Source organism: Neopsephotus bourkii, unplaced genomic scaffold (genome assembly GCF_033783945.1).
Source record: "Neopsephotus bourkii isolate Nb327-2 ecotype Australia unplaced genomic scaffold, CSIRO-AGI_Nbou_v1 NB_1298, whole genome shotgun sequence".
NCBI lineage: Eukaryota > Metazoa > Chordata > Aves > Psittaciformes > Psittacidae > Neopsephotus > Neopsephotus bourkii.
In genome coordinates, this window is record NW_026901782.1 from 227,117 (window position 1) to 350,087 (window position 122,971).

Genomic DNA, 122,971 nt, shown 5'->3' on the forward strand with positions numbered 1-122,971 from the left:
TAAATATTGAAAGGCCACAATAATGTTTCGCCCAGACCCTTCTCTTTTCTAGGCTGAACATCCCCAAGTCTTTCATCATAGGAGAGATATTCCATCCTTCTGATCAGAAATTGATCATTTTTGTTGCCCTACTCTAGACTTCCTTCAACAGGTCCATGTCTTTCTTGTATGTTTTTTTACCTCCACTACTTCAAGACGAGGTGCTCTGAACATGTCTGTAACTGTGGGGGTGACCGTGAGAAGATCTCGTGAAGTGCTGGATAGTCAATGAAACAGGATAAAGATGAATAGGCCACACAAACTGCTATGAACTATGAGATCTCAGCATGCTAAGCTTGTAATGTGGGACACTGCTTATGAGGCATCATGCAATGTAGAACAGAATGTGTGTTCCTCAAAATGGAGAGGCAGTCAGTAAAAGCAGGCAGTTTGAACTGGTAACTGTTATAAATGCCACTGGTCTTCAAACTGGGCTCATTTTCCAGCACTGCTCATTCTGTTCATCCTATCTTTCCAACCCCTACCCCCCTTTATTTTCTTGGTATTTCAGTGCAGCCATAGAATGGAGTGAAGCTCACCACAAGCCCTCTACGACACCTGAAAAACAGATTTCAATCTAATTTTCATGTTAGCATCAGTAAGGTGAAGGATCAATGCCTGAAGCTGGGTTCGCACATTTCCCAGTCTTCCTTTCTTCTTCCTTCATGTATTTGTATTCCTGGTGCTTTCCGTGCACCACCTGGCTGCTTCCATCTGATTCTTAACATTCCACCCGCACTGTTCTTTTCCTACCTCCATCAATCCTCACCAGTCCTTCTCCTCTCCTGCCAAGCCTCTCTCTCCAATGAGCAGTACTACTCAGAGATGAGATGCTGCGCACTTCTGCTGGTTTCAGTGTGCTAAATGTGGACCCCAGCCTTGAACACAAGAGTAGCTGGATGTCTGTGTCATCCCATGGGAGGGCTTTCTCCACGTGCTTAAGCATTTGCAGGATTTGGATCTTTGATTCCTAGACCCTTGAGTCAGAGAATGCATCATTCTCTTTGCATGATCAACAGCACTTAAGGCAATTACACTCAGAAAATAATGCTCAATATGCATATGCCTACATAAAAGCAGCATGACACTGACATTTGAAATGCAGAATTAAACTGATTTAGCCTTTATTTTCTAAGAGTACTTAAGACATTTCAAACAATACAGCATCAGGCAAGCAAAAGATTTTAATGATGGGAACTGGAAATGGTTCGCAAGTTAGGGCTCTCTTGGCAGAATGAGCAAAAATCCCGATTTCAGTGGAAATGGAGCAAGGCTGTTAAACAATAACATAAAAAACCCCATTTGAGGCAAATAGTATCTTTAGAGGGTTGGGGGGGGGGGGTAGGTGTCACATATAAGAATGCAAGAAAATCCTACTGATCTCATTAAAAGAATCCAGCAATTTGGGTCAAGCATCCATCAGCAGGTGAAACTCTTCTGGAGAAGTTACACTTGCTCTGTATTCAGCTAAGACATTTTCAAACCATCACATACAAAAATATGAGCTAATTATAATCTTTGCATCAAAGAGGAAAACTGCCCAATCTCTGTGCTTTTGTTTCAGCTAATCTATGTTCACTGCACTCTTCATGCAAATGAGCACATTTGTTGGAAATGTAGTAAAATTACTCTGCTAATCATCCAGTATTTTATCATCAGAATTTCAGGCTTTAAATAGCTTGTTTGTGTTATACCTGTCTGCTAGCCATGGCATGGCACATGGTATGCTTCCAGTATCACAGTGCTGTAAAACTCATCCTAGGGCAAGCGAGCAGGGTCTACACAAGAGTTTCCCAGAGGATGCAGAAGACTGACGTTTCTTTAAGTGTGTTGATTTAAGCCCCTGTTTTTTAAGTGTGTGTTGATTTAAGCCTCTGTTGATCTGCAAGCTGGAAGTGTACTGTGTGTCCCTTCGGGGAGCAGACATACCTCAGGCATGTCCTCACAACATGCTGTGAAGGGGAAAAGGCTTTCACCCCATCTCACAGTCCAAGTTCAAGGCAGGCTGTGTGGCACTTCTGGTGAGAGTCCATCACAGCCGGTGTCACATACACTGACAAATGCAACAATGCAGCCAAGGAGGAAAGAGTGTCTCATTTCTACCCTGCACTTGTACTCAGAAGCCACAGCAGCTGTCCAGACTACACTGCAAGGATACTAAGGCAGAGCTGCATGTGTTGACCATGATCTGAGCTAGGAAGCCTATATCCAAAGCCCAGTAAAATTCTGTTACTGAGACACATTTGTCAGGTCACTTCAGCTCTCTCAAGTGAGAGGAACTTGTAGGAGCCTCTTCAGTATATATTTAAAGAAAGCTGTAGCAGGAAGAGGGGAACTAGCAAAGCCTGGTTTCAACATGCATACTTTGCCCAAGCATACCTGCTTAGTCTGGTCTGACAGCTGCTTTTATGTGGACTGGTCTTGTCTTTATTTGTATTTAACAAATAAAGTCTTTAACAGGACCATGCCCTGAGATCCTTGTCCATGACACATTGCTGATGCTTAGCAGAGAGAGGCATGGGAACTCAGGTTATCCTAAGATCTCTGCTTTGCTCCAGGTTTGGTTGAGACAGGTCAGTAGCACGAATAACATCACACTGAACACACATTTTATTGCCTTATGTCCTCTTCATCCCCCACCAGTAAAATTCTTCTCTGAGTAAGATGCTGAAATGAAAGCATACTGAAGTCAGCTATTGTGAGCTTATGTGTAGGTGAGCTATTACTCCCAGACAGACAACTGTCTTGAGTTTTTGTTTTGTTTTCTTCCCCCCTCTGGCCTTTTCATAGAATGGCTTCATTTTGGCTTGCTCAGAGATGTTGCATGTGTTAAAAGGGCAGATGTGATTTACAGCACTCTCCCCTGGTCCTGCCCACCCTGCAGAAACTACCCCACAACAGGAAAGTTCCTCCCACTTGGCCCAGTTAACTCTGTTTTGTCCCTGTACCCCCCTTACCACAGCTCTGCCTTACCTGAAGTGCTCTGCCCATCCCACTTGGGGGAGCCCCAGTGCCCTCACAGGACTTCCCCATAGTCCCCTCCGTGCACCCAGGGCTGAAGAGCATGGAACTCCTTACCACCCGTCAGTGCCTGCTTCTGAACATGTGAGTGAGAGGAGGGTGCTTTTCCATATATTTACATAGGCTGTGCACACCAGGCTGTGCTTTGTAAACCAAAGCTGTGCCACATGCTGCTGCTCACCAAGGGAGTTACCACACGCAGACACGAAGTGCTGTGCTGTGGTCTCCTGGGTGCTATGTGCATGTTCACCTCCCATGGTGTATCTCCACAGGCTAGCCCACTAAGTTTATGGGAAAGCAGGAGGGAAGCATAGGACTTCTGTGCTATGGCGTGCTGCCTAGTAAGATTAAATGGGCAACGCTGCCTGTTGATACCCACTGCAGAAAGGCACGTCCACATCCCCACAAACATGTCACTGGCAGAGACGCAGACAACAAAACGCCAGTCATAACTGCCTCCCTGTGGCAGCTCTCTCTAGCTGGCCTCTGCCTTTTCTTAGCAGCTTTGTCGTGTGTCCCAGTTGTGGAAGAGGAGTCCCAAGAACCTTCCTCCATGGACAAGCATGGCTTTTCTGGAGGAACAAAGCATTTGGTGCTCCTGCCAAAAGTGCTGATCAGTGACGTGCAGGGGGAGTTCATGTGCAGCCGAAATGTAAGAGGATGCTTGCTCACTCCTAAGCTGCTTCTCTGGGCTGTTGATGCCAGCCAAGAGAGCTGCATCAGTTGTATTGGTCTCTTTTTAAGCTGCTCTTCAAAACAAAAAGCCACCCTCGATACATGCAAATGTATTCTGTCCCCATGCCTTGGGTTTCCCATCAATCAAGCACCTCTGGGAGTCTACAGCTGACTGCAGGAAGTACTACATGCAGGGGCTGAGGCAGAATTAGGGCCAGTAAATCTTTGTCACTTTCCATTTTAAAGACAGCTTTTAAAGAATAAGATGTTGATTTCAGTGTTATGATTCTGTGGCATGTTGTTTTTAATTTGATCTTGTGCCCAGCCACCCAAAGGCTCTACAGACTAGCTCTGCTCCGCAACTGCTGTACACAAACGGTGACAAACTCACTTGTGCCAAACAAGCAAGCCTAAACAACTACACACACAATGCCACATGCCAGTGCCATTTTCAGGACCACAGGCTCAGCTCTTCCAGGGGGCCATCCCAGACAAAAAGCTTTTGCAGCTTTGCAAAAGCCTGGGACCAGGTAGGGTTATTTTGACCCACTGGGAAGTCTTACACCCTTCAACAACAGCGCTCTTCAAGCGGCTTTCATCTTTTGTATCAGGAAGAGCTCAGCTCAAGCCTTCCTGTCTCACCATAACCAACTCTCAGGGTAACAGCTCTAGCCTCTTCTGAGACCTTGTTTTGGACCTTGTGCCTTTCTGCTGGTGACCGATACAACAACCATCCAGCCCTGTGTGCACATTTCCTGGGTGAGCTGTGCTGTGTCGTGTCCTGCATCACCAGTGGTCTTTGCAGCAGACAGCACCAAATACAACATGCTGTGGTGTTAAAAATCAGAGGCGTAAAATAGGCATAGGTGATTAAAGCTTTACCATATATAGCCCATCTTGAGACTGAGCATCATGCTGAAGCCCATCTCTAATGGCTAGCACCCTCATTCTTAAGGTGACAACATGTTATGCTAAAAAAGGTGTGCTTTAAGCTACAGATTGGACTTGAGTTACACCTTAAGCTAATATCACATGTCCACAACACCCTCCAGTGGGAGGACAACTGTGTTACGCTGAGTGAGGGAGTCAGCTACTGCTCCTCATCACAACCCAAGCTTTTTATCAGATGTTGAGAGGTTACAGGTTCCTTTGGGATGAACCCATGTCTCCATTGGGCAAAATGCAGGAAGTCATCTTTGCAGGCCTAACTCTCCTGGTCTGAAGTCAGGAAAACAACTTCAGAAAGTCAGCCACCTGCATGTCCTACAAAATGTACACAGGGCATGGGCCCACAAAGATCACAGCAAGGCCACAGCTTTCACTTCAGCCCTCATAGGCAAGCTGAACATTTTGAAGAATCACCTGAATCATAACAGAAGCAATGGCAAAACAGGACCCTCTGTCATCAAATCTAGGAATCCTGAAGCTACGGAGGCAATGAAGCCTGCATGGCTAAGGCAGATGGCATTAAAGCTCTCCTTATGCTCTCCTTACAATGACGCTCCTTGTACCTAACATATAAATACATGGCTACATAAAATAAAACTGGCTGGAAGAGACCTCTGGGGCTCAACAGATACAACCTCCAGCCCACAGCAAGGCCAACAAAATGAGGTTGCTCCAAGATAGGAAGATCTCCAAGGCTGGAGGTCTGGGCCCCATTCCAGACAGTAAGAATCCAGAGGAAAAAATGCCCCTCTGGCCTTCTGGCAATGCCCTGTCCTGCAACATGTGCTAGTTGCCTTTGGGGCTGTCCCTGTGCCCTTCTGAGCAGTGTCTACTTCCATCATCTCCATGCCCTCCATCCTGGGAGCTGACTGCAGCGAAAAGAGCTCCCCAATGCTTTCTTATTCCTCGGCTGAAGCAAGGCACTAATCACTGTGAATGTAGCTGATTGAAGACTACTTGCGGTTAACAGAAAGGTCTGGAGAGGGTCAGATGAACAAGGACATGCTGAGGATCTCTATAGCCTAAACACTTCATCAGTAATTTGTAGTAATTTATTTAGATGATAATCTAATCACTCATTAAGCAATTAGACAGTTGTCTCTGGTGTGAAGCCCACCAGGAGTAGTCAACCATAAAAACTCTTCTCCTGGAGGACCTTGCAGACTGAAGAATCTTACTGCCTGAAGGAAAACAGAACTCATTCCGAGATGCCCCAGGAGCACATGGGAATTCTGTAAAATTTATGGGGCACTTTTAAGGGGATTGATGGAATACATCTGACAGTATCTAAGGCTTAGGGAATGTACCAAAGGAGGAGAAAAAGAAGGATCAAGATGATCCATCCTTCAGGGAGGAAAAAACATGGGGAAGTAGAGAAAGAAGTGGATAAAAAGGACTGGTTATAAACAGGCTGCTAGTCAGTGTACTTCTCTGATGGAGCCCTTCATCACTACTGAGTGCCCCATCCTCTCATTAGCTCCTAATTTATGAGTACAGTCTCCACTCTTAGTAGGTATGTGTGGACACCAGTGCACTTCAAGCTCACCAGTAAGGTAAGAGGTCTGCATACCAGCAACAGGAATATGGCTGCAAACCATGGCTTACACAGACCCAGGGAAAACTTGTTTTTTGTTTTTGGTTTTTTTTTTTCTATAGAGCAGAAATACAGATATGTACTGTCTGAACATTTTTTTGTCTGTTTTTCTTAAAACTGAATTCATTCACAAGGGTCTCTTCTTAGCTGAAGGTTCATCACACTCTGTATCTTTAGGATCTTACCAGACAGATGTTACAAGCTTTGAGTGGCAGTGAGCTGCATTGACTGACGGTGATCTAGGAAAATCTAGCAGATATAATATAGACCACTGTAGTTGCGTGAACCCGGCTGTAACCAGCAGCAAAGAAGTTGCATGGAAAAATAAACTATGTGTCAAAACCTTATCCCAGCAAGAGGAGTACACAACATCCATGCTCGGAATGTGTTTAAGGAGGAGCCTGTGCCTGTGCACAGGGTACCGCTTTGGTAGCTGCAGCCCAGGCTAATACTGGAAGAGCAACTACAAAGCACTTGAACAGAAGAAACTGATATCTTAATAACAGCAGAAGTCATCACATGTATCATTCCTGCTTTTCATACCACTTGTTTCCTTGTCTGATGGTTTGGGACACACCAAACGTGACAAGGAAAATTGGGATGAGGAGGGAAGGGGAACAGCTAACTAGTGAGATTAGAATTTGTATTCAGGCATTTGCTTTTCCTGTACATTCAGATAAAATTGCCAAAATTTTGGGTTGATTTAAAGTAAAATTATTTTTACATAATTCCCCAGTTCAAGTCTGTTTGCCTCTGGCAAGAATCAGCTCATTCCTTCGCTGCCTCAGCCTTGCACTGCCATAGCCCAAAAGCTGGTAAGTTAAAATAGTATTTAATTTGTCTATACGCAAAGAGAAAGGCAAAAAGGAATAAAAATGGCAATTCTGAAGTTGAAATGCTTTCTTGAGGTATCATCCATGTGTAACTCAAGACAGAGATACAGTTTAAGTTCCTCCTTCCCTTCCTCGAAGACCTAAAAGTTTTTCCAAGCATAGATTTAATATGGACATCTTTCAACTTCAGAGAAGAAAGGGGACACTATGATTATTTAACTAAGTAACATGAAGAAATGCAACCTTAATACACACACAACAGTTTAGATTCCACTATTTGGTAAAATGTCCAAGAGATAAACTAGAAGCAAAAAATATCAGACAGAAGGAGTAAAAGATCTTGTGGATGTCAACTCAACTCTCACTACTTTAGGAGTGCCAAAGCAACTTCCCCTCCACCCTTTCTTTCTCTGTATTATCACCCTTTCCCTCCAAGTTGAATCTCTTGTAAAGATATTTTGTATGAATATTAGGGAGGATTGCTTAGGAATTAGCCAAGTAAGCAGAGATTATGTCAATAATCCCCATATGGTTGCTAGCTAACAGATAACCAGAAAAATACCGAGAATGATGAAAACGGTAAATGTGTACAACACTCACAAATAAAAGCTGTTTTAAGTATTCCACGATTTGCAATAAAAACCATTTTAATAAAAGTATTGAATTTTCAAACTCCCAACTGGTCACAGTGAATGACATTAAGATCCACCAGTCTCTTCTCCAGGCAAACGGCAGTACGTGGCCAGAGTACTGAAAATTCTGTTGTTTTACAGTTGAAAAAAGTTTCATTTTTTGAGATTAAGATGGCTCATTATTAATGCACATAAACTAAAGGCCTGCTTTTTGAGATTTGCACTACTTGAAACATGAAATGAAAACTGTATCAGTGATCCTAACAAATGCACTGCTGGCTACATAGGGCTTAAAAGCTTTTTATTTTCAGATTTATAACAAAAGTTAAACTTTCTTGTGTGCCTTTCTTCTGCTGCACCTCTAATACATTTAAATTAAATCCTACTGTCTGCTAACATGGACAAAAATATGAGGAAAGAAAAACCCACATAAAGAACACTGACAAGATAGTCATCAATGTTTATCCCCTTGACAGAAACAAAGAAAACAACATTGTTAGGAATTAATCATAGCACATTCAAATGAGGTGCCTAGACAGGCCACTAAGAGGGAAGGTGATGCAAACACACCTTTTATTTTGCTGGTAACTTAGCCATTAAAATATTTTGTGCTCATGGGTCATAACTCTCTACCCTAGCATGGAAAACACAGTCAAACATTCAGCACAGTTGCCATGAACCTGGTTAATAAAAAGAAACAACATTTTAACAGTGGATAGACTCCATAAAAGAATCATTGCTTTGTTAGCCCATTAGTCCTTCCTATCCAGTAACTGAAGTCACTGGATAGGCAGATCGAAATACATTGCAGACAATGGTTGCACTCATCTTACAAAGAAAATACAGCCTTTAAACAGAAATGCTGTATATGCAAAGCAAAAAAATATTTTACCTGGAATATTTGTACAATAATTTAGTAACAATTTCAATGCACATGCTAGAAACAAAACAAACAAAAACCCCCAAGGCTAATGAATGCAAAGTCTTGTGAACAGCACCAAGAAATCCTCTTGGATATTTTTAGGAATCTTTCATCTAAGAGGGTGAAAAAAGATTGTATGTGCAAAAGATTGTTTCAGTGCCTGTGGTCTTTACTCAGATTAAGATGTACATTTTTAAATTTGAATCACATAATATTGCCATTCTGTGATTTGGAAAGTGCTATAATGACAGCTACAGAACAAAAGTTATCCATGAAAAAACAGTTCATTTAAATTAAACATTTTTAAAGCAGACTCAAGTTTTAAAACAGCACAGGCCCTTCAAATCGTGACTTTGACTAAGTTAAACAAGGTTAATCTTCAAATTCTGCGCAATAATTTAAAGCCATTATTATCCTTCTTCCATCCCCATGTCGCACCGGACATTGCAATGCAGATCTGCATACCGCACACTTCTTTCAATCTTGCACTTTGTGAGAATGGTTGTGATCCATGGCTGTGAAGAACAGGCAGATCGCGGCTGTGATGAACACATGCACTCCCTCATAAAGTAACTTTGGTGAGAAGACGCTCCATATGAACAGGTGGTAACGCAGACCTGTCACCAAAACTATGTATACGGCAACTGGAAGGGAACGCATTAGAGCATAGCAGAAACAGCCGTGACCCACTGCTGCTGAATTCCTGGTAACAGAAACAGAGGAGTTCGTTCTCAGGCAAACTTAGTAAAGACTTAACAGTTTCTCTACTTTAGCATTATTTCCCAACCAAAGAACACTCACAGATCTCCACTTTGTGTCAGGATACTGATTATTGATGAAACTAATAAAAGTTTGTCCTTATCGTCTCTATATATCCTATAACATGTAAGTACATTAAGTGTAAGCATAGCAACTGCCTCCGCATTAAAGGCACCCAGTAGTTCACCTCACACTTGGAAGGTTCTGTGCTTTAATATACTTTGTTTTAATTGCTGAAGTCTCCATTAAGCAGTTTAAAGATAGCTTCATCTCTTGTTGTTTCACAGTATCTGGATGGTAAGAGGCAGAGAAGAAAGACTTCAGTACTCGTCACAAAGCTGCCTAACCCGTACAATGGATAACCAGATGGAGCCTGCTCCTCTTGTACAGGGCATAAAATTTCTTAGAGTACACTGCTGCCCACAGCCAGTAACACTGTACAAAGCAATATAAAAACTGCTATTAACATACTTTGCAAAGCTAGCTAATGTAACATTCTCCAGAGAACATCATACTCGTAGGCTTACATGAGTGACGCATTCCTGTCACAGCAGATCAGCTCAACTGGGTCTACTGTATTGCTAGAAATGTCTATCCCATATGTAACCTACATGGTCCAGACCTGTCACACTAAGGTATTTGGTGACAGGAGCCAGATGGAAATGAAGTGAAAGGGTTTTCTGCTCTTTGATTGTTGTTCCCTCCCAAAGTGCCAACTCACAGCAATGATACTGGGTTGGCACATGTCCCTTCTCCCCAAACCACGTCTGCAGAGACTAATTTGCACCAAATTCAGATGCTTACCTATTCAGAGAGAAGGAAAGAATAAAGCTTTTTCACTGAAATAATAAGCAGAACACTTTTCTCTCCCCATCAATATATTTTACATCATCAGTTCCAAAAGAACATATCAGCTGAAAGCAGAAATGATTTACACTAACATTCTGATCTGAAAATCTGTTCTGCTCCTCCCAGATTTTAATTCTGATCTGGTTCCAAGTAATAATAATGTAAGATGATTAGCACTTCTGTGAGGTGTGAATTAGTCACTCACGACTAAGTAAGCCACAGAATGCAGTATTTTACATAGTAAAACTATTAAACTTGTTATTTATAAATCAAAATAATTGGGATACATTTCTTTATTCTAGCAAAGTAAAGAGCAAAATTCCCAAGCCTTTCAGCTGAAAGAAAAACAGGTCATGAAAGTAGAGCTAAAATATCAGTTAAAAACAGTGAGTGTGAATGATTGCAAAATATATATTAATTTCATAGAAAACTATTTCCCTAGCTGCTTAGCCAAGAAAACTGTGGCTTGGGAGTGAACTAGGCTGCTCCCTGCTTCTGCATAACTATTTTAGTCTTCAGTGAGCTTGTGTAAATAACCAGCTTTATGTTTAATAACTGATTTTGTTGACAAGGATTAAACAAACTGCAATTCACTCATTCTTAGCTGTTTTCATGCTGTATGACTAAAACGGTATTTGTAGTAGTTGGATGATACAACTGAATAAACAGAGGAAATGGGTTCTGAGTCAGATAGACAAACAGGTAATTTTTAAACCATTTTCTGGAGTAAAAAAAAGCATTTTATTGACCAGCTAGACAAAGGCTATCAGTGGTAGTGGCTATCACATTTATTAAGCTCATGATGGGATTTTCAAGGGAATCCTAAAAGAAGGAAGTGAGAATATCCATGAACTTATACAGGTCTTCCAAGAGCCCTGCATTTTAAATTTAAATTTCAGTTCATATATTCTTCCTTAGTTTGTGTTCACCTAATAACATATTCAGTGCCCTATTGTGAGAAAGCTCCTAGTCTTAAATCAGTGGTGTTAAAATTAAAAAAAAGAAAAAAAAAGTACTTTTTTAATTATGAAGAAATTAAATTGGAAGATCATTATATTAGAATATTATTGGAATATCACTGGAAGATAATAATGAAAGATTGTTTTGAATAGAATTTCTGTGCACTCATTTCTTTGGCTCAAAAATTAGATAGATATGGTATTTAAACTACTAGCATTTTAAACTGGAATGACAGCACAGAGTAATCTTTACTAGCAACATTTAAATTCTGCATTTTCACAGTATGATTTCTAGCAAAGAATCCCCAAGTCAGTAAGTAAATGGTACAATTTTTTCTATATTCTGATAAAGTAAAGATAATGAATGCTTTTCTGCTTATATAATACCTTTACTTCCAAAAGGTCTGAGAACTCTCTTCATCTCTCAATAAAACATAGACACCTACCTGCAGAAGGAAATCTTGGGACAGTTCCACTGTAAAATGCAGCAGTGCAATTTAGAGAAGGCAACAAAAGTATACTGTATTCACAAAGTTGAACTGTTAATGGGGTTCAGAATAATCCTGTTTATTTTGGAGCTGGTATAGGACTTCACATGTGTGTTGCTGCAGCAACAGCACCCGAATGACTGAGCCCAAGCGGTTTGACCTACTCAGCTGTTCTGATGCTAAGGCACAACCCATGCCTTCTTCTTGCTTGTGCCAGGTACCCATTTGCTGAACAGCTAAGAATAATGACTTTACGCACTCCTACTCATTCTACACACACAGAGTGGCCACAAGGTACAGGGCATAGGGATCAGGTTGCTGCTGCTAACATGACCAAGGCAATCCAGGTAGTTCAGCTGGCTCTCGAGTATTCCAAAAGAAGTCACAAGGAGAGCACAGAAAGCTAGCTGTAGCATGCCACTTGTACCCTACCTTTTATGGGTAGGAGCAGCCAGTAATGAATAACCTTGCAACCTCTCAGTGCTGCTTCAGTGGAAACAACAGAAGATTACAAGGCACATCTAAAGCATAAACCTGTAACTACTCCATACAGAGCTGTCTCTGCAGCAGTCAATGCCTTTTCTTGTTCAAAGGAGAAGAACATAGAGGGATGTAAGCTGTACACAATATCACCATGTTCTGACAGAACCAGCCTCTGCATAATGCAGGAGTTGAAAAAAAACAAGTACCTAACCTCCGATATTGAGCTCACTTAGCTAGCTAGCTTCTTTGGACTTGAATGAGAAATCCAAATGTGTTAAAGATGAAAAAGCATATCCAAACTTCAGATGAGATTGATGCTGAAGATCGTTAGGTCCAGAAAAGACAATGCCTTAGAAGAATTCTGAAGCAAAGAACACTAAAGATTCACATCACTGAACACGCTATATTTAGACTGCAAATAGTCTAGAGCACATACTGTCTTTCAACAAAAATCCTCTTTTAATTGAATATTTAATACATAGAAAAATATGGCCAAGCAAGTGTGCTATTAATAGATTTTTCTGCTGCCTTGTATCTCCTAGATCCAACTGCCAATGGTTTGTCAACAAATCTTTCACCTCTCTATCTGTCTCTAAGGTGCCATTAAAATGGGTAATACAAGGTTTATAAGATGAAAAAAACTATGATGCCAAAAGCATGAAAGAAAAACCACCCTTTTCTTGTAAAAGCATGTCTCCCAGTTACGTAGAATACTTGGCAGATGGTGGCACAAGTTTTGTAGTTTAAAAATAAAGCAAAAAACCTTTGCAGGCAGCCCTACAAATGCTTCCACAAGGAATTTTAAAATACACAATTTTACGTTGTTCCAACATTTGTTCTAATCCACCATATTAAATAAACATTTTAGAAATATGCAAGCAGATGAGTGAAGAACACCCTAGGATTGTAATTTTTCTGGGACTGGGGGAGGGAGGGCCAAGTCTGTAGGGTTTCAGTATGAAATATGTTGAATCCTTTCAGTAAACGTTATCCTCCAGCATTTCTACCCTTCCAGCTTGTCTTTTCTAGCTGAGTATCACTGCCCAGATTACCTCTTACAGGGATATTGAATTTGCATATCTGAAGGCAATTTGACTGGATTAACATTTTTTACTGTATTAATGGCATTTTTCATTCTAGGGTTTCTGCGACTTCAGTTTGCAAAATCTCCCTGTTTACTGACCTATAAAAATAGTCGGCACTTTGCTAATCTGCCCTGTTTGTGTACTAATAACGGGTTGCAGTCAGCAACAAATCCTGTAACACTCCAACTGTGTCTGTAACATCCTAGAGTACCTGCAATCTACAAGAATTTCCCCTGATCTAAACAAATACCAATTAGCTTAGCAGCAACAGCAAACTTGCTACGTCTCTCCCACATCCCATATTCTCACCTAGTATAGTCCTTGCTATGCTATTTTAGACTGTAGCATACAATCCTGCATTATCATGCAAAAACACTTTTTAGCCATTTTTAGCAGATTCAAGGGAACCAAGAGTCCTTTGAAAATTTACAAGACCAACTCTGTTGCAGGCTGTCAATCAGAACAATGTTAATTCTATAGAGTCATAATTTTTGACACCAAACCATATCAATGGACAGACGTCAAAAAGAGTAGGTAGCACCCATCTAAAACAGTCATTGAGTATATTCTACAGCTTGGGGATGACCACTGATTTTCCCATGCATCCTCTCTCCCAGTAATAAAGGTGGAGAAGCTACAACTAATGACCTGAACAAAGTCAAATGTCTATGGCAGTAAGTTACAGTGCACTGTACTATGTAGACGGTAGTGTAGAGTTCAGCAGGTTCTCATAAAGATTTAACTGTAAAAGGCTATTACACCTGAATCTTTAATACTCTTCATTTCATCATTAAGAGCAGGAAAAATAAGATTATATCAACAGTTTTGCTTGTTTTCACTGCTGACATAATCAGTTGTGCCAGAAGTTTCCTGTCAGGAAAAGAAGTAGCTACAGTCACCCAGCAGAGCTAACTCTTTTTGCTGGTGTGTACTACCAGCTAACCTGCTTAGAACAGAGCTCTATCTAAAATACAGAGCACATATCAATGAAATTTCAGACTTCTTTTTCCAGTCTTCAGTCAGGCTTGGCTCCTGAAAACAGTTCCAGTGGAACTCCCTAAACTGGATACCTAACAAAGGTCTACATTAGACTGCAAGTAGGAATCCAGTTATGCTGACACTGGGCCAGAAGGCGTGAAAAGCCACTCTTAATGGCTACCACCACTATTTAACTGGGTACTTTTAGTAATGGCTCCTGGAAATCTTGGCAACCTAACTGGAGAGATGTTCACTACATCCAATACACCCCTTGCATGTGCTCATTTCCCCAGATCCTGTGGCAATCAACTTACAAAGGACTAGAAATTCTCTGCTTCTCAGCTTTTACTTCATCAGTCCTCACCTTCCCTTACACAAAAGCGAAAACACTTCACAAGCTAGATCATCCATGTTTGTTCCAGGATTGCAGGCAAACAGATAGCACTCTAGGCAATGTGGCCATGCAATATATAGATTTCTTCACTACAGAGAAGTTTTACTCCTTTTCAGCAGGTACCTTTGACATTTTACATGCCTGTAATGAAGAAAATTATTCTATATTACAGGCATTTTCTTCATGATAGGCATTTTCTTCATTCATGTAGTGACTTCACACATATAGTGACTGTGTCTGCCTGTTACCACTGCTTCAAGCTTTCTCATAAGCCTCTGTTCACTTTAATACTTAACACATGCTACTCTGCTCAGCTCCAAGAAAACCAAGGAAGTTAAATCAGTCTATTCCTGTCGTCACTGGCCCAGACTTTAAAGCAACAAGATATAAACCAAATTATTAAAATTCCTAACAAGCAAAACACAAATCCTAAGTATTTCAAAGCCCAACATTAGTCAATTTTCTGTAAAGCATTCTTCTAAAATCAAGTTAGCACTTCTAAAGACTTCTGGCATGAAAAATCCTGAAGCATTTTACATCAGCATAATACATGCACGAAAGAAAAGGGAAACTTACAGCTTGATTTTCTGGGAAGGTGCATCTACAGGCTGTCCTGCCCACTTTGTAAACAAACAGCTCTTCTTCATCAACTTAGATGAAGATGCAAAGAAAAATAATATATGACAATTTTTCTGGACAGGAAGGCTCTGAGAAGACTTAAATAAACAGTTAACATATTATTTAATTAAATTCAAACCGAACAGTTTAGAACATACCAGCCTAATGGGACGTATGAACAGTGCCACAAGGCATTCCTAGGGAGGGCTCCCCAGGGACTGATACTGAGCCCCAAACTGTTCAACATATTTGTAAGTGATCTAGATGATAGCATTGAAAGCACACTCACCAAATTTGTTGACGACACTAAACTGGGTGGCGAGGTGGGCATATCAGAAGGGAAAGCCATCTTACAGAGAGACCTGGACATGTTGGAAGAGTGGGCTAGCAAGAAGTGTATGAAATTTAACAAAGACAAGTGCAAGGTCCTGCACCTGGAATAGAATAACCAAAGGGCCCAGTACAGGATCTGTGTGGTGGGGAAACAGCCTTGCTGGAAGAGACCTGGGGATGCTAGGGGACAACAAGCTGAACAGAGTCAGCAGAGTGCTGCTGCATCAACAAAGGTAGATCAGGTCCTGAGCTAAATCCACAAGGGCATCACTAGCAGAGAGATGTGATTATCCTTCTCTACTCAGTGCTTGACAGGCCACACCTTGAATACTGTGTTCAGTTCTAGTCCCCACAATTCAAAAAAGAGGCAGACAGACTAGAGAGGGTCCAAAAGGTGGCTAGAGATGATTAAAGGGCTGGAGAGCCTGCCCTACATTGTAGGACTTGGGTCCCTTCTTGGAGAAGGCTCAGGAAGATCTTATTATAGCATTCCAGTAGTTACAGGGTGGCTACAGAGAGGATGAAGGTGCTCTCTTCACGAGGTACACCACATCGAGAAGAGGCCATGGGTACAAGGAAGAGATTTCACTTCAGTACAAGGCAGACATTCTTTACTGAGAAGAGTAAGTAACTGAAATAATCTCCCCAAGGACATGATAAAGTCCCCATCACTGGAGGTTTTCAAGACACAGCTGGATGGGGTGGTAGATGATCTCATTGAGGCTCCCTTTCTCACAAACAGTTGGACCAGATGATCTTGGGAGGTCCCTTCCAGTGTGGTCTATTCTACAGTTCAGTGAAGCAATGCTCACTCTTCTGCACTGAAGGCAGAATTTGTTCTTTCTTTCTTGTATTTTTCCATTACAGTAACTATTTTTAAACATGTGACTGAACTAGAATAACAGCTCTCTCCTGAAATTACTCCTGCCATCCCAATACCATACACATTTGAAAAGAATTTGTGCACTTCAAGAAAAGGTGTGAGAAAAGAAGATAGAAAAATCCTAGATAAATGCAGAAGGACAGCATCCCATATCCCATGTACAGTCCTATCCACAGCTACCAGAACCAAGCAGTCAGATTTTTTGGCCACAGAACAAAAAAAAAAAAAAAAAAATAGAAAACAAATAGCGAAAGAGAAAAACCTGCAAGTTAGAACAGTAAGACAAGACCATTAACAGCAAAAAGTAGAGGTTATATCTAGAAACATTTCTACAATAATTATATAAATAAAAGTCTAAAAATACGGTCCTCTCTTTCCAGAATTGCCCATGAATGGCTCTGCTCCTGCTTGAGCAGTCATACAAGCCACTGACAACCTAGCTTCATCATGCAGCCCTTACTAATTGTAGAGAAGAAATAAAGTTTGTACTGTGCTTCAGTCTGAAGATTACAGTTGCAGAATTAAGAGGAAGGAATATCCAAAGTAATTAAGAGAAAGGGGAGAGCATTGCTTTAGTGCACTGTGTATACTTCATGCAGTGTACCAGAGTATTGCCCCAGCTTTCCTCACAGACTCTTCGGGTGCAATGTGCAGTGGATTCATCTTCAGAGACTCATTATTCCTAGTGGTGAAATGAGATGACTTCTGAGATTATGCAAGAATACTCTTACTCAGCCCAAGTGTTATATATACTTTTTATGTGGACAAGTTTATATGAGTGTTGGACTTAGAAATAACTTGTATGAAGCTGAATAATTAAAAACAATATTCAGTGTTAGCATAAAGACTGTAGAACTCACTACACACTTTCTCTTGGAAGCAAAATGATTCTTACAAAGGATGAGACAATGCTAATACTATTAAGCACAAAAGGAACAGTAATCAAAAATGGTTTCACCGGCAAGAAATTGAGGTCAAGACCAATTTGATTTTTGAGGAAGATGCTTTTATATACTAGCTGCTGACCCTCTTCCTCACTGGACTCTAGCTGAGAAAAATACAGAAAAATCAACATAAGACTTTTAATGCCATAGCTCTGGTGATACTGTAATGCTAATCTTGGCTGACACAGAAAATGTAAAGTAAACAGACAGAACACAGCTTTCAGAGGTCGCTTCCAACTTAAACCATTCTGTGATTCCATGAAGCATGAATGAGAGGAATGGAAATCGAAAAAGGGAGGGGGAGAAGGAGAAGAGCAAAAGGGAAAGTAGTGAGAGGGAAAGGGAAAGGTGGGGAAAAGAGAAAGAGGGGGATACAGCATAGAGTCAGAGGAAATAGAAGTAACAGGGTGAAAGAGGCAGAAGAGCAAGAATGAAAGGGAGTGTCAAAAGGAGCAATCAAGATTGAAAGACAGGGATAGGAAAAGGTACCTAGAGGGGGGAAGCGTGAGCAAGAGTGAAAGACAGGCAGAGGAAAGCACAAAGAAGATGGGGAAAGCAATCAAGAGAGGAAGGAAAAGAGAGATAGAAAGGGAATGAGATAGAAGTATGCCAAAATGCAGGAAAGACAGCAACTGAAAAGGAAAGAGAAAAATAGACTAAGCAAGTGGGAAGGCGAAAATGGATATGAAAGAAAATTAGTAGGAAAGATGAGAAATGAGATGCATGGGGGATCAGAGACAGAGGGAAAGAGCAAAAGTGAGCACAAAGGTAAGAGTGAGAGATAAAGGAAGCAAGAGGAAATGAGAAGCTGATAGGAGAGATTCTGCAAGCCAGGGCAATCAGGAAGGAAAATGAGACGGGGAGTGAGAGAAGGACACTGGGCAAGAGATGAGCTGAGACAGAGGGGAAAAAATAAAAACAATACATGAAAGTAAAAGGGACCAAACAAAAGGGAAAGAGAGGCAGTGAGAGAGGACAAGGTAGCATAACAGAGTGACAGAGAAGAAATAAGGGAAGAGTGAAAGAGATCAAAGAAGAGAGGAAAAGGAAGTGAAATAAAGCAGGAGAGCCAGATGAAAAGAGTGAAAGACTGAAAGAGTGGGCAAGAGAGAAATTACAACAATAAGAAAAAGCACATAAAAGTGGGAAAGTGTGCATGACTGTGGAAAGCCATGCACAGGAGTGGGAAGGGTGCATACAAGAGACAAAATGGTCACACAAAGAGAGGGAAAGACCATGAGAATAAGAGGAAAAGCATGTGAGAGAAAAGGTACAACACAGAAGAAGAAGGCAGCATGCGCGTAACAGAAAGCATGCAGGAGTGGGGAAGCATAACAGAGAAAGGGAAAGCATGTGAGACTGAAAGCAACGGAGAATGGTTTGTGTGCCCATGAGAGAATGAAAGAATGCTCAAGGTAAGGGGAAGAAGGGGAAAGCAACAGGGTGGGAGCATATCTTCATATGGGAGAGGGAAAACACATGACAGAGGTAAAGCCACGAGAGAGAGCAACGCAGCACATGATAGTGAGAGAAAGCAAGCTTGCCACACTAGGAGAAAGTGGACAGAATATGCAAGAGAGGGGACACTGAGAACACATGAACACACATGCAAGGAAACGTCAGAAAGAACACACATGCAAGTGGCACAAAGAAACAGAGAAAATCTGTCACTGACAGAAACCGTAAGATGGGGAGGGGGAACAGCAGCAGCAAGCGTGAGAGAGTACCAGACAGGGAAGGGGGTGGGGAGGGAGGGTGGCAGAGACTGCAGGCAAGACAGGAAAGTAAAGCATGCAAAATAGAGAAAGCATCTGGGGAGTGAAAAGGGAGAGGAGGTAGAAAGCACATCAGTGAGAAAGGAAAAGCACAAGAGGCAAAGAAAGGCACAAGACAATGAGAAGGAAAAAGCATGCAAGAGAGGGAAGGTGCATGGGAGGGAGAGAGAGATGGGAAAGGCCTCTAAAAAAGTAAAAGCATGCAAAAAAGGTAAACAACACACAAGAAACAGTAAGCAAGGGAAAACATGAATGGGTGAAGTAACGAAAGCATGCAATGCATAGGGAAACCATCAGAGAGGGACAGCATGAGCAAAGAAGAGACATCATAAGTGGGAAGCAGAGGCAAAGCACATGAAAGAGGTACAGCTCCACACTGAGAAAGATGGAAGTGGAAGGCAGCAACAGGAAAAGAGTGACAGCTTGAAAAGTGCACAAGAAAGCAAGCTTGTGTGAGAAGGAAAACAAAAGACAGACATACAAAAAAAGGCACACAAGATTGGGAAAGTATGCAAGACAAAAAGTGTGGGAGAGGGAAAGGTGCAAGCACAGGAGTGGGAAAGCATGCAAGAGAAAGAAGGAAAGTTTGAGAGACTGAGATGGGGGAAAAGCAAGAGAGAAGGAATGAGATTGTGAGAGTAAAAAGAGTGAAACTGCAACGGAGAGAAAAGTATATGAGACAGGAAAATCACACACAAGAGAGGAAAAGCACACAGTAAGAAAAAAGTGTGAGGGCAGGAAAGCATGAAGAAGCATGAACGACTGAATGAGCAAGCACACAAGAGAGGAAAAAGACCTGAAAAAGCAGAAATGCATGGATGGAGGCATACAGGAGAGAAATCACAAGTAAGAAGGAAAGCACAAGTCAGAGAATTAGCATGTGTGTGCACAGAAGAGGAAAAGTGTGCATGAGAGTAAGAGGAAACGTTGCCACATACAACAAAAGAAAAGCACATGCAAGGAAGAGGTAAAGCATGTGAGAGATAGAAAGCCTTAAGAACAGCAAAGCACTTCTGAGATGGAGGTACACAGAATGAGCAGAAAAGAGGGTTTGAGAGACAAAGTGTGAGTGACAAAGGGCAAGATGGAAGGTGTGCTCATGACACGAAAAGGCTATATACTAGACAGACAGGAAAACATGCCAGAGAGAAACAGAGACTGTACAAGAAAGAAAGGGAAAGCATGAAAGAGAGGTGAAGAATAAAAGAGGGGTGGAGGAAAACTGAGAGAGAAAACACCAATATTTTAATTATTGCTTGCATATCATAAAGAAGTTCTCGCTTCCTCATGCTGTTCAACCACTAACTAGGCTGGGGGCGCACAAGAATCTGAGAATAGACGCAGGTGGGATAACTGACCCCAAGTGACCAATGGGATATCCCATACATTGTGCTCAGCAAAAACTGCTGAGGAAAAAGGAGAAAGGGGAGGTGTTTGTGTCTTTGCGTCTTCTCAAATTAACTGTCATGCATGCTGAAGCTCTGATTTTCAGAAAAGCAGTTAAACATTGCCCTGCCAATGGTAAGCAGTAAATAAACTCCTTATTTTGCTTTGCTTGCACACAGAGCTTTACTTCATTTACTAACCTATCTCTACCTCAGTCCATGAGTTTTCTCACATTTGTCCTTCTGATTCTCTCCCCCATCCTACTGGGAGGGGAACAAGCAAATGGCTGTGTCATCTTTAACTGCAGGGTTAACCCACAACAGAGGGAAAGTATATGAGAAAGGGAAAGCACATGAGAAAGGGAAAGCCAACAAACAGATAGAAAAAGGATGAGAGAGACTGAAACATGCAAGAGAGAAAGTAAGTGCACAGGAAAGGGTGCTACAAGAGAGAGGGGAAGAGTGCACAAGAAGGAAAAGCAATTTACAAGGAGGGAAGAAGTACACAGCAGATACAGAAATAGCACATACAAGAGACGAAGAACATGCACTGAATGGGGGGAAGCATGTGAGAAAGGGAAAGACCACAAGAAGAGGCATGAGACAGTGTAACAGACAGGTAGGGAAAGCGCACAAGAGGTGAAATTGCACAAGAGACACAAAAAGCCCAATCCAGCAAGGAACAGTATGCAAGAGAAACAGCATGCACAAGAGAGAAGGAAAGCCCTCACATGCAAGAAAGGGGGAAAGAGCATGACAGAAAAAGGAAAAGGGAGTCTGGGAGGAAGGGGGGAAGCACAAGAAGGAGAAAAAGGAAAAAAGGAGAATAAAGGAAACTGAATGCAAGAGAAAAAGACACGTGTGATGGAGAGCAAATGCCAGAGATCAAGGGAAAGAGTACACAAGAGGTGAAACTGCACAGAATATGTAAGGAAAGCAGACACATGAGAGAGAGGTAAAGATGCCATGAAAGACAAAGCTCATCAAAGAGGTAGACATGAGTTACAGGGAGAGCCTTAGACAGCAGAAGTATGTAAGACAGGAGGAGAAAGTGAAAAGGTTAGGAAAAGAAAGCTCAAGGCAGACAAAATGAAGAAAAAAGAGGAAAGTAGATGTTATATATATGAAGTGCAGGGGAAAGTGCAGACATAGCAGGAAAACACACAAGGGAGAAAGAGAAAGCATGATGAAACAGCACTTGTGATAAAGCATGTGACAGAGAAAGTGTACATATGCCTAAGAGAAAGAAAGCAAGGGAGAAAGACAGGGAAATTGCATCCATGAGACAGGGATGGTGAAAGTGAGAGAAAGTGTACCAGGAGGTAGAGAAAAGCATACACAATAAAGGAGCAGTGCATGACAGAGAAGCAATGCAGGAGAGAGGGGGAAAGTAGAAATTGAGAAAGAACTGAAAAGCTTAAAGTGTCCAAGACAGTGGAGTGGATGCATGGGACAGAGGTAAAGATGTAAGAGAGAGAAAGAAACTTTACACTGTTGCGAGGAAGAGGGAGCATACAAGAGAGAATAAAAGAGCAAGAGACATACACATTCTAAGAAGAAGGAAAGCATTTGAGAGGGAAAGTAGCCACAACAGGGGGGACATATGTTAAATGAGAGCACTCGAGAGAGCACCTAAGTGAGAAACATTCACACTAGAGACAAGGAAAGCATGAGCAAACAAAAGTGTATATGACAAAGTGAGAGAGCATATGAGTAAATGTGGGAATGTGCATGATGGAGCAGGAAATTGTGACTGGGAGAAAGTGCATGAGAGAAAGACAAAAAGCATGAAGGCAAGGGAAAGCATGCCAGAGACAGAAAGAGAAAGCAAACAGCACAGTTGGTAGGGAGGGCACGAGTGTGAATATGAGAAGGGGGTACCAAGAAAAGGAGTGAGCATGCACAAAAGAGGAGAAAGGTGCAACAGAAAGAGCAAGGAAAAGGTGCCAGAGAGAGCAAAGGCACACTAGAAAAAGATTAAAAATATCAGAGAGGGAATGTATGGACTAAAGAAGAGATGTTCCTTAGAGACAGAATGGATTGCGCACACGGAAGAGGAAAAGCTGGTGCGCAAGTGAGAGGAAAAGCATGCAACACAGCACAAGGGAGGGAGAGAAAATGTGCCCAGGAGGGGTAGAGTGCAAACAAGAAAGGAAAAAGGAAAGCACAGCCAATAGAGCAAAGGTGCAGGAGAGTGACAAGGCGACAGCATGCAAAAGAGGAAAAGCACATGCAAAAGAGGAGAAATACACAGTAGAGAAGAAAAACATGTATGTAGGAGAAGGAAAACTTGAGAGAAGAGGGAAAAGCAATAAAGTGTACTGACACAGAAGAAAGAAAAGCGTACAAGAAAAAGAAAAACTGCAACAGACAAAAGGGAAAGCACAAGCATGAGCAGGAGGGTAAGTGCACAGGGGGTGAGAAGTGCACAAGAGGAACAGAGGGAATACGTGATAGATACAGAGGAAGAAGCACATGCACAAGGAAGGAATTCATGTGTGAGAAATGGAGGGAGAAGTTCAAGTTGGTGAGAGGGAAAGCACATGCAATTGTGGTGAAGTGCACATAAGAGAAGCATACGCAAGACAAGAAAAGTACATGCAAGTAAGAGAGAACGGAAACACACATGCAAGAGCATGAAAGCACACCTGTGGAAAGGAAAGCACAAGAGAAAAAGCACTGGAGAGAAGGCAGAAGAAAGAGAAATTGCATGAAATGGGACGCGCAAGTGAGAAGCAAAGTGTATGAGCATGAACGCACAGAAGACGGAAAACTACAAGAGAAGTTGCAGAAGTGAGAGTGTGAGAAGGGGTGTGTTAGAGAGCTCAAGAATGCCAAGTTGCGCAATCCTGCATGTTCAAGAGAAGGAAAGCATGAGATACAGAAACTGAGATAGAAAGGATGTAACAGAGTAAATGCAAGTCAAAAAGCTTGTAAGGCAGAGAGAGAAAGCTTATTTAAGGGATGCAAAAAGTGTGCAAGCAAGGACCATACCGCAGAAGCAATGAGCATGCCAGAGACACAAGTATGTGCAAGACAGGCACAATACTTGTGGGAGAGGCAAAATGTCCAAGAAAGGAAAATACGCAAAAAAAAAAAAAGGAACGAGAGACAGAGAATAGTGACAGATGAGAGAGAAAAAGTGTAAATGTGTGGAAGTTATGAGAAACGGAGAGGGAAAGTGAGTGTGACAGAAATGTAAGGGTGGTGAGAGAAACATAAAGAGATGTAAGAGCAACAAGACAAAGAAGGGGGCAGGAAGCAAGACAGGGAATATGAATGGGGGGGGAAGGAGGCAGTACAGGCAGTGAGAGGAAAAGAGAGGAAGGTACAGCAGCAGGGGAAGAATCAGGGACAGAGACAGGGAAAGACCAGAAGGAACAGTGGGGGATAAAGAAATGAGTGTAACAGACAGCAAGAGTAGGGACGCACAGAAAGTGAGAGAGGGAGGGAAGGACATTGAGGAAGAAAGAGGAAAGAAGAGAGCAGGGACAGCATTTGAGAGGAAGGAATAGCAAAACCAGGAAGAGACAGACAAAGGGACAGGGAGGGGGCAACAGTGAGGGGGCAACAGTGAGAGAGATGGGGTGAGAGACAGTGGGCCAGTAAGAGAGGCGGAGGAGCACCTAGAGAAGAGGAAGGGCATTGAGTTATTTGGGGGGAACAAGAGAGGCAGAGGGACAGGAAGACGGGGTAGGGGAGAGGATGGGGTAAGAGGGGGGATGAGAAAAAGCCTAACATTGGGAGTGAGAGAGAGGAAGATTGAGTGCCTGGGAAAGCATGCAAAAGAAGGAAACGGCAGAAGAGCAAACCAAGACAGAGGGGGTGTGCAAGAGAGCAAAGACGCAAGAGCGGAAGCACACAAGAGATGTAAGGAAAGCAAGGGAGGGGAAAAGCACTAGCAAGACTGAAAGCATGAGTAAGGGAAAAAGCATGCAAGAAAGAGGAAAAGTATGAGAAAGGTGGAAAAAGATGCAAGCGGGTGTTAGGAAGAGGAAGAGATTAGAGAAAAGGGTAAACAGTAAAGGACAAGACAAAGAAAACGCATGCAAGGGAAGCAAAGCACATGACAGTGCTGCTAGCTAGCTAGCATGGCAGCTAGAAGCAAGATGTGTGTGAGTGAGAATGTATGATGAGATGGGGTTAGTGTGTAATAGTGAGGGGGGGACATGAGAGGGGTAGGGTACATGACACACGGGAAAAGCACACCACAGAGAGGCACAGTGGGTAAGAGTGGCAAGCTGCGACGCTGAGTGAGCACGTGAGTGAGGGAGAGGAGGCAGTGACAGAGATTAGGTGGGTGGGAGTTGAAGAAAAAGGAAAGGGGAACCGAGGACAAGAAAGAGGGAACGGGACAAGAGGTGGGGAATCAAGAGAGGCATAGCAGGACAGGGAGAGAGAGGGAGGAGTGTCACTAGTAAAAGACAAAGCATAAGTGAGGTGGAAAGTGCAAGCAAGAAGAGAAACTGTGTGAAACAGCAGATGAGAAAGACAAGGTTAATAAGACACATGAGTTGAGGGGGTGAAAGACAATGACAACAGCAAGCAAGGAAAAGCACAGCTGAGATATAAAGAAAGCATGAAAGAAAAGCAAAATTCATGTGTGAGGGAAGCACATGAGGGAGAATGCATGCAAGAGGGAGGCTGTTGAGAGACAGACACAGGGTGTACCATAAGCAGAGGAAAAGGGCATGGGAAGCCTGAGAGAGGAAAAGTGTGTGGGAGAGAGGGAAAGCACCCAGGAGGAAAAGCACGTAAGAGAGAAGGAAAGCATGCAAGAGTGCGAGGGGATGCAAATGGAAGGAAGAAAGCACGAGAGAGGTAAACCATGCATACAAGAGGCTCAGGTAAAGTAGGTGGCAGAGAGACAGAGGCAAGCCATGTGACAGAGAGACAAAGGTGAAAGACACAAACCACCTGAGACTTGGGAGTAGGGGAGTATGTGAGGGAGAGAATGAAAGCAATACATGGGGAAGATGTGTCTCAGAGAGACAGAGGAAAGGAGAGAGAGAGAAATGTAGTAGGGGGGGAGGAGAGGGAAAGAGGCAAAGCAACAGAAGAGCAAACCAAGGCAAGGACAGCAGGAAGCAAAGGGAGGAAAAGCACAAGTAGACATGCAAGCAAGAGGGAAAGTACAATAAAAAGAGGAAAGAGAATTGTGTGAGAGAGGAAGTAAGCGTATGGGGAAGTGTGCAAGATACAGACGTTAAAAGCAACAGCTTTTTTTTTTTTTTTATCAGGAAGGACCTGATAAAGAATAAAGGTACAAGACAGCAAAAACACGTGAGAGACAGGGAACAAAGAGAAGCAAAGTGGATGTAAGACAGAAAGCAATAAAAAGAGAAAGGCAAAACATGTCTCGGAGAGAGGAGTTACATGGCAGTGAGATGAGGAGCCGGAGAGAGACATGTAAATGGAATGATGCAGATGTGACATGTGAGAGGGAACGTTAAGGGGGTAAGGAAGGGACAGAATGGGAGGAGGGGGGGAGAGGGAGATGGAAAGAACTGGAATCAGAACTGGAATAAGAGAGGGGGTGGCAAGAGATACAGAGTGGTACCATAAAGTAAATAAAAGTACAGCTAAGAGCCTGAAAACATGAGCAACTGGGAAATCACATCAGAGAGAGGGGAAGTATGTCAGAGCATGCAACAGCATGTGACAGAGGCAAAGCAAATCCACAAGAGCAGGTAAGCATCTGAAAGAGGCGAAGCACGTGCACAAGAGAAGTAAAGCACATGCCAGAGATGAGGCACATCAGTCAGATGAGGTGGCCAAGACAAGGGGAAAGCTTAAGAGAGGGAAGAGGGGAGAGCAAGCACATCAGAGAGAGAGAAAAAGCATGCTTGAGGCAATGCTGGGAAGGCAAGAGAGACAAAGAGGGGGTAGCAAGAGAGAGGGATGCTGAGTTGTAGGGCTAGCAAGCAATAAGAAAGAGAGATCACAAGTGACAGAAGTAGGAAAAGCATGAGCCAGAGACTGCAAGCATGAATAAGCAAGAGAAAAAGTAAATGCAAGAAACTAGAAAAACATGCCAGAGATGGAAAACCACCATGGGAGGGGGAAAAAAAGAAAGGGCTAAAAAGTGAGAGCGAAGAGAAGGAAGTGCAAGGAAAAGTAAAACACAGAAGAGAGGCAAATCATGTGAGGGAGAGACAATAGACATAAGAGGATCTGTGAGAAGGAAAAAATGTAAGACAAAAGGAGGAAATGTGAGCCGGAAAGTGGAAGAGGAAAGTGTGTGAGAAAGAGCAGAAGCAAGGAGGGTGACGAGAGACAAGAAAGGAGGAAATTGGAGGGTGGTAAGACAGACAGTGAATTGAGACAGAGATAAAAGAAGGCCACTAAGAAAGAAGGATGGTGAGAGATAGGGATAGCACAAAAGGGGAAGGAAAAGCTCAAGATGAGTCAGGGAAAGCACAAGCAGGAGAGGAAGGAATTGTGCGACACAGAGCATGTGAGGGAGGGGGAAGAGAGGGGAAAAAATGCAGGAAAAGAAATGAAACACGCAAGACTGAAATGACAGAAAGATAAAAAGTGCACATAACAGGGAAAAGGCACCTGTTGAGACAGAAAGTCAAGAGAAAAGAAAGCAGGTGACTGAGAAATTATGCAAGAGAGCACAAAAATTGCACAGAAGAAAGCTGTGCCAGAAAGAGAGAGAGGGCAAATGAGGAGAGTAGTGAGAAGAAGAGGTGAAAACAAAAGGAATAGAGAGGGAAAGCAGAAGTAAATTGAGAGGGAGAAAGAAAGAAGGGGGAGAGGGAGAGAGTGAATAGGAAAGTAAGTGAAAGAGGTGGATAACAAGGGTTAGAAAGGGCTAGATCAAGAAACGGAGGTAAAGGAAGCACAAGCAATAGGAAAGCTACAAGCAGGAGAGATGAAAATTGCTCAACAGGAAGAAAGCATGCAAGATGAGGAAAAAAAAAAGGAACAGGAAAGCAAGACACAAAGAAAAGGCAAAAGAAATAGTGGAATGCAAAAGGAAAGGCATGCAAGAGAGTTGAAGCACATGAGAAAAGGAAAGCATGAGAGTGTAAATGTCAGGGATACTAGGGAGTGCATTGTGCAATAGAGAGGGATAATGAGCCACAGGCAGGAGAAAGCACAAAAGAGAGACTGAAAGAACAGATGAGGGAAAGTGCCTGCAAGGAAGGAAATGTTTCAGAGCGAGAAAAGCGTGCAAGAGATGGGGAAAACAAAAGACAGAGTAACAAAGTAAAAGAAGGAGAGGGAGAATGAGGCAGAACAAGAGAGTGGAAAAGATGGGAAAAGGGACTGGGTAGAGAGGAGGGTACATCCAAGAGGGAAGACAAGCAAGGGGCAGAGGGCAAGAGAAGAAAAATGCATTGGAGAGAAGAAGTAAACCCCTTTGAGAGGCAAATCACATGAAAGAGGCAAACTGTGTGTGAAGTGAAGCCATACAAAGGAAAGGTGTGTCAGAGAGAGGAACAGCACACGATCAAGAGCGACAGCAAAAGAAAGAGGGAGGGAAAGCACAAGGAGAGGTGGGTCAGCTGTCAGGTATGTGTGGAAGAGAGGAGAGAGCATGCAAGAGAGGGAAAAAGTGAGATAGATAGATAGATAGATAGATAGATAGATAGATAGATAGATCTATAGATAATGCTAGAGTGTATGTAAGGGAGTGTGAGTGCACAAGGGAGACAAGGAAAGACTCCCTTGGGAAAAGAGGAGCACATGCAACAGGAAATGTTTACCAGAGAGTGGGAAAGCATGTCCAGGAGAAAGGCAAAGCACATTCAAAAGAGCAGGAAAACATGTCAGGCAAATAGAATGCTCAGGAGAGGGAAAGCAATAGAAGGAAGAAGTGAGCAAGGAAGAGTGAAACATCAACAGTACAGTGAGGTTACAAGCAGGAAACCACAAGCATGAGAAGGCAAGCACATACAAGAGGAAATATGTCAGAGATGGAATATCATGTGAGACATAGGCAAAGACAACCCAAGAGAGAGGGAAAGCAAGAGAAAAGGGAAATGTGAGAGTGGGACAGCAACAAGTATCAAGGAACAGCACAAGACTGAGGGAAGAAAAGCACAACTAGAAGACTCAGCATAAATGGGAAAATATAAGCAAAAGAGGAAAACACAAAAGCAGGAACACATTAGAGAAAGAGAAAACACACACCTGAGACAAGGAAAGCATATCCGAGAAAGTAGGGAACTGGGGAAAGAGAAAAATACATAGGGAAAGTGAGAGCAAGAGATAAAGAAAGCAACAGGGAGATGGGGCAGGGAAAAGCGCAGAACAGGGAAGAAACAGAAAATGGAAAAGAAACTTGTGAATGCTCACAAGAAAACGTAAGGAAACAAAGAGAAAAGCAAAGTCTGTCACAGGCAAAGTACATCAGAAAAAGGAAAAGTGTGTTTAAGATTGTGAGAAAGATGGCAGTGGGGGGCAGGAAAAGAAAGATGGGGAGTGAGATGGAACATACAAAGGGGTTGGGGGTGTGACTGAGAGAGGGGTGTGGTGGTGAGAGATTTGTGGCAGGGAAGTGTGGGATAGTGAGTGCAACAGAGGGGGCCAGTGAGAGACTGAAAGACAGTGCAAGTAAGAGAGAAAAGCTGGGAGATGGGAACACATGAGAGGACAGGACAGAACGTGAGACAGGGAAGCAAGAGAAAATGAGAGAGCAAAGTGCCCAAACTAACACAACAGCAGCAAAGTGTGTAAGACAAACCAGAGAGGGAGAGTGGCAAATCGTATTCACAAGAGACAAAGCTTGTATGCATGAGGTAATCCATGAGCACAAGAGACTGAGAAGTAAGGGAGAGAGGTAGAAAGTAGATACGCATGCAAGAAAGGGAGAAAGGCAAAGTGCACACACGAGAGGCAAAGTGCAAGCAAGGGAGAGGCAGAGCACATGAAAGGTAAAACGTGGGAGGCAAAGTGTGTGCAAGAGAGGCAACATGTACATGATAAAGAACATACACAAGAGAGAGAAATGCATGTGAGGGAAAGCACACAAACAGAAGAAAGTGCACACAAGAGGCATGGGCATCATAATGGGCAAAGTGACAGAATGAGATAGGGAAGAGGGTAAGTAGAAGACAAAAATCACATCAGAGAGGCACAGCACATAGGACAGGATAAATGCCAAGAGAGGCAAAACATGCAGCATTAGGGAGTAGGGAAAGCATAACAGAGGGAACATATAGAATCATTTGGGTTGGAAAAGACCCTTCAGATCACCTAGTCCTAATGTTTCCTAATAGCCAGTCTAAACTTGATGCTATTTCTTCTCGTTCTGTCACTCACTACCTTGGGTAAAGACCAACACCCACCTTGCCACAACCTTCATTCAAGCAGATGTAGGGGAGCCTTAAGGTCTTCCCTGAGCCTCCTTTCTCCAAACCACCCCAGCTCCCTCAGCTGTTCCTCATCACACTTGTGCTCCAGACCCTTCACCAGCTCCATTGCCCTTCTCTGTACCCGCTCCAGCCCCTCAAATGTCTCGCTTGTAATGAAGGGCCCAGAACTGCAAACAGGATTCGAGGTACGGCCTCACCAGTGCCATGTACAGCGGGACGATCACTGTGCTGGCCCTGCTGGCCACACTATTGCTGATACAGGCCAGGATGCCACTGGCCTTCTTGGCTGCCTGGGCCCAAGCTGCTCATGTTCAGCCGTCAATTAGCACCCCCAGGTCCTTTTCCACCAAGCAGCTTTCCAGCAACTCTTTCCCAAGCCTGGAGTGTTGCATGAGGTTGTTGTGGCCCCAGTACAGAACTTGGCACTTTGCCTTGTTGAACATCATACCACTGGCCACAGCTCATGGATCCTGCCTGTTCAGATCCCTCTGCAGAGCCTTCCTACCCTCAGCAGATCAACACTCCCACCCAGCTTGGTGCTGTGTGAAGATTTACTGAGGGTGCACTCAATTTCCAAGTCCAGATAACTGATAAGGATGTACATAAAGGAAGGCAAAGCACATCAGAGAGAAAGGCAAAAGGCACACAGGAAAAGGGTGTCAGAAAGAGGGCAATACAGAGAAAGAGAGAAGCTCAGAGGCAGTGGGACACAGACACCAACAGAGAGAGAATAAAGGGGGATGAGAAGGTGGAAAGCCAGTGTGTGTGAGAAGGGACCCATAAAGCTTGAAAGACAGAGGCAAAGTGCATCCAAGAGACAGGAAATAACCCAAGAGAGGGAAAATGCAAATCTAATAGGGAGGGAAAGCAGGTCCAAGACAAGCAGAAAGTAGGGTCTGTTTGGGGGAAGCTCTACAGATTGAGAGGAAGAACTGTAGATATAGAAGGGACAGAGAGCTAGCAAGAAGGAGAAAGCAGAAGGGAGAGACTGCAATATTAAAAGAGGGAAAGTGCATACAAGAAAGGAAAAGTCTGTCAGAGACAGGAAAGCATACGAAGGAGAGAGAATGTTAGCAGCAGAGAGTGAATGAGGGAAGGAAGTACAAGAGAAAGAAGGTAGGTGAGAGAAAAAAGGTGGGAGAGACGTAAGCTATCGAGCATGCAATGGAGAGGGAAACTGCAAGTTATTTTAATTTGTGAGAATCTCTGTGAGAGAGAGGTGGAAAATGTGTGAGACATGGGACAACATGCAAGAAAGGGAAAAAATCTATACAGGGAAAGGAAGACAGAAAAAGGAAAAGCAAGAGACAGAAGAACAGGCAAGAAAGACACATGACAGCAAAAGTGCACAAGCTGGAAAGAAAGCAAGGGAGAGACAAAGCACAATCAAATAAGAGAAGGAGAGAACGTTTGAGGAGAAGCACGCATGCGGAGGAAGGAGAGCGCATGTGTGAGAGGGTAATCAGCGAGGGGGGAGATACATGCAAGGGGGGAACACACAAAGGAGAGGAGGAGCACACAAAAGAGAGGGAAGCATGTCAGCATGTCAGCCAGGGGAAGAGTACAAAGGAGAGGGAACCAGGCATGAAGAGAGGGAGAGAGTACATGAAAGAAGATGGAAATGCATTTGAGAAGGGGAGGAGTGTGTAAGAGAAGGTGGATGTGCAGGTGAGCAGGGAGAAAGCACAAACAAGGCAGGGAGAGTGTGTGCATGAGAAAGAGAAAGCACAATGAAGAGGGAGAAAGCATGCATGAGAGAGGGGAAAAGGATGATGTGTGATTGTGAGGGGGGTGAGTGTGAAGAAGGAAGTGTTTGAGGAGGAAAGCGTGTGGAGAAGCACAAGACAAGAATGCTTGCAAAGGGGGTGAAGTATGAGAGGTACAGAAGCGCATGGAAGAGGAAAGAGCAAAAGTGGGGAAGCCCATGAGAGAGAGTAGAGCACCTCAAGGAGGGAAAGTACATGTGCAAGAGGTGGGAAGCACATGTGAGAGGTCAGAAAAGCCTGCAACATGAAAGAGATGGGGAATACCCATGCATGAGAGAGGATGAAAGTGCCTCTATGGAAAGAACCATAAACCCCTCAAATTAGGGCTTGGGCAGAAATAAAAAAACTTTCAATTCAAGACTACCCACAAAGTGATAGAAAATTAAAAAATTACAAAGCATTTTTGACATGCTTACTTAAAGTGGTCTCTACTTAAACCAGCAGTTCCATCAATGAGAAATGGCAGTACACAGCATCAACAAGATCATTTAAAAGCTGTGTGGCCAACTCTACAATGCATTCGGGTAGTAGCAAGCACACTGGATCACAGATTCTCAATTAGGGTCATCAGTCATTATGAGAAAATAAGCCTCATTGGAACTGGATATGCCAATTCTACCCAAAAAAATCAGATCATAACTTTTGGAGTTCCAAATCTGTTCAGATGCTTACTTCTATCTACACCAATCAAAAATAACCTAACCCAGCCCAAATTGGTGCATTTATAAATTTTGTGCACAGAAGTTTCCCTAACATTTACATAGAAAGTGTTTCAGCTCCTAAAACACAGCTGCATAGCTGGCCCAGGGAGCAAGAGTATGACATTTATTTTGCAAATGGCTTTGAAGCAATTTGTCATTTGTTTATAGTGTAGAGGCAACTGCAGGCAATCCTACTTAGTTGGATCACTTTTCATTAAGAAAATACTCTTCAGCAGTAGGAGCCATAGCTGCCTAAAAGAAACCTCACAGGAAAAGTCAGTGTCTCATCAGCACGACAAAGGAATGAATAAAGAGAGAGCACTAACAGTATAAAGAGAAATCTTCAGCCATCACTGCAATGACAGCATACCAAGAAATACCTGAGTAAAATACTCTTCCAGCTTGCCAAAATAAAACTCCATTCCAGTTTTATCAAATCACTTCCAGATTTTCATGCACATCAACAAAAGGTAGGTACCTTCTTTTATACCTTTTCTAATTTGTTTATTTATTTAGAGAAAGGGACTACTAGCAAACACAATAGGTAAGAGATATTACCATTCTAGAGAAAGCAGCAGTATATTCATAGTTGCAAACATTTTTGCAGCTTCAATTAACCAAATTAATTACGAGAGAATGGGTGAAATCAGAATTAAAAACTACTTGGTAAAATACCGAAGGGTTCAGTATTTTCAGACAGGCTATGGCAGAAAGAAAAAGAATTAATGTATTAACATTGACTCTGAATGGGGGACCCTATGAATCAAACACATTAGGTTGAAGATGGCAAAAGCTGATGTTGATTGCTGAAATTCCCTTAGCTAGCATGCCTTCCTGTTTAGATCAGCATTATAAAAGAATTCGCAGAAAAACTTAAGATTGCTGTGCCAGCATTCTAAATTAACAAAGTCACAACATAACAAGTCTGTCAACTACTGACATCCTTCTGTTGGGCATAACTCCTGTTTTCAATACCTGAAAGCCATTTGCTAACATCAAAGCACTGTTAAAACTATTGATAGCCAATGAAGAAAATTTAATAAGCATGCAGCCTTCTAATGCTAGGAAATGTCCACCAGTTCATCCTGACACTTGACTCATTAAACCGATTAAAACACAGATTTCAATGTGCTAGAAATCTGAAAACTAGCACAATGCCTAGCTAAAAGAATGGTAATTACACAACACTGTGAACATCACCCACATGACAATTTTGTTTGGGTGGGAGCTTGAAAACTGAATCCATCTGGAGTGTACTGCACAGTGAGGTCACATAATATAGGTCAGATTATCCAAAAACATGGCCCTTTTCCTAATCATAAGGATCCTAAAATCCAAAATTCTACTTCAGATCAGAGCAATACAGTGGCCAATGTAAAAACTACCCTTTACATGAATCAGGTGCTTTCCAGAATTTACACATTCTATGCACAGAATACTTGGTTAAGTTCAGACATCCGTTTAATCAGTACTCTCTGTCTCAAAAATAGTTTCAAGAGTTATTGCACAGTTTCCATGGAGACTGAAGCCAGAGAGCTGTTCTTTCTATTTCTGTCTGTGCAAATCCCATCACATTTAAGCTGCCAAGTTTCTCAGGAGAGCCTGAAGGACTAAAAGTGGCAGTAATACCCATGTTACTGTCTATCACAAGGCACTTAATTATTTTAGAAACATATTTACCTTTCCATGTGAGAAGAATATTTCATAGTTCCATGTGTTTGATCAGATGGAAGCAAATTGTTTAAGGAGTTACAACTACATTTCCACAGCAAATGTATTATTTCAAAACCTAGTTATCTTCTACTCCATTTTACTGTACTGGCCAAAGGTACATTGGCTGCATGCATTTAATGCACTTTAACCTCACAAGGGGGCTTTTAACACCTTCTTCCATAACAAGCTCCCAGGCAAACTAATGCAGTTAAGGCTGGGAAAGTGGACAGTGAGGTGGATTGAAACCTGCTCAAATGCCAGGCTCACAGGGCTGTTACCAGCAAGACACTCACTAGCAAACAACCACAGGGCTTGACACTGAGGCTGATACTCTTTAGCATCTTTATTAATGACCTAGACGATGGGGCAGAGTGCTCCCCCCCCAGCAAGTACGCACGCTATGCAGAACTGGGAGGAGTGGTTGATAAGAGTAGATGGGTCTGCTGCCACTCAGAGGCACCCCAAGAGACTGCAGAATCATTTGACAAGAAACTCAGTAAGTTTAGCAAAGGGAGATGCCAAATCCTGCACCTGGGGAAGAAAAAAAAATGTATTAAGCAGGAGAGACTTGGGGCTCTCTGAAAAGCAGGCTGGCAGAGAAGGACATAGGTTGTTCCTGGTGGACAGTAAGTTGATCATGAGCAAGCAAAGTTCCCCTGAACCAACCCAGCTGTTGTGGGAAAAGAACCAGCAGATTGAGGAAGGTGATTTTTCCTGACTGCTGAGCAGTGGTGAGATCACATCTGGGGTTGTGGATCCAGTTCTGGGCTCCCGAGTACAAGACAGACATGGGTGTATGAGCAAGCTCAGTGAAAAGTCATAAAGATGAGGAAGAGACAGGAGCATCTGAATAAAATAAGAGGCTGGGAAAGCAGGGATTGTTTAGCCTTGAGAAGAGAAGGCCCATCAGTGATCTCACCAGTGTTCATAAACATTTAATGGGCAGAAATAAGACGACGTACCCAGACTCTTTTCAGTGTTGCCCAGTGAAAGGATAAAAGGCAATGGACACAAACTGAAATATAACAAATTCCCCTTAAACATCAGAAAACAGATGTTTTGCTGAGGGGGTTGTCATACACTGGAACAGGTTGCCCGAGGAGACCCTGAAGTGTCCATCCTTAGAGATACTCAAAAACCAACTAAACATGGCCCTGATGAACCGGCTCTGGTTGACCCTCCTTTGGACAAGAGGGTTGGACTCGACCAATTATTCTGTGACTCCAAAAATGTGAAGTGCAGAGAGAAGGAAGGATACACATGTATACTTGCCCCTAGCAAGGTATGCCCGAGTAGAGCTTAGCTTCTTAAAACTCCAGCAAGAAGCCCTAGTAAGCCAACCCAACTGATGCAGCTATAAATTACACAAGCTCTGCTAAATGTTTGGAATAAACAAAAGTAGTGAAGTCAGGCTTCTCTGTCCGGGTCAACTTCCTTAGATGCAACAGTACTAAAACAGGCTGCAGTATGCCAGGGACTTTGTCAAGAATGGCACTGCTGAGCAGTTCTGGGCACACCCATTCTGCTAAGACTGTACCAGGATGGCTCAGGAATCCCGATGACATCCTGTGGTCATCTAGTGAGATCCACTCAGCATACTCCCTTTGGAGGATCTGGCAGCTGGATTAGACCTTCCCATCTGGAGGAAGACTGGAAAGGATCTTTATCTTGCATTCAAGAACATATTAAAAAAGGGGTTGAATTTCACTGACCAAGGCATATTGTTTATAAATCACTGAATAAGAATCCTTTATGAAGAACATTAAAAAACTTCCACAACTTTTAAATTTCAGTCTCCTATACACTTAAGAAAACACATGAAGCACCTGAACCTCTGCCTTCTGCAGTTTCAGCTTTGGCTTTAAGGAATAACAAAGTAATTTGGGCAGCAACAACAGAACAGAAGAGTAAAATAAAAAGTGTACAGACCAAGTTCTGAGCACCATCACATACCAATTTAAAGAAGTTCCAGCAGCTACAGATATTCCAGTCCAGAGTTATATACTGTTCCGTAGAGGAAACAACCTTACCAGTTGACCCAAATGAACTTTAAAAAGGCTACAGACAAGAGCTGCTTGATGGCATCTACTTACATAAGTGATGTGGGTATTACAGGTCACAGCTACCCATCTGAGAGCAGTTTAAATGAGCACTGTACCTGGAAACACTACTAGCTGAGCTTTTAATCTGCAAAAATCCAATCAAGAAAACATCAGAACAACAACCAACATGACTACAGAGGCACATTATTTGAAACAATGCTAAACAAGTACAGACCCTTAAAGATTTTGTTAAAGTTATTATTTTGTTAGTAGAGCACTGAAAAAACATGCTGTATGGTACCATTTTCTCTTCATTGTATGTTAGTGTTCATCACAGTCTGCAGCCTAAGGTTTAAACAACGTTAAAACTTCAGCTCTTTAAAAATATTATGGGTGGTTTTATTCTTTCCTTCACCCTTCCCAGACAGTGGCACTGAGGCAGTTTACTCCTCTGTCCTCAGAGCCCTCTAAGTACAAGCAAAAAAATTCCAGTTGCAAAGCATCTTCAGTGTAATAACAAAGAGTGGAAAGCGGGACTGCTAAAAAAAAGGTAGACAACATGGGAACATGGATGTGACCAGTGAAACTGTCTAGCACTATTTTAAACAAAGCATGGCAGAGGTATAAATGAGTTTGAGAAAACAGTAGATCAACAGAATGTAAGTAATACCCTGGGTCATGCATCACATATTTACTAGAAGACAAGACATGGGGCTTTATATGAGATATATGATAGTTCTCTTCAAAGAGAGTTTAAAGAATGGAGAAAACCTGAAGAGCTTTAATACTGGGAAGATGCATTGATGGAGCAAAGCAGTAACTAAATCTAAACTTAGGAGCACTAGAAACAGGGATTTAATACTGAGTTTGATGTCAAGTCACCAGACAGGAAAATTCAAGGAATGGGTTTCTGTGCTTATACAAATCCAGACATCAACATTTAGTGTATTTCACATGTATTCCTCTGAAGCAAAAGAATATCACAATGAACAGAGAAAAGTGATGGGTTTCAAAGGCACCATAGATAAAGACCAGCACTTAGACAGTACCAATCTATATAAGAGCAAAGATGACTTCAAGGTAGGTGGCCTCAGACTAAGAGCTAATATTCTACAGTTTGTCTTAATCTACGTTACAGAATGCATTACTAGAGCAGTACAATGACCCAGCACTGGGCTGCATAACTCCACTGTGATAAAGTAGAGAGAGACAGACATCTTTAGAGAGCAATAGGGCAGACGGGCAAATTGGTGAATTAAGGTGAACAGTAACTCTATCTGCTAAAAGGTGCCTGTTAATATGGAGCAATGGACACAATGACTATGCAAGAATTCAGCCTATTAGAATAGGTTCTTCCTGGCTCAGAAACCTTGACTAGTTTATCCAGCTTGGTCAGCTGGGGGTCAATTCTCCTTTACACTTTTGATGGATACACACAAGCCAACACAATTTCACTGTGTAGGTATAGACTAGAACAAAAAAAGCAAACAGAGAAGAGAAAACAGAAAACAAAAAGCACTAATAGGATGAGACTGACACTCTGAAGATAAAGCTAAGTCAGAGGTTTACAGAAGATGACCATGTGTTAAGGAAAGAGCTATGACAAAATAAATACTTCTGAAGTCCCACCTGCCAAGCCTGCTGCAACATTTTTGTCCCCCATTAAAAAAAAAAAAAGAAAAAGTACATTTATATTCCACAGATAACACAGAAAAGACTCTAGGATGGTAAGAACTTAGTCACTGTCAAATGTTATGTCTGTTAAAATACATAAACTTTTTTCATTGCTATCATACCGTAAGGAATTTACAACTCCTCTATTATAACATACTGCATCTCACTTTGAATGTCCTGGAAGATGAGTTAAATGCAGTACCAGAGAGTTCAACTGGATTTTACATGCACATTCTAAGTTACATAAGTATATTCCAATTAAAATTTCAAATGCACTAATTAATTTTCCGTTAACCAATCCATCACACAAGATACCAAAAAGTATGAATATTTTAGCTACAAATGACTGCAATAACCAGTAACATACAATAAATCTGGTTTATCTATAAAACGTATGTCACTATGCCAAACAAGGACAAACATTCAAAGAACAGCCCATTAGTTAAGTTTGAATTCTGTTCTATAACTTTAAAAAGTCCTTCTCAGGTCTCCTACTTAGTAGGTTCCAAGAAGAATGTTTTTAGGCAGCACATGCAGTTATAACAAAACATAGTAAAACTGTAAGTAACTCAGCACAGCAAACTGAGAACTCATTAGAAAACAAAGTTAGTAAAACACACACTTATAACCCCAGTGCAAAACTTCTGCAGAGAAAAAGGAACTGGAAGAGTCAGGTGATACAAACTCATACAAAAAAAAAAAAAAACCAAAACAAACCACAAAACCCAAAACACATGCATTTTCTTACCAGAAAACTAACTTCCAAGGAAGAAAATTATGTGACCAACACTTTTTGTTTGAGAAGTATGCTATATGGATGGCATTTGTATGTGCAGTACGTAGAGAGGAGTATTACTTTAATACAAAACATGATTACCTGCTAACTTCAGAACTCAAGTAGCACAGCAGATGAATGGCCCAAAGCAAAGGTCCTGCATATGTTGCAAATGCTGTAAGGAAGATTGCTGGTATTTCCACGTAACTTTCTAGTCCCACAAAACCTGCTGAAACATCCACCGTAGCAATGCCATTTGAATTTCCCTGAAAACAGGAATAAAAAAAAGTAAGGCTTCAAATACCTCTGAAGAAACATTTAGAATACATAATAATAACATTAATTATTGTACCAGTTGAAAACTTACTCTTTAAGCCACTTTACAGTACAGCCATATTCTTTACATCAGAATTTCAGTAAAGCAGCTTACCAAACGAGCTTTTATTGAGGATTTACAGACCAATAAGGGCATAAACAGCATGATCCTTCATTTGTCTTATTTTGCGTGCAAATTAACATGGCTATTGTTTAATAAATTACACCCCAGAAAAGAGTTTATAGCAAGCAGCTACTCCTGCTGATTTCAGTCACAGTAATGAAATTAAAAATTCATTTTTCATCATGCATGGTTCAAACCCAGGATTTTAGGCTCGTTGCCCAAAATTATACCAGGAGATTAATATTTCCTGCTGTTAGAGACAGAAGGGCTCCAATTTAGACCTGTAGAGGAACACTACACTGCCCATCTGCCCCATGACACAAGCTGCTGCATGTAATCAGATTAAGGCTTACAAATTCAGAGAGGTTTCTGCTTTCCAAGATTCTATACCACATTTGCATTGAAACAGACCAAAACTCAGCCTAAATAGACTGAATTATCAATAAAGGAAATTTAAAATGACGAAAGAGAAAAACAGAAGGAACATGCAGTAATGAAAGTATTAACAGCTGTTCAAGACTTGTATGTTTTACCTAGTTTTCTTTTTCCAGTGACTAAGACCACAAAGTAACAAAGGATAATATAAAATTGAATGAAGTATTTTCTATTGAAAATGCCTAAGTACTTCACTTTACTCAAATACGTAAAGCAGAAAACACATCCTGTGATTAAAGCAGAACATTTCTTAGCAGGTCAAAGATAGGTTTCCTCCGACTAGTGTGAAAGCTCTCATATATTCTTGCCATATCTGGAGAAGCTCATCCATTTCTACAGCACTGGTATTCTAACAGTCATCAAACTCTCCTTTTCCCCCTACAGAATTCCATACCAATACAAAACTAAGTGCTGTAACCACCAAGATCCTCACATCCAGTCTCAGCAAAGCATATTAGGAGTGGCAGCGCCGCCTTTCCCTCCAACCTGATTTCCTTTCAGCTTAGTGAGCAGTCTTGAACCACCAAGATACCCCAGCAAGGAAGTCTTCTGATCAAATACACATCTGGGCTGCTCACAAAATCCAAAGCACACCAGGAAGCGTGAAGACCAGGTAGCTTTCTCAACTACATAAGTAACTAGCCATGAGGGACAGGAAAAACTGTTTCTGAAACAGCTCTAATAACTAAGGAGAAAAAGACCATCCATGATGACAGAACAATTCAGAGCTCGTCACCAGCACTTTGCCTGTGAATCCTACCATGAAGATCCCCCCAGAATGCAAGAGGAAACTGAAGCTGTAAGAAGGCAGTAGGCTATGGATTTTACCAACACACCATACAGCAGAAAGATCTTGACTTACGAATGTCAGTCTTCCTCATTTTGACCTTCACCATGCACCACTGTAGTGACTGTTACACTGCACCAGCGTAACACATTATTGTTATGCATTTAGTGTAATGTTCAGCAATGACAGAAGCTGAGCAAATAACTATGATGAGCCACTGAAGTAAAAGCTGATCTATGCCCTTGTACCTGTAAATTGAGATTGGAAAAGAAAGCTGTAAAGCAAAGCTCCTCCTCAGGTTAAAGGTGTATAGACTGAGGACAAGGCAAGAGCAGAAAGGTCAAGAGCAACAGTTTGAGAGCAGAGCAGGGTGCTGCTCCTCAACAAGTAAGTTTGCCAGGGACAGGTAGGGAGAGAACCTGCCCTTTTCCTCCAGTCCTTGGCCAAAGCAACAGGTCTTTCCCCACCACACCTACTTATTTTTTCTCTCCTTCTCTGTATAATGCATGCAGAGCAGAAAAGCTGAGACATCAGGCAGTCCTGCTCATTTTATAAAGAGCTGAAAGGTCTTTTCACATTGTTTGCTCCTCCTGGACATGTACATGGTTGATCCATGGCACCTTGGAGCAACTCCCCATCCCACTGCATGTGAGAAGGAGCAAGAACAAATACAGTATTTCAATGGTCTAATAGCTTATTGTGGTGAGGGCAGAAAGTGACAGGAGACAACGCACTGTTGCATAAAAGCTTTCCATGATAATCCATCATCACCTAGATCAATGAAGCACAAACACAGGAACACTGGCTAAAGAAATTACCCAGAATATTTGCTACAGTAACAAAGGAAAATCCCCCCATAGATAGTAATGAAACAATCTAAAACCCTCTTCAAAGCTGCAATGATTTTTCTGAAAATGCTGCAGATACCACATCACTCAACTGAAAATGAGCAGTGTCTCAATGACTCTCACTGAACTGAGAAGTACAGAGTTGAAAGACAAAAATGACATGCTTCTGGCTTGTTTAACAACTGATTTAGCATAGCAGACTGTTACCGCACTTTCACACATAATTTTTTGTCTTTCTAGTAACTGGAACCCTATGAACAAGCACAGAATGAGGAATTTAGTTATGTAAAACAAATAATTTAAGGAGGAGAAAAAAAAGTGGAATAATTTGAAAAAAAAAATAAAACGGAGACAATTCTGCTGTCTCTACTATTGGAGGTTTCAGGACCCTGAGCAACCTGGTAGAACCCCGGAGAATGGGATTGAACTGTGGTCCTGCTGAGGTCCTCTCCGATCTAAATTATCCTACAACGCTTTGAAATCATAACAAGAAAAAGCTATCAACCACTTCAAAACATCACTCAGTCTCTCTCTTTACTTAAAGGCAAGATGAATTGGATACAAATTATTCTGAAAATGTACAAACCTATTCTGTTCTCCTATAATTAAAATTAACAGAGTATAAGCAAGTCTTAAACATTTTGAGACTGTATTTTTTTCTTCCCTTCTGCACATATACTGCTCTAACGATGGAAACAAAACCCCGCAAGACAAATAAATGCATGGAATTTTTGTTCATTTATGAGCTTTCACATAGTAACAAAAGTATTTTAAGACATATTTACATCAACAATTTTTTTTAGGATCTGCTATAGTTAAGAAAAACAATCAAGATATTTATTTTTATTCTTGTTGTATTTGAAGGGCACATAGCAATGCTAAAGATATACGTCTGGGAAGTGACTGATGAGTTATGAGATGTGGACAACACAGAGCTTAGGATAAGGCAATCAATTCTTCAGTGTTGTTGAAAAATTCATCAAAAGGTTTTCAAGCTTTAAATAACATCCTGACAAATAAGTGGCATTCTGACTAAATGTATTAATTTCACAGCTTTTTGACAATAATCAAATATTTTTAACTTTGCTTCTCTTCACTGTATTAGACAAAACAATAAATAAAGCAAAGAACCTAACTACTAAAACAAGCCTAAAAAAAGAAGTGGTTGTATCCAGCACCACGTAAGTAACACATGACTTTAGCTACTCAAGCTCTGAAAACCTCCAAGTGTGAAGACTGCACAACCTGTGTAAGTAACCTTTTCCACTGCTTACCATTCAGAAGTCTTGCTGAAGGGCTGGAAAAACAAATTTATGTCTAGTATTCCCAAGTTAAAAAACTGTTCAATAAATTTGCTTTTTAAGTTCAAATTGTCAGAAAGCAGCAAGGGCAAGCTGGTTCTGCATGGGAAGGTAAGATGGGAAATGAGTGTGAAAACAAAGCAAGTGAGAGCAGTAAGTCAGGAGGACTGGGAATGCTAAGCGACATGCCCAAGTCACAGTTGGATCCAGTGACAGTGATCAGAGCCAGACTCAGTCCAGGGGTTACACAGCAAGGTCTGTAGTGACATGGCAGGTCTCGCATTAGGCCAGAAAGGCCAGACTCAGTCCAGGGGTTACACAGCAAGGTCTGTAGTGACATGGCAGGTCTCGCATTAGGCCAGAAAGGCCAGACACTACATCCAAGTACAGATCAATATCAAGAGGGTAAGAGACAGGCACAAACGTACCTGCTTACACATCTGTGACACAGCTCAGCCAGTAAAGCATCACATGAAAAGCAGGTCTCACAGAACAGCAGGGCCAGGCCCTTCCTGCTAGCTTTTCCCCCAACAGTTCCTCTCAGTGAAGGAGATCACCTTGAACTCCACTAAACTAAGCTCCTAGATAGGAGATGCTCTCAGGGTCCTAGAACAGATGAAGCATGGAATGAAAAACCAAGTGTAAGCTGAAAGCACTTGATTTCAACCCATACGTACTTTGGTTTTCTTTCTACTTCTGCTTAAGATCAAAATATTAGATTCCACACCCAGGCACTTAATTCCCCCACACATACACTCTCATCAACTATACCAACCAATTAGCGAAAACCAGTATTTCTTCCTATGAACCTTGCTTACTCTGTACACAGGATTTTCACAGCTGTACTTCCATAAAGTCTTTAAGGACACTACAATATTTTTGGCAGAACACTGCCTCATTCATTAACTATGCTATCCTGAACAAGGCTATTTTTACTCACTATCGTATTCGAAAGGCCATCACTTACATTCAACACTTAGCGAGACAGAGTGACTGTTTTTGTCATTACATACCCTCTTGCCAACCAAGATTTAATAAAGGCTCAGCAACATGGGCAAGAAGTCTCATTCTTCTCATAATCACACCAGGACAAGTGCAAAAAGTAGTTCTCTAAGTCTCTCATATTTCCAGATGAAAAGGTTTTAGATTTAGTTTGTATTTCTCTTTTCATGGCTCATTTAGCTAGCACAGTTTAAATTTAGTATCCAGTCTCATGTACATCAACAACAAATTTCAGTGCTTTTTCCATTTCTGTACTTCAATCATAGACCTGCTATCATTTTTGTATGCCACATTAGATCTTTATGCCTGTCTGGCATAAAACACTGTGAACCCAGCCAGTTTAACAGTGGTAGCAGTTCTACCACTCTGCTCAACCACAAACCTTGAGGAAGGAAAGTCAGGGAAGACATTTACATCTATGCCAGCAGTGCACATCACGCCTTACAATACAACTGTGCTTCCTTCACATCATTTCCCTAGCACTCAAGCATAGGTATCACTCACTTCAGAAGTAGCAAACAAATGACTAGCTGGCAACAAGGCAGGCTTAACAGAGGTCAATACTGAAGTTGAGTGCTTTCACCTTACAAGGAGGCTTTAACACCTCTCCAATAACATCCTTCCAGGCAAACTAATTCAGTCCAGGTTAGGAAAGTGGACAGTGAGGTGGACTGAAACCTGCTCAAATGCCAGGTTCATGGGGTTGTGATCAGCAGGACAAAGTCCACCTGAAAGCCAGCCACTAGCGAACGACCACAGGCCTTGACACTAGGGCTGAAACTCTAACATCTCCATTAATGACCTGGATGATGGGGCACAGTGCCACCTCAGCAAGCATGCACACTGTGCGGAACTGGGAGGAGTGGTATACTGGGTACACCAGGGGGGTCTGATACCATTCAGAGAAGCTAGAGAGTGGGCTGACAAGAAACTCCTGAAGTTCAAACAAGATGCCAAATCTGGCACTTGGGGATGAAAAAAATCCATGCTTTGGATCAGGCTAGGGGCTAGGCATACAGAAAGCAGCTTGGTAGGGATGCACATGGGGTCTTGGTGGACACCACGTTGTCTGTACATGTGCCCTTTGTGCAAAGACACAGTATCTGGGACTGCATGAGTCGACTGAGGGAGGTGCTCCATTCCCTCTACTAAGCAACAGTGAGATCACATCTGGGCCACTGGGTCCAGTTCTGGGCTCCCCCGCACAGAACAGACATGGATGGATCACAGAAAGTCTACAGAAGCACCGCAGAGATCATGATGGAAACAAAGCATATGTCATCTATCTGAACAAGCTGGTCTGTTTACCCTCAAGAGGAGAAAGCTCAGCAGGGATCATAATAATGTGTATAAATACCTGCTGAGGGGAAGTAAAGAAAACTTAGTCAGACTCCAACCTTCTCAGTCACTCAGTAGTGACTAGTGAAAGGATGAAAAGCAATGTACACAAACTGAAGTACAAGCAGCTCTGTTTAAATACCAGGAAAAGGTTTTTTACTGTCTAAGGTGCTCAAGCGCTGCTACCAACTGCCCAGAGAGGTTGCACAGTCTGGACACCTGGCGTGGCTGACCTGATAGATGGTGGAGGCTAGACTGACTGCTGTCCAGAGGCACCTTCCAGCCTCAACTTTTCTGTAATCTGGTTGTTCTTTGAAATTCGCAAATAACTGTACCAAGAATTCATCATCACTGAAAGTGAGTGCTTTATGAAAACGTTCAAGCCATTCTTTATTAGTCCCTTTTTCACAGCTTGGATTTTATTGCTAGCTTAACCACCATTAAACTTGTGGCAGCTACTTTTGCTTTGTACCTTAGTACTGAGAGGCCCTGCCTTCAGCCTCTTGACAGTCCCACTAAGGCCTGCTCTCAGAATGCCATAATCAGAGCTGACTGCCAAAATAGTAACATTCAAGCCATGCAAAAGCTATTGAACCAGGAACTGTTATGTCCTCTGAGCAGGAAAACTGGGTAGGAAGGGATGAATCATGATGATCTTATCCCCACCAGCAGTTCCCTGTCCTCACATGTACTCTCAGAGAAAAGTCAAGCCAATCCTTGGTAAAGTACTAACAGGATCAGAAACAGAGTAGGGAAGTACCCTAAGCTTGACTACCCCTTTAACATCCTCAGCCATGCCTTAAAAGTAAAGCCAACACAGGTCTCACCTTGACATTTTGCAACAAATCAGAACGCCTCTCCTCCTAAACCATAAACAACCCAATTCCCAGTTTAACAAATGCCCTCCTAAGATAGTCTGCTACAAGAACTTTTCAGTGTTATTAGAAGTGGAGAGAACCTCTCCAGCTTTAATAATAAGGAAAGTCTGTGGAATTGCAACCTTATTTGTAATGCAGAGATGACGTTACTGAAATTAGTAAGCCTCCTCAGGAATAAAGATACCATTCGACACAGTAAGAATGGCAATTAGTTCTGATTCTCGTAAGAGACATTACCTTGTCACAGAACTTCCCTTCAGTTGTAAACTGTATGTAGACCTACTGTGATGCTACCAAAGGTTTCATAAGCCTCAAGAATCAGGGACAAAAGACATCGGCCCTTTATTGGTATTAACCAACTCAGCTGAAATTCTTGTATTTATCATTACCAGAACAGTACTATGGAGGCCCACTAACAGACCAAAATTACCCCTGGTATAGGTATCTGATGTTTTCAACACTTTCAGAAATCTGTACTGAGGAGAAGTTACCTTTCCCCTATTCTGAAAACCAAACATTAATAATACAGTTAGAAACTAAACCCTTGTGAGAACTCAGTAAATCTTTTTTTTTTTTTTTTTGAGATTTAGCTGGCATTTTACTCACAATGAACAATGTTTCTTTCAAAAACTATTCTCCCTCCCACCCCTGTAACAAAGAGTATTAAGCTTACCTGAAAATAGAAGAAAGCTTGGCCAAACCAGTAGTGCATGACAGTAATCTGTGCTGCATCGAATTTCAAAGGTCTCCAGATATATTTTGTCATCATTGTCTGAATCAACAGACAGAACACCAAGACTGGTAAATTGTGAGGTCTAAACAGAAGGGCTGCTAGTAGAACCAATCCACTATACACTTCCCATAATCCTGTACTCTTCATGCCAGAGTCTGAAGAAATAACCTGTGACTTCAGCAAGTCTTTGGTACCACTGAAGACTATGCCAAGAACAAAGACATAAACAAAACGAGCTTCAGTAATCCCCCTAAACAGGAGGGGAAAAAAAAAATAATTAATAAATAAATAAAACAGAAATATTAGCTACTTACTAATTTCTATTTCACTGGTCAGAAAGTCTTTCAAGAGAGGTGCAGACCAATGCAGTTCTGCCAAACAGGTTACATTCTAAGGCTAGTACTGGCAATTTCATGAGAGAGGTTCCTCAAATACCAAACTCTAAAAATAGTTTATAATTAAATTGCAAGACATCCAAATCAACTTTAGCAAAGAAACCAGCTTGTAAGAAAAAATTCACCTATAAAATATCATATTAGTGTGACATGTCAATTAATATAACAAAAATAAATTTATGTTATTACTATTTAAGGTCTAGATCTATAAATATGGTCATGTAAATATGCCATTTATATGGCATAATGAATTTCTTCAAAAATACTCCTTAGAGTGATATGGAATCTTCATTTCAGGAATTAAAGTTACTTAAAAATTACTATTCCCTTTAAGCTGCTCAGTAATTTTTCACTGAACATTCACACAAACATATGTTTCTTTTTATCCAACCAAAAAGACAGTGATTATATTTGAAGATCCTTTTTTCACTCTGAAATTTCTGCATACTTCAGACATCTTCTCACCTCACACAGCTGCACAGATATAGAGACTTGCTGGTTTATACCAGCACATTTTTTCCTTGTAACTGTACACATTTTTCAAATCCCTAAGCAATCCCATTACAAAAAGTCGGAATGCTTTTAAGTTGTAATTAGAACCTCCTGCTATGTTCACTGCACCTATAAATTCATTGGCCTCTTCCTTTCCAGTGAAAGCTGGCTTCTGAAAAAAACACAGCATCTCGTTCAAAAAAGCTGACAAAGACAAGGACCAGTAAACTTAAAAGCTGGGACCTGCTATTCTAGTAATACAAGGCCAAAGGAACAAAAAAAGTAAAAGCAGGTATCTGTCAGAATGCACTGATATTCGTATGTTTACTGGAAAACATTAAAGTCACAGATCTTATTAATCTAATCATTAGATTATTAAACTACAGTAATAATCCAATGAATTTACCAATGAGCATATTAAAAAAATCTGTTGTTTTTGAAAAAAGATAAAAAAAACCACATTATCTACACATTTTATACATAACGTAATACACACCATCTTTAGGGATTAGCAGTCACTTTATACTTGAGTGGTGAACAAACATGTTCTCCTACAAAGCTAACATAATTCACTCAGAACTGAGGATTGTTGAGTCATCTGGACTTAATAATACATGGAGAATTAGACCATGACACTAAAAATAGTAAAAGCCTAGTTATACTTGGTGGAAGTAATGTAACCAGATGACAACAGAAAACACTACTAATAAAAATTTCTAAAAATAAATTTCTTTTAACTTTAATTATTTTTTTCAGACTTTGGAAGGCCACTTCTCAACTACTGCTAACAAATGAGCTTGAATTCAGTATTTATTTTCCACACACAGGAAAAAGAACCAAAAAACATGAGGATAAATAATAAGCAACAGTACTTATAAATTCAGTTTTCTTTTTGCACTCACATAACCAAGAAAAAAGATTAAACCACCACATGACAGTGATACGGGCTTCCTAAACCTGAATACAGTGCTATGTTCTGTGGTTTAGCTTTCAGAGATGCAAACTCATACATAATGGTATAAGCAAAGGCACTTTACTATTTTATTTCCTTGAATATCAAGCCTTTGTAAAATCTCTGTAGGGCAATTGGTTTCTTCCTTTAGGGGGAAAAAAATGGAAAAAAAAAACCAAACCAAAAACCAACCCAAACCAAAATCCATAAAGTTTAGACAGTTCTTCCATTTCTGGCTAAGGCAGAAATTCAGTGCCCTTTTTTCAGCATCTCTGGTGATTCCAATGTAATTATTACCATAAAATATTCAAATACATTCATGCAACTTAGAAGTAAAACTTTAGGAAATGGCTTTGGTATTTGTCACTATTAAATGAGTTAAGTGAAAACTGAAATTAACCACTTGATGGAAACTCAGACTAAAAAACCAATTTCTCAGCAAATGCACTACTATTATTTTGTTTGAGTTAGTATGATACTTATCTTTTTCATTTCACAAACTATCATTTTTAAACAATGGAAAATGGAAGGCCGAATTACTTCCTTGTATATTTTAATTTAGAGGTTATCTTAGTGTAAGCCATAGAAGATGTGATATACTTCAATTGCTTCTTGTCCCTCATCTACCTCCCAGCAACTGTCACGTTCAGAGAAAAAAAAACACACCACCTTATCTTCAGTAAAGAGTACAGAGAGGAGGAGTTTCAGAGCAAAAGTTCTTCATCTTACAGAGCAAACACTCGAAAAATGCTTTGGCTGCCTACAGCTTTTTCTCATGTTACGCAAAATTACCTCTTCCTTGCACTTGGATTTGGACTTACTCCACATCATGAACACACGTGAATAAATGTACCTCTAGACATATTTAAAAGAAAGTCCTGGTTTTGCTCCTGGTGGTATTTTAAATAGGCCTTTACCATTTATCACACCACCAATCTGATGAGCTAGGGTTACTATGACAACACATCAGCTAAGGTCTCAAAAATACTAAGATGTGTGTACTATCTTTTTTGACATGCTGTATTGGGAGCCTTGACAAAGATAATACGTTTGACAAGTTAGTGATCTTGGGCAAATCATGTCTACTCTGTACTCTACTGTCTGACCTTGTACTTCAGGCTCGAGAAACCCACATTACCATGGGCAATCAATGTTCTGGCAAGGGACCATGCTGGAACCTCCGTTATGGCCTGTGTTGTGTGCTGGGGCGGGGGGTTGTTGCAACAAAGATAGTTCTGACAGGGTAGGAGCAGACACATGGGTTTGGTCTGGTTTGGTTGGCTGCATTGTTTGGTTTGAGGTTTTTGGGTTTTGTTGGTTTGGGGTTTTGTGGTTTTTTTGTTTGGTTTTTTTTTTTTTTAAACATAAAATAAAAGGCATCATAGTATGGGAGGGAGGCAGAACCTCTGAACACATGGGACCGTGTGCCACAGCATGCCATAAAAAGATTCATCTGGGGTTTTTCTGATGCTGCAAAAAAGTAGGTTTACCAACATCTAAAGACACTCACTACCTATATTCCTCTTTTTACTCTATCTTACAAAAACAGCTATTTTGTTACACATTTGCTGTTGGTCCTTTCTTACTGAAATCTGGAAAGTGACCTGAATCCTGCATCACACTTTCTGCCCCAACTGCAAAACACGTGTCAACACAAATGTCAGAACCTGCATTTGCTAACCCTACCAGCTTACACTGAGAATCTGAAGGGTATAAAGCTTTGAAACAAAACAGTAATTTTATAACCAGTCTATAACCAGAGATAAAGACCTAGCATAATTTAAGCAAATCACCACGTTCAATATTTATTTACAGTGAAATAACACAAAAAGCCAGTATCTATCTTGTTATAATTGCAATCAATACCCTGATTATAGAATGAACAGGTTCACAGTAAATGCTCTGCCTTTAGTATGCAAGTACTCCATTTATTTCTCTAATGGCATTTTATTTGTGGATCAATTGCTGTATTTAATGTTCAGTCCCACGCTGCAGTGTTTTGCTTCTCACTGCAAGGACAGTATTCTTCTCCAGGGACTGTACTCAAACACAAAGCAAAACTAGAGGTCACACTCAGAAATTAGGCATTTGCAAATACAGAGCCAAATCCTGCAGACTGTATAAGGATAACCCGTACTTTCACATCCAGGAGAACTAGCACACAATGTTAACTTAACACTAGTATACAACCAGAATTATCAATATTTGGAGAGACAGAATGTATGTAAATATATCTAGATATACATACATACACATTTGCTATAAAACATGCCTTGTTAGCAAATTTGATCTTTCACGTGTCCTAAGACCTTCTCCTGTAAGAAGATTTTTCCATCTCTGCATATCTTAAGAATCTCTGGCCCCTGATTAAGAAGTGCGAACAGAAACCATTTGTATCCATATCAAATTCCATATCAAAATATCAAAAAAAGTGTGAGAGAAAGAGTATTGTCCAGAAAATGACTGGTTTACTACTTCTCTTCCACAATCCCTTCCTCCTCATCAAATACCTAACTGATTTGAGAATTTTTCCACAGCTCTTTGACATATGCAAAAGCTTGAGGCTGCAGAGACAGAGACCATCCAACAGTAAAAAGTATCATAATAAAAGTAAGTCCACTTAGCTATATATATATATTCCAGAAGCACCTGCTGGTGAAAGATCTACCAGCTTCCTTACTGTTACAGAGTAGCAACATAATATCCACATAAAACCTCTTAGTATGCATTCTGCAGCACAGCCCAGACCTCAAGAGGGATTTGGTTACATCTTGAAAGGCCATACAGTACAGAACAGTCACCAGCAAAGGAAAGATACAGAAAAGGAAAGCTACGAAAAAGTAACTCTCCAAATTACTGCCTAAGCATTTTCCAAAACTAAGAAGTAGCTAAATGAGCTTGGCACGTGCTCTGCTAAATGTGGCAAGCCCATTTAGAACAAGAAGAGATAGTGCGTTTGAAGTTTCTTTGCAGCAAAAATACAGGGTATGAATATTGGGGTTTTCCTCATATTAATTCTTATCTGATTAGCTTCTAAACTGTCACAGTCGAAAGACACTTCATGGAGCTCAAAATTATGCACACACTACAAAATCTGAGTGCTGGCCACCTACAAAATAGAGTTTTATTCATAAGAATGTGATTTTAGACTAGACATAGTGTCCCCTCCCACTTCATTCCTTGATATCCAAAGCATTAACACCTCTCTAGAAATAGTTACATATCTGTTGATTAACTTACTTTGAAACATCTTTGCTGCCATGTTGCCATGGAAATATGACATTTCCAATAGCTGCCCGGTAACTGTAGACTCCCAGGAGCCCAAGTGCCATAGCAATTTTTGAAACCAGGGAGCATCTTCTTTGAACCAGAAAGAAGATCATAAGTAGGGATACTGCAGCCAAGAAGGAGAGTTCAGATTTATGTTCAGAGCTGTAAAACAAACAAGCAAAGAAACAAACCCCTTAAAACCACTGTAATTGCTGTTTAAAACATTTGACAGAGCTACAGCAGTTTATATCCAAATTAATGACTGCACTGACATCTGTTATGAACTTTCCAAGAGGTACGGTAAAATATTTTAGTATTTTTAGAAAGCAGTTTTTTTAAATGAGGCTTTCTGTTCAAGCATGCATGTTTAAAAGTGTAATTATTGTGTTCCACCATATGCTACTTACTCTGTTAATTATATAAAAACTGAGCTACATATTGCATAATGGAAAAGAGACTAATGCACTTAAACTAGCATTTTGTTATTTATACATTTTGAAACAGTGCTTTTTGCTTATAGCACAGCATTTCAATTTCTAGCATAAGGCAGAAAATAATTTTGCACTATAGAATTAGACCTATTTTCTCTTTTTAAATAACTGCTAATTTAATTTTAGACATACAAAACATGACCTAGCCAAAATTACCAGAAGTGTACTTACATAGATTAAAACATACACACCCAAATGTATTATCACAGTAAGATTCCTTTACACAACTACAGCACTTGTACTGGATCAATACATACACAGAATAAAGACACTAAATTTGCATCATGGCCAAGAAGATTACAAGACATGGTTTGTTTGTTCCCCTGCATCCTAAATAGCTAACACTCATTCCAGAATCAAGGGCATTTCATTGAGCATGCTGCCAACATTATGTATTTAAATCTACAGTGATTATCAATTACCACTGCAAAATGTAATGGGGTAAGGTAAAGATCTGAACTCAACCCCTACCATAGCTGGTGATGCAATTCCAGAAAGCCTGCTGTAATCCAAGAATTGCTAACATCTGCTTACTGCAAACATTCCCAGTACCCCAAACGACCTAGAATCACTTATTTTGTTAGATTTATTTACTGTAAAGAACACTGTGTATAGTGTGAGAGCCAAGGGCTCCATCTTCTGTCTTCAGTACTTCAAAATGCCATGATAAAAGGTCACTAACTTCAGCAAACTGACAGTAAACCCTGGCTGTTACCTGCATTAGCACTTATGAAACTCCAGTTTTTACCTCTGATTTAATCAAAATCACAGTACTTCAAACAGGTTTACTTTCCTGTTCCCCGGGATACACTCTATCAGGACATTCACCAATAGCTGTCTGACCTATTGTGCTTGGAATTCACAAAGGAGAGGATATGGGGCAGAAAAATTGTCCTGCAGGATCCTTCATACAACTTTATAGGACTCCCAAGAGATGCACTGCTCTCTACAGGCCAGTAGAAGAAAGTGAGGAATAAACACTTACAGGAGAGAAAAGGTAGTCTTGATGTTTCTCCTATCTACAGGAAGAGCCAGTAGAAGCAGTGAATACATTGCTGCAGCAAGACAGTGCACCTACCATCTCTTATGACCACAGAATCATAGAACAGTTAAAGTTGGAAAGGACCTTAAGATCATCCAGTTCCAACCCCCATGCCAACACACAGAACTGAGTTAGCAGCCACTGCATTTTTCAAATGAGCCTTTGTGGAAAATCATGAAAGGTTTCAGGCTATATTATCCTTGGCTGCTCATCATATGAGAGCAAGATAAATCACAGATAAATAACAGCACATCATTATCGTCATCTTTGTCTCTATATCTAAAATAGTTAATCCACTACTGTTAGGAGACTCTTGCAGGCAAACCCAACATAGCAACATAGAAAAATTAACATAAGCATTCCTAACTGCAAGAAGTAACTGCTATATCAAGCAAGACACTCACTAACAGCTGCAACTTTCTAGAGTGAACACTTGAAATCATACTCTCACCCCCTCAAAAAGGAAGAACATTCTCAGAGAAGGCCCAGTGGGCAGCAAGGTTCAAAGTCCTTTTGCACATCACTTAGTAATGGTGCGTTCTTAACTCCTAGCACAGGAGTCTATAACCAACTCGTGTCCAAGTTTTTTAGGAATAGTCCTCCGTGTTTTCTAAGTTTTCTAGAACCATGTAAATTTGTTGGGAAAAAAAAAAAAAAGAAGAGGGAAAAAATACCCCAACAAACCGAACAAAAAAAAAAATCCCACAGTGTTTTAGAGTTTGCTGGTAAAACTAAATAAAACAAAACAAAAACACAATAAAAGGTTTTATAGTAAGTGAGGTCAGTTCAGTATAAATCAGCTACATTTTCAAGGCTTTGCAGCCAACATTCTTACAGTTATGCCACTAAATGCATACCAAATTAACACATATTTTGCAAGGGTATTGTCACTGCTCAACAGAGTCCAGGCACTGAGTAAAGTTCTGAGTGGTTTTGATATTCTACTCAGAAATACAAGCATTAACGTGCTACACTGATCCCTGCTGAAATGTGCTGGGTTTTGCCTAAACCACAAAACTGAAGAACCAATGGTTTTCTGAGACAGAACCTGGGGAGGGGGAAAGGAAAAAAAAAAAAGAGTGCTTCAGCTATATGTTTTTACTGTAACAGCTTATGGTCTACACTTTCATAATTCCGGTATCAGAATGAAGGTTGAAGACACTTCCTTCCACTGCTTTGCCTTCACCTCACTACTGCAAATCAAGCAGAATGAAAGGAATTATGTATGTGCAAAGTTCCCATTTTATGCGGATAAAGTATTTTTTACTTGTTTACTTTCATTCTACTATGTACAGTAGAATGCACAAGAGTCACATGGAATGCTAGCTTTGGGGGGAAGGGTATTTGGGGATGATTAAGTACATTATTGAAAGGAAGTGTTACCGTCTTCCTATGGTGCTGCTTCTCATCACTTCTATTCAAGCTGATGCTGTCATTGACACCTTTCCCCTTCCACACTGAGCTATGTGGCAGCTCTGACACCTGAGTATCAGTTCTGACCAAGATTAACAGCCAAATAAAGCTAACTGCATACCAACTAATTAAAAAGAAAACCCAACTTCCAAGCAAATTTAGGAATTGCATGTTCTCTTCCACTTCATCTACTGTCTGATTTTATTATGCTCTCTTTCTCCAAAGTCTTGGGGGCCCCCCCCCCTTTTGTACCGGGTTTCACAGAGCTCTCTGCAAATAACAAAGAACACTTCCCTTATTTCAGCACTGCTGAATGCATTCCTAGTAGCCAAATTCAACACACTATAGCCAGATTGATTTTTCTGGGTTTTGCTGCTTACATTTTTCCATGTGCAAACTTGCACAACAGTCTCTCTCAAATGCTGAGCCCCTTGAGCACTGTCCAGATAAACAAAATATTAGTCTGAGTGTGATGTCCAAAAGGCATCACTAAAAAATGTGCTATTAAGACATAACTATGCAAATTAAACACATACTTAAAATAGAGCAACAATCAACCTTACAGACTAGCAATGCATTTTGGGAAGAGGAATAAGTGCTTTATGGAACTCTGCTTATCATCAACTTTTAATTTACGCTGTAAGGAAAACACATCATCTCAATCCTGATCAACACACTAGGGAAACAGATATCTCTACCACCCTGTTACCTTGTGAAGGAGAAGCAACAAAGATGTTAAGACTTCCAACAGAAGAAAATGCAGGCATGCTTGCTGAATAGGAATTCACAGATACTCTACAAACCACAGGATGTGCAAAGATTTAGTTGCATCGTTGACAGATCTTTCCAGAGCTTGTAAAGTAAATAATTTCATACTAAAAAACTCACCTACATCACATCACTCAAGTCCAAAAACTGTACATTTCAAATGCTGCTATTTTGAGCAATCTTTTAACCCTATACAGCAACTGAAGTGTAAGTCAACATGGTGACATATATTACATTTTCCTCTTAGTCTAAAAACTGCTCCCTAGATTTAAGTCAGGATGTAGCTCCACAGCAGCCCAAGCCAACCTGTACCAGAGCTTCCAGGGTGCTGCTCTTTCACCTGCTCCTTAAATATGGCAGTGGTTACACCAATGAAAGAAATAAAGCGCAACTGTGGCAGCCCAAATGGCACATCTTTTCAGCCTGCCATGGCACTCTGAACTGTTCCATAATCTTCTTAAAGACCCCAAAAGTTTGTGAGTCATTGTTTCTTTCTCAACCAGATTTGAAAGGCAACTGGGTTTCTGTAACTAATGCTTGACAGTGGTAGAAATTAAAAACTGTTCGTGTCTGCAGCACTTAAAAGGATGCAGATAATTCCAGGTTTGGAGGTTTTTTCCCTACAGGAATTTCAACATAAGCAGTGCTGGCTTGCACACTCTTCCCTTCTTGCATTTGTATTACTAAGCCAGCCCATTTATTTGTGAAGCTGGATGGTAAATCAGAGTGGGAAGTGGTCCACATGAAAGCCAAGAGTCCCCCACACCGTCCTGGGTTATTTTTCCAGCTACATCTGTTCAATGATTTATACTGGCAAAACAACAGCCATGCTGGTAAAATATAGGGCCAGTGAGGGGAGGAGTAAGACAGCAGGTACTTTGCCTTGTAAGGCAAGAGGTCCTTCCGTATCAACATACTGGAGGAAGTGCAGTGAGGGACTACAAAAATTATAGTGATGGGATTGGAATATCTGTCATAGAAGGAGAAGCTCAAAGCACTGAGACCATTTAGCCTCAAGAAAAGAAGGCTCAGTATGGATCTTACCAGCCTCACTGGAGGTGGAAGGTGTTAAAAAAAGTTGAAGCCATATTCTTCTTCATGGCACCCAGCAAAAGGACAAGAGGGAGGCAATGGAGACAAACTGAAATAAAGGAAATTCTGTTTAAACAGATGGAAAATTTTGGAGGCAAAAAAAAAATAAAAATAAAAATAAAAGAGATTGCCCAGAATAGCCATGGAGTCTCCACGCTTGGAGATACCAAAGACCCAGCTGGACACAGATCTGAACAATCTGTCCAAGATCACTGCACTCTGAGTAGGGGGACTGAAACAAACCATTTCCAGATATCCCTCCAACCTCAGCCATCCTGTGATTCTGCGGTTTTTAGAGATGGATAGGAATCCTTCAAAACACACTGAATCACAGGAAAAGAAGAAAGAAACACACAGAAAGCCTCCTCTTTCCCTGTTCCCCCCCCCTCCACAACAACTATAAAAAGACAAAGCCAGAGCAGGTGTTAGGAGCTTTGGGTTACTTGAGTGCATTGCCTGGAAGCTCCTAAGAGGCAATAGTGTTAGAACTGGGCATACAGAATCTCTCAGCTCTTGTTAAATCTTCCTGATTTGGAAGACCTAGAAGCACTTGCTCTAGCTGTAGACCACATTCTTCCCATGCTGCTCCCTGAGTCCCCACAGCCCAAAGCTATAAGAGGTTTTGCTGCTCTATAGGCATTCCTAGCACCAAGAAATGAGAGGTGGGAGCACATTTAACCAAGACAGATTCTCAGAAGTCCAGGCACACACACACGATTTTTAGAAGGCTGGTAATATTTCCAAAGCTAAGGCCCAGTTAGAATTAAACTTGGCTAGGGATATTAAGGATAACAGGAAGGGATTCTACAGGTACATAGCAAATAAAAAACAGATTAGGCAGAATGTAGGCCCCCTCAGGAAGCTCTCGGGTGAACTAGCTACACAGGATTTGGAGAAGGCTGAGGTTCTGAATGACTTCTTTGCCTCGGTCTTCTCTAGCAAAGGCTCTGACCGCACCACCCAAGTCTTGGAAGGCAGATGCAGGGATTGTAAGAATGGAGACCCTGGGCCCACTGTAGGAGAGGAATTGGTTCAAGACCATCTTAAAAAATCTGAACGTGCACAAGTCCATGGGTCCTGATGAAATCCATCCACGGGTCCTGAAGGAGCTGGCGAATGAAGTTGCTAAGCCGCTGGCCATCATATTTGAAAAATCATGTCAGTCATGTGAAGTTCCCAACGACTGGAAAAAGGGAAATATAACCCCCATTTTCAAGAAGGTGAAAAGGGATGACCCAGGCAATTACAGACCAGTCAATCTCACCTCTGTGCCTGGCAAAATCTTGGAGCAGATTCTCCTGGAAGGCATGCCAAGGCACATGAAAAACAACAAGGTGCTTGGTGACAGCCAGCATGGCTTCACTAAGGGGAAATCCTGCCTGACCAATTTGGTGGCCTTTTATGATGGGGCTACAGAACTGATGGACAGTGGTAAAGCAGTTGATGTCATCTACCTGGACTTGTGTAAAGCATTCGACACTGTCCCACACGACATTCTTGTCTCTAAATTGGAGAGACATCAATTTGATGGATAGACCACTGGTGGATAAAGAACTGGCTGGATGGCCGCACACAAAGAGTTGTGGTCAATGGCTCAATGTCCAGCTGGAGACCAGTAACGAGTGGTGTCCCTCAGGGATCAGTGTTGGGACCAGTCTTGTTTAACATCTTCGTCGCTGACATGGACAGTGGGATTGAGTGCACCCTCAGCAAGTTTGCCGATGACACCAAGCTGTGTGGTTCGGTTGATACGCTGGAGGGAAGGAATGCCATCCAGAGGGACCTTGACACGCTTGTGAGGTGGGCTGATGCCAACCTCATGAAGTTTAACCATGCCAAGTGCAAGGTCCTACACCTGGGTGTGAGCAGTCCCAGGCACACCTAAAGGCTGGGCTGAGAAGAGATTCAGAGCAGCCCTGCGGAGAAGGACTTGGGGGTGCTGGTCAATGAGAAAATGAACATGAGCCAGCTTCAGTGTGTGCTTGCAGCCCAGAAAGCCAACTGTATCCTGGGCTGCATCAAAAGGAGCGTGACCAGCAGGTCAAAGGAGGTGATCCGGCCCCTTTATTCTGCCCTCGTGAGACCTCACTTGGAGTGTTGTGTGCAGTTCTGGTGTCCTCAACATAAAAAGGACATGGATCTGCTGGAACAAGTCCAGAGGAGGGCCACGAGAATGATCAAGGGACTGGAGCACCTCCCATATGAAGATGGGCTGAGAAAGTTCGGGCTGTTCAGCCTGGAGAAGAGAAGGCTGCGTGGAGACCTCATAGCAGCCTTCCAGTATCTGAAGGGGGCCTATAGGGATGCTGGGGATGGACTCTTCATTAGGGACTGTAGTGATAGGACAAGGGGTAATGGGTTAAAACTTAAACAGGGGAAGTTTAGATTGGATATAAGGAGGAAATTCTTTCCTGTTAGGGTGGTGAGGCACTGGAATAGGTTGTCCTGGGAGGTCGTGAATGCGCCATCCCTGGCAGTGTTCAAGGCCATGGTAATATGGTATGAGGCCTTGGGTAATATGGTTTAGAGCGAGGTGTCCCTGCCCATGTCAGGGGGTTGGAACTTGATGATCTTAAGGTCCTTTCCAACCCTAACTATTCTATGATTCTAAGTATCAGTAAACATTCCAGGGGGACCATATGAGCAAAAGTCTATCTCTGTAACAATGCAATTTTTCAGCTGAAAGAATGTCAACTCCTTGTTTCACAGAATTGTGGCTACTCCACTCCAAAGGAAAGGGTTGACATTCTGAAGAAGACATCTGACACAGGAATAGATCTAGATTAGCTCTAGGCAATAGATCTTTAAAATAATTCTAGATTAGATCTAAGCAATACATCTTCTGGAGGTGCTCAGGATTAACTAAAAAAATCCTCCCAGTTGCACCAAATCACACCTAATCCTGCTCTCACACTTGCTTAAGCTCATAACAACTTGAGTTCTCTGTCGTGTGGGACTTAATGTTGGAAATGTAGCATTCCTCCTCAGTCCCTTGCCTCATCTGAAGAGGAGGAATGCATAGCAAAAGCTTTGGTATAGAACTGCTATACTTCAATAAATTCCCTCATAACTCATGTCTTCAGCACCCATGCCTGTCACAGCAATTAGCATTTTATCTGTAAAGCTGCCAATAAGTAACAAGTTTCATACTGGTTCATCTGCTCATGTCACTTTTAATGAATGACGAATGACATTTCTTCCATGTGGAATTCTTCCACAAGATACTAGCAAGAAATCTACTCCTCCCCCATCTGCTGTCTGCAAAACCCTGACTACAGGGTCAGCTACAAGGTGTTGCATCTCTGTCCACCAGATGAAGTAGACAGCTCAAATATCAAGTACTCCTTATATCTCAGTAATGACTGTACTTCTTCACAGTACTAAAAACTAGTAGAAAAAGTAGAAGCCCTTCTCCGTCATACCTGAAGTTTTAAAAAATACTTTCTTGTTCATCATACTACATTTGAAAAACTCCTTCAGTTTTCTACCCACACGTTTTATGTCTGTGAAAGACAAGGAAGAATTCTATGTGCAGCATTTTCTTCAGCTTCATAAAGTTTGGGACTATGCAAAACCTTCAGCCTTAAATTCAAGGGTTTAATTCCGTTACACGATTTTTAATTTCCAAACCAGACACTGTTGACTTGCACATGGAAAATATTTACTTTTTGCCTCTGATAAACCTATCATGTATAATTGGCATTAATTAGATAAGCCATGGTGCAGGGCAGAGGTTATTATTGATAGTACACAAGGAATTACTCCTGCAGGAAATAGAAGTGAAAAATTCATTATGTTACTTCACTATTTACCTGCTCTGCATGTTTGCAGCACTTTCTAAACAGAGACTGTATAGAAATGTAAATACGCATTTTACCAAATGAAATGTACATTAATTTTTAATTAAGACACAAAGTATGACAATAAATAAAATACCCACCTTGTCAACCAGTGTCCAAAGTCTGGCTGATGAGCCCACTGGACACCTGTCTGATTCAAGGATCGAAGCAGCCGACAGCAAATAAGGATGATCCATGGACTCGCTAAGCTTATCCACTTCTCTGATCCTCTGCTGAATTCAGCTGAACTGGTGGTCTTGCCCAATTTTGAATTATCTGCTGCTGGAATGTCTATGTTCTTGTACTCAGAGACTTCCCCAAAATTTTGTTTTACAGTGGTACTATGTTGAGGGTCATACTCTTTCGGAAGAAAATTGTTCTTACAAAGTTCCTGACTCAGCACCAAACAAAGCGTATTAATTAGAAAATACCAGGTTTGATGCTCCTCTTCAACAAAACTGCTTGCCCCCAAACTCAAAACATGGCCAACTGTTCCAGCCAGAATCAGCACATCAATTTCTGACCAGCTGGAACTGGACAAAACTGGACTCTGAAAGAAACAAAACAAAAAAGAAAAAAAAAATTGATGAAAGTATACACAAATTTCACTTGTTTAAGCATTCATATTATGCTTACAAATTTTTTTTTCTAATAAAACAGCAAGACAAGTTATTTCTATCTTGACAAATACAAAAATTTATAAAAGACTCATTTTGGTTAGCCTATTTAGCTAGCATTACAACATAATCATACCTTTTAAGGTGATATTCTTTTTAAAAGAAAAAGCTTCTCTACAAATAATCATCACAACTCTACAGATCAAGATTCCCTACCACCCTGTGACAGCAGGTTTGAAACAAGCTCTCTCCCCGCTGCATGTCTGTAGAAATTAAAGTAGAAATCCTGCAGAAATCAAACCTGAGGTATAGAAAACAGGTAATTTTCTAATAGTTTCAATCTGTGCTACCCTTAACTCAGCAGAGTGACAGCCTTCACTACTAAAATTAACAAAAGTTACTTGCAGACGATATGATGGCACCTTTTAACCTTGAAGAGCTCGAAACGTGTCCTTCATCATAAAATCTACTTTAAACCTTACCCGTCAATTATTTATTTCACATGCTGTGCCTATCCAAACTCACAAAATTCTCTACAGCCCCCATTAGTTTGATTTTCTCTTCACAGCAGCTACTAGGAATTGCCTCATCATTACCGCCCTCAATGATGCAGCTAAAAAGAGAGCGTAAGGGCATGTGGAAGGTGAGAGCACCTGGTCCATTGACATTATCAGGTAAAGGACCTTTTCAGCTCACAGGGAATACAAAGTAACTGGGAAAGCCACAAAAAGATCACACAGAGACACAAACCTGCTAAGTAAGCACTGCAGGAGATCATAAGGATGACCAAAACTCTTCAGCCATTAATTGGCAGGCCATTAAGAAACCACAAGCATAGCTGTGAAGAGCATCAGCCTGGACTTTGTAACAGATCAGCGGGAAGTGACAGAACATGAGTATTACAGATACCTGATGGCGCCTGTAGATCTATACAAACTCACTAAACAAAGCTTCAGGAAAGTGTCAAAGTGGGGGAGGAACAGGCTGGAGGCAGAAGGCAAAGTGAGAGGAGGAAGGGATAAGGAGCCAGAGTCACGCATAAGCAGGTGCCATTCAATGCATTTCACTGGCTGAGCCCTGTGCCTGATCACTGTGGTCTATTCTGTGTTACTAAATCCTCTCTTATCTTTCTGTGCAACTCCACTCCTTGTCTCACTTGTGGGTGCTGCAAGTTCTCACTGTAACTCAGGATAAGCCTGCATGCCAGAATTTGAGACAGAGAAGTAAAAGCAAATGCCTGCAACTGGGGACGGATCATGGGTCATTGGACCCACACTTCCATAATGCCAGTGACTGCAGCACATGAGGGTCCATGAGCCTGAGACCTGAGTAGGGACCACAGGCCATAGGTACTGTATGCCTGAGGCATCATCAGCTGGGTAATCAGAGTACAAGAAAGGTCAGGGTGTCAGCAACAGAAGTGACCATGGATCATCAAGCTTGTAGGCCTGCATCAGCAGCTGGAGGGCCCAGAGTGCATGCCTATGTCCAAGAGGTAACATGACACACCCCTGCCTGTTTAGCTTCTCAAAGTCGGATCCAAAGGCAGGGACATGGGCGCGGGCTGAGTGCACAGAGTTGGGCTCTAGCAGCAGGGCAGGACAAATGTCCCAGCTGTGGAGGGCACCGGAACCAGCAGGGCTTTCCCAAGATGCCTTAACAAACAGGGCTATGTACTTGTGAAGCATTCTGGGAAAGGAAGTGTCAAAAGTCATCCTTTACCATTTTATTTTCTCAATTTTGCCTCTACTAGAGAATGTCACAGACTATCTCAGACTGGTATTTTAAACAACTAATAAACAACCTAAAAGCCACATTAAAACTACTGCATGCCATTTTTTATTGAGAACAAGGATCTCTGAACTTACTTTCATGTACTTCTTTAACTGCACACTTCAAGTGCATCATCCTCCTACATTTGACCCTATGAACAAGCTTAAAAGGACAGCCTTGAATATCCTTCATATGTGTGTACTCACATTCAAAGATGCACAGTGTATTGTGATTCCTGAACTATTTAAATAATTTGTTAGAAGAATAGAGAAACTCACTAATATTAGAGCAGGTACAAGAAAGTGGCTGTAAATTATATGAGTATCTGAGTATCTTAGATGACAGTCTCACTTATGTTTAAGATTTACTGACAGCAGTATATGTATTTTTGATCAATAAGGAAAACTACATAACATGGAGAAAACAACAAACATACTTGATGCAAGAAGCTAAGACTATCTGTAATTTTGCTTTGAGGAAAACAAATTTTGCAAAAATCAAGATTTTAAAGATGTGAAAGAATGCAGAAGGTATAGTTAAAGTTATCAAGTACTCACATCCTATCCATTTCTTGTGCTGTTAAAGAAATAAAGTCATAGAACCATAGAATGGTTTGGATTGGAGAGGACCTTAAGATCATCCAGATCCAACCCCCTGCCATGGGCAGTGACACCTCACACTTTACCAGGTTGCTCCCAGCCCTGTCCAACCTGGCCTTGAACACTGCCACAGCTTCTCTGGGCAACCTGTGCCAGTACCTCACCAACCTCATAGTAAAGAATTTCTTCGTTATAGTCAACCTGAAGAATCTCCTGTTTAAATTTGAACCCATTGCCCTTGTCCTATCACTACAGTCCTTGATGAAGAGAAATATATTACAAAGTCACTTCACTTAAAAGAAAAAAAAAACCCACCCCCCCCAACCACTTAAAAAACCAAAACAACCCACCCCACCAAAAAAAAAAAAAAAAAGAACACCCCATAAGACTACAGACAACAAGGGGGGGAGGAGGAGGAGGGAAAAACTCTAAATTTAGCACAAGAACATTCATAATCTGAAAAACTGCCCAGACACAATCTAAATTTACTAGTATTTGATTTCTTTGGTGCTCTGAAGACCACTCCTTTTTGTTTAGTACTCTACTCTGAAAATTTAAATACCATAAGATAGTATTTGGAACAAAAGGACAAGCTAGTCCGTGCAAAGACCAAAGACCATGAAATTCACAAAGCTGAGACAAAATCAGTACATGACTAAACTACAGAAAATTTAAACTCCAATAATTTCATCAGGCCGACCTTAGAGATCTTGGCTAACTAAATGAGTGAGCACGAAAGTACTATCTGTTTGCAGAGACAAAGAAATCAGAGATCCTCAAAAACGAGTCTTCAATTCATTTGTCTTCTTTATAAGACAACACAAAATCCATATACGTATTGCTCTCTTGTATTTGGTTGTTGTTAGAACTGACAGGAAAACTGAAAAAGTGATGTATTATCAATAGCAAACATGCAAAAGTCTCAATAAAGAGATGGTATTAGCGTGAACGTCCCAGTGTCAGACAGAAATCCGTACTTCTTGCCTGGTTATCTGACTCTCAAAACTCCAGAAGAGAGAAAAACAAACAAACAAACAAAAAACCACATTACTACGATATTTCCAAAGGATTAATGTCTAGGGGGCATTTATTGATAAACCACATTTCAGATCAGAGTTGGCCACATGCAAAATGAAAACTTACCTGCAAATTACAATCTCCTGATCTAAGAATACTGAAAACAACTTCATAGAATTTTTCTAAATGCATTGGTAACCCCTCATATATGTACTGTACCTTCTTAGGAATGCCATCATTACAGCTTTTTTTATAGCCTGACCTCAGATTGCTTATACTAAATTTTTTAGATCTCATTTACATGCACAGAAATGCAGGTCCTACTCTGATAGCTACAGCTCTGTCTTTCTAGCTGCTGAACACCTCCAGCCCTCAAGAACTCAGCAGGCACTCCGGGTACCAAAAGACTCATATGACTCACACCAGTATCTTGGCACACAAACTTAATACAGAATCTTTGGTTTAGAAATTTATAAATGCCAGACTTTCAACTTTAAGCCTACTATCTCCCAAGCCTGGGTAGCTTTATCATTCGATGTATCAGCACTAGTAACTAAGTAATACAGAAGTGTATTGCCCTATCTTTGAACACATCTTGCTAGTTTACAGAAGTGCCAGAACATCAAAAATGGAATACATGAATCTCTGCCTATGAAACTTTCATTTTCTTCAGTCTGAAATAAAACCTCCCGTAGTCTATCATCTTGGTCCAGTTCCACTGATGTGGCTTCTGTGTGGTTGAGACTAAAACTTTTTCACAAATATTAACCATCAAAAGTTAATGCCTGAGCAATTTTTCAATCACTTTTGGAAGAGAAACAATTTATTTTTCATGCTCGCCATCACCCACAATATACATACTCATCATTCTGTTCCCTTCTGATAATTTGAACTCTCTGCACCTTTTTGATTCCCAGTGATCATAACTTTCCTATGACAGAGTAATACAGACCACACTTTTTCCTACACTTTTCGCTTTTCCCTAAGTCAAAAAAAAGGAAAAAAAAAAAAAAAAGGGAAAAGAAGGTACAACTGCATAAAAATGTTTCATTGTTCCATTCAGCAATAATACCACACAGAGGAGGAAAAACAAGAATATTTTAAAATAAACAGGGTGGTTTAAAATAAACAGAAAAATATTTTGTTTACTTAATAAAACAAACACTATAATTCTGCATAATGAAAATTCTCAAAAGCTGTATTTCACAAGCATTAACTTTTACATTCTATTTTTAAAAAAATACCAGTTTTATTTCTATCAGAAATAGGAGAAAATACAATTACTAGTAGTAAATATCATAAAGTCAACTACCAAGCAATTACAATGAAACCATGAACCATGAAGTCAGAATTTTCCTCAATTTTTCTGTAATTCATAAAGGGCTGCAGGATTATTTAAAGCCTGAAGTGTCATTAAAAGAAGGGACTGGTGCTGCTAGAAATATAGTAATCAGAACCTATAAATAACAGTCAGGAAGCAGATGCTAACACTGCCTGCACTGGTCTTCAGAAAATTCATGAACTTGGTAATCAGTTTCTATATTCAGCCACAGTGGAAAGAAAGCATTACAAATGAGAAGCACTTCAGAGAAATCTTTAGATGTGAACGGAAACAATTTGTAGAGAAAAAGCTCTGAAGCCATTAACAGGAGAGCTTATCTTAATTACTTTTAAAATACCTACATTTTATCATATAGCATGAGCTTAAAAAATGCTTTTAGCTGTTTTAAATAGCAAAACCCTGAACCAGGATTCCATTCCTGCCATCAGAAAAGAAGGAATTCACAGCTCCTTCAGAAGCTGAGCCCATATGCAGATTTGCAATGCACAGATGCACAGGTCACAGACACTTAAATTCACAGGTATTTTAGCATAAGTAATAATCCTAACTCACATAGAAGGCCCTTCAAGATCAAGACGCAGCATATCTAGACAACCAGTTTCTTCTCCAGAGTCTAGGTATTCTATTGGAAAAAAGAACAGAAGGTGGTATATGAAGATTTGTGAATTGCAGTGGTTTTGCCCAAGTTGCCAGTAAATAATGTCTCGCATCCACACTGCAAGCAACGCCAGATTATCCACTGCTCCTTTGGCATCCTCCAGACTCTCTGACTTACCAGAGGAGATATATATCCAGCAATCCAGTCACTTACGGAATAGGACTGAAGATGGAATGATAAAAATTGATTTCTATAGGTCTAGATACAAAGCCATGTCTGCTTCAACCATAATTACTATTGCCTACACTTCATAAAACACACTTCAGATTCTCACATCTTCAGGTATGTCTCAGGTAGAAATATGATCACAGACAGACCTGCAGTGGAGAATCCAACATTTTTTATTTCTATTTGCCCCAGCCTTGTAAAAACAAACACTAAAAACCTCCTGGAAATCATTGCTAAAAGCTTCTCATTCACTTATTACGATCTTGAAGCAAATGATCTTTTCATCTGCCGGTATGTCCTGAGGTCCCAGCTGGGTAAAACTCCAGAAAACACGCATGCATCAGTTTCAGATATTCCCCCACCTTTCTAGTTCAAATAGAAAATGCCGGAATTAATAACTGTTCTGTTACAGCCAAATGGATATATTTTAAAAGGTGATGTGAAAATAAGCATCTTCACATCCAAGACACACTAACTAATCCCTGTCCTATTATTACAGAAGTGTAATTACTAGTAATGCCAATTTTATTCACTTGTGAATAAAAGGGGGTCTTTTTCCCCCCATTTCTTGGATTCCAGATGGTCTACTCATTGGTACCAATAAGGAAAAGTAGACAAGTCGCTGATGAAACAGCCTTCTTCAAGTAAGAAGGGATTGGATCTAAAGCCCCAACATCAAGCAGCTAGAAAGCTCCAGCAAAGATACAAAATTGTATAAAGTATCCTGGATATAATTTCTAATCAGTTTGTCTGGTTTTGCTCAGCTTGTCCTCCAAGGCATATGTACAGACAAAGCAGGGGTGGGGAAGGAAGAAAACTGAAATCAAAGATAAAGACTTCACACACACTCCTGTCCATTCTCCCTACGCATAGTTGATGAGGAGGAATCATCCAAAATGGCCAACAGATTATGGGTATGTAAATAGTACTTTCTCCTCTAAAGTTTCTCAGAAAGATTCATTCTGGAAGCAGAACAGCTTCCAACAGGTTGTATGGGTGATTCTTTGTATGTGTACCTTGAGGAATTATTTGCCTCCATCAGGGAGCTAGCAATTAATTGCTTTCACAAGAAAAGCCTTTCTACTGAATTCAAGTTTTGAATTCCAGGAGACATTTTTCAGTTGCTGCTGTTATCACTGACAGAGCTGCTCTATTAGCAATATATAAGCCACATACAAGAAGTTGTTCACACCAGCAGCTGTCTCCCACCAAGAATGAAAACATGCCAAGAACAGATGGGAATGAAACCCTAAGAGAACAAACTAAAAAGGCAGACCTTGTACCTGTCAACCAATAGCCTATTCTAAACTTAGTAATAGCCAAGGAATAGCAGTATTTTCCCAGATTCCAGTCTTTGACCTAGTAGGAAAGCATTCTTCCTGAGTCATATAAGGTTACTTTAAAATTAGTCCTATGGCAGTGGGTGTCACAAGGAATTATCTGTGGGTTAATAAATGTTTGGAAAAAGCAGAAGTGAACTGAGTCCATTTCAAGACCAACACACAACAATGTACCAACAGTGCTAATACACTGTAGAGCTAGTCATCTCATTCAATAGATTTCTCCATTCACATTACCTTCTTCTTTTGTCTGCCATACAAAAAAATCCAACCCATAAGCATCACCAGCTTTGGCAGCAAAACATTAACATTACTTTGACACAAACATTTGAATTACCAAAAGCAAACTGTGATTAACACTGACAAAGACTGTTCTGTTAGCAGTTATACATATGAGCTGAAACTTCTTTCCCAAATTTAATAGAGCAGACACAGTTAACTGACTTGTTCCTCTATTTTAGTCTGCATAAATACCTGCATTCAGCTCGAGCTGAACATAAGAAGGATGTAGACCTTTTGGAGGCCATGCAGATGCTCAGAGGGCTGGAGCACCTCTACTATGAAGACAGGTTGAGAGAGCTGAGATTGTTCAGCCTGAAGAAGAAAGGGCTTCAGGAAGGCCTTAGAGCAGCTTCCAGTACTTAAAGGGGCCTACAGGAAAGCTGGAGAGGGACTTTTTACAAGGGCATGTATTGATAGTACAGAGGATAACGGTTTTAAACTGAGAGAGGGGAGATTCAGATCAGACATTAGGATGAAGTTCTTAACTATGAGGGTGGTGAGACACTGGCACAGGTTGCCCAGGAAAGCTGTGGCTGCCCCATCCTTGGCAGTGTTCAAGGCCAGGTTGGATGGGGCTTTGAGCAACCTGGTCTAGTGGAAGGTATCGCTGCCCGTGGCAGGGGGCTGGAACTGGATGAGCTTTAAGGTCCCTTCCAACCCAAACCATTCTATGATTCTCTGATTCTAAATGATCAACAGAGACACATAAATTTTATGTGGTCCACAAATAAAAACATAGGAAACCATGTTGTATCAGCAACTCCCTTTTTAATAGTTTTCAATATACTGAAATGAACTGCACTGAGTGCAGTATTAATCTCCACTCAGAGGCAGTGAATTTTTTGAATTATATGAATACAGCAGTTATTAGATGTTTCTTTAAGTCAGAAAGTTAGCTTTTTAGCTAGAAGAGATGTCATATCACTAAAGCAATGTACTTTCCACACATTTTCATACACTAAGAAAAGAGATGCAAATTCCCAAAAGTGATTCAAAGAAACCTAGATTGACAAAGGACTGTACTGCACAGAGGCTGCAGCACTGAATAGAGCGCTAGGAACATTGAAAACTTACTTAATTTCATATACCTTTGAAAGATACCACTAACAAGCATCAGAAAAAAACAGCTAGAGACTGATTTTATGGTATGACTGACAGTTCTTAGCATACTAAGTTTAACAATTAAATAAGACATTGCAAATTCTATTTCCTTGATATTACCTGAATACTACTCAACAATACAACAATAAAACTCATCAACCTATTTTATAGATGGTAACTACTCATACAACTGAGAATACTTCTGAGCATTCCAAAGATTGTAACAAACTCAATTTCATAAACTTAAAAAACTTAAAAAGTTAACTTAAAAAGTAGAAGAGCCAGATTAATTTTGCTTCCTCTGCTACAGATTGAAAACTATTTTGAAAAAGCATTAAGAATACAAATATAAGAAAGGGTACTAGCAAAATGTTTTTCCCATTAGTCTTAGAGCACTAATGTATGTGGTATTTGCGAAAGGACGGATCAACACCACTGCATGTTGTTGCAAAATATCATACATCTACTTTAATTGCAATTGTGAAATATCACTGTGTAACAGCATAAAATTCCCACATAAAATTAACTGCAAAATAATTTATGCTAATTAGAACACTTATTTAAGTAATGTGAAAATAAGCACTTCTGTCATCTTCTTTACAGAAATCAGTATCATGCCACAGTGAACACATCTTTCAATTACACAATTTAATTATTCAAGTTACATTACAAATAATAAGTACACACAAAGAAAACCTTCATAAAACTTTATCTAAAAGTATGCCATAATGAGCAAAACATTATGAACAGTAATTAATGCATGCTCTCACCTTCACTGGAAGTCTGGAATTATCAAAGATCTTTGCAATGGCAGACAAAATACCACACATGAGTGCGGATATCAGCATCATCACTCCAACTGCTGTGAACCAGGACATACTGCAGAAATAGCATAAACTTTCTGCCGATGTGCATACAATGACGTGAACTGCACAAAGCATCAGACACACCAAGTAAAACAGCAGGGAGAAGAGTGGAGGGGAAAGCGGCACTTCAAATTCTGCCCTGCTGCTCAGGGCTTTTGGAATGCTAAGCAAAAGCAGCAGCAGAACCTAGAATAAAATAGAGAATTAATACTTAAAGACTCTGGGTTAACTAAAACATAGAGTGAGAAGTCACACACACACACAAAAATCATACTGTTGTGATTGTGCTAATACCATGCCGTTCTGCTAATATACACACTTCATCAAAAAATCTGTGAAGAACTATACTGGATATTTTTATCCCCAGTAAGATATTACCATATAAATAGAAGAATTAAAGATTGTGTTGCCATTTATTAAGAGCTTGGACACACAAGTTAGCAGAGTTCCTTATCTGTGGTAACTGATCACATGCATGATTTTCATTTCCTGCAAAAGTTAAAAGTTTAATACCCAATATCAAAATAGTTCATAAGTGAACAAATTTGACCTGTTATTTGTCACCTATAAATGCCTAAAGCTACATACACACACTGCCAAAGGCCATTTATCTCACAATGTGAGATACACATGCACAGAGATACTGAGAGTTACTTTCCCAGATCAGCAAAAGTTCTGACACTATCACACAAGTGTCTGTTGTATTTCAAGCTTATTAGTTCTCCTGTTATTAATTTTTTGTACCTCTCCTCATCTTCATTTGATTGACTGGTTTTACATTCTCTTTGCCCTAACCTGCACACAGATCAGGAAGAATTCAAAGTTTCCTCTCAAGTAACTGTAGCAGCAGAGATGAATAATATCAGAAATAATTTCTGCTACCCACGTACAAACCTTTACAAGTAAAGGGAAAATTCAACCACATGCTAAAATGCTTTGCAAGGGGCACAGGTGGAGCTAGGACTAGACTGAGTTCAATCAGTTTTAGCTAGGGCAAAATGAAAACAAATCAAGATAAAAACCATGTCAAACCATTGCCAACCTGTGATTTTCACTATCACTTGGAAGACCTCTGCCTAAACTTCTTCCCATAATACAGAGAGATAAAGTAGACCAAAAAAAGTTCAAAGCAGTACTGCAGTCTTCCTTCTTCATATTCTACTTCATACCGTTCATTTGGTTACAAAAAAATAAGTTATCATAGCATCAAACTGGCTTAGGTCTTAACCTTTAACACAACACTTAAAACATAAACAGCATACCTGATGGGAAAAAGCTTGAATTGTAGTTATCTACAAACCTAAATTTAGCTCTTTTGAGCAAATGCACTGCTATCAATTCACGTCCTAGAGGTATTATCCTCATCTGAAATGCAGGATAAATGCCATTTATAGGATGGTGTAGTTGAAGCCACCTGTGAGATTCCGTACCCTTATTTATTCAGTAAAGATTGGAAAATACATATCAAGGCAAAAAGATTTTGGAAATCCAGGCAGTTTCTGGAGCACTACATTGGAGAAAGGAAGCCATTGTTCCAGTTTTGCACCAAGTCTTACAGTGATGGTGAGCAAACTCTTCTCAATGAAAATTTCCATGGCTAGTAGCTGCACATTTCTTTTGATGAAAGCCCATTGAATAAAATACATGGTATCTGTTTTGTAGAAGCAGTAAATGCCTACAACTGCACTCCAGGAAAAAAAAAAAAAAAATATCAATATTTCAGGTCCAAAGTAACAGTCAAGAGCTTGAACGTATAGGTTCCCAAAGCAAAGGAACAAACTATAAGCACTTAAGCTTTACCCTCTGCAGAGTGGGAACTGAGCCTACCATCTATTTTCTAAGGTCACTGTGGAACTAATTCCTGTGAAGTGGTTAGCAGTGTGATAAACCCCACTGAGCAGTCTACCAGAAAACTATTTCAGACATAGTCTGTAAACAGAACACTGCATACAGAAAGCATAAAGCCTTGCCAAGACAAAAGAGGCTCGAATACTAAATAGCTGTTTATGTACTGTTATTTGTTGCAGGAACTGAAGAGGACCAGTGCTACAGCAATTAAACAGTCTTGCACAGTGCTATACGCACTCAATTACTAAATTAAGCTTAGAGTAGGTATTTCCATGGAACAATGGAACAGTGCTTATCCTTACAAAAGTTGAAACTCTAAAAGATCAGTGCAAGCTCTGATACATGGAAGTTCAGTGTCCATGCCTGTTTTCCCTTAAGCATGATTCACAAAGGATTCCCACAGAGTATATTTTTAGCATTTGAGATTTGACCAAATTATCAATTGCAGACAACCACTTAAAATTCCAGACATGTGATATCTTATCTTTATTCTTACATGAGATACGAAGTGGTAATCCAGCACTTTACAGCAAGTATTTATTTCAGGGCTCTACACCTATCAGTACAAAGAACAACTCTGAGAATTGTGAAAATTGACCATACAAGGTATTGTTTGTTCTCAGCAGCTATGCCCACTATTAAATAAGAGGAACAGGTAGGAACTTACTTGCCAGACGTTGGGGTTTTTCTTTAATACAGTAAGGATACTCAAAAGGTAGAAGGCTAACTGATATGACTAGTTTAAGTCGTAGCACATCTGCATATTTACTATAAATAAGTAGCTTCTATCAAAAGCTTTCTTGGATCATTTTAGAGACCCAGTCATACAAGAATACTAACCTCATCCAGAAAGTCAGCCAACTCTAAGAGTTCATACTCAGTGACTCTAAAGACCAATAGAAGGATACAAGAAATGGTCAAAACCAAGAAACTTCTACATTAGTGCACTTAGCTTTTTCACAGAAATATACATTTTCCTACCTCCATAATGATCACAATCCCAACCATCATCGAATACATGTCATATTGTGCCACTTGCTTGCTTAGTGAAGAACTCAGAGTCTTCAGGGCCTCCAAATATTGCTTCAGGACTTTTTTGCCAAGATTTAAGAGTATTTTTGAATTATTCCCCTCTAAATATAGTTTGATCCAATTAGCATGGGACTTTTCTGCTATCTTAAAATGTTCATATCCAGGATCTAAGGAGAAGGGGAAAAAAAAAAAAAAAGGTAAGAGGATCCACAAAGGAAGATTAATTAGAGATGCGGTATTTTGTTTTGTATAGTATATTAAAAGAAATTGCTATGGGGATTGAAATGTTTTTCACACCTAGAATGTTACGTTATCTTTCTGCAGCAAGACTGTAATGAGCCAGTTCCTCAAAATAAAAGCAATTAATCTCTCACCTGATAAAATGTCAAGACTTCTGCAAGTGATAAATTTATTAAAACGCCCATTTACTCTTACAAAAGGTTTCCAAGACAAACTTACTCAAATACTTTAAATCCTGAAGAAAAAAAAAAAAAAAGGTAATATTTTCCACTGGAGCCACTCTTATCCAGGCCAAATTGCACAAGTCAAATGGGAAATGATCAAATAGGTGATCTCAGGAAAAAACACCAAAGAACATACACATCGTATTAAGGACCTTGATTTTGCAGCAAAGCTAGGGAGAGTCTGTTGCTAACATGAAGTTAAATACATGGGATGTAAGATTCTGAAGCAGTAATAGAAAAGTTCACAGCTGAAGTAATTTGGCTTCAGATATTTGGACTATGAAGCTAGTGCTTTCTTTAAAAGTGTTAAAGTGTTTCTTTAGAAACGTATTTTTAATTAAGTCTTCTGATACAGATATGTGTAAATGGATTGCAGCTGAACAATCACAACACACACCAAGATTTGATCTGCTTTCAGAACCACAGATGAGGACATGACTAGTCCTAGACTATGTCCCTGAAGGAAATAATTTTAAATCAACCATTGAATTTTGAGGGTTCAGGTTTCAGTGCAAGTATGTTTTTTAATATAGCTACAGAAACGCTACAGTTTCTTTTCTTTCTCACACTGTTGAAACCTGTCTGCATTACTCTTTTCTCTCTAAATGTATTTTAAAAGCTTGAGTGAGGACAACAGGAAAGAAGCAAACAACAAATCCTACATTTTGGAAGTCATTCCCAAGTACAACTGTAGTAGCTTTCTTCCCACATGTATTCCCCTCCCTAGTTATTCCAAAGAATCCTTACTTTACACCATTTTTCATGTTCATACATGCCAAAGGGCGATTTGAACCAATCCAAGGGACACATGAAAGTACTCTACCACTTTGTTTTCCCACCAACTAATGTTGATTTTCAACATCAACTTTCCCATTATGAAACACCTAAGCAAAAAGCTGAGCCTCAATAGACTGCTTACTTCCCAAAAAGATATATTCAGCAGTGACAATAACCAGATTCTGCAGGTGAAAATAGAAGAACATCGCTTTGTTCACGTATTCCAAAAAAATTGTAGAGTGCTCATTACAAGCGTAAAGGTAAAAAAAAATTAAAACTATTTCTGCCAGAATTATTACTGTGGATTCTACATGCACCTAAAGAGCATTCTATTCACTACATGCCAGATTAATTTCAAGATTTTTTTTTTAATAGAACAATTAGTTTAGTTTCTATGTATTAATGTAAATGTGAAAAATGGTGTTGTTCCTGAAAGAACTTAAGACATATTTTCCCTGTTCACTTTATAAGTGCATCACCCCATAGTCCAACATGCCATACAGTATTTAAAATATTGGTCTTTTGTACATAGTATGCAATCAGATTCATTCAGTACGCACTTAGTCAACAACACAAAGACAACATGAACGTAACTTTCAGAAACTTGTATCTCATCGGACATTATGCTATATGTGAACATTCACATACATCTTCATTATTTGCAAGAAATATATGTTTAGTTTCACCTCACATTAATAATCCATGCTACTTCCTTGCAATTTCACTTCAAAGCTAATAACAACTTAAGGGACAAAAAGGACATCTTCCCATCTTGCAACCCTTACCTTCTTAACTAAAAGCAGGGCAACACATTTGCTGTGTAGTTTCAGATGACAAGGGTTAATGCAATGACTGAAGTAAGGTTTGGTGTCAAAAGAACTTAAGTTACAGTTAATTTTTACTCCTGTTAGATCAACAGTATATCAGACTTGGGAAAAAAAATGTTTAACTGAATGTCCAGTTTAACTCCCAAGCCATCTCAAAGCATGCAGATTCTGCTATGCGAGAGGCTTGCAGTATCTGCTAAAATGTACAATTCAGCCAGCAGCAAAACGTGTATACTGAGATAGTTGTCAGGGTTCATGAGGCCTTTCACTGTCCTAGAGTAGTTCTTTGAACAGTGGATTTCACAGGAAGTTCCTCTTCCAGTATATTTGAAGTGAGATAAATATTCATACTTTTGATGAAATCCAGAAATCCAGACAGGATCTTCTAAAATGAGCTTTAAACAAATGAACCTGAAGATTTGAAATGACTATTCAAACTGAGATTTGAGTTGACACTATTTCATTAAACAGAACACTGAAATGAGTTCAAGTTACATTTTGATTCTCTCCAGATATTCTGCTCCTGTTCTGCTCCCTCTTCATGTTCAGTTTACCTCTTTGTTCCTTTTAACATTTTTATTTCATGCTCATCTACCTTAGCAGTTCAGATTATCATGGAATGACTTGGACTGAAGAGACCTTAAAGATCACCTAGTTCCAACCCCCTGCCGTGGGCAGACACCTTCCACTAGACTAGGTTGGTCAAAGCTCCATCTAACCTACCTTGAAACCAACCTTAAACCAACCTCTTTACACAAAACTGTCCACCAAACCCACACTGTCATATTAAGAAAGAGGACTGCTTTAGTCAAATCCACATTTATATCTTTGAGATACATTAAGTGAATGGTTTAAAGATCCTAAAGAAAGAAATAAAGGACCACGACTACCAAATTTCCTTTGAGAACTCCAATGATAATCTGTTCAATGGTACATTTGTTTGCAGTAAGTATAAAATGAGACGGGTCATAGACTCTGTTGAAGAAGTAGTCAGGTATCTGGTGAGTAACACTTGGAAGTCATTTCTGCATGGGATATTCACAAGTTAAACTTGGAGCAAAATTCAAAGCAAGCTTGCGAGTTACATGATTCCCAAAGCATTGGCAATGGTTTATTTGCATAGTATTTCACTAGCAATTTCTACTTCAGCAGTGTTATCACAAGCAAATGGCTCTGCTTCTCAAGCATCTGTTTGGTAATAATTTCACTTAGTTCCACTCACAGGCAGCAATCATTTTAAAAGAAAGTTATATTTGTAAGAAAAGAATGGATAACATAAAAGTGATTCCTCCAGTTTCAATATATAAATCTTCCAGTAACAATCAATTTATTTTAATCAACACAAGTTCAGGATTAGTTCCAAATTGAAAAGAAGAGATTCATTTTAATAACAACATCCAACTACCCCTCAAGCATGACTCTTCATTCCACTATGAAGTGCCTTTCAAAGAAACAATCCTGTAACAATCCTACTTCATTATTCAAGTTCATGTTCAGAAGTTCAGAACAAGGGAAGCACTACTACTTACAGTTGCCTACCTTACAGTGAGATATGAACTCTCTCAGAGTTTCTAGATACTTCCCCCTTTCAGTTTCTGCATTTCTGTCAGCTGTTTTACCCTCCTTTTCAGATTTTTTTAGCTGCATGTGTCCATCTCTATCAAAAGAAAAGCTAATGCCTCACATTAGCATTTATTAGGATGTTTCAAAAAAATTATTCTCAAGATAATGAAGCCTTTAGCAGAGCTTCAAGTTTCTCATTAAAAATTTACCTAAAAATAGTTTTAACCATGAAGATCCCTCTGTACCTCAAAATCCAAGTCCCATGAAATGCTGTACAAGCTCTTGGTTTGAAAATGCATGTTTGCATGAACAGACACTGGGGGGAGGGAGAGAAGTTACCGAGCTGCCTCCATTCTGCTCTTTATTAAACAGATACACTGAAAGCACACTTTAACAATATGCTATTTTTGTGCACTGCTCTGGTTTGTACTTAACATTGGAGTGGCTGAATCCAGAGCACTCTATGTCTTCTTCATAAAACAGCATGTAAAGGTCATTCTGCCTTTCCAGCTGACTGTGATTCATCTTAATCAACATCCAACTTCATCTTTTTCCATTTAAAAGGGAATGAACATTGCTCCAAGAATGAATGTATACATTATGCTATAGCTTAAAATGGGCATTTTTTTTTCTTACCATGACTCAGTCATCATATTCAAGGTACTGATAGATGGTTCCCTATGTTTGTGCTGCAAATTACAATAGCCTTTGCAGGAATTCCATGTTTTCCCCTTCAGAAGAACCTACTCTTTTTGTGCTGAAGAGTTCAAAAATAATAACAACTAGGGGAAAAAAAGAAAATGAAGCAGCAACAAAGCTTAGGCTATTCCTGCAACTATCTCTCACTTTAAAACGAAGCTCCCGTCATAGGCATTTCTCTTAGCATTTATCATTTATGTTATGATCCATCAGTTGTTACTAGCCAAGAACCAGCATTGGAAAGCTTGAACCTGCAGCAGCAAATGTGAGTGAGATGTCTAACTAGGTTATCTTCTGGAGTTTCTCCCTCAAAGAAAGTGGCAGACACCTTGTCTGTCAAAGAGATGGTTTGGCCATCTCTCAGCACAACTCTGAAGAGTGTCCTGATGGTGCACAAATAAAACCCAAATGCTCAGAGCAGGATATGCTAGTGCAGCTTCCTCAGAGCTGTGTCCAATCAGGTCTTGAATATCTCCAGGTATGGAGACTCCACAACCTCTCTGGGCATCAGATTCTACTGCTTGACAACCCCTACATAAAAAAGATTTTTCTTCCATTTAAATAAAATTTCATGTATATCAGTTTATGCCCACTGCCTGCAGCCTACTCACTGGCCACCACCAAGTAGACCCTGGTTCTATCTTCTTTATTTCCTCCCATCACATACTACCTACACTGATACAGTCCCTGCTGAGTCTCCTTTCCAAGCTGAACAGTTCTAGCATCCTAAGCCTATCCTTGTATGGCAGATATTCCACTCCCTTCATCATCTCCATGGCCCTTTGCTGTACTCACTACATGCATTACATCAATGTGTTTCTTTTACTGGGGACCCCAGAACTGAACACCACATGTGCCTTCCTTCCACATGGGTATACTGCTGGCTGATGTTCAGCTGGTGTCTCTAAGAGTCCTTTGTCCTTCTCCATCAGCTGCTTTTCAGCCAGTCAGTGCCAAATCATCACTGAATCTTAAAGAGGTTGCTCTCAGCCCTTTTCTCCAGCCTGAGGTGCCTCTGTGTGGCAGCAGACCCATCTACTGTACCAACCACTCCTCCCAGCTCTGAACTGTGTGTAGGCTTGCTGAAGAGGTACTCTGCCCTGTGAGCCCAGCAGCTGAGTCAGTCTTCAATCCATCTCACTATCCTGTTACCCAGCCTAAATTGCAAGAGGATGGTTGAAGTACCATATGAACAATACAGACAGTGAACATGGGACTTCCTCAATTTGTCTGAAGAGCTACTTCTTCCCATCAGGCTGTCTGTAGCAGACACCCCAAAAATATTGCCCTGTGTTCATCTGTCCACTAATCCTGAGTTGCTACTAAGACTCTCCATTACTGAAGAAAGAGAAGCTCATGAGGGGTACTTTGACTCCCAACCCTTTTCCAGTATGGTAGCACTTCTCATAGCACTTTGCAAAGCAAGAGCAGCATAAAAATTGATCACATTTCCATCCTCATCAATTTTGATTAAATTTCTCAGATTAAAGCTACAAGTTGAAATTAAGCTGCTCCTGGGCAAAAAAAAAAATAAATAAATAAGTAATGAAAGTGAAGATGTAAATCAGAAGCTACTAGAAACCTGTCTGTTTCACCAGCCCTTGCAGAAATACTGTGAGATGGAGCTTTGTGTTGGAATTTTCAGTAACACAGCCATATCCTAAACTCCATCCACAGTTTAATTTTGCTCACTTCACACAAACAGGTTAAGTGAGAAAATCTGTGCAGAAAAAAAACAGCTCAGAATTGATGGAACATGGGTCCTGCTACTGACATGTTGCTACCATGAGCGGCATTTGTTTTGTTACACTCCTGGACAGGGTTTAATTATGATTAGAAGCTGTGATGTTGAAAGATAATTAATTCTTGACCTACACTAATCATCTTGCTAAACTTTATGTTATCAACTTTAATTATTCGTAGCTGTAACACAGCTCTGCATTCTCATCCAGTTATTTTAATGATTCAACATTATAAATCGTGACAAGGACTTCAAGCTTCACTGTCACTTTAAGACAATTTCTTCTAATGTCCATGGTAAAATATTCTTCCTTCATCCTCCAACTCAACTTCATTCCAGGTAATTATCATATTAGCTTCCCCAGTTATATTGCAGTTTGTAACATGCTTCATTACAATATATTACATTTTGCCAGATTTGGCTTATTTTTTTCCACTTGTTTTTTACTCTTTCCTCCAAATACACACACACACACACACACACACACACACACACACACATATTTTTAATAAGCAACTCTGCAGTCTTCTACATTTTCACTCCAAATAAATTCATAGAATCATAGAACAGTTAGGGCTGGAAATGACCTTAAGATCATCAAGTTCCAACCTCCCTGCCATGGGCAGGGACATCTCACACTAAACCATATCAACCAAGGCCTCGCCCAACCTGATCTTGAACACTGCCAGGTATGGAGCATTCACAACCTCCCTGGGCAACCTATTCCAGAACATAACTCACTCTAAATTATTTCCTAACTTTACCTGAAGCATGCTTTTATTTAAACTAGAAAATACAACTTCATTGTGTTATTCTTCCAAACAGCTCAAAATCAGTGCCCTATGTAGGATACCTTAGAAATAGCAAGTACGGAACCACTACAATTTCACAACACTGGGAGTTTCAATTTAATCTTACTCTCTCAGCATTATTTCTGCTCTTTTGCCTAATAGGGTAGTACTTGTCATTGAAAAAATCTTTGTTTAGAGACAGTGTGCCAGAGTAAGTTACGATAAAGACTGAACTCATTATCATTTCTCCAAAGACTACTCTCAACTGCATAGCTACTTTGCAGTCCCATGCTATGCTCTTGACTGTAAATGTCCACATAATGTTGTGAACAATTTCCTTTTGTACATGTAACGGGTTTTTTTTGTTGATTTACCTTTTTCATACGCAGGTGTATTCTCTTGCAGGAGTCTACTAAGCTGGAACCCATTCAAGTGCACAAAACGCAGTTGTTCTCTCATTGTCCTGCCTCCCACAACTGGCAATATAAGGTTCCCAACACTGTTTCTTGAAATTGGTAGACCAAGGCCCACTGCCAGAGTGCTAGCTAAATCAGTTTGTTGCACAAGTTCAGGTTGTGTTAGAGGACCTAGAATCAACCAAAAAAGGAAAAAGAAAGAAGGTGTTTCAGTAACAGGTCCATTCTATTTCTCCAGAGACAGCTGGCATTTTGTTAGTTTCAAAGTTTTTTCCATTGATATTAGATCAGCTGTTTGGAGTAACCTCCAAACAGCTGAGTGATCTTTTTCAGCTACTGTCCTATGCTGTTGTAAAAGCAAAATTTATTCAATTCTCAGCAACTGCTATAAACACAACATTAATATTGTACCTGTAAAAAAGCAGGTGGTCCAGGAGATCACCTGAATACCAAGTTGCAGCCCACATCATAAAAGGGTTTGATAACTTTTACATTAGAAAAACAGAAAGCACTACACTAGACTGATTTAACGCATGGACAAAGAATGAGAATTTGAAACGATCTTGACAGCATTTTGGAATGTTCCTGATAATGACAATAGCTCAAGATATAACTAATTATCAGGTTGCTAGGCAAACAGAATTACAGGTCAGATAAAGAATGCTGACGCCCAAATCCATGGCTCTGTACAGGCAAACCTAGTGATTTTTAAAGAGTTCTGTGCAGGATGCCATTACCTTCCTGCAGTTATGTGGATTAGCCTTCAGTCCCACAGACACCTACACACATGAATGATTTCACAAATGTAAGTAATCTTTTGTTTAAGATTGTCTTGTCAATTGTTTCTTTGCATGCTTTAGTAGTTACATAACACTGTTTTTCTATTATGCTTTTTCTTTGTTCTCTTTGTAACTCCAGGCACTGAAGTGTTTTGACTTAAGTACGGTACAGAAAGAATTTTATATGCAGTCTTTATAACTCTCAAGGGTCCCTTTAAGAGCATTAGATCTTCTCTCATTTCTCATGTAGCTTTGATTAATCCCATGCTTGTACAGAATGCCATCTATAATCCCTAAAACCTCTTTGCATGAGTGCCTGCACATCAGCAGTTTTCAGATTTCATCTTTAAAGGCAAGTTCTTCACTGGTTAGAGAAAGACAAACTACTAAATGCATTTAACCAATCATGGGTGACACATTCCTGCAGAAGGCTACACAAGTAATATTCTGACAGCATACTAAATGCAAAAGCCCACAGGATTACTATTTTGAGATCTACTAAATTAACTACAGTACATTTTGTTTACAATAGGATCATAAAGAGCAGTCGCTAGAATTCTGATTAGTGTAGCAATGAGAAAGCTGCTCTGTATTTATATGAGCATCATTAGAAATCACAAACTTGATCCAAAAGACAGGTGAACAGAGGTATTTTACTGTATTGTAAAACCTGCATGTTTGATTTAAACCTAATAGAAACTAATCCCAGTGAATAGGAGATTGCATTTACAGAACCTACACTCTCATGGCCTGATTCCTAACAACTAACAATGAAATTTGTAAAGCAAGAACTTCCCTGAGCACTATGGTCAGCTCTTGACTTTGTTTTGGGTTTGAAAATAGTTCAATGACTCCTCAAACAATGCTTTCTCTTGTAGCTGAATAACAACTTTATAAATGAAAGAGATAAATGTACTTCCACCATGCTGCAGAAACCTCTAGCAAGATAAACAAGGCAAGGTCCTGCAAACAAGGTTCAGCTTTAAAAACAAGGAAATCAGACTGACATGAGCAAAAGGCAGAATGAAAGGAAGAGGGAAGTACTATTTTGAAGAAAATATTAAGTCCTGCTATAACTACATTTCACCAATTCACTCAAGTCAAGGAGTTTATTTAAACAAAACTACATATTAAAGATTCTCTACCACACCATTCTCTTCTTGCCTCTTACCTTAAGATGTACTACACAAGTAGAAAATAAGTTTCAGAAGCAGATAAACTCACAGAGATAAATTCAGAGAGAAAAAGCAGTTCTTCATCTTTCCTGTTACACTCAGAATGAGAAATTGTCATTCATTCCTCTATGCCGGCTCTCTAAGATGGAAGAATGGAGGCCAGGGAAATATTGTAGCCAAGACAGACAAAACTCAGTTTAAACAGAATTTTATTTCTAATCTTATCCATTTACCACTATCCCAGAATCCTGACAACAGATCACATTAGCTCTCAACACTCAAGTAGGACAGTGCTGCAAAAGGTTACCCTCTGAGAATTACCCAACTCTCTCAGTGGGAGAGAAGCCTACATCATGGTTTCAAAACAATACAGGTGCAAACTCTGGCTAAAACTAGAGTTCTACGCCACACAGAATGACCTTGCCAGATATCTCTAGAACTTTTCAGGAGGAATTCCAGAGCTAATATAGGGATGGCAATGTGCTCTGAAAAAAGGTCAAAGATTTTTTGATCCTTACCACTTCTCTTTTCAAAAGTGGAGCTGATAAACAGTAGTGGTGTGTGTACTTCTCCAGCTGAAGAACCACCATGACTACCTGTTTCAGACATCCCATGATCCCCACAAACAACTAGCAAATTGGGAAGAGAGGCTTCTTCCTGCAAGTCACAGAAAAAAAATAAAGATACAGGACAAACAAGATGTGCATACATAACGCTTCACTATCTTTGTCATTTTCACACGAGTATTTCTCAAAATAATTTCCATTTTTTAAATTAGCTCACAACACCTGGGGCAGATCACAAGAGTCATCTGCAACTGCTATACAGTAAAATTAATTTTTAACAGTTAAGGCACACGTATGTATGCTACATACTTTTCAGCACATTACAAAAAAAAAAAAACCAACCACAAAAAAGCTTAAAGGATTAAATTATCGGGGGGGTGGGGGGGAGGGAGGAATCAGGAGTCCAGGAGCAGTAGCATTATCAGAGAAGTATTTGCCCCTCCATTTCTTCAACATCATTGAGTTTTTAATATAAATGCAAAATTATTAATATTGTAAATATAAGTATTATAGAAGCAATATAAGAAATTACCCTATTTCTAAGAATCTCTAGTCTCAAGTGCTTTTGGGGTAGAACTACGACATGACTGCGCTCAAATTATGTTTATTTTTCTGAAGAAAAAGAAACATAAGCATAAATGAAGCCTCTCCAACAATTTCAAGCTAACAAAGACAGCAGAAAATAAATATTGTGATTCCATAACAAAGCAGCTTTTTGTCATCTCTAGTTATTACCAGTACCAGTAGTGATTTTATTATTTCTGATTCTAAAACAGAGATAAAGGTTTGCATATGTTCAGCAAAAGCAAAACATACTAACAGACTGCAGCAAAACCACTGCAATGTTCATTAAATCACAGATTCCACAAGCAGGATTTAATCTCTCTTATAAAATAGCATCTGACTAAAAATACTATTGAAATTTTGTAAGCAGCTACTGTGAACTGCAGTTGCCAGAACCAACCAAGAAAAAAGCTTCAGGGCACATCAAATTAGGACTTAGTATTTCAACATCCAGACTATTTAGTTGAGTGACATCCTATATTTCCATATCTAAAACCAGATTCAGCTTTAGTAATTTGTGCTACATTTAACATAAAAAAATGCTACTTACAACCATAATTTCCATATTAATGTTTTCAATATCTAAGAATTAGGTATGACTTCACAACTGTAGAAATCAGAGCCAATAGCTATACATGCCCACTAGTCCTTCTGCTGAATTTCAGTACCAGAAAGCACACCAACCACCATTTTAATTTATGTGTGATATGAGAATTTTGGCATGCATTCCTCTTCTCTTCCTGCACACCAAGGGGGAGTACTTCCCACAGCTATTCAGAAGAGACTGCTAACAGATGTTACTAAGGTCAGTCAGTAAATCCTTAAAAATGATACTATATACCATTAACTGGGGAATGGCCAGGGAAGGAAAAGAACAAAAGAATACCCATTTTGGTCTAGGAATAAACAAGCCACCACCCACAACCAGGCAAGCATTTTAAAGTTAGTCCACAACTAACAGAAACTGATCCAAGAAGGAGCTATATTACCTTTGAAAGAAGAGAAATATGAATCTTCTTCAGGATGTTATCCATTTCCCGCAGTTTTGTTCCCACTAATGGGCTGTTTGGCCCAGTCACATGTCCAATATGGTCCAAGCCCAGGTAATGCAGTATTAGAAGATCCCAGTCTTCTCTCTTTAACACTCTATCCAAATGCCTGGTAACATTATCATCAACCTCAGAAATAAAAGGAAAACAATTACAAGGTAAAAATTGTTCCAGTCTTGTATAAAGCACAGAAAAATGAGATCACACTATCCATGAAAATTCTGTAAAAGCTGATGAGAATTAGAGTCACTCACAATGTTAACAGAGGAAAAAAAAAAAATCAGATTGATCAGTTCAATGTCAAGCAGTCAAAAAATCTGTCTTACAACACAGACTCTTTACCCCATTACACTTTTTTCTGGTCATGAGGCACCAGATTACACGGAAACAGAGAAAATAGGTCACCATGCTTCCACAGATACTTTTAACAACTGCTTTAAGAAATATTCAGTCACTTCTATCCTTCACACTCTTGATTTATCACTTCAGAAGTAGGTATAGGGAAAAGCCTCTCTTTGGTGCTTGGAAGCACAGGGGAAAAACCCACTCCCCTTCTTTCCACTCAATTTTTTCTACTGTGCAAACACAAAAAGATTGTACTTGCTGTAGGTAAAAGAACTGACAACACAGCAAGAAAGAAAAATTATTCAGAAAGTGTTATTTGGGGCCTAATTCATATGTTCTGCTTAGGTTCACAACCTATTTTTAGTTGCATATGTTTCTCTCTGGATATTAAGAAGCCTTGCAAAATTTCACATGCAACACCATTTTGATGACTCTGGATATAACTACCTAAAAAAAATAATAAAAGCTTTCTGCTTAACAGACCATACGCGATCTTTATGCTTTCTGAATAATGAGCTTGAGAGACATGTAACTGCAACCAATTAAAAGTGTCTTACAGTGCACGTTAGACTTACCTAACTTCCTTAAACATGGTAATAAGAATACTTAATGTCAGTAGCAGCAGGTTGATAGCCTCAGGTTTTACAAAACATAAAGGTTCAAAATACAAACTAGAATTGCCAAGCCATTTACTCTTTTAGCGTGCCCAGAATAAGAAATTTCTTCAATTTTTCATTTACTTTCTGTGCTCCTTGTTTGATAACATACTGAAACACTACTCATATTGCAACTACAAAAGCAAAACAATGCTATAGAAAGTGTGGCTCTAAGAATCATAGAATTGTTTAGGTGAGAAGGGACCTTAAAGCTCATCTAGTTCCAAGCCCCCTGCCATTGGCAGGGACACCTTTCAGTAGACAAGGTTGTTCAAAGGTTGCCCCATGCAATCTGGCCTTGAACAGTGCCAGGGATGGGGCAGCCAAAACTTCTCTGGGGAACTTCTTTCAGTGCCTCACCACCCTCACAGTAAAGAATTTCTTCATAATATATAACCTAAACCTACCCTCTTTCAGCTTAAAGCCATTACCCCTTGTTCTATCACTGTTCACTCTTAAGAAACATCCCTCTCCAGCGTTCTTGTAGGCTAACTTTAGATAGTGGAAGGCTGTTCTAAGGCCTCCCCAAAGCCGCCTCTTCTCCAGGCTGAATAAGCCCAGCTCTCTCAGCTTGTCTTCACAGGGAAGGTGCTCCAGCCCTCTGAGTATCTTCATGGCCCTCCTTCTGGACTTGGGATTGCCCTGACACAGGTGCAGGGCCTTGTACTTGGCCTTGTTGAACTTCATGACATTGGCACTGGTCCACCTCTCAAGCCTGTCAAGGTCCCTCTGAATTCCATCCCTTCCCTCCAGCCCGTTGACCACATCACACAGGTTGGTGTTGTCAGACCACAAGAGTGAGATTATATATTAACTGGCCCTTTAAAGATGGCACACACTAAAATAAATGTGATAGGAACTGGAAATGTGGATAGTGGAAGTGGTGTAACTTCCTAACACAAGTTTTGCGAGACTACTGCATGTTAGGAAAGTTATACAGTAGCACACTCTTTGTTACTGTATCATCCAAACACTTCCTACAGCATATGCACAAGTGACTGAAATGCTTATCTCCACATTGCCAATACTGAAAACACATATAAATGCAATTTTGTATTTAATTGTTAGGTTTGTATTACACAAGGATAGTTGTACTCATTCATTCTTAGAAGTTGCAACTATGTTTGTACTTATTTAACTTGGGATTATACAAAGCCTCTCACCTCTGTAAAGTCTGACACAAAAAAGGATGTTGTTCCATCATACTCCACAAAATGCTTTGGAAACAATTTAACCCAAGTATCATCACCGTAAAAGATTATTCTTTTTCCTGCTGTTTTTGCCTGCCATATCAGGTTGTCATCCAAAAGAGCTGGAGAGTTGAGATTCACGATAACATCAATGAAACCAGGTATGCTACCCGTCATCAAAGCCTACATAAAAGAAGAACATAAGAGAGACATGTGAACAGAAACCAAAAAGTTTCCAGAATTCAGAACACAGTGTTAGTGTAAGACAAAGTAATGAAGTAGACAGCAGAGAACTTATAATTTCAACAAAGAAACAAAATAAATTAAAAAGAACACATGAGCTGCAATGCCACATCACATCACCTGTCACAACATAGTGCTAGCTGATACAAGAAATCATAACTTCTCTGCAAAAAAGAAGTAAAAAATTGTATTTTCTTACTTAACAGACAGCAAAAAGACTTTGTATGCCAGCTGAAATTCACTCCATTTACTAGTCAGTAAAACACCAAAAAAGAAGACCCAAGTAAGCTGACTTAAGATAACAGTAACAATGGGAGCACATTCAAAACAGCAGTTAAGCATCTTCTGGAAAAAGTAATAAAGTCCACCTATCAAGAGCTACCAGGCTATCTCCCCTTCACTCTCTCACTGACCTTCCAGCTGACCTACCAAAGCTCATTCCCTCAGCTTCTTCAATGCAAGAAATGTCACTCAGATCCATCGCTGAGAAGCCTGGATGATCAAGTATTTTGATGACAGTCACAATACATATTTTAGTTACCTGGAATCTGGCAGAGTTTCATTTTTAAGCTCTGCAAAATCATCCGTATGACAAAACAGATTTACACTAAACTGGATTTCCTATCGGAAGTTATAAGAACACAAATAGCAATGAACATGCTCTTGAATAGAAGACAACTGGAAAATGTGATAACTGAGAAGCTAGTGTCTTACCATGATTATAAATAAAAAGATTATATCAATCACTTATGCCAGCACAAGGGCCTTAACTGCCCTTGACCAATTCTTACAGACCTTCCCACCACAGAGCTACCAACTAAGGAAAAAAAAGGCAATTTGATTTGAGTTGAAGCTGCCACTTCTTCCTCTTGCTCAGCCCCCTGTACATTCCTTTGACCTCTGACCTGACCCTTTCTTCAGGAAAAACCTCTGGGCCACAGCAAATCAGGACTCTATCCCATACACCACTACAGCAAAGCAAGTTCCAGCCACAAAGCGCAGTAACACAGCAAACCTACCCTTTATGCCAACTTTGAGCATATGAAATAACCCAGCCTTAAAAGCTTTCTCAGTTTTCGAGAAACTACCCTAAGTGGAAAACTCACCCACTTACCTTAATTCGAGGCATAGTCACAGTGGGTGGCTTCGCTTCAGCAATGAAACTGTAGGATGTCCCTTTTTCAATAATTTGTTTAGTATATGGCATGAACTGTTCACCTTTGGACCCAAACACAAAGTCATCTCTCAAAGCATCTATCAGCACAATGACAACTTTTTTGAAAAGAGGTGGTGGAATTCTGGTCCAGTTAGAAATCATTCCTAAACAGCAACAAAAAAAATGATATTAAAAGTCGTTAACAAATTTTAACAATGGCTAAACAGATGTTAAAGGACAACTTCTGTACTAAATTTATATTCATAAGTGAGAGGTTGCAAACAATAGCAAACATGAGAAGTAATCAGAGGAAGCAGAGTTTTCAGGCCATCCAGTACAGGAATGACACAACAAAAAATCCAGTACACCATCCAGGAAGTGAAACGAAACATGAGTGGAGTGCACAATGGGAAGCATCATGACGTGATGTGAATGAGCTGTGAAATGGAGAATGCTCAAAAGAATAAGAAGGAATAGTTGCTACCTTCTCTCTGGCTAATTTAGTAAAACTGAACTAAACACATCTGAAATACAACTTTTATTAGTAAAAAAGATGAAACATTCACCTGTGCTAATATCCACTTCTCCATTTCTATCAAGGCCTCTCAATTAAATCCCACCATAAGAGAACATGAGAATTACAAATAGACAGGTCCTTTGAAATCTGAGGGAAAAAGATCTGTGTACATTGGCACCCTTCAAGGTAGAAGCCTGTATGCCAGGACTGTTCAGTGATGGCAGCTTCAGGGTGAAAATCCAATTCCAGAATCCCCTGAACATGCTACATGGCCAAGTACATCAAAATGCTGCTGTGCATCAGGCAGTAGGCACTGTCTTGCCTTCAAGCTCACCTCTTTCCCTTTTATGGACTTAATGCTGGCTGCAGCAGCTCTTCATTTGCATTGAGCTTGGTCCACATGCTGACATTTAGCTTTTACAGCGGTAGTTTTTGGCCCAACCTCTAAAGGTCCCATATCTCTACCAGAGAAACACACAGAAGGACAAAATGGAAGCAGAATGGATCTTACCCACCAATCTCTACTTAAACAATATTGTGGTGAATCAGCTTCCCAGTACATGCGTTATATAAAGTAGCGGGTTTACACTCCTTCACAGTAAAATTTGTTTCTGTGTAAGTGGTTGACAAGTTGGAAAGGTCGCAGCCAATGTTGTGTCTAACAAACCAACCTTTAAAAAATTAACCTCTGAAACTGTGGTTTTGGGTAGATAGACAAACAACAATAAATTGACATTCACAGACTCATTACTGCTAGCAATTCTGTCCAGATGAGGAAACTGGGGAAGGGGGCACAACAGGGGGAAAAAGGAAGTCTCAACAACAAATCACTAAGTGCCAGCAACCTGATTAAAATTATAATGTTGTTTTTCCAGGACTTCATTTATCAGCTTAGAAGACATGCTTTAGCTCTCAGTGAAGGTGCAACTGGTGGTACTATACTGTTAGTTAAATCTTTCTCGGCATTTACTCCTATCCACTTGACTAGCGAAACAAAACTTGTTGGACACGAAAAATGTTCATATCACATACACCTCCTTCTCACAACTCCCTCTTACAGTGTTATTCCTCAGTAAGCCAAAGTATTGAAAAGTGGAAAGGAAATAGGATTCAATGACAAGACACTTTAAAATACTTATTGTAAGACAGTTAAAGCAATACATTGTGCAACTCCTGGCATGCAACATGCTTATTCATTCCTGCTATGGTTATTTAGAAAACAGTTACTTTAAACCAATCTGAACTTCTGTAAGGCACAAAGAAAAACAGAGGTTCTACCAAAAACTTACCACAATGAGGTAAGGTTTCACTGTTACACAGTCATCCCCCAGGCAAGACAGCATGGATCCAATAGCAGTCAGGACTCACAAAGTGAATCATTCAAGAAATTTAGAGCACTGAAGAAATACTATTTTCTGAACAGCTCTAAAGTAGACTGAAAGCCTTCTGTGTCATGGTTTTGTAAGTAATCTTCTGCCTTCAGAGTTTATAATCCAGACCAAGTGATAACTCTGCAAGCAAACTGTCACGCATGAACTACAGAAAGGAAGTTTTCTTCTACTGTCACTCCATTTCTGCCTACATCTACCTAGAGTACTAGTGACATGCCTAAATTTAAACTGCTTGTAGAACCCTGGGGCACACATTTATAATCTTCAGTTCAAAGCAGTCTTTTCAAAAGCCAGTTGTCTGACACCTCCCTCCCAGCCGAACAGTCCCCTGCTATGGTAGTCTCCTGATAATAATCACATGTGAATGGAACATTTCACTCACAGCAGCCTATCAAACATCTCTGACAGTCTTGGTAATCTCCAGCTAAACAGCAGCCTGCCATTTGGCTGCATCGACACACTGTTACCAGATTAGATTCTTTCGGTGTTCCTGCTGAACTGGTATCAACACACTATGCTCTAAATTACACAACCTTCTCTTCCCTCCACTCTTTCTCACAATTTAAGTAAACCTGCCCGAACATGCATAATGTCATATACTTTAGAAGGATTAACAATAACACGTAGATAAAGGTCCAGTTTGGCAGTTACAGTCCTGTTCCACCAAGTTAACCATAAGTGGTGGTACTGAGCAAGAGTTTTGTGTGTGCAAAATACTACTTAACTCAGCTGTCCACTGATCCTTAAATTCCATCCAAGCCCCAAACACTGGTAAAGAACACTCCTTCAAGTACACATTCCTCTTTTTCACATTATTTTAATGTAACTTGTGACTGGACATGAGAGACAGCTATTTACCAGCACATCCTCTACCAACCTTTCATTAAGAACATGCTTGAAGACTTTGATTTCACAGTTTCAGCTAAGAAATACTGAGCAGGACCTGTAGTGACCATGACTTCAGAGAAACAGTAATGGCCAGCAACACTGTGCATTTTGCAATCTGACCAGACTGTGATGCAAACCTTTATTACTGCAGTTGCTTTCCTCACTACTGAAGTGTCAAAGTGTCACTAAAGTGGCATTAAGACATTCACGCACCACAGAAACCACGATTCTCCAGCACAATGCAACCAGTAAGTTAACACAGCAAGCACGTGAAGCTTTGTAAGTGAAATGGTATTATTTAATGTGAACAGCTTGCCATTAAAGAGCATCGGGATTGGGATGGCCAAGGCCAGAAAAGCACACCCTCAAAAAACGTGGCAGCTGATGCTCAGGCCTTTTTGCGAGCAGGCTCGCTGTCAGTGACCGACAACCACGTGCAAAATCAGTTAATTTCTAATCGTCTTGGAAGCAGGTGTGGAAACATGCTACAGACAGCTGTCCCGCTGTCTGTAGCGGCACCGGCTGGCACCGGCTGCTCCGGCTGCTCCCGCCTCTGCACCCCACAACACGGTGACCCGGCGCACACGCGACGGTGAGCAGCACGACACGCAGCCCCTCCGGGGTTCTCCGCCCGACCCTGACCCCGCCGCGCCGGGCCAGGGTTACCTCAGCGGGAGGTGACAGCCGTAAACGTTACCTAGGGTGAGGCGGGGCGGGCCGGCCAGCTGCCCTGGCGAGCAGGAGCCACAGAGAAGGGGAGGAGCGGGCTGCTCGGATTACCTGGGCCGGGCGGGGCCGGTTCGGCTGGAAGGTCCCCGCTAGCCTCTCTGCGGGGCAGGGACCTGACGGGCACCGGGAAGAAGCCACGGAGGAACAGCGCGACCCCCAGCACCTCCACCAGGAGGCAGGAGGTGGCGAACACACCCGAACGCAGCCTCATCCTGCTCTCGCGGAGCCGACCTCCCCCGGCCCCGTTCCGCCGGCTTTCTGGGGAGCACACCAACCACCCCGCCCCTTCCCCCACAGACCAATTAGAGCCCGCAGTACCTGCCCGCCGAGCACTACTATTGGCTAGCGGCCAGCCAACCCCCTCCGCGGGAGGCGTGGTCCCAAGGCGGAAGTAGACCCTGCACTTGCATCTGCGCGTTGAGATGTTTCGTTGTGGAAGGGAGAGGGAGGTGCTGAGGCCTTAGGTTCGTGCCGGTGGTAGAGGCGGTGTTTGCTCCAAGGACAAGCGGCGCTGAGAGCTGCTTGCCCTGAAACACGGGTTGGAAAACAGGGCTGTGATGGCAGGGAGATTTCATGTGAAGCTGCAGTACCGGCGTGGCAGGCGAGAAAAAGTTGGTGACTATTGCAGGTGTGTGGCAAGCAGCATCTCCCCACATGCATATACATTTCTTTTTACTGAGTAGTATTAAACCTTTTAGTTTCCATTGATAGGGAGCAGACTAGCGGGCATGCCATGGCAGATGTAAGAGGAGACATAAATTTGTAGAAAACTTTAATTCTGTGAAAAAGGAAACAAAGGACATTCTGCAGATAGAAGCAGTTGATACTGATCTCGCTATGATCATTGATAAAGACAGCGTGGAAACGCAAAACATTTCTTTCTGCTAACAAAACTGCTTTTCATCTCTACCCAAGCAGTTTGTGTCCTGACTCTGCTAGAAAGGTGCAGAATAGGTTATTTGCAGCACACATAACTCCTTAGCTTGCCCTGTGAGCAGCATGTTTTCCCTGAGAAGTGATGCAGCAGCCACAGGCTGCCTGTCTGGCAGTCACTATCCTGGGCTGAGCTGTGTTCTGTTACCAGATAAAGCTGCGCTGCGACAGCTTAATGCCACTGACACCTCACCTGTTTACAGCCACCATCCTATAGCTATGTGCCTGGTGATGTGACTCTACAAGAACCATATAATTGGGGTCCACAGCAGTTTTTCTGCTGGGCCATTTCCTTTGACACCAGGTAAGATCTGTTTTGCATAAAGACAAGCCAAATGCATTGTACATACTTCTGAGAGTGTTTTCCCACTTAAACTGGTCAGTTTGTGCTTTTACTGCCAGTTTTTACTGGCCAACTGCTCATGCTGGACTTTGCAACAGCTGTCACTAGGCAAAGCTGCCTTGATGTGAAAGACACACGTGAGTGGGTTTGGGATGAAAGCTTTGTATAACTTCATATCCCTCCAAGGCTTTCCTAGGGTGTCTTAATCAGCTCGTGGCTTTTGGGCTCACGCTGCTTATGTGACAGATTGGAGATACATTTCTGACCACTCTGCTACATTTAGGCCATGTAGTAAGTGCTTTTTCCGATCCCTTTTACCACCTTATGGTGCTACTCAGACTACTTCTAACATTTCCGTTTCCTAAGAAGAAGCAAAGCCATTATGTGAAAAAGAAGCTGCATTTTGTTAGATACAGTTTGGTTGTTTCTTTACAGAAACATGGCTTGCAAGGCCCATGAAAGTTAGTATTCAGTAATTGACTGCAGCTGACTAGAGACAGCACAGTGAAATTCAGAGAGAATGTGCAAGGCTTAAAATCATTAGGCAAGGGCAAAAGCAAACTTCTGGCTTTTACTGGCAGCCACTGTGTGTGTGCTTCAAGCTCTAAGATGTCTTTATGTAACACGCCTCAAACTTACATTATTTCTATGTCTAGAAAACTGAGCTGGTTTGTTACTTTTAATGAGCATTTTCTGTTTTACTTTGAGCTAGTAAGACTCTCCAAGCAGAAAATAAGAAAAGTTAACTCTCCTAACACATACAAAACACCCTAATGAGGCAGTGTTTATAAATAACAAAACAACAACTAAAAAATACCTGCTTTTTATTTCCTGAACAGATATAGCACATTCCCTTTCAGGAGTAAGGTGGAAATTCCCCAAACACTGCATCTTTCTTCATGTTCCACACCTTAAAATTCCCACGTAAGATCCCAGTTTCTGTGTTCGTGCAAAAAGATTCCTCTAAAGACATAAATACACTAGCTAGCATGTTGTTCACACTCCTTAGTACCTGTTTCTGACCATTCATAGAATCATAGAATGGAATCATAGAATAGTTAGGGTTGGAAAAGACCTTAAGATCATCAGGTTCCACCCCCCTGCCATGGGCAGGGACACCTCACACTAAACCATATCACTCAAGGCTTCCTCCAAACCAGTCTTGAACACTGCCAGGGATGCAGCATTCACAACCTCCCTGGGCAACCTATTCCAGTGCCTCACCACCCTAACAGGAAAGAATTTCCTCCTTATATCCAATCTAAACTTCTCCTGTTTAAGTTTTCACCCATTACCCCTTGTCCTATCACTACAGTCCCTATTGAAGAGTCCCTCCCCAGCATCCCTATAGGCTCCCTTCAGATACTGGAAGGCTGCTATGAGGTCTCCACGCAGTCTTCTCTTCTCCAGGCTGAACAGTCCCAACTTTCTCAGCCTGTCTTAATACAGGAGAAGCTCCAGTCCCCTGATCATCCTTGTGGCCCTCCTCTAGACTTGTTCCAACAGATCCATGTCCTTTTTATGTTGAGGACACCAGAACTGTACACAATACTCCAGGTGAGGTCTCACAAGAGCAGTGTAGAGGGGCAGGATCACCTCCTTCGACCTGCTGGTCACGCTCCTTTTGGTGCAGCCCAGGATACAGTTGGCTTTCTGGGCTGCAAGCGCACACTGAAGCTGGCTCATGTTCATTTTCTCATCGACCAGCACCCTCAAGTCCTTCTCCGCAGGGCTGCTCTGAATGTCACAGTATCACACAGTATCACAGTATGTTAGAGATTGGAAGGGACCTCAAAAGATCATCTAGTCCAATCCCCCTGCCGGAGCAGGAACACCTAGATAAGGTTACACAGGAACGTGTCCAGGCGGGTTTTGAATGTCTCCAGAGAAGGAGATTCCACAACCTCCCTGGGCAGCCTGTTCCAGTGTTCCGTCACCCTCACTGAGAAGAAGTTTCTTCTCAGGTTTAAGTGGAACCTCTTGTGCTCCAGTTTGTACCCATTACCCCTTGTCCTTTCATTGTTTGCCACTGAGAAGAGCCTGGCTCCATCCTCGTGACACTCCCCCTTTATATATTTATATACACTAATAAGGTCACCCCTCAATCTCCTCTTCTCCAAACTATAGAGACCCAGCTCCCTCAGTCTTTCCTCATAAGGGAGATGCTCCACTCCCTTAATCATCTTAGCTGCCCTGCGCTGGACTCTCTCCAGCAGGTCCCTGTCCTTCTTAAACTGAGGGGCCCAGAACTGGACACAATATTCCAGATGAGGTCTCACCAGGGCAGAGTAGAGGGGAAGGAGGACCTCTCTCGACCTACTAACCACCCCCCTTCTAATACAACCCAGGATGCCATTGGCCTTCTTGGCCACAAGGGCACAGTGTCGGCTCATGGTCACCCTGTCGTCCACCAGGACCCCCAGGTCCCTCTCCCCTACACTGCTCTCTAACAGGTCGTTCCCCAGCCTATACTGGAACCTGGGGTTGTTCCTGCCCAGATGCAGGACTCTACACTTGTTATATTTCATCAAGTTATTCCCCGCCCAGCTCTCCAGCCTCTGCCCAGCCTTTAGCTGTGCCTGGGATTGCTCCAACCCAGGTGTAGGACCTTGAACTTTTCATGGTTAAACTTCATGAGGTTGGCATCAGCCCACCTCACAAGCATGTCAAGGTCCCTCTGGATGGCATTCCTTCCCTCCAGCGTATCAACCGAACCACACAGCTTTCCACCACAGTAGCATCACCATTCCACCCCCTCAGCTTTGGCAAGTTCTTGTAGCAACATGCTTTCAAGGTCATTATTATTGCACTGAACTACAGGCATCAAATAGCTAAGAAAAAACCTGAGTGCTGCCCAAAACTTTAGATTTGACTGAGCAATTGCCTGTGAATCTATATTATGGCATAATGTACTCAAAATTGCTGATATGCATTTCTTTAGCCATTTTACAAGGTTTTGGGTGTAACCTCTTCCATTGTGCATGACAGATTTATGCCTTGTGAGAGCTGTTCATTTGATAAGAATTCAGAGTAAATGTTTATGTGCTCCCCAGTTTGTAAGCACATGAACAGCGTTGTGTGCACCAGTTTATGCCAATGGGTGCTTACTAATTTAAATAGCCTTTAGAAGGTTGAATGTTCATGTCAGAGTGTCAGGAAAGGTCACGCGGTAAAGTGCAATCCATGCAGTTCAGGAGGCTGTCACTTCATCAGCTCCAGCAAGCCTCTGAAGCACAGTGCAACTCACTCACATGGAAGATGAATCTATGTATTTCTCTGCATGAGCAGCATGTTGCTAATGCTGTTTTTGTGAAGAGCCACTCAAGCAAACTTGAGTGTTTCAGGGAAGAAGAAGGAATTTAATACTCCCTGCCAAATCCTCATGGGAAGCATTGCCCCAAAGTATGCTGAGAAGTGGGCATATAGAAGGCCAATCAAGCCTTGCCTTGACCAGGCATACCATCGGTTCCACTAAACCAGTAGGAACACATTTTGGTGAAGCTGTTTGCAACCAACACTTAAAGCAGCCAAGTGATACTGTTAATCTCTCTGGCATCCCTCAGGGTTTTTTCTATACTATGGCAACAATTAAAACACAGATTTAGACAAAAAGGTGGGTGTGTCCCATGAGGGAAGAGCACACCACCTTCCAACGTTCTCCTCAGTTCATGAAATGCTGCATGTTAGCTCCATTTCTCCCGACAGTTTCAGTTTTTATATTTCACATTTTGTCTGGGGGGAAATTAAAAAAACAACGAGACCAAAGAAACCTTATTTTCCCCTCTCCTCTAGTTTCCAACAGAGCCAATATGCAGCCAGTTTCTTAAGGTTTTTTTTCTTCTTTCCGCTGCTCTCACTTAATCTTATTTTGACTGATCCCCTTGTAGTCTTGCTGTCAGGTTACCTGCTGTTAATAACTTCTAGGGATCTGCAGCTTACCACCTTGCTCTTTGAACTGTCACCAGTATTCTCCCCATGTGGTCCTAATTTAACAGGGTTTCAGTGACTGCGTGCGGTTCTGTGAAACCTGCACATTCTTCCAAACTTTACAAGGTCAGGTATGTGAACATCACATGCCAGTGTTTTAAACAAGCATCCCTATTCTGTGATTAGAGTGATACTTCATAAAGTTGTTCCAAATACATTCAGTACTGTATTGGGGAACACACAGTAGGAGCAGGAATGGGGGCAATTTCAAAATTGACCAGTGTAAGTAAAAGCCACTATTTTTACCTTCAGTGAGTGTGCTGTAGCATACCAGTAAATTGAAGCTGTGATAATAAATAAAATAAATAAATAAATAAATAAATGACATTTCCAGGACAATCTGGCACTCTGAAAGCACTGCTGTGTAGTTAGAAATCAGAAGGACACACAGTAATTTTTTCTCTCCTATCCTTTCTCCGTTCTTTAGTACCTAGTAATTTGAATGTATGTCTGGTCTCTGCTGCAGTCAAGCCACGGTAAAACATAAAAAAAGGTTACCAAAGACTGTCTACTGAAGTGTGACTGTTCCTCCTCTCTTCAGGTGCACTGCAAAATCTCCAGAGGTTTGTAGCTGCTGAGACAAAAGACAATGTAGAAACACTGCCATTGTAAACCCTGCTTCTCAAATCTGAGCCCGAATGGGAACTTCTGCACATAGAGGAGAATTAAACAGCAAAAACATATTAAAAAATATTTCCGTAGGTTTATCCACATCAAACAATTAGCTGTCTACACACATGCACATGCACACAGACTACCTTCAGGTTTAGGCACTATGGAGACCATGCTTGTAGAGCCTAAGGGATCAGGATTGAGGCAGCCAAGGATTACTGAAGAAGATAAACCCTGATAACCTCAGATGGTGAGCTGTAGGAAGGCAAAGTCTGTTTTGTTTCAGCAGACTGCAGACTTACTCCTTGCTGCAGTATGAAATTACTTGCTTTCAAAGGGGAAGCAAAGCTGCAGAGCAAGAACTAATTGAAAAAAGAGGCTGGTTGTTAGTTTTCCCCCCAGAGACCTGCACTCAAAGCCTACACTGCTTAGTAGCAATATCTCTATCCCACTTTCTCTGCATAGGATTGTACAGAGACTTAAACAGTCATTTCTGCTTAAGAAAGCACTGGCTTTACAATTGCTGTTGTGCTCCCTTGCAGGCAGGTTCTCTGAGATCTTCAAGCATAGGCTGGGATAGCTGAGCCTGATCCCCACATGTGCTGCTGGTTAGAACAGATCTTGGGATGCGCTGATGCAATGTTGGTTTTTCATTCAGTCTAAATAGGTTGGATAAAACACAAATCAGAATAAGAAGTCCTCAAGGAAATCTTCCAAAACCACTTGAGTAGATGACATCTTGACACCCTTCTCTTCCCGAAAAGTCAGCAGACTCCACCAGCTAGAGTAATGCCAGCCACTTAGCCTTCAGGGCAGGCATTGAGAGAAGGAGCCAAATCAAAGCACAACTAAAGCAACAGCTTTGCTTTGCATATGAAAACTGACCCAAATCCCTTCTCCCTCTAACTTTGCCCCTTATCTTACTTTGTCTCTTCCTTCAATTCCATTTCCTTTCCTGTTCTGTTTCTTATTCCTAATGACAAAGCTTGTGTAGCCATGTTCTATGTTTGACAGCCTCTCTCCTGCTCTTCCTAACGCCCTTAACTCATCACTAGGCAGTGAACAGGGGGCCTGATGATACTTGGTTCTTCCAGGTTTAATGAGGACCTGGAAACAGGAAAGAGACTCTTATCAGTGCCCCACAAAGAAAGTCCTCTCTGGTGTAAGCTGACCCTTTAGCAGGTGCTAAAGAATCCACAGAGCAGTGGGAGAAAAGGGGCATGATAGGAGCATCCCAACCAGAACACTCGCAACAGCCACATTCACATCTTGATCGCTGGGGAGTCCAGCAACTGCAGCCCACAACTTCAAGAAACAGGACTGCCCCATTTTCTGCGTAGCTGCTCCCTCTCCATGACATTAGCATGTTTGTCCCCAGCATGCAAGTGACAACTTCAGCCCCCTCCAGGCCTCCTGGTTTGCCTGATCTGCCTAGTGTTATAGGGCTTTCTTTAGTCATGTGGCCTTTGTCCCACAGAGAATTTCTCATAGTGGAGAAATCCTCTTTTCCATGGTCTCCATGAACAATGGTGATAAACAATTGCAATGCTGAAGTAGGAAATATAGTTACATTCTTCCATGACTTACGAATTTACTGAAATAACCTTCCTAAGTAAGAAATCCTAGCCCAGTTTTTTTTATCATTATTGCCTTCTTGCCTCGTATCTCTCCCTTCTCTAAGCCCAAGTATTAATTTTGAAGTGCACTAACTTCAAAATTCACCTGGAAGTGTCAGATGTTCAGTAATACTGTCTTTTAATTCCTTTAAGCCTACATATTTATTAATAGCTAAACACCACATTGTTCATGTTAAGAAATACCAGCATGTAATGTAAGCACTTCTCATTTTGGCAATCAGCTTTTTCTCTGACACTTCTTATCACATATATTTGTTACCAGGAGAAAGGACTTTTCACTGCTGGGAAATATCAAGCTGTACAAAGCTAGCATCGTAAGCCTGCTGATCTTTATGCTCGGGCACTATTGAGCTGTTCAGCTTAAGAAAGAAGAAAATGTGAAAGGCTGGCAGGCATTAAGAGCACAGGCTGGTTGCCCATTTGCTAACTGAAGTGTGCACTTTTTCAAATTTGATGCTGAATAGCCAAGCCATCACCCAGAGAGAAGCTGGACCTGTACAAGCATCCTTAATAGGATGTGTCAGTGGCTGCAGAGAGGTCCAGAAATGCTGCTTGTTACTGTGCAGGCACAGGAAGCAAAATGTTGGAGGGCAAATTATTAAAATCAAGTATTTGTGAGGGAGGAACAAGCAGTAATTTAGCTGTCTTTACTCACATAAGGTAATGAATCAGCATCATAGTTAATGAATCAGCATCATCAAACTGTGGCACCAGTAAATTCTCAGATAGGTTTTCAAGTGCTTATGTTTTCAGTATCAATCACTTCCAGTACCCTGTGGCTAGAACTTGCTTTGGTAGCTTTGTCACCAGTTCACAGCCTGTCAGGCAGTCATACCTGCTTCCTTCCCTGTGGGGAAGGCTAGCTGCTCCTGTGTGGGCCAGAGTCATTCTGCATTGCACGTGTGCCCACTTTCCCCCATGTCCTCCACCTATAGTTCCAAGACCATTGCTTTGTGGGGTTCCCCAGTTTGCTGCTGTAATGGCAGAGTGCTGCATTTTTTGTGGGAGGAAGCTGAGATTCAGTTTTTGCATGCCATGGTAAGTAGCACTGAGTAGCAGAGGGAGCTCAGCCTGCCTGGATGGTCACAGGAAGCCAAGCCTGGTGCAGAGTCACCCAGTGGAAGCTGGTCCCTGAAACAGACTATCTGCATCACTGCATTTGTGTTGCGTGTCACTGTGTTTACACCTGGCCACTGCATCTGGGTCAAGAAAACTGATTTGCCAATCAAAAATACAAAACCATCCAGGGTTTCTATAGCTTCATTTCTCAAAATGGCTGCACCTTTTTCTTCCCCTGCCACTGAAGCATTTATGAAGTCTCATGGGTTCCTAAGGTCTAATAAGACAAAAGTTTGCTTTACTGCTTCTAGCCTTTTCTAGGACCTCCCCACTTTATTCAGCCGCCTGTGTCCTCAAGTCATGCAGCATTGCTGCTTCTCTGCCATGTTTCTTTGTACTTGACAAGAAGATTAAAACCTTAAGATGGACTGTCACTGACATACAGAGACATTACGAGCTTGTAAGTCCTATTTCTAGAGGAAATCAGGCAAAGAGTCCTTATGTCCAATTGCAGGCTGTTAGGCTTATCTGCACTAGTAAACTGACAAAGTTTCCTTGTCTGAGCTTTCTTTTCATTTCCAGAACAGCTTCTGACCCATCCATCAGATGAAATGAGGCTTAAGCAACATCTGTGATCTGCCCCTTACTTTAGCTATTCACAGTGCCTTTCTTGAAGTATAGATGAAGAATGAGGCCTGGGTCATGGCACCATTGAAATTAGCTAAGCTTTTGAAAGATTTTCAAAGGTCACCAGTGTTCCTAATAGTAGGGGAGGGAAAAAAATTACGAGTATTTTCTGTCTATTTTAATGACTTTTGAAAGCTCTCAGTGAGCACACGAATTACTGTAACTAAGAATCAAGAAGTGTCAAGAAGATGTGATTTCTATATAGCCCTTAGCAAAAATGCTTTTCCATTCCTTGAATATCTCTACTATTAGGACAGACATCTTGAGTATTCTCTTGTATTGAAACAGACGTCTTCCATTACACACACCATTTCAAACTGCAGCAGGCTGAACTGTAAGTTTAATTATCAGAATACCCATAACACCAAAATCATACAGTATAATAGCTACAACAGGAGGGCAAGATTTTTTTTCTTTGTTTTTCCATCTGTTTTGTGTGGGTTTTACTTGTAACAGTAATTAAGCTCAGTCCCAAAAATTTTACAAGGAAAAACTAATTATGACAAATCACATCTCTTTTTCCTAGCAAAATAGCACAGAAAAGTAGAAGAAGCCATTAAAACCATCCCTTTCCCATCATATTATATTCTGTCTTCCATAAATCTGTTATATTCCATCTTGCTGTCATTCAAGCTTCTTAGGCTGTTCCAAAAAAGATGGCTTTCAGTTGCTAGAAAGCTCCAAATTCCCACCTTCAACATGCTGGTGATCCCTTGTTCATGCGGCAGCATTGCATGTCATAGAATCATAGAACAGCTAGGGTTGGAAAGGACCTTAAGATCATCAAGTTCCAACCCCCCTGCCGTGGGCAGAGACACCTCACACTAAGCCATATCACCCAAGGCCTCGTCCAACCTGGTCTTGAATGTCATCCAGCATAGTTAGCTCCTCTCACTCCCAGCTGGTTTTCCGTCCCCCTGCACTGATGACTTTGCAGAGGACACTGTCATTGCACCTCAGCCCCTTTTGGCTGTGTTGCACCCACCAAGACTGTCGTTTGTCACACTGGGACTCATTTTGATATTGCAACTGACCAGTGCTGCACACAGTGTTTCAAAGGAGGCCTCAGTAGGTCACTTGAGACTCTGAGTGTCTCTTGCCTCCCTGCTGCAATGGCTATGACATAGCTGAAGAACTTCCCCATAGTTGTGCCCCACCAGTACTCTGATCATCCTGTAACTGGCATACTCTCACATTTCATTTCTCCTGCACTACCTCTGATGTATTTCCAGCTGATAACAAAGATTCCAGCTGCTGATTCTGAAGAGCATAATCTTACCACTTCAGGTTACTGAAACTCATGCTGTGTCATTGCCCTCATCTCCTTACATAATCCAGTTCTAACTCTTGTGCTAAAAATTATTAGCAAAAATGTAAACAAATTATAACCCACAGGACATTGTAGATCAGTCCTGTCTCTGAATGGGCTGTTGCAGTCAGCGCCTACCACCTCTGTCCTTCCTTCTCTAAATCAGCTATTCCTCAGCTTCCCAAAGTGAATAACAGTAGTCAGTCTTGTTCATTTTGTTGTTTTAAAACGACTTTACTGAACAGACATTTTCATTCTGAACCTCACCATTTCCTTAACTAGATGAGGAACGTAATCCCCTCCACCCAAGAACAGGTTTCACTGCCACTATGCTGTTCTTCCTGAGCATTTCTGTCCATTGTGTTGCCCTGTTTTCATCTGGTCCTGTGTCCTCTTCCTGGGTACCAAATGCAACAGCAAGAATTATTCTTAAGCTTTTCTTCAAATTATAGCAATAGAAATCTTAGCAGTTATTAACAGAATAGAAGCCCCTTATTAGCTTGTGTTGCTATCTGGAGAAAAATGTATCAAAGTAATTTTGATTTTCTTTAAGTAGTTGAATATGAGTTAACAATGAAATCAGGCATAAAAAGGACATTAAAAACCAAAAAGAAACACAAACACACTCAGCAGTAAAAGTATGGAAATTCAGAGCTGCAGAGCAAGATACCAGGTTGATTATGATGTTTCAGGGTGTACTATACAGGTGTCCTGCTATCAGGTTCTTGCTGCCTACAGTACTTCAAGAAAATTCAAAGTTGAGAGAGGAGAAGATCTGTTAGGGAGGAGAGCCGAGCACTGTGAAACACTGACAGTCAAAAAGAATAAAGCCATTTCTATGGGGGACATTCTAAAAACACAAAGAAATATGCCATGGCTCCTAGGAAGCAGCCCTTCATTATATATGGAAGAACAAAAAAAAAAAAAAGAAACAAGAAAAATGCACATAAAACGGCCAAACAGTGCCACCTGGGGACTGCTGCCGTAAGAATAGGGTGAGCAAAAGTTAACCAAGAACGTGCTTTTCCCACTCAGAATGAGCAGAACTCTAACCTGTGGCAGGTTTCAATTATTTGCACAAGGCCAGTGTTGGAGTCAGGCACTGACCATCACACACCAGTGCATTAGCAGCCAGGGCTGCTCCAGGAAAAGAACACAGCACACCTCCACATGCAAGAGCCATAGTCAAGTGGCAGCTTTTTTGTATTTTTTCAATGCAAGGATTTTTTTCATTTGAAGTTTGTAGGGAACCGGAGACAGCATAGAAATGAAGGAAAAGAGAATATGGCATAGCACCATGGGAGAAATGTTTTCAGACCTTACTGTTTTATTATGCCACCAAACAAGGTTTTATTTTACAAAGCCTCCAGAGCACAGTGTTCCCCCATTTAAACCAAATTATCTCCACCAGGTCCCTGAGATTTTTCTTAAGGACTGCAGTGAAGCGCAGCAGCTGACAGGTACCTTTTCTGATTAAAGCAATATTCGGCTAGAAATTCTGTGGTATTTTATCTTTGCTGGGAATCACTGCAATGAAGATGGTCTCCTTCTTGGACACAAGTGTTTACATTGGTGTCTCACCCTATGGGTGAGATGGGATGCAACAAGCACCACCACGCAGTTTTTATGCAAGCAGCAGGAATGTGCTTGTTTCCCAAGCTGGTGCAGCTGATATGAATGAGAGCAGAAACCCCTGGGAAGGACAGTTCTCTGTTTCAGAACTGGCAAAGGAGTGTGCAGGAGCAAAGCATCTGGTAGTGCTTTCAGTCAGCCATAGACCCAGAGTGGGCTCCTGCAGGAATGCAAGCTTGATGGATGTCTGGAAGAGGCAGGGAAGGTTTGCAGACTTTTCAGCAGAACATAGAGACCCCAGAGATGGGCTGGATCTGCTGAGCTGGGTATTGTGCAAACACAACAGAATGTTTGGGAGCTTCTTAATCCCAAAGTTGTATATACAAAAAAAAAAAAAAAAAAAAAGGAAGAAAGTAACAAAGGCAATGCATTTTTGCATTTCTTTCAGATGCATTAGATTTCTCTGAAGGGTAATCAGTATTATGTTAAAACTTTCAGCTTAAGCTTAATGAAATAGGAAAGAGGAACCAGAGAATGTGATCTTCAGCAAGAATCATAGAATAGTTAGGGTTGGAAAAGACCTTAAGATCATCTAGTTCCAGCCCCCCCACCATGGGCAGGGACACCTCACACTAAACCATATCACCCAAGGCTTCCTCCAAACCGGTCTTGAACACTGCCAGGGATGCAGCATTCACAACTTCCCTGGGCAGCCTATTCCAGTGCCTCACCACCATCACAGTAAAGAACTTCCTCCTTATATCCAATCTAAACTTCTCCTGTTTAAGTTTTAACCCATTACCCCTTGTCCTATCAGTACAGTCCCTAAAGAAGAGTCCATCAGCAGCATGCCTATAGGCCCCCTTCAGATACTGGAAGGCTGCTATGAGGTCTCCATGCAGCCTTCTCTTCTCCAGGCTGAACAGTCCCAACTTTCTCAGCCTGTCTTAATACAGGAGGTGCTCCAGTCCCCTGATCATCCTTGTGGCCCTCCTCTGGACTTGTTCCAACAGCTCCATGTCCTTTTTATGTTGAGGACACCAGAACTGTACACAATACTCCAGGTGAGGTCTCACAAGAGCAGTGTAGAGGGGCAGGATCACCTCCTTCGACCTGCTGGTCACGCTCCTTTTGGTGCAGCCCAGGATACGGTTGGCTTTCTGGGCTGCAAGCGCACACTGAACCTGGCTCATGTTCATTTTCTCATCGACCAACACCCCCAAGTCCTTCTCCGCAGGGCTGCTCTGAATCTCTTCTCTGCCCAGCCTGTAGCTGTGTCTGGGATTGCTCCGACCCAGGTGTAGGACCTTGCACTTGTCATGGTTAAACTTCATGAGGTTGGCATCAGCCCACCTCACAAGCGTGTCATGGTCCCTCTGGATGGCATTCCTTCCCTCCAGCGTATCAACCGAACCACACAGCTTGGTGTCATCGGCAAACTTGCTGAGGGCGCACTCAATCCTACTGTCCATGTCAGTGACAAAGATGTTGAACAAGACCGGTCCCAACACCGATCCCTGAGGAACACCCTTGTTACTGGTCTAAAAGCTAGGAAGCTATTAGAAGTGTTTCAGACATTTTGTTTGTTCGTTTTTCTCTCAAACTGACTACAGGTTAGAGAGCCAAGTTAGTTCTTGTAAAAGAAGAATAATAAAACCAGGCTGCATCAGAAGTCTGTGCAATGTTTGCTACCCATCTGTGGCATTTTAATATCTTCAAGCTTTCAGAATGTTCGGTACAAGTATTCCCTTCTGTTATATTTATAGAATTTATACACATGCTATTTATTCTGTTCAATATTTATAGTGCATTCATTTGCATTCACCTGCTGCAATACACAGTTCACTTTCAATACATTACTTCTAATTTCACTTCCTTTGCAAAGTCTGCATTCTCTTGAGCTTACCCTTGGAACTCAGTTCTCATCTAGAGACCAGGGGCTGGGATATCCGCTTAAACAACAGCACATGCTCTGCATCCTCATGAACTTGCTTGACATTTAAGATCACCACAGAGCTGACGCTATGCCTGCTGGGTCTGGAGGGAGAACAGTAGGCGCCAGTCTCCTTCCCTCTTTCCTGTGCAAGGAAAGCAGAACAAGTCACCCAGCCATTACTGCTGGAGTGACCCCACTTCCCGTCTTCCCACCTGAACAAACATAAGGGATGTTTCAGTCATCTTTCTGTTGTGGCCACACTGCCTATGGTGCAGCCCTGATGATAATGATGATTCTCACACTTGGGGCAGCTTTTTTGTCAGAACAGGCACTAAACAACCTTTTCTTAGGGGAAATCATCGTCACTGAAACAGAAATAAAGCACAGCAAATGAACTCCTTCCAGCTCCTGGCGCTTTTCAGGCAGAGCAGGCAGTTCATGGCAGGCATTAAGTATCCTCCCAGCACCTAGTAATTCCCCTCCACTGCTGCCAGAACTCCCCTAGATCCTTGGGGAAGTTTTGCTCAGGATCCTCGCTAAGGCACACTGTGTGTCTGTTCATGGTTGCTCTCAAACCCATGCTTGAGCTCTCCATTGCCCTTCTTCCTTGCACCAGCCTCCCCAGACAGCTTGTTCTGTCCCCCCAGTCACCCCTCCCAGCACATTTGGCTGTTGTCACATAGATGCTGCATCCTCTGCTTTCAAAACACTGCTCTTTAAAAGGTGTGTTACCACAGAAAAGATGGATGCTCTACATCAGCTGGTTAAAGCTGTCTTCTGCTAATAGAGCTGCTGTGTTTGCTGGAGTTGCAAGGTCTGTGTAATACAGGTATACCAGGGGAACTAGACTAATCGGAAGGTTTTAGGTGAGACCCAATATAGAATGTTAAAAAAATCACCCTCTTTTCTATTCAGTTCTTCAAATGCAAAATAAATACATATTAAGTTCCTTTAGGAATCAAACCATTGACCTTTCTGAATGCCAGAGAGCACGGAAGTAGAGCAGAGGGGAAATGATTATCATACCATTAAAACAACTCCCAAATGTAGTTACTGCTAGACCTGGTGCTAACTGGGGAGAAGGAGGAAAGCATGATGCCATCATTAGAGCAGGATCTGTTTGGAAGGGGGGGGGGGGGGGTGGTTACACAGAAGATCCAGGCTGGCACAAGTTTCTCTGACTTTTCATGAGGCATTTGACTTACTTCTGCCTGATGCTGAAACAAGCGGCACAGTTAGTGAGGGTGTTTGCAAACAGCAGGAAGCAGCAGTGACCTATATCAGGAGGTTTTTCTCCGTGGGAGAACCCTCAGAAACATGTTCCTAGGAGAGGCAGTCAGGCAGGACGTGTTTTCTCCTTGGCATCCGGGTGGTGGATGCTGGGTGGCACATACACTGCTGCCAAAGGGCTTTGTCTCTAGGAGCCCCCTCAGCTCCAGGGCAGAGACTCTCACCTGCAATGGGCTTTCCCTGGCCCCACAAACCCCCTCATACTTATCAGTGGTACAGGCACCCACAGGTCGCTCTCTCAGCCCACTGCTCAGGAGAGGGTGCAGCAGGCACTGCTCAAGGACACTGTTAGTGCTAACTGCTCAGTAGCCTTTGATCATCCATTTAAAGTCAGTTTCTTCTCCAGGGCATTTGAAGTGGAGCGAGCTCCATGCCATGGGCTTCAGGTGGTTACAGGAACATCCCTTTCAACTGTGTAGATGTGGACAGCCCTCACAGGGTTGCCAGTGGCTGCCTTAGCCTGAGACCCAACCTCATGATTTGCTGGTGGGATTTGGTGCCAGGCCAGGGCTCAGCCACAGGAGGTACTTGTGCAGTGTGCAGGGCTTGTGGGTAGCAGCAGAAGTGGGATTCACGTCCATGCAAATATACAAGGCGCTAAGTCTGTTCAGAAGCTAGGCTTCCCCAGAAGGCCAATTGGTCAGCAGAGCCAGCTGCTACAGCAAAAAGAAACATGGGAGGAAAGGTGGGAAGAAGGCAGCATTTTCAGGAGCCCATTATTAAGGTGATTGTGTGTTCAAGCCAGCAGCTCCATGCACCAGTCACTAAACTGTAGGATTACAGTTCAAAACCAAGCAGGCTCCTCTGAGCCACACAGAACCTGGTAATGTGGAGTCCATGCTGCATGGGCAGGAACAAGTCTTTCCAGGCTGCAGCTGAGCCCTTCTCCTTCTTCCACAACACTCTGGAGCAGCAGGGGCAGGATAGGTGCTTCACCGCAACAGACCCAGCTCTGCAGAGTGTGGTGGTCGACCAGGGTGCACCCCCTTGAGGAGATGAGGACCTCCGACATCTTCATTTTGATAATATCCCACGTGCTGACAGTAAATGTCCTCCCAGGACTGCACTGGAGCCATCCCAACCACAGTGATAAGGCAGGCATTTCCTTTCACAAGCCAAGAGCTAGTCATCATTTATTTATAGGGGCTTCTGTTCGCTCTGTATTGCTGATAACCAGATAGCACTTGCTACAGTGACTTGGCCTTAGTGATTAAAAAGCAAAAAGAAAAGGTTCCTTTCCGCCTTTATCTGTCACTTCTCCCACGTGTGAAGGCATGTCCTGAGCAGGCTGTGACAGCAGCAAAGATCAGCTGTTTTCAGGGGAAGATCTGACCCTTGTACCTTTCATGAAAAAAAAAAAAATATTTTGGAAATTAGGGAATGCTGAATAATTTTTGTTTCTGCTTCCAAAAAAAATAAAGCCTGTGTATATATATCCAGTGAGGGAACCAGGTTCCTTTACCGGTAGTGGTGGCATATATTTCCTTTGGGAGAAACTAGAGTGTGCAGAATTTGGCAGATACTTCCCTGCCCACTTCTAGCCTGCCAGAAAGCAGAGCCTATTGCCTGGCCACAATACAGGTCCTGAGGGATGCCACTTGTCATTGATGTCCATCCGGACATTCAGCCACTGACCACTACTCTCTGGATGTGACTGACCATCCAGCCAATTCCTTATCCACTGAAACACTCTGCCCATCAAATCCATATCTCTCCAACTTGCACAGAAGAATGTTGTGGGGGACCATGTCAAAGGCATTACAGAAGTCCAGATAGACTACATCTGTTACCATGTAGGGCACTGTTTTCCTACATCAAGATCAGGCCAGGAACTTTTGTAATTTTTATTTCTGTGCAACTAACTCCTATGCAGGAACCTACTGGAGAGAGGGAAAAACAAAGCCTCTTTATTCCCATCAACAGAAAGGAGATTCTGTAAGCTTCTACGTAACAAGCGTGAGGGGGTGGTGAGGAGTTTACTGTCTTCTTAAGACGTTTTTTATCAGCTGTTTGGCTTGTAGTGTTGCTTGAAATAACTGAACATAAGTATTAGCTCTGATCCCTGGGGCTGTCAGTGATTAATCCACATAGGGGGATCCAGAGCAGGGCTAAAGACTTGTGTAATAGCTTTAAGCTTTTCCTTTTTGATGAATGGGAGCTACAAGGCAGTTTGTCTCAGACTGTTGTGCTGTCAGTAGAGCTCTTCACTATTTGACCTGCATATATGCCCCCACAGAAAGCACCGGAACATCAACTGACCACAGCGCTTAACGGGATATCGAAAGAAAGCTGACAACTTGAAGAGGAGCAAGCTTTTGCAGGGATGTTTGCTGATCTGTGCTGTCCTGCTCTCCACTGCTTTCATGTAGAGAATCCCTTCCAGGAAGAACTTGATTGTGGTGACAGAAGCAGCAGCTTCACACCCCTCCAGCACCACCTCAGGCAGTTTGTGCCTGCTCCCCTGCCAGTCTGTAACAGGGTTTTAGGTGTGAGGTGAGAAACACACTGCCCTGGGTTAGCCAAGGGAGACAGGCTCCTGTCTGGCTGTAAAGCAAATCTGAATCCCTTGGTCAAACACTTGCACCAAGTGGGGAGGAAGAGGAGGCAGTGGGTTTCCATGGAGGTTTTTGCTCCACCAGCCTGGGGAAGAACCCTCTAGCAGGAATCAGTTCCCAGCAGGGTCACATGAACCTGAGAGATAAATGCTGCTGTGCAGTGTTAATTACCGTAATACTCACCAACAATCCCCTGCCCCTGAGCTCAGTTGGGATGCAGCTCATGGAGGAAGGGTGCTCAGCTCCCACTGAACCTCTCTGAAGATGCAGAGGTCCTGATTTAAGGCCTGTCAGCTCCTTCTTGGGGTATGGTGGGACTTGAAGAGTCACAGCTCCAACCCAATGGCTGGCAGTGGAGCACTTTGGAGGCTGGACCAGGCAGGAGAGGCCCTTTTCCTAACAGAGCATTTGGAAGAGGACAAGTGACCCACAGACCAGAGGGGTTTCCTTCAGGAGAATTTCTTGGTGCCAAAGACAGTTAACTTCCCTTTCCCAGCAGCACCACCACGGGCAGCCCTGGCAAAAGACCCCGATGCAGTCTGGGACTCACACGAGTGGGGCAATTCTCCAGATCCAGTCCCAGCTCTGGGATGACACTCTGTTCAAGGAAGGGAAGATGAAACGTACCTGGGATGTCCCCACCTCCATCCAACCAGGAGTGCCTGTGAGGGACAAGGTGCTGTGCCTAGTCTCCAGAAGTGTCCCCAAAGATGAACTGGGGACATCAGGATGCTACAGAAGCTTCAACTGAAAGTGAGTAACAAGGCAGCTGAGTTGTGTCTGTTTCTCATAAGTCACCCCCTCCCCTGCCCTTCCTGCCCTCTACAGGGTGATGGCAGGGATCACTTGGGTGGCTGCTTCCTGTGTTTCCTCTGTCCTTGCTGTGATGGAGAGGAGTGGAGGTGGCATACTGATAACCTGTGGACAGTGCTGGGACGTGGCCCTGCGGGGGACTCTGCCAACTCTTCAGGACAGAGTGTGGTGGAGGAAGAAGGAGATGGGAATTTCCAGGCACTCTGATGGCTGGCTGGTTTCACAGCCCATTCAGAGATGTGAGAAGTGGCTGAACTTCACAGGGAAAGGACATCTGGGGGCCTTCCAGGGAACAATTCTTTCCAGGCCAGCAGTGACTTGGGAGTTGCATCTGTAATAGCATAGAGGACAGAGATGGTATGGATAACTGTATCAGAAATACCAAACTTGGGTATGGAAGTTGCAAAACTGGAGCCAATGGAGCAACAGTAAAATATGGAGGCAGTTGTTTATCTGGGAGGAGATTGAGCTGAGAAGGGGAAGGAGAAAGAGGAGGATGCAGTAGCAGAAGTGTGCAGTTGGGGCTGCCCAAGGACAGCTCCTTGAAGCACTGCACCTGGCGCCATTCCTCTCAGGTGCAACTGCAAGCTGAAGCTCTAAAAATGGATCAGAAGAAAAGCAGTCACTGTTATAAGGCTCATCAGGAAAGCTGAAACAGAGAGAAGAGGTGTGCTTGCGTTAATAGGAACAGGCAAGGCAGATGACCAAGAGGAAACCTGGGGTGAAAGCCAACTGAAGAGAGCGGGGACTAATTATAAAGTCTTTCTTGGATCAAAATGCAAACTGAAGAGCGAGCAGCAGTAAACATCTCTTTAAATCAGCCTTCAGATGTTCCTATTTTCATACACAATTAGCCTCACTGAAGCAGTTTAGAGCTGCCTGAAGTCCCCCTAATGTAATCATTGCTCGTGGAAAATATTTCCTTGCATCTTTGTTACAGTTTCTCTCACATTTCTCTCTGAATAGGTGATCATGGCAGTCAGGGAGTGGGAGGAAACATCTGGGCCCATCTGGCTCGATTAAAGTGCCTTGTTCCAGAAGCGTAACCTGTCATTTTCTGTTCATCTTGTTGAATTTTCACTTTTGTCTGAAATTAGGACACCCTTGGAAACGCTAATTATTTCATGAACCATCTAACACTGGACTTAATACATCTCTTGTTGTTGTCATGCAGAACCCTCACTTTGAATTCTTTTGTGAACCGATACCAACAAAACGCTGTTCGACTTACCTTGTTTCACAGCCACTAAAGCCTTCCTCACAGTAAAACTGGCCATGCATATGGCAACATGCTTTGCATACCCAACACTCGCAAATTAAGCCTCTGTGAACTCCAGCATGTAGAGAGCACAGTGTGGATGATGGAAGGACATGCTGTCAGCCTGTTCCCACCACCCAAACCCCCCCCAGCTGATGGGATTCACCACCACCCCAGGGCTCTGTATGGACCTGTTGGAGCAGGTCTAAAGGAGGCCACAAAAGTGATCAAAGGCCTGGAGCACCTCTCCTATAAGGAAAGGATGAAAGAGTTTGGGTTGTTCAGCCTGGAGAAGAGAAATCTCTGCGGAGACCTGATTGTGGCCTTTCAGTTCTTAGAAGGGGCCTATAAGAAAGATGAAGAAAGACTCTTTAGCAGGGCCTGTTGCATAGGGTGAGGGGTGATGGTTTTAAACTAAAAGAGAGGAGATTCAGGCTGGATGAGAGGAAATTCTTCACAGTAAGGGTGGTAAAACACTGGCACAGGTTGCCCAGAGAGGTGGTGGTTGAGCCATCCCTGGAGACATTCAAGGCCAGGCTGGATATGGCTCTGGGCAACTTGATATAGTTGAAGACATCCCTGTTCATTGCAGTGGACCTGGACCAGATGACCTTTGAAGGTCCCTTCCAGCCCAAACTATTCGGTTACCTTGCATGAGACAAGCAGCAGGACTCCAAAGTAAATACATAAACCCTGTTCTGGGGCCAAAGCACACTTGATGCTAGGTGCAGACCTCAGACCCAGCAGTTCCTTAGGCAGAAGGGGAAGCTTTAGAAGGTGCCCTGCCCTCAGAGCAATCGTCAGACATATGGGAGCAGGAGGAGAGACTGTGGGACGCACCAGCCCCTTCACAGCACTGAGGAATGACCAGGCTGAACAGCAGAGCCTCTTGTGCTGTTATTATATTAGGCAGAAGTGTATCTGTTATAGAAGAGCATGTACAAGACTTAGGAAGTGCAAATTTGGACCATAAGGAGAAACAGCCCACTGCTGTATGTCTGATGCTTTCCAGCTACTGTGACAGGAAGAGGAGCAGTGATCCCCTCCCTCTCTGTGACATACAGGATTTACAAGACACACAGCAATGGGCTGGTTCCTCTGGTCTCCTGCCAGCATGAGGCATGTCAGGAGGATGCAGCAGGAGCAGAATAGTGTGTACCTCTACAGGGCTGGCTGAAGGCACCCAGTTGCTTTTACTCAGTCCCTTGCCCAATGGCACCAAAGGATATGTTGCCGTGTCATGGAATCAATGGAGAAGGACAGATCCCTTTTCTGATGCTGAGCTATTAAACCTGTGTTTGCTTGGCTGGCCATTGCAGCTTCAGGCTCATCGCATCACAGGCAATCATATCAGGGAGCTTTCCAGAAACCCCAAGGTCTGATCTGCCCTGGACCCACAACAGCAAATGCACCAAGACCCTCTCCAAGGGGCCCAGACTGTGCAAGGCAGGTGGATCTAGGCCAGTGCCTTTGGGGAAGCAGTGTGCAAATTCCCATATGCCACATGCTGTGCTTCCAAAACGCCTGCCCTGGAGGCAGAGGCCCCGCAGGTACCCAGCATCCCAGAGCCACCCTCCTCCCTGCGGCAGCCCCTGCAAGCTCCAGAGCAAGGTCCTGCCAACAGTCTTCCCTGCAGCAGTGCTGAGCCAGCTCCCTTGGTCAGACTTCGGTGCTGACTCTGCAGCAGCAGGAGCAGATTCAGTTCTGCCTAGCAAGGTGTTTTGACCAGCCAGCACGCTGCAAGCACCAATCTGTGTATTCTACTCACACAAAGCCCCAGGGTTCAATTGGCGAGCAGTAGCTCGCACGACAGAGGATGCTCCTAATCCTGTTGACTGCTCACATGGTAACATTGCGGGTAGAGAGGAGGCAAACAGCTCGTGTCATCTCATCCTTACATCGCTAGGGCTGAAAGGTCCATGTTGGCGTATCTGAAATCAGGAAGGGTGCTAGTGGATGTGTTATTTGACAGAGATGAATTACAGACCAGTGTAAACAGCTGATATACAGAATTCACTTCTTTGTTATGCAGTTTCTTGGAGGATTATTCAGACAGCTCAGCTGGATATTGCTAGCGCTTCAATATTTATTCTGCCCTTTAGCAAAAAGCAGAGCTGCAGAGAATAAGTCTCTTACAAAACCCTTCTGCTGCAAAGACAGCACACTGATAATGCCACAGACACCCTCTGTCTCCTCCACAAAGGCCTGTCTATGGCCTCCCACAGACACAAAGCTTGGAGGCACAGTGCTGGCAGCACAGCACCCATAATCACCAAGGAGGAGCATCTGCCCAAGCCAGGTACCAGCTAGTCTGCACTGTAGAAAGCCAAGGTTTAGCTAAAAACCCTAAGTGGAGGTATGGCTGCAGTTTTACATGATGCCAAGGGAAACCTCCAAAAGTGCTGTAATGAGAGAAGACATCACTATTTTAGGTGACTCCAACACTAGGGTTGTGGAGAGATCAATAAGCAGATAATTCTGTTTATCTGAAAATGAGACTCTGCTTCAGAGCATGTTTGCCAAGAGCACCAGGCTGCTTTGTTGTTCATGGCTTATTGCACCAAAACTGAATGGCTTCAGCATCAATAGCTGGATATGTAAAACAAGGGCAAAAATTGCTTCAGACACAGGCAAACATCTGAATATAGGAAGCACACAGGCCTGTAAGACCTGCACTATAATGGCACCAAACCTGAGAGTTTTTAGAAGCTATGTAAATAATCAAAGGTATTAACCTCTCATTGCAAAGTCCATGGTATTGTAAGTTGTTTGAAGGACTTTATTCCTCATAAGCATCAGAAATTCCTTAGAGGGAGAGGTGGGTGTTTGCTCATCACAGGCACATCACTGGCACACAGGAACTTCTGAAATTTCACATCTTAAAAAGACTTCTCACCTAGAAACTGGAGCCTTGGAGCTCAGCCATCCTCGTAACAGACCTTAAGCTTTGTAACATTAATGGACTATACAAGCCCTTCGATAGGTTTTGAAGCTATTTTTGCTTGATTTCAGCAATCTGTACAAAATTAAGATGCGTCACCTGCACCTTACCATATGATTATGCACATACCGTCTAGCTTGTCTAAGCTGCAGCAGCAAAGTTATCTGTAATGGCCAGTGTCCACTCTGGTCCTGTGAGTTTGAGGTTGGGGTTGGGTTTTTTTGTACACTATTGCCTACCTCTGTTAGCATAAGTTCTGTTCAGCTAGTACAGTTGTGTGGTTCTCCCTTCCTAAAAATCATGTCATGTACAAAGAAGCAGAAACCTGAGTAATCATTGTATAATTAACCATGTGGACCCACAGGAGAGGAGAAAGTATAATCTGTTAGCAAGTATGGGGTCTGAAACGTACAAAGGTCATCCAAGATCAAAGATTATCACCCAAGAATAAGAAGGAAGAAATTGCCTGCTATCAGTACAGCATTTCTCCTGGCAAAGGACATGGGATGCCAATGGGCAAGGGACAGGAAGGGCTAAGACAAGATGCTGGCAAAGTATCTGGTGCTAGAAACAAAGTATTGTGCATTTTAGAGTAAACTTTCTACTCTTTTCTTACGTTGGAGGAGCCATCCCAGAGCAAAGCTGTGCCAACAGATGAAGCCAGAGCATGCCCAGGCTCTTGGACTCCAAGCTTTGGGTTCATACAGAGACTGGCAGCAGCACTGCTCCCACACAGACACCCCTGGCACCCTTTGTAATGCTTTCCTCCCAGCCACATGCACCTTCCCCATGCTCTCCTGTACAGGCTTCTGGAGATTCTCATTCTTGAGGCTCAAGCCATTTCCCAAAGAAGGGTAGAAGAAAAATGTTTGGTTTTGTTAATGTTGAACTCTAGCAACTTTCTGGGAGAAAGAGCAAGGTGGATCTGGCAGGAGGGCACAAGTGGGAGCAGCAGATGGATGTGTGCCTTCTCCTAGGCATTGTCCAGTGAGGATCGTTCAAACTGATGCAGCCTTTCTCCAAGTTAAGGGATTAAAAGTTCCCTCAGCGTTCTGCAGACCTGGAACTTAATTTAGCATTCCTGGATAAGTGCATGATCTCTTGCCATCTCCTCTTTGCATGCTTCAGCACAAACAACAGATACTTCTGCTAGGAAAAGTACCTTTGGAAATGCATTTGCATTTCAGTTTATCTGTGGAAAAAGAATAGGTATTTTTAAATGCCACCACAGATCACAGCAATAGTTCTTTTAAGCCTATGCTCATCTTCCATCACATACTGAGCTTCCAGCATCACAGATAAGCTTCTAATATTATTTACATAGCACTGAAATTAAAGAACCGCATTTATCACTCCTCAGTGGAAGAAGACACGTTACACTTGACAGCAGCGGAATTAGAAGTTGAAGCTCATCTAATTTTATTTACTGTACACAAGATGCTTGATCATTCCTTCGGGTAAAAATCAGTTCGCTTTTAAGGTCTTGATGGTGTCAACTCCTTTTGAATTGCTGTTGCTTAGCCTGAATTTTATGACTTTCTGTGTAAGGGTAAATAAATACAGATCAACTCTGAAGCTGCTGGCATCTTTCTTCGGACAGGAAGCCTCCCAGGGCACCCGAGCTGAAGTATTTAACATACTGATCAGATGAACTTGATGCCATTCGTGATGGGGCACTGGAGCGCTGGGCTCAGGGATCCGTCTTTTCTCCTACAGCACGTACCAAGGGCGCCACCCTGAGACCAGTGCTGGTCAGGGCAGACAGGCATCCCTCGGAACCTTTCCTGTGGGAAGGCGGGCAGCGGTGCCCAGTCTGGGACAGGAGCACAGCGCGGTCCCCAGCGGGCTTGAGGGAATGAGCTGTGCGCCTCTGCTGCGCTTCAGCCCCAGCCCTGCCCCGGGCATCATGAGCTGCCGACAGCCAAAAGCACCCCCTTTTCTGCAGCTTTCACATACAAAAATACACAAACACATGCAAAATGATTAGCGTAGCACAGAGGTTTGGGTAAAAAACCCCGCAACGCTGTGTTGTAGGGGTGTGCAATGGGTATGAACATGTGCTCCTGCCGGCAGATGGCGATCAAAACAAGTAAATGTAGTTCTCTTGAGCAGTTCCACTGGCAGGCAGGTGCTTTACTCAGGACGGCAAATCCAAGCGGCGGTCGTGCATGGCACAGCTTCGGTGCTTCTCGGCCACGCTTCCCTCCCAGGTCCAGCAGGGACTACAGATGGACTCGAATGCCATGGGAGATGTGCTCCTCATGATGCCCCCCACACTGGAGAAGAAAGACAAGTCCAAAGTGGTCGTTACCCTGCACGGGCGGGGAGCAGCTCGGTAGGCAGGGGCAGAGGCAGACGAGGTAAGGCTGATGCTGGGAGGGAGCCTAGTGAGAAGCAAAAGGAAAAGGGGCAGCAGCTTCCGTGGTGAAGCAAGACAGTTGTAAAAAGAAAAAAGGTGCTGGCACTAATACCTGTGCTTCATGAGTCAGTGAGGGCAGGAGAGGCAAGTTTAACCATAATATACAAAAAAAGTCTCAGAATGAAATGTACTGAACATACACTGGTTCTACATCCTAATTCCATTCATGGAGAATGTGTGAGAGTCCAGTTCTCAGGGTTCACACACCCCTATAATAAACCTGCACCTTGCCTTTAGGGTGAATCTCAGCTGGGATTGAGGCAGAGTAGGCATACAGCAGGGAATGAGGAGCCATGAGACATCACAGTTGCTTGCTGCTGCAGGTGGACTGGTTCTGCTTTGCTGAAGGTCAGTTTCCGCATTAAGTGTGGTGAATCCATTGCTGTGGAAACTCCAGAAGCCCAGAGCAACTTAAGCCTTGGAACCAAAGACAACAAACAGGGAAGGCTCTGGGTCTGACACTATTAACAGCTACTAAGAAGGCTGTGAACATCTCTCAGCATTTTTGAGCTTCATAATGAAACTGACAGGACAGAGCTAGCGAGGATTAGGAGAGGAGCAGGCCCAGTGGAAGCACTGAGCTCGAACGCTTCTGTACTAGGGAAAACTCAGCACTTCACAGCACACAACAAGTACCAAATACAACCAGGCCTCCTGATTTCTCCCTTTTATTGAGGCGGTTCCATCCTATTTCCTACACAAGTTGTTGCACAAATACAGTATTCCTCTTCCCACAGAGATGTAAGCCACAAGGTTTAAGCTCATAAAAAAAAAAAAAAAAATCTCAGTGTATTTCAGTTTGCTTTGTACAAGAGAAATAAACAGATTTAGCAGCTGCAATCTTAAACCTCTGAAGGCGTTTGTCATTCTGATTACCTTCCTGAGCACGTTAGATGAGCTGTCTCTCTCCAGGTTTCATCTTGCACATTGGAGGTCCGATGAATACACTGAGTGTTGTTTGGCAGGGAAGCTGTGCACTGGCAATCCCATCTCCTCAGAGTGCAACCTGCCGGGTGCTGATGCTGTCTTGTTGCTCACCAGCACCACGCACAAGGAAGCAAGCAAGTTCACTGACTGACAATGGCCAAGTGAGGCCTTACTACATGTGAGCACCCAAACACCCACACAAGGATAACTACTTAACCCTGGGGTCTGCTGTCAGAGAACACCAGAGAACTTCACAGCCATCACTGTGTGTGTGCCCAGACTGTTGGTTAGGAGCAGAAGCCATCCCAGGAGAGCAGCAAACACTGCTTTAGAGATGACAGAACATGAAGAATCCCTTAAAGCTTGTACTAAAAGGTGCTTTTTGCTATGTTCTGCAACAGAAGGGGAAGAACCTGCCAGAAGTTCTCCTCTCACAGCCACAGCAGAGGTGCTCCTGAGGCAGCACAAATTATATCCCCTTCAGTACTTCAGCATCTGGAACAGCTGCCTACAGCACAAACTTGAAGGCTTTGGCTTGGCTTGTCACAGGTTGCTCTGCACACCACCGTACACAGTATTCCTTTTTGTAACACCCCACTGGCTCTTGCCATTTTGTTTGCTCTGCTTAATACTGAACTTGGGCCATGCTATTCACACATTCTACCTACCTGGTGTAATTACTTACTGGTGCAGTTGGACACTGCAGGATTTTCATCTGCTATGGACTGTACTCCCTACTCAGTCTAAGTACACATCAGCATAGCCAGAGGCTCTGTATATGACAAAGACAGACTAGTATTACCCTTGTTTGCTGCAGCAAAGGACCAGAAGTAGGTATCAATACATTTTCCATCAGCTTTGCACATTAAGAATAAATAGATTAACAACAGAAGTAGCAGCACGTTCTGTACGTGGTACAGGGAGAAAGACAATTCAGTGAGGAAATGGCTGTAAGACCCACCTTAAGTTCTCACAAACCCATGAGACTATCTGAAGTAGTAAGCAGAATATGAAAAAACATTACCAATGGCAATGGCCCTTCCCTAACAGAACTTTGCCTTGCTTACTTGTCAGCTTGCTAACACTTTTCTTTCCTGCCCCATGCCTATCCTACCCATCCTCCTTTGGTCATGACCATCCATTCTCCCATATACTCCCTGTTTTCCACCCTTCTCTTCTGGATGCTGCATGGTAATCCTGAACAGCTATGTTTTTAAGGAAACTTCCTCAATATCACCAAGTGGCTTGTTCCAAGCTATAAAAGACCCTGCTTCCCACTCCATTCTTGTTTGAGAGCATGGAGTCAAGAGATGCTTCTGGGCACCCTGTTAGTACTGTCCCAGCAGCAACGCCCCCCTTCCCCAGCATTCCTTCATAGGTTTCTCAGATCTGTAGTCCTTGTATCATTGTATGTCCCACTCCCCACCCTCTGTACAGGCTGCTCATTCCTTAGTCTTGTTCACTAGTGTCTGCTCTCCTCACACACCTATGCAAGAGCTTCCCTTGGGCAAGGGAACACTGCACCAAGTTCCATGCAAGAACCCCTTTGCAGCCTGATGAAGGCAGTCTGAGACATTCAGCTACTAAACACAGAGGACACTGCAGGGACTCCCCTCCAGCAGAAGAGACTTCTGAAGAGACACTTGGTTTCTAACAGGTTCAGTCATCCTCAACATACTAATGAGAACCACATCTTCAGCACTTGCATATTGTGAATGAACTGAAAGAGGCTATGGAAATGCTTCGGGTATTCTGGTCATTTCTCCATCGCTAAAGAAACAAACATGCAAAGTGATTTTTTTGTTTGTTTTAATTCATCACTGGTTAAGTCGTAATACATTTCAAAGCAAAATATTCTGTTCAAGGACATTGTGCCAAACATTAAATCTACTTTTAAACAAGACTTAAGTTGACTATATTACCATTATATACATACAAGTATAATTTTAATTTCACTAGTAGCAAAATTACTCAGTACATTTCCTGAAAGATGGCAAAAAACAGGACTTGAAGATCTGTTCTGCCCTTCCACATATCCCCAAACCAGAAAAATCACAGGTATAGAAAGTACAATCACAACTACAGGTAAATACAATAAGGACCTCAGAGCAAGTTAAGACCTTATCAGAGATGACAATCACTTACAGAAGTCTACATTGCAAATATACAGTACATTCCACTAAAGAGTTTTGGGAGTTCTCACAATGCCTCTAAATCCTCTTTTGGTAATAAAAGCTTCTATGACAACACGTATCCTTCATAAAAATTACTTTGTATTTTTGGAGCGTATGTTGGAAGCTTAATGCAGTCTAAACTGCAGCCTACAATAAGCTCACCCAAACAGAGCAAGCAAGCATTGCATGGTTCACCAAGGTCAGAACCACAGACCAACTGAGTCACTCTTTGCTAGTGGTCTCTGGGCCCCTGGTAGCTAGAGCTACTCTGCACCACAGACAGGCGCAAGGGGTCAGAAAGAGTACATTTCTTCTGCAGCTTTTGCAGATCACTCACCTGCAAGTTCTTGACGGAAAATGTCATCTGACTCATAAAGCACAGGCAACTGTACAAACCTGATGTGAACTTACTTACAAAGCATTCGTCACACTGCAGTTACAAGACAAGTAAGGACACAGCTAAGGAGCAACAAGATTTCTGTATTTATGCTGCCCCTGAAAAATTCCTGTGAGCAGCAGAGAACGCAATGGGCAATGACTGCACAAACATACTGCTGCTGCTGGGGAAACTCCAGTCTGGGCTTTGGGAGGTGGAATGGCGCACATAACTCAGCAGTCCCAAAGGGCAGCTGAGACTTCAGTTATGCTCAAACTCTGCTTTGGTTTGTGCAATATATTATTAATCCTGTTCGCACAGCTTTGAAACATAGTCTGCATTCAGGAAAGAACCATTGCTCTGTGGTTGGCAAAACAACACTGGAGGAGCTTTTGACAACTAGCAAAGACATGGAGGTAAACAAGGCATTTTTCATGAGCAGTAGTGATCCTCACAGCAGCAACCCCAAAGACTTTGCCACTGTCACAAGGAAAAGAACTTCAGCAGCACTGTTGTAGGTTTTCCATTCTATATTTGGAGATTCTGTATTACTTCTGTATTTGTTGAAGGAAGCTACCGCTGATGAACAAGCTCTCTGAACTCTACCCAACTGAAAACACAGAGGAAGTTTTCCTACCAGGATTGATGACCCCAGGCTTGGGGAACAGCTACCCACTAACAATACTGATTTAGTATGAATGTAGGTGCTTAACTGCTCATTTTCTTTCTCTTCCCTGCTGTTAAGCTCAAGGAAACCTGACCACACTAGGAAACACTAAACAGGCATGCCCAAGGTTAAAGACACCAACTGATTTCCTCCAGTATGGTCAAAACACATCACTTCTCTTCTGGCAGGTTCTAGCCACACACACTCAACATCGCTTCTTCGCAGATCTCCATTTTAAACGTCAAGTTGCCTGGCTCTCCAGATCTAACACCAGTATGACACAAGTAATTTAATTCAGAAATAACTGGTGTAAATCCACGGTATCATTTTATCAGCCCTGCTTTATAGCAACTTCCACAAAAAAGCCGAGCATTCAGCACTGCCACTTGTACATAGCCAGTCAGTAGCTCTTCTAAAAGGGCTGAAAAAACAGGCTACAGACTGAGTTCTTTCTACTAGTCTACACTGAGTTTTAGCAGAGGTAGGTAGGAACAGGTGAAGAGAGAATTAGAAAACAACATTTGGGAAGCAGGCTAGCGTCTGGGTGTTCTTTACTCTCCCCTTAACCTATGTTTCACTGTTTTTTTCTTTGCTTAACCATGGTCAACCTACTCACTTAAGAACTGCATCCTGGTAGGCTGCAAAGGCAATATGGTATTAGTCAGTTGTCATTAACAGGCAGACAAACTACAAACATGGGCCAAAAGGCACCATGATTTACTTCAAGAGTCAAGGAGGTGTTTCACACAGAAATTGAAGTGCCACATACGAGGTCTGGTGAACACAACATCAAATTATCGGCAACGTTTACCTCAACCTCAAGCTTTCCAGTCAGCAGAAGCAGATACAAAGCCTAGCTCTCAGGGTATAACTTCACTTCAGCATTTCCAAATTTAACTGCGCAATAAGCACGAATGGAAAACATACACTTTAAACTCAAGACAGAATTTGCAGTACCTCATCAAGTTTCAGCTTAATTTTTCTGTAGCCTATTCTAAAAGCTTTTCAGCTTGTGGACATTAAGAATACAACTACAGTAAGATGTATAATATTCTGAATGCCATCCTATCTGATATAGCGACTAATCAACAATGAAGTACAGAGCACGAGAAAAGGCTGAAAAGCCTTACACTATGTCATGCAAGCCTTACACTATGGAAACAGCTTTAGTGGTTCTCTTACTGCTTTATCTTCTAAAGAAAAAAAATACCAGTTTACCGTGTTCATCACTTGAGTTTTTCAAAGTTTGCCTGGAAGGTCTTACTAAAACCCAACTTTTTGCACATTCTTGTACGCCACACCACTAAATGACAGTTACACAAAAACCAGAGCAGTTTCACTGTCAAGGTTTCAGGACTTTCAAATGAGCCTCTCAGATCTGTTAGCACCGAAACTCAAATATACAGAGAGGAGCAGGACAATGAAATTGGCCAGCTCCATCACTGAGGATCACAGCTGATTAAGCTGTAAGTCAAGGGGCCCTGTCAGCCTGACTGAAGTTTCAGTAATTCCTGAATGGCTCTTAGAAAAATCCACAGCCAAACTTCATGGTTTTCCATAACTACAAAAAAAGTGAGAATCGATTTCAAGAGATGTTGAGTTTTCAATAAAATATTTGCTTGCATGCACTCATGTTTCCCTGCTCACTTACATCACATCTGAGGGTCTTCTCCACTGTTCAAGAAAGTTTTGCAAACAAGAGTAGAGAAATCAAACCAAGATAAATGTAGACATTCAGAAAATGCTACAAACATACAAAGCAGAGGAAGGAATTTTTCTTCCAATTTTCAGTTTTAATTCTTTAAACACGTATGTCAAGAAAAGAGCAATTGAAAATGTGTCCCTCAAAATCAAGTTGCCTACACATGCTGAAACGAATATGGGCTTTCAAAGTAGTCTTCTCTTACTAAAAGCAGCTCCCTCAGAAATGCTTTATCTCTCAGCTGCATATAGGAGTGCAGTCAATCACAGTCATTATATAAATATCTCTGTCTTTTTAAACCTATTACTAGACACCGTTTGCCCTAGAACTCTAAAAAGCCATGCAGGTCACCAACAAACTTATCTTACCAGGAGAAGCCTTAAATTTCCATGGATGCAGACCACACATACAAAGAATTAATGAAGCATCCTGAAGAAAAAAGGATTAGCTCTTACTCTAAATCACACAGAAAAATACCTCTTTTTATAAAGAC

General features: G+C 41.7%; 1 protein-coding gene across 2 annotated transcripts; it reads right to left on the bottom strand.

The window, feature by feature from the left end:
* Positions 1–8,628: 8,628 nt before the first annotated feature.
* Positions 8,629–91,531, bottom strand: PIGG (phosphatidylinositol glycan anchor biosynthesis class G (EMM blood group)). 2 transcript variants are annotated; one of them, XM_061366054.1, is made up of 13 exons: positions 91,333–91,531; positions 87,715–87,920; positions 86,331–86,540; positions 84,107–84,295; positions 82,506–82,644; positions 79,992–80,204; positions 72,705–72,922; positions 69,780–70,061; positions 60,214–60,662; positions 51,438–51,629; positions 46,299–46,608; positions 38,700–38,863; positions 8,629–9,367 (listed from the first exon to the last, which is right to left on the bottom strand). In XM_061366054.1, the coding sequence occupies exons 1-13, from the start codon at positions 91,490–91,492 to the stop codon at positions 9,142–9,144; spliced, it is 2,958 nt and encodes a 985-aa protein (XP_061222038.1). In that variant the 5' UTR covers positions 91,493–91,531; the 3' UTR covers positions 8,629–9,141. The 2 variants fall into 2 exon arrangements, with proteins under 2 accessions (XP_061222038.1, XP_061222039.1); XM_061366055.1 differs by lacking the exon at positions 91,333–91,531 and adding an exon at positions 89,563–89,583.
* Between the last annotated feature and the right edge of the window lie 31,440 nt (positions 91,532–122,971).

Excerpts from the sequence above, each read along its gene's own strand:
- PIGG (XM_061366054.1), bottom strand. The coding sequence starts at position 91,492 with ATGAGGCTGCGTTCGGGTGTGTTCGCCACCTCCTGCCTCCTGGTGGAG. Across the intron at positions 80,205-82,505 it reads CACTTTTGAAAAGAGAAGTG|GTCCTCTAACACAACCTGAA; the intron begins GTAAGGATCAAA and ends GGTTGATTCTAG. Across the intron at positions 72,923-79,991 it reads TACACCTGCGTATGAAAAAG|ATCCTGGATATGAACATTTT; the intron begins GTAAATCAACAA and ends CCTTCTCCTTAG.